Consider the following 144,179-nt stretch of genomic DNA (forward strand, 5'->3'; position numbering starts at 1 on the left):
GGACAAAATCCATCTACAGGATTAGTTAAGACCTGAGCTTTGAGACATCATTCCAATCACTTGTTTGCTTTCCTTATGAGGAGACGCTTGGGGTTGGGATGCTCATATAAGGCCATGAGGTAGGCTCAAGATAATTGTATCCTAGAGATCTGAACATGCAACTTCAGTCTCACTGGCCTTGTGCTCATGCCAACTGGGTTCCTATTGCAGAGAGTGGTAATACAATAGTGGTCCCTAAAGTGCTGTTTCTCCCTTTGTCCAAGAATGGTTCTAAAATACTTGCAGCTCTTCTGTTGACTGGATAATCAATCTCAGAGTCCAGATTTTCCTGTAAAGTGTATACCAATATGATTCTGCATTTTAAAAGGATTTTAAAGGTCCCAGGAGATAGCTGAGAGAGATACTGTCTTCTACTAAGACACTTGTAACTCTCAGAGTATCACTCCACAGGATATGATGCTATCAAAGTGTCTTGCTATCAGGGTGTCTCTGTTAGCCTGGGTGCCAACCCAGTTATAGAAGAGAAGTAGATGTGGTGTTTCCTTCTCATTGGAGATATCAGTTCATCTCCCAGATCTTAGCAAATCCTGGTGGAGTTGGGGATTGTAGTGAAATCTCCTCCAAGAGGTTCTACAAAACTCTACTCTGGATAGGATTGGAGAAGCTGAATGATACCTATGAAGAATTTTCTATTTCTTAAAAGCTCTGAAGAGTGGGGGTAGCATTAATTCTGTGATGTATGGCTCCTGCTAGAATAGTAGGGGACCACCCACCAAGGGAAGAGATGGGATGTCCTTCAGAGGTGCTTAATGCCACAGAGCAGCAGTTAATTGTACCAATGTTGCATATCCCAGGGTCTGGCACAGAGAGAGGGAACTGGTAATCATGACAATGCAAATGAGACTTCCTTTGATCGGAGATTAAGGGTAGGTGATAGACATGACAAGGATTTCTACAGTCTAAACTATAATGACAGGTGATTTTTGAGATGAACTATTTATTTTTCTTTCCTATTAGATAATTCTCATCACCTCCTGGCTGCTTCCCCAACCCCCAAACTACACACGTACAAAAAGCTAATGACTGTTTACAAGTGAATATCAACCTTCATGTCATAAATACTCTAGACTCCTCTCTACCTACCATGTTGCCTAAGAAGATAATAGATCTAAAAATTGAAACAGATCTTATTTCCTAAAATATTACTCAACTTGAGCCCTGACAAATATGAAGTGTCAGGGCAACAGCAGGACTTTGAAACATCCACATGCTTTTTCCTTTTGCTTTTCCTAGTCATGACTTTCTCTTGAACAAGCTAAAAGCATCCACCTGGGTGCCTGTTGTGGGGAGGATGGTAATTATGAAGGAAAGAAGTAACAGTCAGCTTCTGATATGTAAGCTAGGATTTTGCAATGAGAAATTGTCAAGGTGAAAGAGATTTTCTGCATCTCTTTGGCTCCACTTAACATGTTAAAAACTAGATGTGGAACACCAAATCATAGAGCTTTTCCTCTTTTGTCTATAAAAATATGCCAAGGAACTTCCTACTCTGTGGTGGATAAAGAATGTGATAGAGAAGTTAGAAATAAACCTTTCTCTTGTGATCCAGGGGATCATGAGAAAGAAAAGAGGAGTCAGAGGGAGGGAAAGGGGAAACTCATGAAACTCACTTTCTCATGAAAGTGAGAAACTCATGTTCCAAGATGGTCATCTTACCCATGAGGTATTCTGGAGGAGCTATATTGATTGACTTCCTCTCGGCATGAGATCCCCAGCATGATTAGGAAATTGGAGTGCTGGGGTCCCTGGGAGAAGTGGGGAGGTGGGAGGAGAAAACCTGATTCATACTCCAAAGCCTGCCTTGGTGACATGGACACCCAGGTGAGAGTCTGCAGCCTGCCTTGGGACTGTTGTGGCAGTGGGAGAGATGATCCCACAGTAGAAGTATTCAGGATGGAAAGCCTGTCCAGGTGCTGGATGGGAGGAGACTTAGAAAGGTCTACAGCCAGAGAGAGCTGACATGGGGCCAAGCCAATGACAAGGGTAATGAGGCCTGACTGAACCAGGAAAAGAGAGACAACTTGAGCAACTACTGAAGTTTTCAGCTAAAGCTTGAATGAACAGACCAGTACACAATCAAGAACCAGGACAGGGTCATAGCGACACCGCTCCCTACCCATACTATAAGAATACAGTAAGCTATACTCCTTCCCCGTGTGCTTTCAGAGAAGGGGCCCTATGTACACTGAAATAAGATCAGTGAGGAATAAAAATGTGAGAAATATGAGAATCTGAGAATCACTTAATGAAGTAGCTTAAATTACTAGATCACAATACACTCTACACCAGATTAAACTGAATTTGTTTGGTTTTGTTTTATCTTTCCTGCCACCTACCAGGCCACAAGACCAAATCACTATAGACAGAATAAAGAAACTAGATCTCTTCTAAATTTCTATGTCACGAGTAATTGTGCAAACCTGCTTCAAAAACACTAAGATCAAATAATGTTAAGTTCACATCATATTGCATTTGACCCCGTAAAAATAAATGATTATTCACTACTCAGAACTTTGTTGTAGCTAAAGTCTTTTATTTATGAGAGGCTTTTGTGCGTGGAAAATGATAACTACTATTTTGGTTCATATCCAGTGTTTTGATCTAATATGTACATTAAGTGTGATTACGTTATTTGCTCAGAATTTTCCTGCCCTCTCTCTTTCGACACAGTTTACTGTAGGCACAGCATTCTTCCCTACCTCTTTGATATTGGCCTTGGCCCTGTGACTTGCTTTAGATGATGGAATGTGGACAGAAAAGAGAGCCTGTCAGTTTTGAGCCAAGGAATTAAAGTAGTCACATGTTTCCTCTCTCCTCTCTTGCACTTCTGCCATCTGCCTTAAGAAAAGCCCTGAGTAGCTACTAGTGCCACAATAGAAACACATGGAACATGCCTAACCTCAACTCACAATCTGAAGGAGAGCCACACCTGAAGACCATGAATATGAAATAAATTTTATACATTTTATACATCAGAACTGCAAGAGAAAACTGACTGATGCATTGCATTAAGCAATTATCATTTACTTATTTTGTTTTAAACATTTTATTTATTTATTTGAGAGAGAAAGACAGCACAAGCAGAGGGAAGGGGCAGAGGGTGAGGGAGAAGCAAACTCCCTGCTGAGCAGGGAGCCCAACACAGGGCTACATCCCAGGACCCTGAGATCATGACCTGAGTGGAAAGCAGACACTGTGACTGAGATACTCAGACGCCCCTTAGCATTTCTTTAAATACCAAGTGACTAACATTATCCTAAACATTTATACACTATTCATAGAACTGATAAACTAAATGATAGATGTAAGAAGTTAAAATTTCCCAGTTATTCCAACATTGGTTATAAACCTATTAAAGTATACTCTCTAAATAATTACTTAAAATAACAAATTTTACATATCAATTCATAAAAATGTTTTTAAAAACTTAGAAACAAAACACAGGCATAATATTATATTGATTACCAGCACTGCAGGTTTTGGGTAGTCAAGTGATTGCTTTTCAACTGGATTTGGAATCTGATCACACAGTCCAGATGATTCTACACCAAAGACTAGTTATTAAATTAAATCTCTACTGGGGTGCCTGGGTGGCTCAGTGGGTTAAAGCCTCACCTTCAGCTCAGGCCCTAATCCCAGGGTCCTGGGATCGAGCCCCGAATCGGGCTCTCTGCTCAGTGGGGAGCCTGCTTCCTTCTCTCTCTTTGCCTGCCTCTCTGCCTACTTGTGATCTGTCAAGTGAATAATAAACCTAAAAAAAAAAAAATTAAATCTCTGGGACGTCTGGGTGGCTCAGTTGGTTGAGCAGCTGCCTTCGGCTCAGGTCATGATCCCAGCATCCTGGGATCGAGTCCCGCATCGGGCTCCTTGCTCGGCGGGGAGTCTGCTTCTCCCTCTGCCTCTGCCTGCCATTCTATCTGCCTGTGTTCGCTCTCTCTCTCTCTCTCTCTGACAAATAAGAAAAAAAATTAAATCTCTATTATACAGATCTTCTTCAACTTACAGTGGGTTACATCTTAAAATAGCAAAAATCAAAAATGCATGTAATACACTAACCTACAAAACATCATACCTCAGACTAGCCTACTTTAAACGTACTCAGAACAGGGGTGCCTGCATGGCGCCATTGTTTAGGCATCTGACTCTTGGTTTCAGCTCAGGTTGTGATCTCGAGATCCTGAGATCGGGCTGGCATCAGGCTCCATGCTCAGTGTGGAGTCGTGGAGTCCGCTTCAGATTCTCTTTCCCTCTACCTCTCCCACTAGAGATCTCTTGCTCTCTCTATCTCAAAGAAATAAATGAATCTTTCAAAAAAAAATCATATTCAGGACACCTGGGTGGCTTAGTCAGTTAAGCATCTGCCATCAGCTCAGGTCATGATCCCAGCGTGCTGGGATGGAGGCCTGCATCAGGCTTCCTGCTAAGTGGGGAGCCTGCTTGTGCTTTCCTTCTCTCTCTGACAAATAAAATCTTTTTAAAAAATTGACTTAAAAAATAAAATAAATTAAATTAAAAATAAAAAAATAATCATACTCGTATTAGGAGTTAGTTGGACCATTCCGAAGTCAGGACTAGGGTCCCCAACAAGAAAATATGGCATCAGAACAACTAAGATAAAACAACACTGACATCCTGTTTTCCAGTTTAGGCAAGCCTACACCCACAACTAGGATTCTGTTTTGCAATCTTTGCAGAAATGACTTCTGCAAAACATCCTAAAATAAGACAGCCACAAAGCATTTGTCCCTACCAGGGGCAAAGAGCAGTTAAGACATCAGCCCCCAGATATCAGCAAAAAAGACCATCAGCACATAGACATTAGCCCAATAGGCAGACAGATACGTGACCAAAGCCCTGATTGACACAACTCAGCACACCCCTACTGCTTAAGATGGTTCCACAAAGGAGCTCATAGAAACCCCTAAACTTAGAAACTCCAATGGCAGCCCTCTTGGGTCCCCTCGCTCTCCAGGAGCTTTGTACTGTCGCTCAATACACTTTGCTCTGCTGCCCACCACTCTTCGTCTACCTCTTCATTCTTCCAAGTGGCATGACCAAGAGCGATGGGCACTAAAGGCTGAGAAATCCTGTAATACTCAGAACACTTACATTAGCCTAAGGTTGGGCAAAATCATCCAACACAAAGCCTATTTTTAATAAAGTATTGAATGTCTCATGTAATGTATTGACTACTGTACAGAAACTGAAAAACAGAATGGCTGTATGGGTGCGGAATGGTTCTAAGTGGATCAGTTGTTCACCTGTGTGATCCGGCGGCTGACTGCCGGCATCGGGCTCCTTGCTCAGCTGGGAGTCTTCTTCTCCCTCCAGCCTTCACCCTGTTTGTGCTCTCTCTCTCTCGTGCTCTCTTTCAAATAAATAAGTAACATCTTTGACAAAAAATTGTTTTTAAAAGGTTTTTATTTATTATAGAGATAGCAAGAGCTAGAACACAAGCATGGGGGAGCTGGAGAGGGAGAAGCAGGGAGCCCAATATGGGGCTCAATCCCAGGATGCTGGGATCATGACCTGAGCCAAAGGCAGACGCTTAATGACTGAGCCACCCAGGTGCCCCAAGATTCTGCATTTCTAATAATCTTACAAGTGATGCTGATGCTATTGGCCCTTGAACCATATTTTGCAGAGCAAGGATGTAGAGTTATTTTTTTCTGGGTGGTGAGGGATTAAGCCTACCTAGTTAATTCTCTTCTTTGGGATAATTTTACTTCTTTATTTTCTTGGACTATGTTATCCTCCTGCATGGCTGCGGTGTGTGCTGAATAAAAGTCAAATCTCTATTCTCCTGTTACCCCATATAGCTGGTGGTTTGAGTCAATTTTCCTCTTTCTAGGAATAATACCTACCTCACCTCCTCTGATGTTCCCTGCATACATTCTTTTCTGTATATTATGTGAAAATTAATCATGGGAAACCTCACTAAAATAGAAGGAGCAAAAATAATAATAATAATAAAATAGAATCTGGAGCTTCAGCAAGGGAGCGCTCCTATTCAACCACTAGTAGTCAATTGCAACTCCAACTGGAGGAGATGTACCTTAAAAGCCAGTGCTACTTTACTAACCCAGCAGGAGGGAAAAAGGCTTTCCTCCTCAGCCCAATAGCCCAGCTAATGAGAGAAAGTCACAGCTCACAGCTCAGCCAATGAAAAGGCACTATACTTTAAACTCCTAATTTACTCAGATGGATTTTTTGTTTATAACAGCACTTTTCCTTCCCTCTTTCTTCAACTTCCCTCTTTCTTCCATAAAAGAGTATACTTCTTTGTTTGGCATGCCTGCCAATCGTTCTTGCCATAGCTTGCTTGTCCTGGATGGCAATTCTTTGCTTTTTCCAAATAAACCCATTTTTCCTAGAAAATAACTGATACTTTTATTTTTAAGGTTAACAGTAGACATAGAAAAAAAGACATTTGTATACTTTCTAAACAGAGTGTCAGGAAAATTTTTAAAAGACTTTGAAATAGGCAAAAAATAAAAATTACTGGCTCTCCTGTCTAGCATACTTTTCTAAGATTCATTGTCTTTGAACTTGATGGGGCTCAGGACACACTACCCCAAAATAGGGCATCTTGACATATGGAATATTTTAAGCTGGAGGAATTTGAGCAATGGTGTGTGTAGGAAGGACTTTCCAACCTTCTCCTGAAGCAAGTCATAAAATCTTCATGTAAGAGGTTGTTCCCTGCCTCCCCCCATACACTGAGGAAAAGAACATCCTTATCTCCAAGACTCCAAGAAGAATCTGAACAAACAAGTCTTTCTGTTTACCACAGTTTACTATACTAAGCTCATGCCCGTTTTTTGTTCTACCACATTTTTCTACTTCTCTCACTTTTCAACCCAGCACTAAAACCCTCAGTTATAACCATTTCTTCAGGCCTTTTTTTTCTTATGAAGTCTCTCTTGTCGCAAAGAATTTATAGTCAATAAACTCTTGTCAATGTCTTTTGTTTCAGAGGTCTTAGAACTTAGAGAGAACTTAGAAAGATAGAATAACTTATTTTTCCTCCACTACAAACTATTTTACAACTCTATAAATTGCAGTGAACTAATAATAGTACAAATAATTTTTATCTGTGTAAATGCAAATTAACAGTTGAAGGCAATTTACTATTACCTCTAAATAGACCCATTTTGCATCTCTGTAAATGCATTTCAGCTTTCCTTATTGCCTGTAATATGTGGTTCTTCGCATTCTCCTTTGACCAAGTAGTAACATGGGGCTGGTTTTCTCTTTAATTAATGAGTTAAATAATTCTTTCTCATAGACTTATGTATATCTACACGAGAAAATCATATAGATATAATGCCCTATTTTAAAAATTATCTTTTAGGAGCACCTGGGTGGCTCAGTGGGTTAAGTATCTGCCTTTGGCTCAGATCATGGTCTCAGAGTCCTGAGATCAAGCCCCAAATCAGGCTCTCTGCTCAGTGGGGAGCCCACTTTCTCCTCTCCCTCTGCCTGCCTCTCTGCCTACTTATAATCTCTATGTCAAATAAATAAATAAGATCTCAAAAAAAAGATTATCTCTTAGCAAGACAGAGAAATTGAAAGAAAAAACTACCAACTGTCTTTACCAATTAATTTCAATAAAAAAGTAAAAATTGAACAAATCTGTTCATCTTTACCATTCTTTTATTTTTTTATAAGATTTTTTTTCCAATTTATTTATTTTCAGAAAAACATTATTCATTATTTTTTCACCACACCCAGTGCTCCATGCAAGCTGTGCCCTCTATAATACCCACTCTTTTATTCACCTTTTTTGTTTTTATTTTTTTAAGATTTTACTTATTTGTTTGACAGAGAGAGACAGTAGAGAGGGAACACAAGCAGGGGGAGTGCGAGAGGGAGAAGCAGGCTTCTCACTGAGCAGGAAGCCCAATGTGGGGCTTGATCTCAGGATCCTGTGATCATGACCTGAGCTGAAGGCAGACGCTTGACAACTGAGCCACCCAGGCACCCTTTATTCACCTTTTTTAATATTTACTTTAACCTTCTTTTGAGTATTATTATGAACTTCCTAAAAATAATAATTTCCTTTTTAATTTTTCAACATTTAGTCAGTGAAGCACCTTTAATTTGGCTCCTTTGCCCGTTTGGCACAAGAGCTATGTGTTTTTTGTTTTTTTTTTCTTTTTTTAAGATTTTATTTATGTATTTGACAGGCAGAGATCACAAGTAGGCAGAGAGAGAGAGCGGTGGAAGCAGGCTCCCTGACAAGCAGGGAGTGGGGCTTGATCCCAGGACTCTGGGATCATGACTGAGCTAAAGGCAGAGGCTTTAACCCACTGAGCCACTCAGGCGCCCCGTGCTATGTGTTTTTAAAGAATCCTTGTTTTCTTGCAATAGAAGGATAAATCCTGATCCATTTATATCCCCCCTCCCCTCTACCCTCCACCCCTTCCCTCCAGTCTTGGAAACGGCCGCAGTCCAAGGAGTCCAGGCTCCTTCAGCGGAGAAAAGTATTGAAGACACAAATCTGAGCATTTAAACAGAGGAGAGTTGGTGAGGAGCAAACACCACCAGCTGGGGCATTTGAAAAGTTGCAGAGTTGAAAATACACAGCTCTTTAAAGTCTTGAATTCGGGGAAACCGAGTGACTCAGTCGGTTAGGGATCTCCCTTTGGCTAAAGTCAGGATCTCAGAGTCCTGGGATAGAGCCCTGCCTTGGGCTCTCAGCTCAGAGGGGAGTCTACTTGTCCCTTTCAGTCTCCCTCTGTACTTTCTCCCCGCACTCTCAAATAAATAAATAATATCTTAAAAAAAAAAAAAAGTCTTGAGTTCATACTGATTTTCCCAAGTATATTAAGTTACTATGTCCTACTTTCCTTACAGGCCATGGTTTTACTGACCTCTGAGACATTCTACCATGGTTCTGCTAAGGAAAAAATGTTAAACCCATAGAAACATACAGAAGCATAGGTTTCCAGATACAAAGAGGAAGGGTTTGGGGGATGGCTGCAAAACAAAGGTTTGTATTTTAATTGCTATTTATTTCCTTGCTCTACTCTTGTATGGGTAGTTATTTACATAGAACCAGAGAAGGGAAAACAGTTTGGGAAAATTGCTTTAGAGACAAAATGAGGACAAGATATGAGCCATGAGCAAGAACTCAAATACTCTGTCTCAAACAATCTCCATTCCTCTGGGTTCTACTGGGTCCCCAAACTAGATGAAGTATATGTTCATTTTAACCTTCTCCTTAACAACAACAGAGAAGTCAGTGTTCTCCAAGGACACTGTAACTGTGGCTTCCAAACCCTAGAGCTTTCTCTCAAGCAGGAAATATAATTTTTTTACCCCACTGGGGCGGGGGAGAGGGAAGGGGGGATTCAGCTTGCCTACAAAACTCAGGTATCACTTGATTCTAAAGAGTTTTCATCTTACCAGCTTAATTCCCTATTAAGTTTCCTCCTCTTAGGTGCAGATTTCATCAGAACAAATTGTATCCTGCCTCACCCAGAGGGCTAGGAACTATGACTAATGTGAGATTGTGGGATCTAAGCATCAAATACAGACACATCTGAGTTAGAGGGCTCAGCATCCTCCCAGTTCTCTTGGAAGGCAGCCAGAGGGTGGAGATTAGGGTTCTGCTACCATGGATTGATTTTGTCTTAGCACAGAGCTCACGTAATCTTAGCCAACCTTTCTCTAAAAATCTAGATTTTTCCTCAAACAAAAACAATCAAACCAAACATTTAAGTGCTCGCTCTCTTTCCCTCACAGACACGAGTCTGTGTGCATGCAAACACACAAACTAAGTAAATGTTGTTGCATTACAATAAGATTCTTCCTAATACTGTGTCACAGATTATCCAGTAAAGAATAAACTCAAATGATTTTTACAAACTTTGTGGAAATACTATAGGGTCTATGACTGATATTATATTTCACTCTTGAAAAGGGCTTCTTCCCAGCTTGTCTGGAGCAATTTGCAGTAAATACCAAACAAGTATGAAATAACAAATTGCTAGTTTCATACCTGATCACTGAGAAGTTAATATTGCCCCTAAGGAAGAGAAGTTATCCTCTAAAAACCACAAAAGAACAAAATTTGGAAACATATTCAAATTACTGTCTCTTCTAAAGCATTTATAAGGACAAAATTTTGAGGTATTTAGCCTGACAAATGCAGGAGGATGAATGTATAAGAGATTTTTCATAAGAAGGGTGAGGTTACTAGGATGGACACCGGGCTGTCCTCCTTTCTGAAAAGATATTGAAATTTCAACAGGTAATTCACAAACTCCATTTATCCAATTTTATCACATTCCAGTATTGGATAAAGTCATGGACTGATCATTAATCATAGTCTAGTTAAGTTTGTATATGCTTACTTCATTTACTGAATGTCTACTATGTGCCAGACCCTATGTTAGGAATAGGGATTCAAGGATAAGGAGGGGGGTGCCTGGATGGCTCTGCCAGTTGGGGACTTGGGTGGTAATCTCAGGATTGTGCAATCGAGCCCCAGGTTGGGCTCCTCACTCAACGTGGAGTCTGCTTGGGATTCTCCCTCTCCTTTTGCCCTTTCCCTTGCTCATGCTCATGCTCTCTCTTTCTCTCTCTCTCAAATAAAGAATTTTTTTTAAGTAAAGAGGAAAAATAAATCCCTACCACCCCAATCTCTCTTGGTCCTGGTTTTACAAACAGTTCTCTGGCTCTTGCACTGGAGAGAGGCAGCATTGGCAGTAAAGGCAGCTAGAAAGGGAACAGTCATTTTGCCTAAATAGACCTCAGTGAGGAATTAGTTGTTGAACAAAAAAAGGTTTCTGAGCAGCCAAAACTGATTTCACACATTCCAAATAGTGAAAGTCATGAGTGGAATCCCTAAACACAGCTCCTCCTATGAATCCTTTACACACAAGTCGAGCAAAGATGGTGATGAGGGAGCAGAAGGCAAGCTGAGGACAAAGCTGAAGTTGACACCCTACATCTACCTCCCCCATGGGATCTGTGTGACTTTCCTCAGACCCTCCTAATTGCCCTGAAATGAAGGGAAGGAAAGGACAAATGATTCATGAATAGAGACCACAGTTCCATGGGACATGAGTCTCCATTAGTTTACCAATTGTCTTAGTGATTACAAGGAAAATGCATTCTTTTTTTTTTTAAAGATTTTATTTTTTTATTTGACAGAAATCACAAGTAGATGGAGAGGCAGGCAGAGAGAGAGAGAGGGAAGCAGGCTCCCTGCTGAGCGGAGAGCTCGATGTGGGACTCGATCCCAGGACCCTGAGATCATGACCTGAGTCGAAGGCAGCGGCTTAACCCACTGAGCCACCCAGGTGCCCCGGAAAATGCATTCTTATCAATAACCTAACTCTCAGAGACCTATAACTCCTTATCCTGGAGCTCTAACATCACCCTCCCTTCAAGAGATGTGGGAAACAGAAAAATCGGGCAAGTAAACAAAGTTAAGTTTCTTTACCACTTGCAGCCTATTGACAAGGACTTGTAATAGAAAGAGTATAACATTCCTCCAGAAAACTCCCAACTGTCTTAATGTTATTGCCTTACTAGAAGAAAAACAATGTGAACTGGGCAATAGCCAGGCCTCCAGTATCCTGTAAATCTTCTTTAGCACATGAAAGTCCTTTTGAACACCTCTGTTTTTCCTTACGTCCCCCCAACCTTCAATTATGTAATCAGCCATTCCTAACAACCCCAGGGCAGCAGCTCTTTCTGCCCGCGGGTCCTGTCCCCATGCTTTAATAAAATCACCTTTTCGCACTAAAGACATCTCAAGAATTCATTCTTGGCTGTCGGCTCCAGACCTCACCAACATTCCAAAACTGCATCATTGGTATTGGAAAATACTGGCTCCTTTACAAAGTAAATATTAAGAACTTTCACAGATAGGGGCGCCTGGGTGGCTCAGTGGGTTAAGCCGCTGCCTTCGGCTCAGGTCATGATCTCAGGGTGCTGGGATCGAGTCCTGCATTGGGCTCTCTGCTCAGCGGGGAGCCTGCTTCCTCCTCTCTCTCTGCCTGCCTCTCTGCCTACTTGTGATCTCTCTCTGTCAAATAAATAAATAAAATCTTAAAAAAAAAAAAAAAAGAACTTTCACAGATAATACCAGAAGGAGACTCTCCAGAGGGAGGGCAAAGGGAAACCATGCAGTCCTGGCTTACCCTCAACTGATTATGGTGGCCGTCGTAACTTTGTTTTCAAAGTGTATTTGACTAACAACTCACAACAGATAAAAGGACAGATAGTGTTACAGCCCTTGAAAGTTAGAGGTTACCCTTGAAGGACTTGGTAAGATGTTAACATTTGAAAGCCTTTAGAGAAATTAACCCTGAAGCTGTTACAATTTTATTGCAGTATAGAATGTTAACCAGTTTTGTGTCTCAATTAGCAATGCCTTCTTTTGCTAACTGTGCAAACATTTGTGTGTGTGTGTGAGAAAGCATTAATGGAAATCAGCTCTTTTGTCTAATTGTCTAATTCCTGGTTTCGTCATTAATAATTTAAATTAAAATTAGACATATTTTGGGGTGCCTGGGTGGCTCAGTTAGTTAAGTGCCTGCCTTTGGCTCAGGTTCTGATCTCAGGGTCCTGGGATGGAGTCCCACATTGGTCTCCCTGCTCAGTGGAGAGTCTGCTTCTCCCTCTTCCTCTGCCCCTTTCTCCACTCATGTGCATGCTCTCTCTCTCTCTCAATCTCTCAAATAAATAAATAAATAAATAAAATCTTACAAAAAAAATAAAAATAAAGGTAGACACATTCTGATAAACAACTGTTCAATAATTTTGCTTTTAAAGCTCTGTATTGTTCCACACATTATCTGACATATTTATCTGCTTTTCTGGACTGATAGAGGGACCCCTGAGTAGCTCAGTCAGGTAAGCATCTGATTCTTGGTTTTAGCTCAGGTCATGATCTCAGGGTCGTGAGATTGAGCCCCACATCAGGCTTCAATGCTCCTTCATGTTCCTCGGAGAGTCTGCTTAAGATTCTCTCTCTCCGGGGCGCTGGGTGGCTCAGTGGGTGAAAGCCGCTGCCTTCAGCTCAGGTCATGATCCCACGGTTCTGGGATGGAGCCCCACATCATCGGGCTCTCTGCTCAGCAGGGACCCTGCTTCCTCCTCTCTCTCCGCCTGCTTCTCTGTCTACTTGTGATCTCTGTCTGCCATATATATAAATAAAAATCTTTCAAAAAATTTGCTTAAAAAAATTCTCTCTCTTTAAAATAACAAGCAAGGAAAGTGGGAGAAGGAGAAGCTGGTTTCCTGCTGAGCAGGGAGCTACTGTGGGGCTCAATCCCAGGAGCCCGGAATCATGACCTGACCCAAAGACAGAAGCTTAATGAGCCATCTACGTGCCCCTAAATTCAATGAATCTTAAAAAAAAAAAAAAAAAAAAAAAGGCTGACAGAGGTTCACAGGTTCCTGACCTATGTCATTTTCTTTTTAGCTTCCACCCTGTCTATGAAGAAGGGAACCATCTTAACATTCACCCCAGAGTACTGCTTTTTTGATAGTGTTAATGCCCTGGCGGTTGTGCCCAAAAGAGATAAAGTTTTTGCTCATACCAGCTCCCTGGACCTCTCCTTGCCAGCATCTCATCAGCTGACTGCCACCATGAAGGACTTGACCTGGACTATTTAGATAACCAGTATAACCATCACACTATAATAAATACCAAAGTCTTGTTAAAATAAAATACCAAAGCTCTGTGCCAAGAGAAATGGGCCCAGGGGAATTTTCTGAAAGAACATTGGAATATTTGCAACTTCCTTGTATTTCCTATTTCTGTTATTACTTGTTTTCCTAAAAGTGGTAAAACTTAAAATAAGAGGGGCCAACACTGAGGAGTTATGAGAGTATTTTTTTTCCTTTTTTATTTCTTTTCAATTATCTCTCATTCCCTTTATTTAAGCGTTTTGAGCAGTTTGGTTTATCATTTGGTTTCCAGACAGATTTCCTATGTATTTTCAGTATGTTCTGCTCACTTGCCATATGAAGAGGCTGTCTTTTTGAACCATTTCCTCACAATAATGAAAGATTTTCCCAACAGACTTTGAATGTTGGTACAGCAATGCAGTACTTGGGGATTGTATTCAAACTATTTGGGGGGATTTAGAAAATCATTGCAGTTTTCCCATTTGTTGTGACTATTGTTGAAAATGCTTGTGGAATATGGGGAAAGGTAGATGACATATAGAGAGGAAGAGGATAGAAAATAAGCCTAGAGAAGCTGGAAAGGGTTGCTTTAAAGTCTGGTCTACAAGGCCCAGTGAGAAAGGAGTTGGGGGGCAGAATTCCAACTGACTTTACAGGGCCACTCTCCTTTGTGTTTGTGAGGTAGAAGGGAGGGCAATGAGGAAGAATGAAGATAACCCTATGTGCCCGAGAACAACTGTCCTTGAGGGGGGCAGGCGATGTGTGCACTGGGAGAAAGAGGCAGCAGGCCTATATTCAAAATAAGCCAGACAAAGATGTTGAAGCGCTGTAGTAAGGAATTCAGAAGCATGTGTTTCTTCCACCTACTTGACCTGTGTTCTGAGACAGAACTAAATGCCTTGGGCTGAAATCCTTTCACAGAAGGATTCATTGTCATGTTGTCTTCTTAACTAAAACAACATTTCAATTACAAGCTAAGGTTACAGTGAATTAGAGTGTAACCCACAGGCAAAACAGTCAATTAAGCAATTATAAGAAATGTACCAATCTCCCTGGGTTTCTTCTGTGTTCCAAATAATTTCTTGAGTATATTTTCTTTCATCCCCATGTCTTTTTTACTAGAGCACCTATATTTAAATTTCATATTTTTTAAACCAAGGACGTGACTAAATTATACCTCCCCCCCCATCATGTAATTTGAAGACTAAATATGATTGGCACTTTAATTGAAAAAAAAGAACCACTACATTACTGGACATGGCCACTTGAATTAACGTATTGGTATGCGAGTTGAAGACCACCACCTTGTTCCTTTCCCATCATGTTTGAAAGAACATTGACTTTAATTATACTTCCAGTATTGAATTTTCTAGAGATTTAGACCTAAAATAAAGGGTTTTGAAAGACATTTTCTAACCTTCTTGCCTAGATCTTGATGTGAGAAACAAAAGCAGAAGAAAAATTATTTAATTTCCTAACTACTTATAGGCCATTGACAAGTTCTTGAAACAGGCAAAGTGACATTCCTCTGAGACTCGGCTGCCTTGATGTTAATACTTCACTAAGTGCAAAAGCCTTTCTTAGGGATGGGATCCTGTAACACTTGGGATCCTGTAAGTCTACTTTAATGTATAAAAATTCCCTTGGAAGCTTCCTTTATCTGTACTCCCCAAGAGATATGTTGACAATCATCCCCCAAGCATATGGCCCACTGATGTCCAACTGAAGGGTCTCATGACTAAGGTTTTATTAGACAGTAGTAAATGACCTTTTCCTAACAATAGTTAACCCCCCAAGGTCCTGGAAAACTTGCTTCCAAAATTTCTTAGTAACTTAAGTCATCCCTAACCCCCTCCCAACTTAAAAGTATATAATCTACCACTCCTCATGACCCCAGTGCAGCTTTTTCTGCCCATGGGTCCTGTCCCTGCACTTTAATAAAATCACCTTTTTGCACCAAAGGCATCTCGAGAATTCTTTCTTGGCCATTGGCTTCAAATCCTAGCATCTCTTCTACATCAGATATAATTTTTTTTTGTAATATAACATCAGGAAAGTCAAGGCACCCAGAAAACTTCAAATCTGAGATATAAAAAAAGAAAATAGGAGCACCTGGATGGCTCAGTGGGTTAAAGCCTCTGCCTTCATCTCAGTCATGATCCCAGGGTCCTCAGATCAGCCCCACATTGGGCTCTCTGCTCTGTGGGGAGTTGCTTCCTCCTCTCTCTCTGCCTGCCTCTCTGCCTACTTATGATCTCTGTCTGTCAAATAAATAAATAAAATCTTAAAAAAAAAAAGAAAGAAAATAGTGCTTAACAATTGAATTGCTCAGTTAAGAGCTCAGAGCAGAGCCCCATTCTTCTGTCTTGTTCTTTCATGTTCAAGGCTCTTTCTGATCAGGTCTTACCAAGAAGAGAAAATAAATAGATATGTAAGAAATCTGGGAAATAAGTACCCACTCCTCCAAAGCAAAGATCTTTTTTGCAATTGACAAAGTAATAAGAACACAAATGCTTTTGATTACTTACTATGTGCCAAATAACATACAAGGTGCTCTAATTCCCACAACAATGCTGTAAGACATGGATTTTCATCCCCACTTTCTAGCTGAAGAACCTCAGGTTCAAGGAGGTTAAGGAACATTCTTAGGATTACACGGCTAGTAAGAAGTGAAGCTTGGGATGGAATCAGATCGGCTTGATGCCATTATGCTGCTTTGTTTCCTAAAAGTTACACAACAAAAAGGTTTTGCCAGAGATCAGAGATAGATCCAGGTTTTAGAGAGCACAATGGTCACATAATTGGGGGGGAAAAACTTCTTCAAGAAAAACAATACAAAAATACCTTACTTTTGCAATTTTTATGAAAATATATGAGCATGTGATTACATGGTGAGGGCCCTTCCTGTTACCTGGAAGGAGTCAGGGCAAGTAACCCTTAAGCTTCATTAACATCATGGATAGCCCACCTCTGTTAGGAATTCAACATTGCAGATTAACTTTGCCTAGTTAATAGTGAGAGAAGGTGCTTTTGTAATGCCACAGGACATTTAGACAGCTCCCTCTCACCCCCAAACATATTCATTACTGTTGAAAACAGAGATGCTGCTGGGAAAGAGGGTGTTTTGGTTAGCGCCCTAAACGCATGACACCACTTTTGGAAGGAATAGAAGTGAGTACTTGTTTCTTTCTCTCTCAAGTTCAAAAGAATCAGTATCATTAGCTGGACTTGGACAGCCCAACCCAAATTAGGCAACAGGGAAGAGCAACAATATCCCTAGAAGATGATTTACCATGAGGACAGGGAAAGATAGGAGAAGAGATGAGCTGGGAAAAGTCAATCCCAAATCTGGATTCATTAGTGAATACGTCCCCAGCACACCCAGCAGGAGGCCGACCAGGTCTGTGTGTACCATGAGCACTTGAAGGTGGTAAAGCTGGGCTGTATTTGGCATAGATTGCATTTGACAATTCTCCCCTGTGCAATGAGGAACAGCCATGGTCTGGACTAGGATCTACAGTATCCTTGGTGGCATAATTAGAGCCACGGCTGTTTGGCTTGGCCAGGGTCAGCAGACAGCTATCCTGAAGTTCAGTTCCTGCAACAGTAGTGATGATGCAGATGGTTTCTGGGCATCAGGAACATGGCCTAGTCAGGGCATGTCTTCAGACTGCTCTGATTTCAGAAAGCAGTATACCAGGCGTCTTAGCCAACCCTTTCTCAGCAGCACATTCTGGAGTTACAGCATCAGGAGCAGCTCTGTGGAATCCTCAATCCTCAAGGGGCACACTGACTTTTGGTCAAGAAAATTAATCTTTTGCTAAGAAAAGAATAATACTTTATATAATACTATATAATAATAATACTAGAATGACAGACATCTGGACATGAATCAGCTCCCTTGGGGCTTCTTGAATGTACTTGAGGAAGAACACTCCAAAAAAAAAAAAAAAAAAGCAAAAAGCAAACAAACAAACAAAAAAACACCAAAAAAACTGGACTTCCTGCAGTCATGCATGCCACACAAATTTGTATTGTAAAAGGAAGTGTGGCTGGTAAGGATCATACGAGGACAAGTTTTTCCAGGTCACTTCGAATACTTCTTTTCTGTCTCTGAAAGATCCTGTTTCTCTTTGAGCTACATCAATCAGTAATCTACTTTTGCTCATTTGTATTCTTGCCTTGGAGACTTCATCATACATCTTCAATGACTTATATTATCTCAAACTCAATTTGCCTAAAACTTACCTCAGCGGAAGTTGTTTACAAAATCAAAAACCAAAAATGAACAAAGGACATAAATAGGCAATTTATAACAGAAAAAACTCAGATGGCCAATAAACATATGAAAAGATGTTCAATCTTATAAGGAATTTTTTAAACAACACTGAAAAAAAATTTTTTTGCCTGTCATATTGATAAAGGTTTCCCCAACACCTAAGCTTCCACTCCCATAATTCAGATCCAAAGTTCTTTTTGGAAAGGTGATCCCAAGGTCTACAAGCTTGTTACTGGTTTCTTCTGTCCTCTTGGGACTCTTCTCTCCAGGTGAATGATCCCTCCATTCATCAGGTATCTTCACAAAGAGATTGAAGATCTTCTGACATTTAGAAAAGCTAAGAAAACACTATGGGTCCAACAAAATTAACTGATTTCTTCTAAATGTTCATTCATTTGCTCTCTCCTGAGAGCAGCAAAAGATCTGGATAGATGAAAAGACACACTTACAAACCTTTCACCTGACTATTTTCACTTGCTACCATGATGCCTTTGATGCTTTTAGGTGTCTTGTAATCCTAATAGAATCTAAGCTTTTGAGGGGTAGTGAAGGGGCGCAGAACCATGTTATATTTCTTTGACTTCTGCTACAGTAGTTCTCACACAGAAAATGTGAGATAAATGTTCGCTCATTTTTTGATTACCTTCCACACAGTATAAAAATTTCAACAATAAATTTAATTCAGAAAGGTGGATAGCATGGTTGTGGAGTACTTGAACATGATGGTTGGGCAGATTTAATTTCCCATCTTGACACTGCTGTTTACTAGCTGTTTCTTGACCTTCCTAAGCCTTGTCTTCGTTTTTTGTAAAATGGGGAGATAGTGGTATGGTTCTTGACACAGAGTATGCACTCAATAAATGTTATATTTATATATGTTATATTTGAGAAATTATCTTGTAAACAATCTGTGATAAGTAAACCTATTAAATCTTTAGATGATTTTTTTATAAAGATTTTATTTATTTGACAGAGAGAGGTCACAAGTAGGCAGAGAGGCAGGCAGAGAGAGAGGAGGAAGCAGGCTCCCTGCTGAGCAGAGAGCCCGATGCGGGACTCGATCCCAGGACCCTGAGATCATGACCCGAGCCGAAGGCAGCAGCTCAACCCACTGAGCCACCCAGGCACCCCTAGATGATTTTTTTATAGCAGCATGACCACAATAGCCAAGAAATGGAAAGAGCCCAGATGTCCATCGACAGATGAATGAATAAAGATGTTACACACACATGCACGCGCACACACACACACACACAATATTACCCAGCCATCAAAAGGAATGAAATCTTGCCATTTGCAATGATGCAGGTGGAACTAGAGGGTATTATGCTAAGTGAAATAAATTAGTCAATTGCTCCCTCTTGTGGCAGGATTCTTAGTCAGAGACATAAGTATCACCTGATTTCACTAATACGTGGAATTTTAAAGAACAAAACAGATGAACATAGGGGAAGGGAATTTACAATGAAGATGAAGGGAATGATAAAGAGAAAATATGTAACAGTGATTATGATATAGTAAATTTTCAGTAAATGTTAATTTTTGTTGACTTTATTGAAGGAAAAATGGTTTCAATAATTAAGACTAATTGTCAGCTTAAATCTCCCAGTTCCCTACTGTTTATGATTATGAGCTGTGTAAATAAAAATTGGGGTTTTGATTTTATTGAGCACTTATCCATTGCTGGCAAGAATATTGAGAAAAATTTGATAAAACCTCTAAAGTTGACAATGCATATTTCCTCTCTAAGCAATTCCACAATATGGGCCTTACTTAGAATGTCATACATATATACAAGGAGATATGTATTCGTATATGAGTAGCTATGTTTTGGTGATAGAAAAAAGTCTGAACAAGCTACATTCCCCTAATAGAAAAATGGATCAAGGATGAGATTGCTGCAGTTCAATCACGTCTTCTTTATTTTAAATATTTATTTTAGAGAGAGGGAGAGAGAGAGAGAAAGAGCACAAGGGAGGAGGAGAGGGAAAGAATCTTCAAGAAGACTCCCCACTGAGCGGGGAACTCAATATGGGGCTCAATCTCATGAGCCATGGAATCACGACCTGAGTCGAAACCAAGAGCCAGTTGGTTAATTGACTTAGCCACCCAGGCACTCCCAGGCTCCACTTCTGATTCTAGTTCTTTGGCTGTTTCCACCATATCAACAGTTCTGTCCTTCACTGAAATCTTGATCCCACCAAGTCATCCGTGATGATCAGAATGAATTTTTCTTCTAAACTCCCATTAATGTTGACATTTTGGCCTCTTTCCAGGAATTACAAATGTTCTTAATGACATCTAAAATGGTGAATCCCTTCCAGAAGATTTTCAATTCACTGTGCTCAGATTCATCAGAGGAATCACTATCTATAGCAGCTATAGCTTTATGAAATGTATTTCTTAAATAATAAGACTTGAAAAACAAAGTTACTCTTTGATCCATGGGCTGCATGGATTGTTGCAATGGATGTTGCGTCAGCAGGCATGAAAACAACATTAATGTTGTTTTACATCTCTGTTACAGCTCTGGAGTAACCAGGAGTATTGTCAATGAGCAATCATATTTTGAAAGGAATCATTTTTTTCTGAGCAGATCTCAACAGTGGGCCTAAAATATTAAGTAAACCATGTCATAAACAGATGTGCCATCACCTAGGCTTTGTTGTTCCATGTATAGTGCACAGAGTAAAGCTAGAATAATTCTTAAGAGCCCTAGGATTTTTGGAATGGTAAATGAGCACTGGCTTCAACTTAAAGTCGCCAGCTTCATTAGCCCCTAACAAGAAAGTAACCCTGTCCTTTGAAACTTTAAAACCAGGCATTGATTTTTCTTCTCTATCTATGAAAGTGCCATGGCGTCTTCTTTTAATAGAAGGCTGTTTCACCTATATTGAAAATCTGATGCTTGGTGTAGTCACCTTCATTGATTATCTTAGCTAGATCTTCTAAATAACTTGCTATAGTTTCTACATCATCGCTGTTTCACCTTGCAATTTTACATCTTGGAGGTGACTTTTTTCCTTAAGTCTCACGAACCATCCCCAGCTTAAAATTTCTGTGGCTTCCTTGCCTCTTTCAGCCTTCACAGAACTGAAGAGAGTTAGAAACTTGCTCTGGATTAGGCTTTGGCTTAAGGCAGTGCTGTGACTTGTTTGATCTTCTATCTAGACCACTAGAACTTTCTCCATGTAAGCAGTAAGGTTGTTTCACTTTCTTATCATTTGTGTGCTCACTGGAGTAACACTTCTAAATTCCTTCAAGAACTTTTCCTTTTCGTTCACAAGTTGGCCAACAGTTTGGTACAAGAGACCTAGCTTTGGGCCTATCACATGTCTTCCTTTACTTCCAACATATCTTCCTCACTAAGCTCAGTCATTTCTAGCTTTTGACTTATAGTTGACAGATCTGTAACTGCTCCTTCCACTTGAACACATAGAGGCCACTATAGGGCTATTAAATGACCTAATTTCCATAATGATGTGTCTCAGGGAATATGGAGGTCTGAGGAGAGAGTGACAGGGAAACAGCTGGTTGGTGGAACAATCCAGAACACACATATTTATTCAATTCACCATCTGATATAGAGGCAGTTTGTGATACCCCAAAAGAATTCAAATGATAACGTCAAAGATCACTATCAAGAGGACCATAACAAATATAATAATGATGAAAAATATGAAATACTGCTAGAATTACCAAAACGTGACACACAGACACAAAATGAACAAATATGGGAAAAATTGTACTGATAGATTTGCCCAGCACAAATCTTTAAATTGTAAAAATAAAAAAAAGCAATACTTGCAAAGTGCAATGAAGTGAAGAAGAATAAAATGAGGTGTATTCTGCAATATGTGAAAGAACTGTTTTGACATCAAGTAGGATGATTGCTGTTCCTTATTTCCTTTGCCTTGTTACAGAATAGTATTCCATCTCATTACCTGTATTTTTGCCTTTGAATCATGGATCCTTAGTGTCTCCCAAGGCCTTAGAGTTAAAAGACAGGTTTCTACTTCCTTTCAATGAAAAGAAATTTTTAAAAACACTCTTATTCTTCAGTGTTTTAGGTCTTTTCTTAAAATTTATTTATTTGACAGAGAGAGATCACAAGTAGGCAGAGAGGCAGGCAGAGAGAGAGAGAGGAGGAAGCAGGCTCCCTGCTGAGCAGAGAGTCCGATGTGGAACTCGATCCCAGGACCCTGAGATCATGACCTGAGCCGAAGGCAGCGGCTTAACCCACTGAGCCACCCAGGCGCCCCAGTGTTTTAGGTCTTTTAATAAAACAAACTAAAGGGGCACCTGGGTGGCTCAGTGGGTTAAAGCCTCTGCCTTCCGCTGGGGTCATGATCCCAGGATCCTGGGATGGAGCCCTGCATTCATGCTCTCTGCTCTGCGGGGAGTCTTCTCCCTCCTGCCTCTCTATCTGCTTCTGAGCTCTGTCAAATAAATAAATAAAATCTTAAAAAAAAAATAAATAATAAAACAAACTAAATTATCCTTGTTTCTTATTTCATGAAGAACAAATGGTTTCTCTTGCCAGGGTCCACTCTAGAACCTCAAATTATTGACTAGTTAAAATAGAAAATATGGAAACCTCTAGATTAAAAAAAGAAAGATAAAGGGCCCATAGACATAAATCCCTTACTCTTTCATAAAAATGGAGGTTTATATGCCACCTGATTTCATGTGAGTTATTGCACATCGTTTGTCAAGAGAAAGCATAATGCTTCAAAAGTGTAAATTATTTTCCATAAATATGTCTCTGTATATGCCTATATAGACCTAGGTAGAAAATTAAAAGGATATGTAGAAAATTTTCAGAATGTAAAATAATATACCATTTCAAATAATCTTGTATTATTAGCATACACTAGAAAGAACAGATTATTATCGTTTAAAAAAAAAAAAAAAAGCCTTTTCATGAGTCCTGCGACTGAGTTTCGCTTCACGGAAGAATACCTGGGGAAGGCTAACTGGGCTAACTGAAGATTTCTGGAGCCGATACCTCATTGGTTTCAAACACTAAGTAAACCAGCCTAAGTAAGCCGGCATTCCACATCAAGGAGACACCAACGGGACTGTGTGTTTTTGTTTTGATAAATCAAGCAAACAGCTCTTGTGTTCCCTGTACGAAGCCTTTCACTTGCAGTAACGTAATCATCTTTCATCATTTAGTAAATACATATTGAGCGTCTACAATTTGCCAGGCTGTGATGCTGCCGGGAAGAAAACACCAACCTGGTTCCTGTGGTGCTTACATTAAGGGGAGATACTGCCTATGTATCCAAAAAAAAATCTCGCCACATAACCTAAATCTGTAAAACCTGGCTTGGGGAAACGGAAGAGCATGCACGCCCTTGGAGCGGCTGGAGGCCCAAACGCAGCCGGCAGCTGACGGCGACCAAAGCCGGAGACCCGCCCCACGTCGCCGGGAGAGGCGCGCGGTAGTGACGCGCAGGCCTCGCCCCCTGCTCCCCGCGGAGCGCGCCCGCCCCCGCGACCCAAGTGCGCAGACTCGTCGGCCCGGCTCCGGTTCTGTCGGGACGCTGCCGAGCCAGCGACGTCGCCTTTGGGTGAGTTTCTGAGGGGGCCGCCAGGCCTTGTCCTTCCGCAGTGGCCGCGCGGGCAGCAGGGCGCTGCAGCCGCAGTCCCGGCCGCGCTGTTTGGTAAACAGAAGCCCCAGCGTGCCCGGAGCGTGCAACCCCTCGCTCGGCCCGGCCAGCCCCGGGCGTGAACCGAGCTGACGGAGGATGGCAGCCTCCGGGGTGGAGAAGAGCAGCAAGAAGAAGACCGAGAAGAAACTTGCTGCTCGAGAAGAAGCTAAATTGTTGGCGGGCTTCATGGGCGTCATGAATAACATGCGGAAACAGGTACCGCCTTTGTGGGAGTGACGGACGCCAGGGGGGAGGGGGTCTGGGACTCGCGCCCCTGGCTCCCTGGGCCGAAACCGCGCCCGGCGGGGTCGCGGCTCCCTTCCTCGGCCCTCGCCCTTCCTTCCATTTTCGCACGCCGGCCGAGCTGCTGTTGAGTCGAGGGTCGCTTTAAACCGTTCTCGAGCCGCAGCGTCGCCTCGTCTGCGGATGCTGTGGCTCCCAAGTCCCACTCCTGGGGGACTCCCCGGGCTGGCATTCGGCGTCGCGTACCGGTTGTGTAACAGCTTTGCCCTAGTTATCTCTTTGTGAGGCGAGGATCCCTCCATTGGCGAGCCGCTAAGGTGTCGTGAGATCTTGTGCGGAGAAGCCCATTGGCACAGCCCAACCCGAAGCCCCCAAGGGGAAAGGCACAGCTGGCCTGAAATCAGCTCCTCTTAAATAAGGATCCCCGCCCCTCCTCTGTGTTAGCCGGGAGGAGCTAGTCGGAGACAAATTCTCCTGTACGTGTTAATTTCGAGCAGAAACAGTCACCGATAATACCGCGCAGTCTTTTAAGGCCCCTATGCGCCTCTGTGATTAAGAGGAGCTCTTTGTTCTGGCTTTGATGTGTGGCGCATTAATGAAAGTCTTCACGTCGGCGAAAGGTGGGTTATGAAAGGAATGGATTTTAACACGGAGAATGTGCACTAGAGATGTTTTCTGTTTTGTTTTGTTTTTTAAATTCTATGACCTCTTATACCAAAGGGCGTAGGAAAGTCACTTGGTTAATTTTTTTTATTCCGTGAGCTTTATTTCTTAAAAAAAAAAAAAAAAAAAAAAAATGCGCATCTAAGGAGATGCGGGAATGTTTCTGTTTTGTAACCGTGGTTCTGTTTTTAAAGAAGACAAAAGGATGTGCGTCTGAATAATAGCAAGACCTCATTTGCTTATCTAGTGGTTCTCATGAGAATATGGAAAACAGGACAGGAATATAAGATTTATATGAAGATACTAGCTTCTGGTTTCTTTAAGCAAACTCTGACTGCCCGTATCTTGTCTTTGTTCATCAGCTCCTGGCATGGTGCATGAATGCAGTAGATATCTGTCCAAATGCCTTTAAATCTTTCCAGGCTTTTGTGCGGAAGTAGCTGTGAACGTCTGAATTCAGTATTTCATGTATCTATTTTCATGTATACATTCAGGTGCCTTTTTTGTTAACCTTTTTATATTTACAACACCAGTGACTTCATATTACTGGTGCATTTAACAAGTGTCTGCTTGTAAAGGGTGAACACCATTCACCAGTGCTCAAATTTGTTTCCAACAACCCTCCCACTCCCCCCAGATATGTGGTTTTGTCTATCCACACCAGCATGGTGAAGCATTGCCTCATTCCTTATGGAGATAGGGTGCAACTAGGTTGCAGCATCAGTTGTTTATTTGAAAAAGAGGGGATTATCTGAAACTCTGTGTTTAGCTCTTTGGGTTTAAAAATTGATTATTCATATCTGGTTCTTAGACTTAGCTTTAGACTTCATTAACTTCTGTTTATTTACTGTTAAGCTAGAAATAAAGTTACTGAAAAATCAGGATTCTGTTACTGTTACTTAGTAGGAAAGGGAAAATAGGTACTGGGTGGAACAGCCAGGGATCTCTTCCACAGTGGTTAACTGACCTTAATATGTTGGATTCTCTCTTTGTCAATGGCTTTACATGTTATCCGGGTGTTCTCCAATAGAACTTCTACCTACTTCATGGGTTCCCGCATCTTTTTCAAGATGGTGCAGTTTCAGTCTGCGGTTCATTTACATTGTACTTGTATTGTTCTGTTTAACATTGTAACACAAGAGAGACTCAACAAGAATGACTGACAAGGGCAGTTGATGGGAATTGGCAGAAACAAACCGGTCTGAACCAGAAGAAGAATGTTTGAGTGGGAACCAATTTTTTAAATGTTCTTGTCCTTTAGTGAATATTATGCTGTGACTATTTTTGCTTACCCATATGATCTTATTACTTTGGGAATCAAAATAATGTGTGCCTCAATGACAGGGACCCTTCTGTACATACCCAGGAGCATTCTTACAGGAAGTTGAGAAAGTGGTGAAATTAGAATATCTGAATTCCAGTTCCTGCTGTACCATTAATTAGTTTTATGATCTTAGATAAATATGATTTAGGTCATTTCATCTCTCAGTAGCCTGGCAGCTAACTCTATACATAGAAAAGAGTGGGGGTTCTTCAGAGCCAGCAGCCTCAGCTTCTTATGGAGCCTTTTCCTTCACCATCCTTGCAGTCATTTTTAGCCTTTTGTTTTTATATTAAACTTTCCAATGAAGTATAGGAATCACTGAAAGGATACAAATCATAAACATGTAGCTCAATGAATTATTGCAAAATAAACATATACCACCAACAAGAAATAGAACATGAAGAGCATACCAGAGGTCCCCCTTTACATTCTTCTCAGTCACTACCCACCTTCCAAAGGTAACCAGTGTTTTAACTTCTATCATCATAGATTTTTTTTTCCTGTCTTAGAACTTATATAAATGGAATTATACAGTATATAACCTTGGGTATTGGTTTCTGAAAGCTAACATTTTTGTGATATTTATTATGTGGTTCTGTGTAGCTCTAGTACATCCTCATTGTATTTAGTATTCCATCGTATAAGTATACGACAATTTATTCTATCATTATGGACATTTGAGTTATTTCTCGTTTAGCACTATGAAGAATAGTACTACTTTTTTTTTTTTTTTTAAAGATTTTATTTACTTGTCAGCGAGGGAGCACAGCAGAGAGAGCAGCAGGCAGAGGGAAAATTAGGCTCCCTGTGTAGCAAGGATCCTGATACGGGACGGGATTCCAGGACCCTGAGATTGCAACCTGCGCTGAAGGCAGGCACTTAACCAACTGAGCCACCCAGTCATCCCAGTATATACTACTTTGAACATTTTTGTATATTTTGCTCATGTCTTTAGATGTGCACGTGTATGCATTTCTGTTGGGAAATACCTAAGAGTGGCGTTGTGGAGTCATAGGTTATGATACACTCAGCTTTAATAGATATTGTTATTTAGTGTCCAGGGCTGTGCCAGTTTACACTTAGGCCAGCTGTGTATTAGTTTTTTACTCTACACCCTTATCAAAACTCAGTATTGTCAGTCTTTATAATGTTAGTCATTCTAGTGGGTGTATAGTACCATCTTATTTAATTAGGTTGAGCACCTTTTTATTTCCTTAACTTTTTGTTTAGATTAATTTTATTACCTGATAAACAACAGAAGAGATCTGCAAAGTGGGGCTAGGTCATAGTCACTACTTTTCATACCTAATTGCTTGGGCTCTTGTGTTAATGAAGTCTAGGAGACCTTTAAGGGTCAGGAGACTCAGGAGACCTTCCTGAGTACCACTACAGTTTACAGTTGCCTCATGTTAAGTGAATTAAAGCATAATTAGAATTTAAAAGCTTATGTTAAAGCCCTACTGAGAATTATGTGAGAGAACCAAAAAAGCTGATTTAAGGATTGGATGCTGAGCCGTCAGGTGGGCTTACTTACTAAGTAAAATGACTCAACTTCTGTACACTCAACTCTTCAAGATTGTAAATTACTAGTAGTCATTAATCTTTACACGGTCTGTTGTGAATAATCTAAACCTTCTGCCTTAAATTCTCAATAATAGAAACAATTCTTGACCATTTATTTTCAACCAGCCATTCTGCGATGTGTTTTACATGCTTTGTCTCATCTGTTTCCCCCAACAGCTCCCACTGACAACTCCCATCCTCCAGACCTTCCTATTTTTAACTCTCCACTGTCTTCTTCTTTCTGTCCACTTAGGAGATAATCATCTCTCTCTTCACTCCCTTTCCAGTGCTCCAGGCTTTCATGACCTTCCATCTTTTTTTCCCATCCATCTGATAAAAAGCATCAATGACTGTTTATCTTTTTTGTGCAAGGTTTCTAAGCACAGCTGGAAAATAACTTACTGGGCAGTTCTTTGCCAGGTAAGTCCTGTTTTCCTCTACAATGAGTCCTCTCTCAGTATCTATACTTTCAGTATATCACGCCTTTTTGATATCATAAATAAATAGAAGACATTATTTTAGAACTATCTAACTTTTAAATTTCCACCACAAAATCTATATACTTATTTTGACAGTTCTTAATTTTTTTTACAGTGAAGGAGCTGCCTCTTTCCATCTAAAGCTAGTACTTTCACTTGGGCTTTGGCTCCCTCAGTATTAGCCTAGTCAGGAAAGTTATATTGTTGGTTATTCCATCTTGTTGAGCATCTTTAACTTCTCCTTCTCTATCAGAGTCTAGCATTTAGGCATGTTTTAACTTCTCTGGTTTTTAAATTAACCATCCAGTCCAGTCTACCCATTCTTAGTTTCAACATTCCTCTATAAATAATACCTCTCTCCCCCCCGTTAAAGCCAAAGGGTGGGTAGATTCACTGCCCCCCCCCCCGATTTTGGCTCACTATTGACTTACTCCTCTAGCTCAATTTGGCTTTCTGACTCCTCCATTTGGATGAATGCTTACTGAGACCCACTGTATGTGGGGTCTAGCATAATGCCTAGCAAATATGCTAGGCATTTTGCTAGATTCTATAGTTGCAGTGATGAGCAAAATTAGACAGTCCTTGCTCAGGTTTTAGTCTAGTAGGAGAGTGAGACATGAGTCAAGCAGTCACACAAAAGAAATGTAAAATTGCAACAGTGGTAGGTATTATTAAAGAGAAGAATGTGATACAGTGAGGGATTGGATGATTTGACCCATCAAATCAGAAAGATTTCCCCAAGGAACTGGTAAATGAACGGAGAGCTGAAATAAGAGTACATGTTATTTAGGCACCTTAAGGTAGAGCCTCTGAGGTAGATGGAACAACAGATGCAGAGGCCCTGATTCAGAGACCTACTTACCATAGAGTGGCAAGTGCAGGAGGCTGATTAAAGACCAGTGTGGCTGGAGCACCAAACATTAGGGGGAGGATGGTGTAAGATGAAACTGGAAAAGTAGCTAGAGACCTGCCCATGCACAGTCTCCTAAGTCGAGTTAGGGGGATTTGCCTTTATTCTAAAGCTCCTTCAGATCTGTGTTGTGCAGGTGAGAGAAGGAGGGAGACAGTTGGAAGTCAGATTATCTTGAGTAAGATAGGAGACAATTGAAACAGTCATTGGAGAAATTTGGCCCTGAAGGAAGTAGGGAAGTAAAATGAAGTTTGTTTGGTTTTATTTGTTTCAATTGGAGAGATGTAAGTGTGCTTAAAAACTGGAAGGAAGAATTCACTCGATATGGAAAGAGCTCAGATGTCCACTGACAGATGAATGAATAAAGAAGATGTGAGATATATAATGATGTGAGATATATACATGTGATGTATATATAATGTAATGGAATATTACTTAACCATCAAAAAGAATGAAATCTTGCCATTTGCAATGACATGGATGGAACTAGAGGGTAGTATGCTAAGCAAAGTAAGTCAGTCAGAGAAAGACAAATACCATCTGATTTCACTTAGATGTGGAGTTTAAGAAACAGTTGAACATAAGTGAAGGGAGGGAAAAATAAGATGAAAATAGGGAAGCAAACCATAAGAGGTTCTTAACTATAGGAAACAAATTGAGGGTTGCTTCAGGGGAGGTGGGAAGTGGGGATGGGATAATTGGAGGATGGACATTAAGGAGGGCACTTGAAGTAATGAGCACTGGGTGTTGTATGCGACTGATGAATCACTAAATTATAACTCTGAAACTGATAATTCAGTATATGTTATTTCAGTTGAATTTAAATTAAAAAATTTTAAAAAGAATTCATTTGAGGTGTAGTGCTTGAATGTATATGAGACAGAATGGATAATTTATAGATGATTCCTGAGATGAGATCTAAAGTAAAGGTAATTAATCTCTCTCGGAAGAAGGACAATTTCTCTTCTATAAGAGTGGGAAGGAAGAGAGGTTGGTATATAGGTGTGTTTGGAATCAAGAGAATAAAGGAGTTTCTGTCCAGAGGCCTTTGTTCTCTCTGAAAATGGTAGATGAGATCATCCACTAGAATGAAGGAGGAAAATGAAGCTAGAGGTCGAGGCAGGTAATTTTTGTGAAGGGTAGAATTGGTAGAATTGCTGCCAGTATTTTTGAAGGTTTTTTGAGGTTTATTATCATGGATTTGTAAGGAATATTTATTCTTAACCAGGGTTTCAAAGCCCTGTCTGATGTGATCCCAATCTATTTCAGTCAGATTTCATACCACTCTTCTCTTAGCCATTTCACTCCAGGCACCTCTCTCCCTTCAAAGCCTGAAATGTACCCATGCCTTTTAACTCTCTTTCTCTCCTATTCATGCTTCAGTTCTTACTTTAATGCCACTTCCTCCCCGAATGCCCTACATTATGTTAAGGACCTCTGTTGTTATATACTCCATTCCTTTGGTTCACACACTGATCATCTCTGTAAAGGCAAGAAAGACTTAATGTATGTCTTTGCTACTAGACTCTAAGCTTCATGAGGGCAGGGACACTGTCTTACTCAGTGCTGTATTGCTAACATCTACAACATAGGTGCTCATATATTTGTTAAGTAAATAGTTGATGTCATGGTATGGTTGATAACACCTAGAGGTTGAGGGCAGAGTAAGAAGAAAAGTCGACAGAGGATGAAACTCAGGGAGCACCAACATTTTAAAGGATAGGAAGGAAAGTGCTTTGGAGATTAAGGTATAGAAGGAAGAAAGACAGCAGGGACTAAAGTCATTGAAACTAAGATACAACTTACAAAGAAGAGTCAGTCAGGAGTATAAAATGTAGTGGGGAGGCCAAAAAAGATAAAGTGTCCCCTGGATTTAAAAATTGGTGGTTTTAGCAAGTTAAGTTTTAACGGAGTGGTGGGGGAGGGAGCAGATTTTAGAGGACAAAGGAAGGACAAAGTGATGAATACATACATGGAGAGGGTCCTGCCTTCTGTACAGCCCAGGCTTTTCAGGATGGGATTAATATTCTTCAAACTCCTGTAGTATATACCGAAAGAATACAAAAATACTAATTCAGAGGGATACATGCACCCCAACATTTATAGCATCATTATCAGCAGTAGCCAAACTACAGAAACATCCCAAATGCCTATTGACTGATGAGTAGATAAAGAAGATGTTTGTATACACACACAGACTATTACTCAGCCATTTAAAGAGAGAAATCTTGGCATTTATAACAATTTGGGTGGGGCTAGAGAGTATTATTTAAGCAAAATAATTAAGTCAGAGAAAGACAAATACCATATGATTTCTACTTGTTCATGGAATTTAAGAAACAAAGTAAATGAGTGGAGGGGAAAGGGTGGGGGGCAAACCAAGAAACAGGCTCTTAATTATAGAGACCAAACTGATATTACCAGAAGGGAGGTGGGGGGGTTGGGTTAAATAGGTGATGGGGATTAAAAAGGGGCACTTGTGATGAGCACCAGGTGATGTATGGAAATGTTGAACCATTGTATTGTACACTTCAAACTAATATTACATGGTATGTTAACTAACTAGAATTTAAATAAAAACTAAAAACATATGTGTATCTCCACATTAAGAAAAATAAACTCCTAAATAAATAAATAAACTCCAGTAGTATAAAGTGCATATTGCCATCATGACACTTACCCCATGTGTGTTGAATGAACTACAGAAGCGATCTTAAGGGAGACATGATTGTATTAAAATTCCCTTCTGAAGAGGAGAAAGACAGTTAAGATTTGGTAGATGCAAGAACCATGCCAACCCCAAAGCCCTCTAGCCTTTGTCTGGGACACTGCCTTCATTGGACTTCAGCTCTGACTACCACTAACCTGTTGCAGAGTTTCAAATTCTGGATAGAGAGTATCTGATAGACCTAGCGTGGGTTGAGTGCTAAACCTTTGAATCAGTTATCTATGCTAAGGAGAACAAGGTCTTGTAGCACAAACATGATCTTGAAAGACTCGTGTACTGAGACCATTTCCTGAGAGGGGAGAACTCCAGTGAACATTTACTACAAAGATTCATATTGTTGGGGTGCCTGGGTGGTTCAGTGGGTTAAGCCTCTGCTTTCAGCTCAGGTCATGATCTCGGGATCGTGGGATCGAGCTCAGCAGGGAGCCTGCTTCCCCCTCTCTCTCTGCCTTACTCCCTGCCTTCTTGTGATCTCTCTCTATCAAATAAATAAATAAAATGTTTTTTAAAAATTCGTATCATTGAAATAGCATATTAAATATTTTAGGCATAAAAATATAGCATACAATTTAGTTTTATTCTATTAAACTGTCAAAAGTGTGGTTGATTAATATTTAAGAGAGACAGTCTTAAGAATATGCCATCTATGCTAAATACCGTAAATTCTATACTTAATGTAAGGTTAACATGCTGGCAAATGGTGTGCCAGGATTACATGAGTTCATTTTGCACTTAAGTTGAATCACAATATAATATTATAGTGTAAACTTTTATCATGAAAAATTATTCTAGAGTCGTTTATGGGGCACCTGGGTGGCTCAGTTGGTTTAAGTGTCTGCCTTCAGCTCAGGGCCCTGGGATCGAGCCCCCCATTGGGCTCTCTGTGAAGTAGGAAAACTGCTTCTCCCTCTCCTTCTGCCTCCTGCTCCCGTGCTTATGCATGCATGTGCGCACTCTTTCTCTCTCTCTCTGTCAAATAAAATATTTTTTAAAAATAAAGTGGCTTTGTATCTTCTATAAAATTTCTTTTAGTACTGTTGCCTTTAGTCACTCATTGCTGTGGGAAACAGTATGCAGTAGTGGAAATAACATGGATTTTGGAGTCAAACAGATCTGGGTTTGAATCCTACTTCTGTCTTCTTACTAATTGTGTGACATTGGGCAAGTCACAACTTCTTTAGACTTTTATGTTTGTATGTGCACAACAATGACCATAATATTATATTGACCTACCTTACTGATGTTGGGGATAGTGAGACAGAGAAAGTGAAAACTTTTTTTTTTAAGATTTTATTTATTTATTTGACAGAGAAAGATCACAAGTAGGCAGAGAGGCAGACAGAGAGAGAGGAGGAAGCAGACTCCCCGCTGAGCAGAGAGCCTGATGCGGGGCTCGATCCCAGGACCCTGGGATCATGACCTGAGCCAAAGGCAGAGGCTTTAACCCACTGAGCCACCCAGGCGCCCTGAAAACTTTTTTTTTTTTTTTAAATTTTGTTTATTTGAGAGAGATCACAAGAGCAGGGTGAGGGGCAGAGGGAGAAGCAGACTCCCCACTGGGCAGGGAGCCTAGTGCTCAATCCCAGGACTCTGGGATCATGGCCTGAGCTGAAAACAGATGCTTAATCAACTGAGCCACCCAGGTGCCCCTGAAAATTCTTGATAAATTATTCAGTATTGTCATATATTGTTGGTATTGCTATTATCACAATGAATCTCCTGGAATTCTTGGTTACCAGCAACCAAAATATGTCCTCTCTTAAGCCAAAATAATTTATTGCAAGAATATCAGGAGCTTACCGTATTGACCACAGACTGGAAGAGGAGCGGGCATGACAAACAAGCAGAAACCCTGGCATTCTCTGTTAGGTAGGCTTTGAAGACTCTGGAAGCAATTATAGTGTGGGAAAAGTCTTGACTATTTGCTCCTGCTGCTTCTGCTGCCATAAAAACAATTTTTCCACCATCTTTGTATTATTTGCTCAAAATTCAGAATCCTCAAAGTAGGTATATAATTGTCTGGCCTTAGATTCTTTGCCAGATTTTGGCGCTGCTGAGTAAAGAGAAGAAATAACTGGGGCGCCTGGGTGGCTCAGAGGGTTAAGCCTCTGCCTTTGGCTTGGATAGTGATCTCAGGGTCCTGGGATCAAGCCCCGCATCAGGCTCTCTGCTCAGTGAGGAGCCTGCTTCCCCCTCTCTCTCTGCCTGCCTGCTTGTGATCTCTCTGTCAAATAAAATCTTATTAAAAAAAAAAAAAAAAGAGTAAATAACTGACTCTTAGCTTCCATATTGCCCTCTTACCAACATAGTACATAAAGAGGAATTTTTCCAGAAATGGGAGCTTGGGGTTCTAATAGGCAGGAAATTGGATGCTAGATTGCCAGAATCCATTAAAAAAAAAAAAAAAGTCATCACGTTTTTCACTTAACTATATCTGACTTCAAGATTATGTGATGATAGGGCACCTTGGTGGCTTAGTGGGTTAGGGCCTCTGCCTTTGGCTCAGGTCATGATCTTGGTCCTGGGATTGAGCCCTTCATTGGGCTCCCTGCTCACTGGGGAGCCTGCTTCCCTTCCTCTCTCCCTGCCTGCCTCTCTGTCTACTTGTGATCTCTGTCAAATAAATAAATAAAATCTTTAAAAAAGAAAAAAAAAGATTACTTGGTGATATCCATTCCTTCTATAGTCATTTCAAGATTCTGAGGCCTAATCCTTAATAGAGTCTTTACATGATTATGGAGGGAAAAATTTCATAGTTAAAACTTACATAAATATAAGAGCAAGGATGAAAATAAAAATAGAAGCCTCATTCATTGTTTATTATTTATTTGTTAATATTTTTATTATTCATAATTTCTTCTTTCACTGCCTATTCCTGTTCTTTAGGACCTGCAGTTCAGGGTTCTTTATCTGATGGTATGACGTATTCCTTTATTCCTAGGTGTCTTGAACCTTTGGTCTTGCCTATATAGGGTCACTTTAGTCTTTCATTAACATTTATTACTGGATTTAGTACCAGCAAGGGGCCTGGAATTTGGTTTTACAGTACTTATAAGCTGAGTAGATAGCCTATTGCTGTTTGATGGATGCTGGCAGAAGACATGAGACTCCTAGGTTAGAGACAACCGATTTGATTAGTCACAGCACAGTATCATGAGCTTCCACATGTATGTGTCAGTTCCCCTTGCCCCACAAGTACTATGAGGGTGACCCACTGCGGCCCAGATGGATGTTATACACATAGTGGGTTTGTGTCGTAGCTACGGAATGAACACTGAGCTTAAGGAGTCTGTCATTTTATAGCAAACAGTAAGCAAGCCTATTCTTGACTCCTATAGTGAAGACTATCTCATCCCTTAGCATTGCTTACTGCCAACATAACCCTGAGAAATGGCCCATGGCATGTCCAGGAAGATATGTAGGAATTCAAGAGAACCATAGAGGACTCTTCTCTCCCAACAACAAGAAGGTACCCAAGGGGATCCCCTGAGCTCCAGTTATCCTCTGTCCCATAGAGAAGAGAAACCTTTTTCTTTCTCCTTCAGGTTCAGGCAGCTAACCAAATGTAATAACTTTTGTTCTTTCTATCCAGTGCGAGGAGAATGACAAAATGCCCAGGTTGTAGCCTTAACTTCTAATTCTGTAAAAATATTACTCTGTCACTTGGTCGAAGCATTCTTCTTTTGGGTTCTTGTATCTTCAAACTAGCAGAACCCACCTCCAGAAGGACTGATTGGTGATATCAGAAGCAAAATATTTGTGAGTGAATCGTTAAACATCAGGGGACCTTCTTCCATCCCTTGGTTGCCAGGCTTAGTCTGACTATATATAGAAAGTGTGTTGTCTGTGTAAATTTTTTTAAATGTTTATTTTTATTTTTTTTAAAAGATTTTATTTATTCACTTGAAAGAGAGTACAAGCAGGGGGAGAGCAGAGGGAGAGGGAGAATCAGGCTCCCCATTGAGCAAGGACTCCCCCCCCCACCCCCCAATGTGGGACTCAACCTCAGGACCTGAAGATGATGACCTGAGCCAAACCATCTGCCCCTTGTCTCTGTAAAATTATGTGAAATCACATCACTTGAAAATTGATTCTGCTGCTTAAAAAGTTTGAAAACCACTATTATAAGGCTTTTCCCTGAAAGGAAAAGGAGAATGGATATACATATACCCACACACATTTATGTGTGTTTGTGTGTGTGTCTCTCTATCCATCTGTATGTGGTGTGGGGAACAGAGGGCAAAGGGGCTGGGGCTGGGAAAACATGTCTGACCTTCAGCCTCACCTAGGAGTAGGAGCTCATCTCTCTCCTACAAGTTTTGCTCAATGAGAGTGACGTTATAATCTGATTAAGCTAGAAGTCAAGACATTCTTTTATTAATGGTGCAATTATTCTTTTGAGATGTACATCTACTAAGATCTCCATCAGCTAAGGAGACTAGGTAAAAGTATGTCTTATAGTGGATTTACAGATGGATTTGGGCCCAGCCATCTTTTATTCCCCACTACAGGACATATGAATATGCAAATTCCAAAATTTAAATATTGGGGTATCCAGGTGTGAGATTACCAAGTACCCATCTATCAATAATGTGTTTTTTTTATATATATAATTTTTTAAAGATTGTGTTTATTTGAGGGAGAGAGTGCAAGTGCTTGCACATGAGCCTGGGGACAGGCCTGAGGAAGAAGCAGGCTCCATGCTGAGCGGGGAGCCCAGTACTGAGCTCTCAGGACCCCGGGTTCATGACCTGAGTCCAAGGCAGACACTTAATTGACTGAGCCACTCAGGCATCCCAGTAGTGTGTTTTATTATGTATTGTCTGGCTGTTAATCTTTATGTAAACTCCCTGATGAGAATCTCAGAAAGCTGAATAGTAGAGTTTGGGTACCAAAGCCCTATCCCAAGTCCCAACAGAAAGTAACTGGACTGAGTAAATAAATAAGAATTTGTTTCCAGGTGTTTGGGGGTTTTTTTAGGTTTTCTGTTTGGTTTTTGTGGTGGTGGTTGTTGTTTTACCTGCACAGGGAGCATTTTGTCCTATCTTAAAGGCATCTTCTATCAATAACTGTTCTTCTGTGTATCTTCTGTAGACCACCTTAGAAAGGTTATTTAAATTTTTTCCTCCAGAAAGCTTTTAAGTGGGTTGATAGTCTATTAACTCCAGATTGGAAATTCACTTCTGTTTCCCATCCCAAATTTTTCTCAACCAAGATTTCTTTCATGGCTCTCCAGATTATCTGCAGTGACCAACCAAGTGACAGCTTAAAACACTCCATCTAATTACATATTAGAAATACGAAGTCCCCAAAATTTGACTCTTGTGAACCCACTCATTATTAAATTCCCATGTCTGTGATCTCCCTGTCAGTTAAAATTAAAGGCCCTTCCAAATATGTGCTCTCCCTTGTTTCTTACACCGCTCAGGCTCAGCTGGAAAGCATTAGCTTAAGTGTTTGGGCAGATTCTGGGAAGCTTTCTTCAGTAGCTGCTTCCTGGGCTGTCTTTCATTGGAATATATTAAATTAGTTTAGCACCTCCAAAGATGAATTTCTCCAATTTCAAGGTAGTTGGTGCCACGTGTTTTCAAAATGTTGAAGGGTTCCTAGGGGTCTTAAGTTTAGCACAGCATCATCTCCACCCCCACAAACCTAAAAAGATAACTCTACAATAAATAGTGCAGATATTGACACCTTACTATAAAGTCCTAACCTACATTATTGTTCCCAGGCTAAAACAACAGAAACTTCAGTTTCTAGGAAACAGAGAATCTTCAAAGAAAATATAAAGATGTCTGGGCTTTTTGCTTGCACATGTTTCCAGTCTGTGTTTGCTATCTATAATTTGCAAACTCTAAACTCAGGTGAGAGGAATCACTTATCCAGAGGCTAATAGAACACTTTACCATATAGGGAAGGAATTTTCATCCACGTGTAATAATACTTCACTGACATAGGATACCTTTGTTCTTGGAAAAATTTGCTAGAGGGATTTACCCAGCTACCAGGTCTTCTAGAGTCTCCCTTTATCCCGTTGTCTGTCCTGCACATTTAAATCACAATTTTTATTTCTCTTTTGAACCTTATGTTCTTGACAACCCAGTGCTGAAATAGTTGAGTTCTGTGTAGTGACAAAGTATTTTCTTTTGAAAGACGAATGATCCACATTTGTAGCAGACAGTCGTGCGGAGCAGTTAGTGCCTTTGCATTCTCTACAGTTCTGATCCAACTGGTTGTTCTTTATCCCTGTGTCCCCAATATGATCCTATCCTGTGAAATTCCTTGTATCTACTACTAATCCTAACTCTTGGAGGGATCTTTTTTCCTTTCCATTTATCTCAGCAGGAGAATGACCTTTCACTGATTCCTCTAAAGCCTGTGGTCCCCATAGGGACCAATATGGCCTTTACAGTGTGCTTCTCAGGACCTTGCCTTTCCACGTTATTTGAGTATTCCATGCTTTGGAAACTCAGTGGTAGCATATTCCTTTTTGTTACCTATATGTGTCAAAATGGGCTATGACTCTCTTGTCTGTTTCTTTCAGGTATCCCCAACTGAGTTGTTAACCTGTTCAAGTTGAATCCTTTCCTTTGTACATAGTAGAGAACTAACATTGTTTAGATTAGAATACCTTCCTTACTTTTCCTTGTCTTTTGATTTGGGGCCGAAATGTTTGTTTTGCTTCTTTTCTTTAGTGCCTTTCTTATAGACGCTGTCACAGTGGAAATCAAGAGGTCCCGTGTGCTCAGGATTGATTCAGCTGCTGCCAACCTTCATACCATCAGTAAAGTAATTCCAATTATGGACAGGTTCAACCTCTCATTTAGGCTTGGATTATGTCTGGGTTGTTTGACCTTCCTTTAGTGTGACCTAATACTCTCCCATAGGGTCTTTTCCCCACAGACTTCCCAGATATGTTCCACTATAGTATGTAACATTCCTGTCTTCCCATCCATGTCATCTTGCAAATTACATAATGGATGCACTGCTTTGTTGCTGATCTTCCTTTTCCAAAACTTTACAGATCTATCTGAATTTAATGTAATCACCTGTTACAACTGTCTTAGTCTTTAAGGATAGTCCTTAATTATGTGTTTGATTTCTTACCTTTAGCTTTAAGAGAGCTCTACAACAAAAATTTCTTAAATCCAGGCTTTTTCTGAGAACCGTTTTAGTCTACTGCTAAATTTTGCTTTTCTTCCTTCATATATCTCTTTGGCTTATATCACCTTACTTGAATAAATAACAGACTCTTTTTTTCTAGTCTCATCTTGTAAAGAGCACTTAAACTATATCTCCTTTGCCTTTTAAAGCTGTTTGACCTAACTTGCCATGTTTCCCTTAAGGAAGAAATCCCCTTTTTCCTCTATTACTCTGGGTATCTCACTTTGTTTTTCTTTTACTTTCCCACGTGCCTTACTGTAATTATGTATGTTTAAATCCAGTGCTATTTTTCTTGATTATCTGAGCAGATAAGATTCCTAAGGCCTTTTTTTTCTTTTTTAAGATTTTATTTATTTATTTGACAGACAGAGATCACAAGTAGGCAGAGAGGCAGGCAGAGAGAGAGAGAGGAGGAAGCAGGCTCCCCACCTAGCAGAGATCCCAATGTGGGGCTCCATCCCAGGACCCTGGGATCATGACCTGAGCTGAAGGCAGAGGCTTTAACCCACTGAGCCACCCAGGCACCCCTCCTAAGGCCTTTTTAATTTTTCTCTTAGCCTAGTTTATTATGGCTTTGTTGAGGCTTTCTTAGTATCTCAATCGAAGAAGATGATTTACCCCCATATAATAAGGGCTCCATTTCCCTTTATCTTTTCAGTGATTTAAATCCATCACCCAACTATAGTTGAATCTACTACAGTCTACTCAGGGATTTATATCCAGGGCCAACTTGAAATCACGCTGGGCAGGACTGATTGCAGAACCTTGTTGACAAGCTACATAAATCCAAAGGTTAGTCATTCCTCAGTCCTCTTCTTGGGATATGATGAAGGATACAGTTTGGGAATAGAATTAGCTGCATGCCTCCTAGTAATGCCAGCACATATTGTTAAAAGTTAGAACCTTATACAATGCTGTGGAGCTTACATGGAGACTACTGCCATTTGCAGTCCTACCTGGCAAACACATAAAGAGAACAGGTCATTCTACCAACGCTTGCCTGAAATGATTGCCTGTTTTGAAGTGAAACCTTTCCCAACCAAAGGACTCATATCTGTAGGCACTAAAGCATCACCTAAGTTTCTCCTTGTCTTCAGTGCATTGAATGTCTCTGCATAATGGATTTCAGCAACCCTCTTCCACTGTTGGTTCCAAACATTTGAGATGAGTTATGTTCCACTTTGGGGCAGACTTACAGAAGAAAATGAACCAGAAGGCCTAGCAGTGTGTGTGTGGTCAGTGACCTCTATTTTATTCTTGCTTGTCCTATAGAACCTCTTCCACAAGTGACATTGGAGAAAAGGACTGAACCTTCCTTCCCAGTACTTAACTTGCCCCAGAGAAGAGACACTATATTATGAGAGAGCAATCTGTTTCCCCTCAATGGGTAACAGTTATACTAATACCATTTTTTCAATTATCCATTCTCTTACGACTTTTTTTTTAAATTAGTAGACTTTGCTTTTTAGAGTAGTTTTAGGTTTACCAGAAAATAGAGCAGAAAGTACGGAGTTTTCCATTTTTCCTCTCCCCCTCCCAGTTTCCCCTACTGTTAACATCTTGCTAACACAAGTATGATACATTTATTAAAATTGATGAGCCAGTATTTTGTTACATTGTTATTGACCACAGTTTACATTAAGGTTTATTCTCTGTGTTGTACATTCTGTGGATGTTGTCAGTTGTGTACTATAAATGTGTCCTGTTACAGTATCATAGGAAGTAGTTTGACTGCCCTGAACATTGCCAGTGCTCCACCTTCTGGCCACATTTTTGAAATAGTATCTTTATCATATATTAAATTCTTGTTTAATGTAGATCCCTTACATTTCTTACGTTTATTTCTCAACATTTAATTATTTTCTTGCTGCCATGCCAGGTTGTTGTGGTTTTTTCCCCTCATTTGTGTTTCTTTATGGCTTACTGCTCACATATAGGTTAGCTAATTGCTTTTTCATATTTATCTTATTTCTGTCTAGCCATCTTACTGACTTTTTTATTTAGTTCTATAAGTGTTAAGTTTATTTATCTTTATTTTCTTACTGATTTTGTTACCTAAAACCCAGGTTCAGCTGCTCATTGCTCAAAAGCCAATACTTAAGAGACCAATTTTGATTGGAAAGGCATATGACCTTTATCCAGAAGGCTGACCACCTGGGGAGAAGGGACACTTTTGTCTAAATACCAACTGAGGTTTTTACCTGGCCCAAAGATTTTTAAAAGCACTTTAGGGCAGTTAATCAGTAAAAAGGGAGCTCAGTGGTCTGTAACACTTCTTTACTGTGTACAGACTCAATGGTACCAGCTACAGACAGACATAGCAGTGCTTGCAGATTGCATATTGGTGCTCTGGTTCCTATACAAAGAAAGGTTTGGTTCATCAAGAGGGCTACAGGTGTTTGCTAAACTTAAATACTGGTAAGTTGTCTGGGGCAGAGGCAATTTTCAATTTGGCTGAAATTTTCAGAACAATAATTGATTAGTAGTAGTAACAGTATATGTGTCTCTGTTTCAAATTTAAATGAGAATGCTTCTTTTGTGTCACCATTAAAGGTGATGTTTGCTTTTGAGTTAAATCACCTTCAGCGAACAGATACATCATTTACTTTATTAAAGAGTATACAAGGAAATGAATTTTTAATTTTGCCTTCTATTGAAGGTTTTCTATGTGAAGTTTTTCTCTTTTAACCTGTGAATATCCTGAATTATATGAAAGAATTACTGTTCTTGAATGCTCCTTGCATTCCTAGAATAATGTTTGACTAATAACCCTGCTGAATTCACTTTGCAAATATTTGACAGATATAAGTAAGTCCCTAAAAGAAGAAAAAAGTGCACAAGTACAAAGAAAATGGAATTAAAATACCACCTGGTAGTTAGAGAAAAAAGAAGACCGCAAGGAAGCATAATAAATTATGTAAAAATATGGCTTCTGTAAAATGAAACATGAGTTATCAGTAATAAATATGAAGGACCTAAATCCTACTAAAAGTAATTTTAGATGGTGAGAATTTGACAGATTCACAAATCTGTGCAATATATAAGAGACTAAAAATTCAAAAGCTGAAAATAACAAATATAGGTGGATATAAACAAATTGCCAGGGTTTATGTATTTTTTTTCTTGTTCTATCCAGTGAACATGTATTGTCCAAAGGGTAGTTTTTGTTTAAGTTTCTCTTCATTTCACATAGGACTTGTTACCTTTCATATTCTCCAGTGTAACCCAGATCTCTGTCTCTTCCCATTTTCTGTCTGCAGATAGACTCTTCCTGAGTGGAACCTCTTTCTTTAAGTCAGTCCCATCTCTTGTTGAAACCTGTTAGTCTACATAGTACAGTCAGATGTACCATTTGGATACAAAAGGTTCCACCCATTCCTTCCATAACATTAATATCCAGCTGGAGATTATTCTTAGCACTAAATTGCTGTGCAGAGAATGCTCTGATTTCTTTAACTTTCTAAAGTGCCTGTAAATCCATGCCACTAAAACTCACTATTACTGAGTATATATTTTGAAAAGGTTTTTCGCTGCCTTTCAGTATAGTTGTACATCTTCTGGAACTTCTGTCAGCAGCCATAGACTCCTCCCTTATCTAACTTTCTTGTTCTTCTGTCCAAACTCTTTTTCTCCCTCCTTTCCTTCTTTCCACCTTTTTTTCTCTTTCTTTCTCTTGAGCAATCAGCTTGTTTTGTTGTAACCAAATAGTTGACTTGGTTTTGCTACCTGGTATTTTCGGTATGGTATGTGGCAAAGTCACCTAAGAACTATGCCTACTCTGTACCTCCCCCACCAAATCAAAGGAAATAAAAACTGAAAAATTTGAGACACTCTTGGGATAACAATGGCTTTAACCATAAGTAATTTGAATATAATATCTAAGCAGCAGTCTGTAGGCCTTATAAAAAAAATCTTAACATAGCAGTAAAAGTGAAATATGTTCATCTTTTAGCCCACTATAAAATAAAAATAAAGCCCATTTCCTTTCTTGTACTGAGCATTACCATCTCACTTGGATTTTTATTCGTGGACTAATAAAATAGAATATAGTGACTTACCTATCAGAAATTATATTAGTAGTTTCTTTTTTTAAGATTTTATTTATTTATTTCTTTGAGAGAGAGAGTAAGAGCACAAGCAGATGGGAGAGGTTGCGGGGGAGGAAGAAGCAGACTCCCCCGTGAGCAGGGAGCCTGTTGCAGAACTCCAGCCCAGGACCCCAGGTCATAACCTGAGCCGAAAACAGACGCTTACCAACCGAGACACCCAGGTGATCTGTATTACTAGTTCAGTAATTCCTTAAAATTTACAAAATGTGATAGAATTTTCTTTTATTCTAGAAGTATTATTTGCCTCATATTCCCAGTGCTAAAAGAGTTCCTAACATATCACAGTCTCCAGATGTTCTCTGAGACTAACCTGTACATTTTATCTTCAACTTCATTAAGAAATTGAAATTTTGTTTGACAATAAAGATATTCTTTCTCCTTGAAATTCATCTTTAAGTGTCCCAGTAAACCTTAAATTTTTTCATTACTATTTATTTCTACAGCACTGTAAGTATTTAATCTAACTCTGCCTTCTTTCGACAACCTAGAGTGACACCATTTTGGCCTTAGTCAGAAATCACAATTTAAAAAGCGGTTGCTATCCAGCCCCTATCAGACATACATTTGAGAGAAGTGTTACTAAGGAAAGAGTGCTGAGTGGTCATTGGCTTTGTCCAGTCTGCATTCTGAATTGTTTTTGTTTCAAGTTAAAGCTGTGTAAGCTACTTTCTTGGGAAATACAGTGGGAGCTTTGGGTCTTACCAAGTATTGATAATTTTTTAAAAACCCAGATTGCTGTGTTTGAAAAACCATCAAGGACATTGCTTTTACTTCATTTAAAATCTCCATAAAATAACACCCTGAGAAATACCTTACATTTTGTGTCAGGAAAAAAAATTGGTTTTTCTAAAGGATTAGTAGACTGCTTTTCTAAGGGAAGCTCAGTGCCATATTTTGATACAGCAAATCATGACAGCAACTCTACATCTCTTCTAAATGTGTCTGAGGAACAGATTCTGTGCTGGACAAAGACTGGATTTGAATAGAAAATTGAGTTGAAGCATTTGTCAAGCACCGGTTTTGTATGTTTGCTAAGCCAGGCCCAGTGCGCCCCTTTTAATTTCATTTATTTCTCCCTTCACTAGAAAACATTATGTGATGTGATCCTTATGGTCCAGGAAAGAAAGATACCTGCTCATCGAGTTGTCCTTGCAGCAGCCAGTCATTTTTTTAACTTAATGTTCACAAGTAAGTATATTAAAGTAAAGCATAAAATTTTTTCCGTGAGAATGAGGTGGAGTCTAAATGAAAATATCTTCCTAGTTTTTAAAGCATTTAAGAAATTAAGGCCATAAAACAATGAAGTGATTGAAAAGTGGTTGTGGTGAGGATTGAGCAAAAGAAAAATGTTCTTTCATCAACCTTACAGGCCCAAAGATTTTATGGATGAAGGTACAGTTTCTACTTGAATGCCCAGTTTTCTTCTTGACCTTAGATGGAAAGGCAAAGAAGAAAATAAATGTTTAGGATAATTTGTCTAGCAAGTTAAACTTAAATAAAAATGAAGTATGAAATACCATACTAGAAAGAACTCTAGATTTAAAGTTAAGAACTGGATCCAAGTCCTGGCTCCTCTGTTTAGTATTATTTTATGAGCTTGATCAGGTTATGTAATATATCTGCCTCAAGTTTTCTCTTTGGTGCTCTGACTACCTATAAGGTTTTTGGTAGAGAATGAGAGCTTTGTTAGCTATAGCTATATTTATTATAGCAGTTGCATTGCTGTAATTGTCATTGTTCTTGTAGATGTTTGCCAGCTGCATCAGATGTAAGTTTTGCTCACGGCAATTTAGAAGAGTGCTACTCAAGTATTTTAGGACTTGGGGGAATACTAAGACTATTTTATATATATGTTTACTTGGCTTTTTTTTTTTTTAAGAAATATACTAATTCACTAATTTCCTAGCTTATTTTAATTTAAGGCACTTTTCAAGTGTGGAGAATTAATTTTGCATTTATTGTAGGAAAGTTGGGCTTTCTGGGTATATTTTTTCCAGAGAAATCTCTGTCCTATTATTCTTTTCCATATTTAACATGACCTGGAATGATCTGGCCCTCAGTTAAACTAATAATAGTACTCATGACATTTATATTTCTTCTTTTCATTTTAGCTAACATGCTGGAATCAAAGTCCTTTGAAGTTGAACTCAAAGATGCTGAACCAGACATTATCGAACAACTTGTGGAATTTGCTTATACTGCTAGGTAAGTTAAGAAGGATCATTTCCGTTATAGAGAAGTAAGGTTGGCATCTACCACGCCGGAGCATTGTGGTGACAAATTGGTATGCTCCAAATTCTTCAACATGAAAAACTACAAGGATGCCATACTGATGCAAGGACTGAAAAGTTTAATTTTCTGTTTAATTTCGGGGGCTAATAGGATACGTTTTACAATAGCATTATTTAAATAATAAATTGTAGGAGATTAATTTTCACTTTAACTTCTTTGCAGAATTTCTGTGAATAGCAACAACGTTCAGTCTTTGTTAGATGCAGCAAACCAGTACCAGATTGAACCTGTGAAGAAAATGTGTGTTGATTTTTTGAAAGAACAAGTTGATGCTTCAAATTGTCTTGGTAAGAAATCAGATTCCTACTAAAAACCAAACTTTAATGTGTATTTTAATTTTAAAAAGTGTGATAAGTATCTTCATTTAATTTTAAAGACATTGTCCACTAGAAAATATGCTCAAAATACATTTTAAGAGATGCTTAAGGAGGTGCCTATTAATCTAGGCCTCAAGAAGCCCATTAAAAACTGTACTACGGGGTGCCTGGGTGGCTCAGTGGGCCTTCAGCTCAGGTCATGATCTCAGGGTCTTGGGATCGAGCCCCACATTGAGCTCTCTGCTCAGCGGGGAGCCTGCTTCCTCCTCTCTCTCTGCTTACCTCTCTGCTTACTTGTGATCTCTGTCTGTCAAATAAATAAATAAAATTTTAAAAAAATTAAAAAATTAAAAAAAATAAAAATAAAAACTGTACTACAAAAAGACAGCAACAAAAAAACTACTACATTTTCTAAAATATGAAATAACTTTAATAATGATTTTTTATGTATCTGGAATGAAGAGTAAGGATTGCATCTGGTGGTGGTGTGATATATGATATCATAAGTATGAGTGTTCACCTTTGTTGAAGCACTTAAGATTGCTACAGTCTGTCTTGAATGAGAAAACTGGGGTTGTGTATATTGCCTGAGGTCTTATAGCTAGTATGTGGAGGTGCTGAGGTTGGAATTTAAGTAATCTTGTTCTCAACTACTACACTATGTTGCCTCTTCACATTCTTAGTTGTGCTAGCTATTGTTTACTGGAAAAACTAAAAATCCTAGACTATAAAGTAAGATACTAATTAAGGGACTGCTATGGGGGCATGTGGGTGGCTCAGTCAGTTAAGCATTCAACTTTTGATCCCAGCTCAGGTCATGATATTGGGGTCTTGAGATTGAGCCCCATGTTGTGCCCCACACTCAGCACAGAGTCTGCTTGTCCTTCTCCCTCTGTTCCTCTCCCTGCTTGTGCATTTGTCTCTCTCCCTCTCTCAAATAAATAAAAACATCCTTTAAAAAGACCAGTCTCTAATCTCACCTGTGCAATAGAGACATTCTGGGATGAATCTATTTCTCTGGGCCATAGTTCGGGGCTCCATTCATCCATAAGATCAACGTTCCTGAGATTTTACTTATTTCTCCTTATATAAGTATTTTCACAAAATTTATTATACAAAGGGAATTCAAATAAGTTTTTGGAAGATGACTTAAAGATTTTTCCCTAACTCCCTACCACTCTAAATTTCCAACCAGGTACTTCAGCTAAAAGAAAAACAGAGTAGGGAGTGAATATGATGGTACAAAGCATACTGTGGAACCTGGAGCAAGTTTGTGCTAACCACATCTTGGGCTTTGGGCTCCTGAGGAGACCATTTAGGATTTTTACTTCTGGATCCCTCTGTCATCATTGTTTTCAAAGCTGAGAGGAGGGACAACATAGCAGCCTAAAAGGGAGCCTGATTCTCTTGGGCTATCAATAGGGCAAAGATAGTGGCCCAACCAGTTGAGCCAACTACACTCTCAGTACCCAAAGGAACTACTTCAGCCTGCTTTCTGTTTAGCCCTGAGTGTGGCTCTACCTGTGAGCTGATCAGAGAACTCTTTGTTTTTACCACTTGTCAGTACTCTGCTGCCTAGAAGACCCCAACAAGCTGTTTTCCACGAATACCAAAGGAACTCATGACATCTGATGGAACTGGGCAAAAATCATTCTAGATTAAAGTAAACCCAGTAGTCTGAGGTACAGAAAGCAAGCTAAATAGCCAAAATGAATGTTTCCTATAGACAACTTTAAGAAGAGGAGAACTTTAAGATAGAAAGGATGCATATGAAGGGGGTGGGGGAAAGCTGTGATTTTTCCATGAAATTCCATTGAATTGAAAAATAGAATGGATATTCCTAAAAATCAGACTGAAGAAGATCAAACAGAGAAAACTGTCTCATGATAACAAAACAAAAATGCAAGGAAATGGAAATAATTAGTGAAAACATAAAAAATGAAAGGAAGATGAAGGGACAGTGTTATGAAATAGGAAGTTCAGAAGGAACAGATGGAGGAAATGCAGTATCAAAGAAGTAATAAAACTTATTTGAGCTCAAAAAAAACTTTACTTTTCACACCAAATTATACTAAGTACCAGACCTGATGAAGTAAGATATTCCTCTCCTAGATATATCCTAGTGATATTTTTTGCCTCCAAAATCAGGAGAGAACTAATCTTTGGGTGATAAAAATGCTCTGGCACTAGATAGTGGTGATGGTGGCACAACATGGTGAATAAACTAAATGTCAATAATGGTAAGTTTTATGTTGCATATGTTTTACCATAATTTTTTAAAAAACCAATATAAAAAGAAATTATAAGCTTTTAGAGAGAAAGAGTATGGTAGGTTAGCCAGAAATTGGCCACAAATTCTTTCCATCCCTGTATGAGTCTTTGTATATGTGGCTTTGTAGCCTTCAATCAAGAGGTAGAGTTTTTTCCCTGTGTAGCCTAGGCTTGGCCATGTAGCTTGCTTTAGCCCATGGGACATTGGCAAATGTGACATGAGCAAAGGCTTAAAAAATGATTATGCATTGGGGCTTGCCCTTCTTTGCTGCTGGGGACTCTTTTGCTATCATGAAAAGATTAGAGGCCATTTGGGGCACAGATGAGCTGTACTAGCTGATGTCTGTAACAACCAGCTTACTTACTACAAGATAAGTAAATGAGGCCAGTCTAAACCATCCATTCCCAACTGAGCAACTGGCTAACTACAGACATAAGCCAAACCAGCCATGTTCAGAAGAACCACCCAGTTGACTCAGAGAATTGCAAGAAATAGTATGTTACTGTTACATTGAGCCACTAAGTGCTAGAATTGTTTTTCCTGCAGCAGTAGATAACTGGGGTTCCTGGGTGGCTCACTTGGTTTAGCATTTGCCTTTACCTCAGGTCATCTCAGGGTCCTGGGATCAAGCTCTGCATAGGGCTCTCTGCTCAGCTGGAAGTCTCGTTCTCTAAGCTCACTCACATGCTCTCAAATAAATAAAATCTAAAAGAAATAGATAACTAATATAAAAGTTTACTTAGAAAAGAAAGAGAATCAGAATGACATCAATTTATCTGTAACAGGAAGTTAGAAGGTAGTAGAATTCGACATGCAAATGGAGAAAAAATTACATTTTAAAACATTCATTGGACACATTGCTAAGACAAATAATTTTTTTAAAGAATTTATTTATTTATTTGACAGAGAGAGAGATAGAGACACAGTAAAAGAGGGAACACAAGCAGGGGGAGTGGAAGAAGAAGAAGCAGGCTCCCTGCTGAGCAGGGAACCCAGTGCAGGGCTTGATCCCAGGACCCTGGGATCATGACCTGAGCCGAAGGTAGATGCTTAACGACTGAGCCACCCAGGCGCCCTTGAAGAATTATTTTAAAAGAATTTTTAAAGAGGTATTAAAAATGAACTTACAGGCTATATAGAAATATATGACAATAAGCACAGAAAAAATCAAAACTTTGGAATGTGACTTAAGTATTTCTTTAAAGAGAATTTGATTTGTAGTCTTCAAATACTTCCAAATAAATGCATTTATTTTTATCTCAACAGAGTAGTCTACTTGAAGAGGTAGAAAAGAAAAACTTTTACACCTAATTGAAAGTAAAAGAAAATACCTTTTTAAAGTAAAATTAATAAAATGGAAAAATAACACTAATAGACTAAAGATTGACCAGAGAAACAAAAGCTAATTATTTCAAAGAATGGTATAAAATACCTAACAAGTCTAATCAAGAAGGAAAGATGAGGGTTATCTAGATGGCTTAGTCAGTTGGACCTCCAGCTCTTGGTTTCACCTCAGGTCATGGTCACAGGGTCCTGGGAGCAAGACTACCCCCCCACCCCGCCCAGTCAGCCAAATTGAATCCATCAATGAATGTCTTTTTAAAAATAATTCTTTACCAAAAAAAGTAATAATAATAATACTTTGCCATCCTGGTGTGAGATATTGATACTGGAGGAAGTTGGTTGTTTGTGGAACAGGAGTATATGGGAACTTTGTACTTGCTATTAAATTTTGCTGTGAACCTAAGACTACTGTGGAACTTAAAATCATATCAAAATGGAGAATCAAATGTAGAATCAAAATGTAGAATCAAAAGTAGAATGTTACAAGTTTATTTTAAAATATATTTACAAGAGAAAATGTTTAACACTAACTAAGAAAAAATGTGAAAAAACATTGAAGGGGCTTTTCCTACAAAGTATCAAAATCAGCCATACTTAAGTCAGTATGGTATTGGCATAAGAATAAACAAATCAGGGCGCCTGGGTGGCTCAGTGGGTTAAGCCGCTGCCTTCGGCTCAGGTCATGATCTCAGGGTCCTGGGATCGAGGCCCGCATCGGGCTCTCTGCTCAGCAGGAAGCCTGCTTTTCTCTCTCTGCCTGCCTCTCCATCTACTTGTGATTTCTCTCTGTCAAATAAATAAATAAAATCTTAAAAAAAAAAAAAAAAAAGAATAAACAAATCAGTAGAATAGAAGAGGATCCAAATTTATGAAATTCATTCAGCCTCGTATTTCTGGAGTCATACTTTGTCTTCAGTGTATGTTTGGGGTTTGTTTGTTTGTTTTTTGTTTGTTTGTTTGTTTTTAATATTTTATTTATTTGACAGAGAGAAATCACAACTAGGCAGAGAGGCAGGCAGAGAGAGAGGAGGAAGCAAGCTCCCCGCTGAGCAGAGAGCCCGATGCGGGGCTCGATCTCAGGACCCTGGGATCATGACCCGAGCTGAAGGCAGAGGCTTTAACCCACTGAGCTACCCAGGCGCCCCTGTTTGGGTTTTTTTAAAGTCATTATCTGTTCATTTACTTTCTTTTGTATTTAGGTATAAGTGTGCTAGCAGAGTGTCTGGATTGTCCTGAATTGAAAGCAACTGCAGATGACTTTATTCATCAGCATTTTACTGAAGTTTACAAAACTGACGAATTTCTGCAACTTGATGTCAAGCGAGTTACACATCTCCTCAACCAGGACACTCTGACTGTGAGAGCAGAGGATCAGGTGACTAAATTGTCTTCCCACATTTTTCTTAGTAAAAATATCCTTATTGATTTCTTATGCTTCATGTTTGGATGCATTACATGACAAGAAAAAGAATCATATTAGGAGAGAATCTGTTTGTTAAACAGTATTCCAAAATCGTTTCATAGGAAAAGTAAATCTTGGGTACTTGCAAGGGCTTTCTGTCTGAGAGGTAGGCCATTTGGTAGAAGTAAAGTTATTGGATACCATGGTAGGAAGAATAATGCTTCCCCTCCAAAGATGTCCACATCCTAATCCCCAGAACCAGTAAGTACCTTACATGGCAAGTGGGACTTTGCAGATGTGGTAAGTTAAAGATCTCTGAGATGAAATTATCTAGGTGGGCCCACTGTAATCACCAGACTCCTTAAGTGTGGAAAGGGAGGCAGAAGAGTCCGTGTCAGAGTGATGGGATGTAAGAAAGACCTGGCCAGTGATTGCTGGTTTTGAAGATGGGAGGAAGAGGCCATAAGCCAAGGAATGCAGGCAGCTGCTAGATTCTGGAAAAGGCAATGAAATGCTTTCTCCTCTAGATCCTCAGGCAACCCTACCGACACACTGATTTTAACCCAGTGTGACACATTTTTACTCTCAAACTATTGGAGGTGTAAGCTGGGTACAGGCATTTGGGAGCTAGGTGGTCCAACAGTAACACTTTGATATGCAGACATTCAGTTAATCCCTCTTTTCAGTCCCACACCCTTCTCTGTATTTGAAGGCAGTAAATTTATGATAATTTGTTACATCAGCAATAGAAAACTAATAGAGGTACTATAAGATCATAAGCCTTGAGTTACTTTTCTTCTAAAGATAAAAGATTTGCACTGAGCCATTTTTTTCTGGTCTTAATGGCCCAGAGTCATTGCTTATAGTAGTCTGCAAATTGACAAGTTGGACCTGGAAGACCTGGCTAGGCAAACAACAACAAACACAACCACACTTCTCAGCTATGTGACTAAAATTAACTGACTTACATGCATTATGGAAAGGGAATTAAAAAATAACTTTAGTCTGAAGAAAACCTGGCAAGTGGTATCTACAGATCATCAGACCTGATGAGCACTACGTATAGGTTAATACTGTCAATGATAAGTCATGTTGATATTATGTACCCTTAGTATAAAGTAAGGAGAATGGCATGGCACCTCTATGGTCTTCCTCTGAAAAAACTATAATTCTGGTCTAATGAGGAAAACATCAGACAAACCCAAACTGAAGGACATTTTACAAAATACCTGACTAGCAGGGGCTCTCGGGTGGCTCAGACAGTTGAGCATCTGCCTTCAGCTCAGATCATGATCTCAGGGTCCTGATATCGAGCACTGCATCAGGCTTCCTGCTCAACGGGGAACCTGTTTCTCCCTCTGTCTACTGCTCTGTCTGCTTGTGCTCTCTTTAAATAAAATCTTTAAAAAAAAATTTTTTTTAATAAAAATTTTTTAAAAAACCTGATTGGCACTCAAAACTGTCGAAGTGATCAGAAACAAGGAAAGTCTGAGAAACTGTGAAAGTCTAGAAAATCTAAGGTGACATAATGAGTAATGAGATGTGGTATCTTTTATGGGTTTGGGACAGAGGGAAAAATTAGATAAAAAAACTAAAGTTTTAGAAATATGGACTGTACTTAATAATTGATTCGTTAGTTGTGATAAGAGTATCTTGCTACTGTGGTGAGTGCTGTGAAGTGTGTAAACCTGGTGAATCACAGACCTGTACCCCTGGGGCTACTAATACATTATATGTTAATAAAAAATAAAAAATTTATATATGAAAGAAGAGTACCTTGCTAATAATATAAAACTTTAACAGCAGGATGCAGGGTATATGAGGACTCTGTACTATCTTTGCAACTTTTTTGTAAATATAAAACTTTCCCAAGATTAAAAATTTATTTTTAAAAAAAATAGGCCAGTTCCCATAAAAAATTAACTCATATGGAGATCAGAACTTAGGCCATATTAACAATAACTCCAACTGAACCAACTTAAGTAGCTCAAACAATTATGTGGCAGATTTTTATGTTTATGAAATAAAAGGTGTGTTATCAGTGTGTTTAAACTCATGATTTGTGGTGCACCTGGCTGGCTCAGTTGGTAGAGCATGGGACTCTGGTGTCAGGGCTATGAGCTCAAGCCCCATATTGGGCATGGAGCCTAATTTATTTATTTACTTATATTATATTTATTTATTTATTTGAGAGAGCACATGAGCAGAAACAGCAGAGGGAGAGAATCTCAAGCAGATTGCACCAAACACAGAGCCAACTCAGGGCTTGAGCTCATAACCAAGAGTCAGATGCTTAACTGATAGCGCCACCCTGGGGGCCCCGGGCATGGAGCCTACTTTAAAAACAAAACAAAACTAGTAATTTATAAATCAAATTGTGTTAATAAACTTGGACTTGTTTGGTAAAAATAAATGAGTGCTTCAGTACTATTTTGAAAACAATTCTTATATAAATATCCTTTAAAATATAGAATTTTTATATTGTAAAGTTTCTGGAAAACAGGTATCAATTCATAATTAGGAATACTGTATTGAAATAAAGTCATAGATGACCTTCATATGTCTTGGAGTGGAAACTTCCCCCTGAGGAAATTAGTCTATGTTCCTGGTACCGAGTGAACATGTATTGAAACTATCATTAACCAGTAGGTTTCTTTCCATTGAAATGTATATCACAGCTCCTTCTGAGAAGAAGTTACTTTTTTTTTTTAAGATTTTATTTATTTATTTGACAGAGAGAGATCACAAGTAGGCAGAAAGGCAGGCAGGCAGGCAGAGAGAGAGAGAGGGATGGGAGGAGGAAGCAAATGCAAGGCTCCATCCCAGGACCTTGAGATCATGACCTGAGCCGAAGGCAGAGGCTTTAACCCACTGAGCCACCCAGGTCCCCAAGAAGTTACATTTTGTTTTAAAAAATCATAAATTCAGTATCCTCTTGTGATTGCATTATATAGTAGTAATTAGTTCTAAAATCTATCTACAAGAGTCATTAGAGCAGTGGGTAAACTATTGCGACGTACAGGCAAGTATTTGGGAATGAAAGAAAATATCTGAATAAAATATTGGGAATAAGTGGTTGTATCTTCATGAGATCCTCCCCCAACCTTCAGTATGAGAGTAAATAGGTAATTGGAAATGTTGCTGCCTTCTAAGAACTTTATTTACTATGCTATTTTCCCTCCTTAGGTTTATGATGCTGCGGTCAGATGGTTGAAATATGATGAACCTAATCGCCAGCCATTTATGGTTGATATCCTTGCTAAAGTCAGGTTTCCTCTTATATCAAAGAATTTCTTAAGTAAAACGGTACAAGCTGAACCACTTATTCAAGACAATCCTGAATGCCTTAAGATGGTGATAAGTAAGTTGCCTTACTGTCCATCCATAACCTGATCCTATAGCTAGTTTCTCTTGAGCTTAAACACTTTAGAATGGATCAGACTCAGCACTAGGGAAAAACATTCAAGACTTAGCTCTTTTAGATACTTAATCCATGGGGGTTGTCAGCTCTTTACTTGGAGGAGACTTACATAAGCCCTTATTTTATAGGGACACTGTGATAGAAGGAAAAATTATTTATACCTTGTTTTCTTTTGTGTATGATAGCTTTCATGCTCTTCATTTCTGGTGTTTCATTTTTTATATTAGTCAACCAAATAGTGTACTGTGATCACTTTTTCCTTTTTTTTTTTTTCCTGGCCTAGAACTAATATCTGCCATACTTTTTCATTACTTAGTTTTTCTTGACTTCGAGGCTAAATAAATGTTCCTCTGTAAATGTTCCTTAATAAAATTGTACAATTAGACAATTTGTTGTTTTTCTTTTATTTCTTGGAAACATCCTTCATAGAGTCTTCTTTCTACATATTCCAGTATGGACTCTTTGCACTCTAACCTTAAGGCACACTTATCTTAGACTTCCCTTCTCTGCCATCCTGGATGTCCTTTCACTTCTCTCGTAAGGTAGACCCACTGTCTTCCTGGACCCCAGGTGTTCCCTTTTCATAAATCTCTCTATTGAATGGAATGTATCCCCTAAAAGGTTCCTGAGAAAGTATATCTGATAATAAATATTTGGAGATTTGATGAATCTCATGTCTTTGCTTTACCATAAAGAGTTGTAGGATTTTTTTTTAAAGATTTTTATTATTTATTTGACAGAGAGAGATCACAAATAGGCAGAGAGGCAGGCAGAGAGAGAGAGAGGAGGAAGCAGGCTCCCTGCTGAGCAGAGAGCCTGATGTGGGACTGGATCCCAGTACCCTGAGATCATGACCTGAGCCGAAGGCAGCGGCTTAACCCACTGAGCCACCCAGGCACCCGAGTTGAAGGATTCTTAAACTGGGTATAGAATTATGTTGAAAATCATTTTCACTTAGAATTTTGAAGGCAGGGGCACCTGGGTGGCTCAGTGGGTTAAAGCCTCTGCCTTCGGCTCAGGTCATGATCCCAGAGTCCTGGGATCGAGCCCCGCATCAGGCTCTCTGCTCAGCGGGGAGCCTGCTTCCTTCTCTCTCTCTGCCTGCTTGTGATCTCTGTCTGTCAAATAAATAAAAAAAAAATCTTTAAAAAAACAAAAAGAATTTTGAAGGCATTGCTCCATTATTAACTAGCTTCTGGTGTTATTTTTGAGAAATCTGTCAAAATCTGTCAGTCTGACCCACTTACTTTTTTTATTCCTCCTTTGTAAGCATTTAAAATCTTTGGTAGGGGGGTGGTGCTCCTGGGTGGCTTAGTCGGTTAAGTGTCAGGTCTTGTTTTTTTGTTTGTTTGTTTTTGTTTTGTTTTTAATTTGGCAGAGAGATCACAAGTAGGCAGACAGGCAGAGAGAGGGGGAAGCAGGCTCCCTGCAGAGCAGAGCCCGATGCGGGGCTCGATCTCAGGAATCTGAGATCATGACCTGAGCAGAAGGCAGAGGCTTTAACCCACTGAGCTACCCAGGTGCCCCCAGGTCTTGGTTTTTGCTTAAGTTCTGATATCCTGAGTCCTGAGATCAAGCTTGGCCTCAGGCTCTGCGCTCAGCAGGGAGTCTGCAGCCAATCAGCTCCTTCTGCCCCTCCCCATCTCGTGCGTGTGCATGCACACGTGGGCTCTCTCTCCTCTCAAATAAACCAATCTTTAAATAAATCTTTACTCATATCCCTGAGGTTCTTCCGGAAGTTCACAATAATGTAACTTGATGTGCCTCTTTTTTTTTTTTTAAGTTATCATGTTGGGCATTTTCTATCTTTTCAACAGATTTCTTTGTTCTCTGTTACTGGTATTGTGATTCTTCAGCAATTGAGTCTCTAATCTTGTCTCTCTTGTTCCCATCTTTGCTTCTTTGTTCTATCTTCTGAGAGATAGCCTTAATTTTTCTATCAACACTTTGATTTCAGCTCTTTTTAATTTCTGTGAGCTTTTATTTATTCTCTGGTTTCTTATTTCATGGCTAAAATATCTTATTCTGAAGTAGCATTGTAGTACCTTTCATGCTCTCTTGTCTGTATTTTCTGTATTACCTTTGAATTTTGTTTTTCTCTTTTTGTTGCTATTGGAAGCTTTTCTTAGATGTTTGCTATCATCTGTGAGTCATATTTATAAGACTAAGTTATTATTAAACTAGTAGATAAGGCAGTATATGTGCATGGGCTCCTTACCTCTTGGACTGAACTGCAGGGTAATCAGTGTAAACAGTTTCTTAATTGAGGAGCCTTCAAATGTCAGTATCTGTAGATACTTTCTCAGGTAGCTGGGTATAGACATTCCTTGGTTAGGGAATATTTTGATACATAAACTTAGTCCTTGTCTTCAGGCTCATACCCTTCTCTGTGTGATTCCTTGAGATTAGAGTATCTCCAAAGACCAGTCCTCACATATCCTACAGTGGAGAAGGCATGGCAGATTACCTGACTGTGTAGGAGACCTGGCAGTTCAAATGTTGTTTATTCAGAATTTTAGAGTTCTCTTATCTTCATCCCCACCCCACTTTCTAGGATACTTTCTATCTCCAATTAGGAATCTTTCCATGGTTCTGCAGGATAATTTGGCTTGCTTGTCATTGGCATCTTCTTCCACATCCATTTCTGTTTAGCTGCTACCAGTCAGTCTTCATTAACTTAGTTTTAGGGTTACAGACCTATTGTCAAAGGTAGAGTTTGTGTTTGTTACTTGCTTCCCTGTTGTCTGGGATGGCTTTTAAGAGAAGCGGAGAGAAAAAAGGTCTTAAAATGGCACATTCAATCTCAGGTTCTTATATATTGTTAAATCTGAATCTGGCTTTAGAGGTTTAGTTGGAAATGTCTTCCTTATTCCAAGATGATTTTTTTAAAAATTTTATAAATTCTTCTCATGCACTTAATAAATTTCTTCTTTTCTCCTTTTTTTATTTTTAAATTTTAAACTTTATACCCAACTGAAATTTATTTGAATAAATAAGAATCTAGGTTGTTGGGGTTTTTTCCCTTTGTAAGTCTGGCAAGATGGCCCAGTATCATTATCAAATAATTCATCTTTTCCCACTGATTTGAAACATTATTAACTAAATTCCCACTAATCTATACATACACAAAAATCAGTTTCTCTTCCATTTCATTCGGTACCTTTTAATTATTGTTGTACCTCACTTAAATTCTATATCCTGGAGAATTTATAATTTTCTTCCTATAACTTCTACACTTTAAAAAATTTTTAGATATTTTTGTTGTTGCTATTATGAATTATATATTTTTCTTTGTATTAGTTATTATTGATCCCTTTTAAAACTTTTTTCAGTTGATTTCTCTTTTTCTAGGGCTTTAATTTTTTATCTGCTAATAATGATAATTCTAGCTTTTCCCCCCTATTATCCTGTTACACTGCCCTATTATATTAAATGGCTTTTTCATGACAGTGTTCAATTAACTGATAATGGTGATAAATGGCAGCCTTGTCTTTTCCTTACTTTAATGGGAATACCTTTAGTTCTAGTGGTGTGGACATGGGTTTTGACTGTCCTTGTCTTATGTATGTGTGTGGTACATAGGTGGATATGAGTATAGTGGATAGTAGGTGTCTGTAATTAAGAAAGTACTTTTCTTAAATCTTAAACTTTAATAAACACCTGTAAAAATTATTTTTTTCCTGAGTTTGAGGATTTTGGCAAGTATTTCTTTAGTGTTACTGTTTTAAAATTTGGTATGCATATTTAAGGAAAAGGTATAAAAAATAATACAGATATTCATGAACTTACCTAGCACCTTAAGAAATCAGTACAGATGAAGCATCCAGTGTACTCCTTCCCAGTGACAGCTCCCATTCTTCCATCTGAGAGGAAACAGCCCTGAATATGGTGTTTGATTACCATATGCTTATTTAAACAGTTACCCTATATATAGGCAGCATCTAGTATTGTTTCGCATGTTTCTAAACTCTATGTAAATGTTACACTGTATGTATTCTTCTGGAAATTACTTTTAAAAATACTTTGTAATTCTCATGTTTTCTCTTGTGACCAATAAGTTAAATAGAAGGGTGCTTTTAAATTAGCCTTTGGTTATAGATTTTTACTTAATTGCATTGTGGTCCGGGAACATCATGATCAGATCTTTAGTATTTATTGAAAGTTGTCAATTTTTGTAAAGTTGTCATTTGTATCTTTTATGACCTAATTTTTTGGTCTAGTTACTTTATCAGTTACTGACAAAGTTGTATTATATTTACCCACTATAGTAGATTTCTCAGTTTCTTCTGTAATTCTGTTAATTTTTCTTCTATATGTTTTGAGGGCTTATTAGTGTGAGTTTAGAAATGTTATCTTCCTAGTGAATGGAACCTTTTATCATTATGTAGTCATCTACTTTTTTCCCTATAAGATTATTGCCTTTCTGTATTTTATTAGATATTTATATAACTAATCTACCTTTTTATCTGGTTAGTGATTTCCTGGCTTATCTTTATCCTTTTGTGAAGTCTTTTCAAACATTTTTTGTCCTTATATTTTAGGTGTATCTTTTTTCAAAACAGCATATATTTTAATTTTCTTTTTTAAACCCTTTTTGATTATCTTTTAACAGGTAAATTATATTCCATTTAATTTACTGTAAGTACTACTTATTTGAATTATTTCTAATGCCTTATTTTGCACTTTTTGTTCATCTCAGTTTTTCTGTACTTCTCTCTTGTCTCCTTTTGGTTTGAGGTTTTTCCCTACATTTTTTCCTTCTACTGTTTGAGAAGTTTTATACTCTGTGTCAGTCTTTTTAATAGTTATCTTTTCTATTTTAATACATGTACCTTAGACATTAATATTTCTACCCTCCTCCATGGGGCACCTGGGTGACTCAGTTAAGCATCTGTTTTCGGCTCAGGTCATGATTCCAGAGTCCTGGGATTGAGCCCCATGTTGGACTGACTCCCTGCTCCCATGGGAAGCCTGCTTCTCCCTCTCCGTATGCCTGTCGCTCCCCCTCCTTGTGCTTTCTTGCTCTCTCTCTCTCTCTGTCAAATAAATAAAATCTTTAAAATTTTTTTATTTCTACCCTTCTCCAGAAGAAAACAAGGATCTTAGGACACTTTAATTCAGTTTCTGTATTTACATGTTTATTTGTTCTGTAATTTAGTTCTCTTTTTCTAACTTTCCAGATGAGACATGGTAATTTTTTAATAATTTTTTAAAAATATCATGAGTGTTTAGATTTACCCATGTTTGCCAGTTTCTTTCCCCACCATTTCTTCTTGTGTCTTAGACTTTCCTTCTGGATTATTTTCCATATTTCTAAAGAATGTCTTTTACAAACTTCATAGTCTATTTGTTGTAAATTGTTTTGGTTATCTGGAACTGTCTCCCCTCCCCCCATACTCTTCTTAAATGAAAGGTTAACTAGGCATATAATTCTAGATTGAATACTTTGAAGATCATTCATCCTGCCTTCATCATTACTGTTGGTCCCTGCTGTTCGTCTAGTTGTCATTCTTTGTAAATGATCTGGGTTTTTTCTACGGCTTTTTACAAGAGCTTTTCTTTACTTCTGGTGTTTAGCACCAAGTATGTGTGGGCATTCATTTCTTTGGTTTATCCTGTTTGGTATTTGTTTTGTTTCCTGAATTCAGTGATCTGTGTTTTTCATCATTTAGAAACTTCTCAGACATTTTTTTTTTTTTTTTAAATAATGCCACTGCTTCGGGAATTCTAATTAGAAATGTTGGCAAGTCTTTACTTTGTGATTTCTAAACTTTTCATTCATCTTTGTCTCTTTGTGTTATATTTGGGATAAATCTTGAAATGTATATTCCAGTTCACTAATGGGCTTTCATCTGTTTCTGTTCTGATCAGTTGTTTAACTTATCCTTTGAGTTTTGAATATTAGCTACTTAATTTTTTTCAGAGCAGCCTGGTCATTTTTTATGCTCTTTGCTCATGTTTTCCGTTCTTTCATTTCTATAAACATTTTAAATATAGTTATTTTGTGTTTTGTGTTTAATGAAGCTAATACCTGAAGAGTCTCTGAAGACCAGATGCTGCTGTTTGTTTGTTCTTTCGACTTATTCCTGTCTACTTAATTCCTTAAGTGTTTTGGAATTTTGGATTGTGAACTTATATTTTTTTTATCTTAATTTCCAAGAATATTGGGAGTCCTGGGTTAGATTATTGTGGGTCTTCCTGCTCTCCTCAGAAAGAAAATGGTATTTGCTTTTGCCAGGTGTCCTGGGGCATAAGAAAAAAACAAGATTATGTTGAATCTTTCTTAATTTATGGTTTCCTAGATGTGCAAGTTGGTAAATTCAAACCTCAAACCTGCACAAAGGCAGGCCATCATTACAAATTCTTAGGAAGGAAATACCTCACCTGGAGCTGAAATTTAAGTAGGCATATTACAATTTACCTCTTTTGCCATAGGGCAGTTTGGTTTTTTGGCTTTTCTTTTTTTTAGCTTATCTTTTCATTAAAGATATAATAATCTAAGTGATCTTGCTTTAGGCAATGATCTCAATTCTGACAGCTTACTTGTATAAATCCAAGACCTTATCTTCTCTCCCTCATACACCCAGTAAGATAATTTCTGAGTTTCTGATATTATCAAAAACCCTCAAAAAAAAAAAAAATGGGATGCCTGGGTGGCTCAGTTGGTTGGACGACTGCCTTTGGCTGAGGGCGTGATCCTGGAGTCCCGGGATCGAGTCCCACATCAGGCTCCCAGCTCCATGGGGAGTCTGCTTCGCTCTCTGACCTTCTCCTCGCTCGTGCTCTCTCTCACTGTCTCTCTCTCTCAAATAAATAAATAAAATCTTTTAAAAAAAAAAAAAAACCCTCATAGTGGTACCATTAGTACTTACCATTCTAGAGGTCTCTTAATGCTTACCATTCTAGACTTTAGTTTTCTCATTTTTCTCCCTCTGATCTTAGCTGTACATTTTCTTTGCCATTTTAAACATCTTGTTTTAAGTAATCTCTAACCCCCTCCCCAGTGTGGGGATTGAACTCAAAACCCAGAAATCAAGTGAATTGCATACCCTACTGACTGAGCCAGCCAGGTACCCCTTAACTGTGCATTTAGAAGAATGTGGGGGATAGTGGTGCTTGGGTGGCTCAGTTAGTTAAGCATCTGCCTTTGGCTCAGATCATGATCCTGGGGTCCTGGGATTGAGCCCCATATCCAGCTCCTCTGCTCAGTGGGAAATCTGCTCAAGGATTCTCTTTCTCTCCCTCCCTCCCTTTCTCTCCCCCCACTCCTCCCCCTACTCATGCTCACTTGCTCTCAAAAAACAAAAAGAATGTGGGTTTTTTTTTCCTTTCTTTTCAAGATTTATTTTCTTTTATTCTTTTTAAGATTTTGTTTATTTGAGAGACAGAAGGGGTGTGAGCAGGGGGAATGGCAGCGGGAGAGGGAGAAGTAGGCTCCCCACTGAACAGGGAGCCCAATGCAGGGCTCAATTCCAGAACCCTGGGATCTTGACCTGAGCCGAAGGCAGATGCTTAACTGACTGAGCCACCCAGGCACCGTTATTTATTTATTTTAGAGAGAGAGAGCACAAGCAAGAGGGGCAAAGAGAGGGAGAGAGAATCCCCAGCAGACTCCACACTGAGCACAGAGCCTGATGTGGGGCTTTGTTCTCACAACTCTGAGACCACAGCCTGAGCTGAAACCAAGAGTTGGATACTTACGCAACTGTGCCATTCAGGCACCCCTAAAACAAAGTTTAAATGTTTATTCTTTCCGATGTTACAGTTATTTTGTACCAGGAAGTATTTGTGAAAGTCTGAACTGTCATACTGCTGTAAGTAGAAGTTTAGCTTATTCTTTAAAAATGCATGAAATATGAGTGTACTGACTGCAGTATGCTGAGATAAGTACACTCCTGCAACTCTCCTGGGCTCTTGAATTCCCATTCATCTTAAACCAAAAAACCAATGTGGACAGTATCTACAAATGCAATCAGCAGTTAGATTTCAGTTAATGTGGTGAGCAAGAAAGCCTCTCATAGAAGGTAGTTAGAACCTACTTTGAACCAAAAGTTGTTCTTGGTACCTCATCTGGACATTTTATTTAAGGTATAGCTGGTCTCAGTCGCAAAGTTTTAAGGAAATAAGTGAAAGAAAAATGAGCATTTTCCCTCCTGCCTAAGACATCTTTCTCAAGAGTGGCCTTAAGTTTGAATGTCTTAGTTATTAAATTGTATCACTTGCCTCTTAATTTGGAAGCCAAGTAAAACTTTCATTAAACACTTAGTTAACAATACTGTCATGATTTTAGGTATGTTGACTCAAGATTGTCCCTTAAATTGGAAAAACATATGATATATTCATACAATGGAATGCTTTGTATTCACTAAAAATATTTTAAATGAATAATAATTTAGAAATTTTTCATAAGTGGTAAAAGCATAAAACACACTTGTGGCCTGTGTGGAGCCCTCCTAAGAGCAGTAGCTCTCAAACCCGAGCATTTCTGGTTCCAAAGTCTTGGGGTATTATACAGTAATCTGGATTTTTAACAAGTTTTCAGGGGCCGTTGCTGCTGGTGATGGTCAGGGAGCCACAGTTTAAGAGCCTCTGTCTTAGACCTAGAGTTGGGTGGCTGAAGAGGGGGTCAACAAACTACATGCCACAGACTGTAGCTAGCTAGCTCTGAGTTAAAAGTGGTCTCTGCATTTATAAAGTATTACAAAAACAAATGGAGAGTATGTGACAGAAATCCTATGTGACCTGCAAAGCCTAAAATATTTACTATCTGGCCCTTTCCAAAGAAAGTCTGACCCCTGACCTGAGCATGCACCAGAGCCTTAGCTGCAAAGGTTGCCTGCTGTTCTAATACAAAGTGCTTTTACTCAAACTCTAAAATGAAGGAAATTCTAAATATTGATACTGATTTTCATTCACTCACAGACTTCTCCAGCCTGTCTCTCTTTTTTAAAGGCCCAACGCAGACTCATGAACAAAGTGTTTTGCATGTGTTAAGAATTGTTGACATTATTTTTTTTTTATCAATACTACATATATAGTTCAAAACAATATGAAAGGGTATATAGTGAAAAGTAGATCTCTCCATTAACCCTCCTCCCTACACCATTATTCCCTCATGCTGGAGATTACAATCTTATATATCCTTCCATTGGTAGTCTGCATACACATTTACCTACATATACTTGTATAAATTACATATTTAATTATATGCATAAAATATAAATTTTTAAAACACTAATGGTATCAAAATGTGTATTCTGCTATGCTCTTTTTCATTCCACATTAGTTTTTGGAGATCATTCCCTCAGTACATATTACCCTTTTTTGGTTTTAACAGCCAATTATAATATTCCATTGTATGAATATACAGTAATTTTTAGCCACTTCCCTGACTGAACTTTTAGGTTAATAAACTCATAGAAGAATTACTGACTAAAGAGTGTGCATTTGTAATTTTGGGGAGATCATATATATTGCCTTCCATATAGTTTGTACCTGTCCACATCCCCACCAGCAGTGCGTAGGAAACTGTGTGTTCCCCCACACCACACCTATAATATACCCTATTTCCAGACAGTTTGATCATGGCCAATCTGATAAGTGAAGAAGTATGATTTACTTTATTTCTCTAACTAGAGCACTTGAGCATCTTTTCCTATGTTTAAGAGTAGTTTGTAGTTCTTTTTCTGTGAGCTGTGTTTAGTTACTTAGTGGAATTTTCTATTAGTAACTGGTTTTAATCTTATTAATAGGGTTTCTTTCCAGTTGGTCTGTTATATGATTAATAAATATTTTCCTAGTTTGTCATTGTCTTTTGGTTTTGTTTCTTCTTTGTGCCATGCAGCAAATTAACTTAAAATTTTATGTAGTTAAGTCTGAAATGTTTTTTCATGTCTTCTGTGTTTTATGCCTTAGCTTCCATATTTGGGGCCCTTTTTTTTTAAGATTTTAAAAATTTATTTTAAAGGAAGAGAGAGCATAAGCTGGAGGTTCAGAGGGAGAGGAAGAAACAATCTCCAGCAGACTCCATGCTGAGCACGGAGTCCAACGCTGGGCTTTATCTCACAACCCAGGGTCAGGACCTGAGCCAGAAACAAGAGTCGGGCACTTAGCTTCTCCCCCCGCTCCTGCTCACTCGCTCTCTCTCAAATAAATAAGTCTTTCTAAAAAATCATCTAAAGCACCTACTTCTCCAAGTTTTATGTGCATCTAAATTATTTAGAGTTTTGTTTAGTATGTAGATCCTGATTCACTAAGCCTAGTAGATTTTGAGGTTCAGTAGTTCTAACAGACTCCCAGATGCTGAAGCTGCTGGCCTTTGAACCACATTTTAAGTGGCAGTACTAGTGCCTGGACCATACCAACAGAATTTTTAATTTTTGAGTCTGTGGTGGTTTCAGAGATTTTTGGCAGCTATTGCTTGAAGAGCCAGATATATAGTAAGTGGGTGGGGCATTCTTAGCATAGAAGTGATTGCTAAGAATGATAAATTGTTGGGACTCAGATCCTTACATGTTTCCTTGCCTCTTTGCCCCTCACTCTTTGCTTAAATGCTGTAGAGGGATAGTAGAAAAACAATTACAGAAATAAAAGCACTATGGGGGCGCCTGGGTGGCTCAGTGGGTTAAGCCGCTGCCTTCGGCTTGGGTCATGATCCCAGGGTTCTGGGATTGAGCCCCGCATCGTGCTCTCTGCTCAGCCGGGAGCCTGCTTCCTTCTCTCTCTCTGCCTGCCTGTGATCTCTGTCTGTCAAATAAATAAATAAAATCTTTTAAAAAAAAAAAAAAGAAGAAAGAAAAGCACTATGATGTTTGGTTATTTCCTTTTCAAAGAATTAAAGTGCCTGAAGTTTTTTGAAAAATTGCCATGTGTTTTTCTGCAGGTGGAATGAGGTATCATCTGCTGTCCCCAGAGGATCGAGAGGAATTGGTAGAAGGCACAAGGCCCAGAAGAAAGAAACATGACTATCGCATAGCCCTCTTTGGAGGCTCCCAGCCACAGTCTTGTAGATATTTTAACCCAAAGGTAACTAACTTTTGTTTTTGCTTTTGAAAACCCTTAGCACATAAACACTCAACTGCCATTGGTAATAATAGCTCATGCCTTCTAGAGAAGTTGCAGTTTATTTGTTCTTTCACATCTTTTGAGATACACAGTTCTCTTTGTTTAACAAATAAGGAATTTGAGGCTTAGTCAGATTTTAAATATTTTTGTAATTCATCCAAAGCACTGCATAGTAACCACTATCAAAGAAAATGGAAAACTAGTTCTCCTTCTTATTTTGTTAGCAACTCCTTGCTTTCCTTATGTGTCATTTTCAATGAAAATGTTCTGGGGATATATGTGGTATTCTTTCTTTAGTAATTATGTTTTAATGTAAAATAATACATAGTAATTCTAGAAAATTTGGAAAATGTATAAATAACAAAGAAATAACAAAGAAAATAGAACAAAGAAATAACATTTAACAAAGAAATAACAAAGAAAAAAGATTAAGTTACCTTTAACTCAACCATCTAGAAATGATCACCAGTTTTAATGAGTTTTCCAGTATATGTTATGCCATTTGGGCCAGCAAAGCCTAAGTCATAGGTCTAGAAACACAATTTTTCTTAAAAGATTATTAGTTAAAACCTTGACAGAGTCCACTCACATTTCTACCCCTTGTTTCTTAGACCTATGTGTTTTGGCTATGGAAGAGAGAATGCCGCATTTTGCTAGTTCTGTATGTTTTGCTGGGGCTGAACAAATATCACAGTTATGAAAGAGCCTGTAACTCATGTTGAATCTAGCATATAATGGTCTGTTTCATCATTTTGTTGGCCCATTTTTGATTGATGATAGATTATCCTCTTGACATCAGGGTACTTATCTGATACTCATTTCTTTAGAGGTATTCTATGTAATACAGTAGTAGAGACGAACAAAGCTTTTATAAAAACGCATATGATGCTGTCTAGAGTACAAAACATTGTAAAGGTCAATCCAAATCCAGAATCAGTATCCATTCTAATCAGGGCAGGGCATTGTCTCTTTTATCAGTGGAGGGGTCCCAGTGTAGTTAGCCAGGCCTTAGGTAACTAACTGGCTCCCCAAGGTGTGGTAACAAATCAAGGGCTTAGGACTGGCCCATATTCCTGATGAAGTGGACGCTGTCTAGTATGGATAGCAGCATTGGCCTTAGGGAGAGGAAATGCATTAGTTTCCATTGCTCCTGGCTTATGCTGCCTCTGTCACTGCCCCTGTGGTCACTCATAAACCCACTGAGCAAGCTTCAGATTGGAGAGGGAAGATAGAGATGCAGGAAGATAGAGATAATCCATGTGATTATTAAGAGACTTTGCTGAAGTTGTGGGTACTCCAGTAAGAATTCATATGGGATGCAAATTTGTGTCTTTTCTAAAGGATCATCTGCATTATCCTTCCTCAGATCTTTCTGTCAGCAGTCTTACATTGTTACTTATTTCAGGTCTATATACATTTAGGTAAACTTTATCAAGAATTGATAAAACCTTAGCCTTTCCTTCCTGAAGAGTATAACAGAAAATAAAAGGAACTACTTAAGATTCTGCCAGATCAGGTGCCTGGGTGGCTCAGTGGGTTAAGCCTCTGCCTTCGGCTTAGGTCACGATCTCAGGGTCTTGGGATCGAGGCCTGCACTGGGCTTTTTGCTCAGCAGGGAGCTTGCTTCCCCCTCTCTCTGCCTGCCTTTCTGCCTACTTGTGATCTTTCTTTCTCTGTCAAATAAATAAATAAAATCTTTAAAAAAAAAAAGAAAGAAAGAAAAAAAAAAAGAAAAAGAAAGATTCTGCCTGATCAGATTCACAGACCTGTACCCTTGGGGCTAATAATACGTTATATGTTAATTTAAGAAAAAAATAGATTCTGCCTGATCAGAAGGTTTCTTCTCAATTGTCCCTCAGTACCATTCTGAAGGGACCATAATGCTTTAACTGTCTACTCTTGGCTAGTACTATCATAAATGGACCAAGCTCAGGTCTCTCAAATTTATCAGCTGATATATAGGGACCACCTCTATGAAGACATAGAGGTGAGGGAGAAGGCCTCCTAGGAAAGGGTGTAATTAGCTCATTTGGGTATTCTGTGCCTTTGAGACCTTTGTAAGCCCAGGGTTGTGTTTAAATACCAAATGACTGGTTGAAGGTATGCTATTTGGTAGATCAGGTAAAACTGTTCAGTGTGTTAATAGTGTGGTTACCTGATTTCCCTTGATGTCAAACGTTTGCTGTCTCTCAAGACCCACTGGCCAGCCAGGAGCTATTTCCTTAAAAAAATGATACCTGCTTAAAGGAGGTTGGCTTAGCTTCAGAATCCCAGATCATGCTCTGTGGTCATATTGGAACATGGCCCAAGCAATAAGCTGCGTCCTAGTCAGTATCCTGATGTCTCAGGATCACAAAGTAACCTGAGCAGGCAAGCCATTTTACTGTAGCCTGTCCCACTTAAAAAGCTGTCTCCTGCTCTAGCTTTTACTTGCAACTGGCAGCATTTTGGTTTACCCACTAAAAGTATTTAAGTGGGACACCCAATTACAGGATACGCCATCTGTTAATATGTAGGAGGTACTTGGCACAGCAAGGTATATCCTTTGTTTCCAAGGAGCTATACCAACATGCTATAGATCAGAACTTGACACATTTTATCTTAAGAGACCAGATAATAAATATTTTCAGGGTTTTCATATATGAACAAATGGGCATGGCTGTGTTCCAATAAAACATTATTTACAGAAACAGGCAGTGGGCTGTTAGTTTGCCAGCCTTAGTTTGCCAGCCCCTGCTCTAGACCTGTGGGCATCTAAGAACTTTATAGTGACCATCTCTGTATTATAGGATAAACTTCTGTCAAGCACTTGTCTTACCATGCCCTGTTCTGCAAACCTGATCAGTATTACGGGCATCAATATATGAGACCGTATGAGACTACCCTTGGTAAATTGAGAAGGGACCAAGGCTCCTGCAGCTTAGATTATAGCACACAGAGAGTCAAGAGATCCTTGAGGTCAGACCTGGAAATTATTTTGTTTTTCCTGCCAGTCAAAAAAGTCCCATCTAATTGTCTGAGTAGACACTAAAAGAAATATACATTAGCCAAAGTGTTAGCTATATGCCAAGTTTTAGTAGTTGTTTCAATCTGGTCCAGGAAGAAGACCACACCTGGCACTGCCACAATGATTAGAGGCACTGGTCTTGGCAGTTCAAAGCAGCAGTTCCTCCTCTGTTTCGGTAGAGAAGGAGGTCTTACCAAAGAAGGCTTCTTCTGTTTACTGTAATCTTAACATCACGATTCATAGAGTGGATATGCTGGCAGATAGCAAAAAGACCTCTCCAAGAACAAAGGATCAGAATTGGATTGGCTAAACAACATTATATTTGGACTGTCCATATTGGGCTGCTCTTAGCCCATCGATCTGTGTCTCGCCTGTTCCTCCATCTCCAGAATATAAGCTGACATTCTTACAAAGACATCTAGCTTCCTTTCTCAGTAAAGACTGGTGTCTGGCATGTACCACAAGGCTTCATGGCCTATGCAGTACAATCCAGTAAGCACAGTGGTATTGTGCTTAAGAGATTGATGCACCTTCTATTTCACACCAGGTAAGGTTAAGACTCTTAACATACCAGTGCCTATTTAATTTCAGTGTTTTTTGATTTTTCAGGATCCTTTTGAATCAAGAGTAAGTAATTTATAAATGTGGTGGGTTTTTTTTTTCAAGCAAAAATTGAAATCCTAGGACTTTATAATTCTATGAACTATAGCTTTCGAGTGTTGACAATAATCCCCTCTTGTTTTCCAAAGTCTAACTGTGGTATTGGTTTCTACAGTTAAAAGCAAAAAACCTAGCTACACTTATGAGCACAGCATAACATACGGACTTGAATCACTATGTTGTGCATCTAAAACTAATGTAACATATGTCAGCTATACTTCAGTTTTTTAAAAAGGCAATTAAACTACATTTCAGTAGGAAAAAAATTACATTAAAGGAGGTAGCTCTTGTGGTAGACAAAGGGACGGGAGAATCCTGATTTCATTTAGGAGACAGTATACATTGTTTCTAGTATATGGGAAATGTGGAATGACTCTTAGCACTTTATTTTTGATCTGTAGTTCTAACACTTTCCTTGATTTTTTTTTTAATTGGACAGTTGAAAAGAAGCATATATTCTCCACAACCCTGGAAATGAGACTGTGACTTCAGAATTCCTATTTGCTCTTATCAATGATGCATACATACTTACTGCTCTTTTGTATACTCAACCAAAAATTTTTAGACTTTCCATGAATAATTCAAATAATTGAGGAAGTAACTACCAATAAAAATATCCTCATTCTGTCATTTATCTCTTATGCCCTGTAGCTAACGCCATTAGAATCCCACGTCAGTGTTTATTAAATGTGTCTATTAGAAGTACCAGGCCCTCCCTTGTTTTTGCTATAAAACTTTATCCTGAGGACTTTCACCCATTACTATTTTTGTATATAATATTTTAATATAACTTAATTAGTCAGTATTCTAGTAAAATAATTGGGAAGGCTGATTTCATTATAAGTTATTATCTATCTTGAATCTGCCTAAATGAACGTTATTTCATCATTGACTCAAGTAGATTGCTTAATGAAAAGTACTATACAGGAATTACTTTAAAATTCTTGAACTTAATCTTCAGAAATTAGAATTCAGAAATTCAGATTTGGCCTTCATTAAGTGAGACCCATTTGTGTGTGTCCTATACTAGCCTCAAATTTCTCATTTTCAGAATTGATCTCTTTCGAAGGGGCAATTGAAGCAGTGTATTATTTAATTGAATTATTCAGAATTAAGACAGTATCCCTATAAACTGTTATTTTTTTATTTTTCCTAGGATATCACTGATGAGAGGAGGCAAATATTTGTATTAATGGCTGACTGAAAAATGATAAAATCTTAATTTTCTTTCCTCAATATTAATAGAAAAATGTCTTGGGTTATTGTATAAAATTGAAATTAAATACTTCTTGTTATGGTCCTTTTATAAAGCTTATTGAGCCTCCATTTCCCCACCTCTACCTGTTTTTAAAGTTTTTAAGTGCTTAGTCATTACTAAAAAAATTGTTTATATGTAACCAGTGCTCTATTCTCTTAGTATTGGTATTCTCAAGTTGTAGAATGAGAATGTCTTACAATATTGATGCCTAAATAAAAATTGACTTAACAGACCAGTTTTTATTTGGACTCTTCCTGTAGATAAAACAGTGAGCTCTTAAGGGCAAATGAGTTCTTTGCAAATGTCTTGGTTCACCACTTTAATATGGTAGAGAAAAGGGGATTTTGCACACTCCCTGCCAAAAACAAATAAAGACTAAGACCAGTAGGGTAAGGGTCAGAGCCTATAAATTACAAAGGCAGAAAACCATATGGTGCCATATCACATCAGGTTCAGAATGTTTACCCTGAGTACATTTTCTTATTCAGAACTCTTAAGTAGACCCATCGCTGAGCTTAGTGTCTGGCCCAATGTGGATACTCAAGTTCAAAAGGATGAATAAATCAGTGTAATTTGGTATGACATTTCACAAGCAATTTTGTCAGTTGGTTTTATAGGACTGGATTTAAATATGGATGGACCCTAAATCAAAAGAAATGAAGTTACCTTCAACTTAGCACACATTTTCCTGTTGGAAATATTGTTTAACATAGGTACTGCAGTGCTTTTTCTCAGAGTATCGTAGCCACCTGACCTCTTAAAATAGCCCTCTCCTGAGGAGATGGTCCCACTCTGTGACAGGGTGGAAATGGGCAGTTACACATTGCATATGACTATGGAAGATATGTACATAAAGAAGTGTACACTTTAAAAAATTAACAAGGCTTTTATAAGAGTACATCAGTAGTGCTTGCCACCAGCAAAAGAGTGCCGTAGAAGCGGTATACGGAGGTAAAAGGTGAGCACTCCTAAAATGATCAGGAGCACCTACAGGAACAAAATACCCAACATGGGCAGTAGTCATCCCAAGTGGATTGGTCATAAAACTGCATGCCCAGAGGCTGACATTGTTGGAATGCAAGTGTGGGTCACCTTATGCTTCCTTAGTTGTCATTATAATAGGCCCCCAGTGGTAACATGTCCTCTGCAGCTTGTGCACATTAAGTGTTCCTCAAGCTTGATTGTTTGCGGGCATTTTGGTTAGACAGGTGGTCTTCACGTTCATGTGGAAGAGACTGGAATATATTCTGAAATAAATTCTCAGCAGAGTGCTCTGCCTTCCTAGAATGTTTTCCAAGATATTGAGAGCCTCTGTTCTTCTCTTTCCAAGCATCTACCCCATATGCTGTTCTGTAGTTTTGTTCTGAAATCAACCTGAAAGCCCATTGCATCCCACGAAGTTCCCCCTTCAGGGATCTGTTTCCTTTTTCACTGCATCTGCAAGAAACCCTGGGGAAATATGACTAACCACAGGAGTGATGACGTCATACTCATTCTCTTCAAGCCATAATTATCATAAATTAACAGATCAGTCCCCTAAAAGAGCTGGGAGAGAGCAGAAATGGAGCTGTAGGTGTTTGAATGGGGGCTGTAAGTGGGTAGGAATGAAGAAACTAAAAATGGTATCTGTGTGTGGTGGTGTTTTAAAGGACTCCAGCCATCCTGGAATTAGCTGGAGAGTAGTGGGCATATGAACACAGGACTACAGTGGTAAGGGTCAGGCTGAGGATAACCAACAGAGAAGGAGATAAATTTTCACTATTTACTATACCATGTCACTTGAAAATTTCTCTTGGCTATCCTGGTAATTTTTCATATGATGACGAAGAAGCAAAGTAAGATATGTCATCCTAGGAGTATTAAAACATGTCTGAATAGGTTTGTTGTGATTATTTTCTTTGAATATTTATGATCAGTTATAAGAGATATAAAATTATCCTTAGCTGTTAGAAACAACAGAGCACATTGTACAGAACAGGTACAGAAACATGAAGCAATTGGAGGCTAAGGTCAATGAGGTGGCCATTGAACATAACCATTTAAAAGTCCCAGTATGGCGGGTGCCTGAGTGGCTCAGTTGATTAAGCATTCAGCTCTTGATCTCAGCTTACGTCTTGATTTTAGGGTTGTAAGTTCAAGCTCTGTGTTGGGCTCCACAGCCAGGGAGGAGCCTACTTAAAAGAAAAGAGAAAGTCCAAAAATGGAACAGGCATTAACAGCCTTATTGATTTGAAGAACTCCCCCTGAATTAGATTTGTCCATGAAAGTTTCATGAAGGTTTTCTTGAGGGCAACTTATTGGTAGAGTTTGGATAGGGGGAAAAAGACTAGAATATATTGAATCCTAAGTATGAAGGCATCTTTTTGGCTTGATAAGTATGGCTCCCAAAGCATTACTTAACTGAATGGAATCTAACAACTGTAGATTCCATTTTTGTGCTTTAAAAAATTTTGTGATTTAAAAGATTTTGTGCTTTAGAAAAAAAGAGATTAGACAGGTGGAAGAACTGAAGGACTAGGCCATTGGTCTTTTTTTTCTTTTGTGAAGATTTTTTTGTTGGGGGGGGCGGTTAAAGGAAAGCAGCTCTTCTGCAGAAAGAGCATTTCAAGTTTAGGTATATAAACTTAGGCAAATTGGCTAGTCTTTCTAAACTTCAGTTTTCTGGTCTGTTAACAAACAAATCTGAGGATTTGTGTGGATTTCTATTGTTCATTAGACTCCACCTTTTCTTTGATCTTCATGTACTCAGTTTCTCCCTGCCATCTTTAGGATTCCTCACTTTCCATATTTAAATGTAAAAAGGCTTACCATCTTCATTTCTTCATTTTGTTTGTCCCCCCAACTGGAGCCCCTTGGCATTAGCTCCGGTACTCCTCACATCTGAGACAGAGCAGGTGTTTGTCCCTTCGTGTGGACTGTTTATTAAATGTGTATGTTACTACATTTTGAGATTTGAAATAATCATTTAAAGGGTAATATGCGGGCACCTGGGTGGTTCATGGGTAGGGCCTCTGCCTTTGGCTCAGGTCTTGATCTCAGGGTCTAGGGATCGAGTCCTGCGTTGGGCTCTCTGCTCAGCAGGGAGCCTGCTTCCCCCTCTCTCTCTGCCTGTCTCTCTGCCTATTTGTGATTTCTCTCCCTGTGTGTCAAATAAATAAATAACATCTATAAAATAAAATAAAGGGTACTATGCCTTCCTGTGCCAAGATTTAAGATAACATATCAGCATTCATCTAAAGGCAAATCTTGTGTTGAGATAACTGGCAGAGTGCTAGCACAGGGATAGTTCCCTCCTATTTCATTTGTTTTCTACTCAAAGGACAAGCGATATTACTCAACATAATATCCTTCTTGGGTTTCACTTTTGGGTTTCATTTCATATTTAAATTTCTAAGTGGTTTAGGTTTGAGTCTTTGGTTTTTGGTGATACGGTTTTCATCTATGAGTGGAAAGGAAGAACATTTTGTGACTTTATAAAGAAGCAGTACTCTGAATCAGTAATCCCCTTTAAGCTGGTCTCTGTCCTTACTTCAGACTCCTTACTTATGTTAACAGTCCTTAACAGCTGAGAACTGACCACTTACAGGTTTGCTGTTCCTGGTTTTATCTAGCAGTTTACAATAGCATAGTCATGCCCCTCCCACCCTAACCAGCACCCACTGTGGAAGCCATTTTTTTCTAACTACAGTACTGTATTTCTTGAAGAATTTAGATTACAGGAGTGGTTTCTCCTAATGGCTGATTATCAAACCCCTTTCTGGACTTTAAGAGGTTAATATGTTTCCAGAAATATTTGTGTGACCCTGTTGAAAATGAGTATATTTCAAAATGGATACAACCTGTGAAATTACTTGGCATGATCAAGTGTTTACTTCTAAAGACCAGAGTGCCCTAGTAAGTGTGCCATTTGGAAGGAAGGCAAAGACTGTTTTTGATCTGTTTTGTTGAAATGCAGTCTCAGAATATAGCAGCTGATAAGTTCTTCAGTTCCTAAACCCTTAAATTAATTTTTTAAATACTATTTTGTCTTTTTTTTTTTGAAGATTTTATTTATTTATTTGACAGAGAGATAGCACAAGTGCAGAGGGAGAGGGAGAAGTAGACTTTCCACTGAGCAGGGAACAGGATGCAGCAATGCAGCACTGGATCCCTAAGCCAAAGGCCGATGCTTAACCAACTAACCCACTCAGGCACACCTTCTTAAATTAGTTTTACTTTGACTTTTTTGTTAAAACATTTAGTACTGTTATAAGCATTTGCTCTGAGAAGTTGTTTTCCTTTTACCATGTTTTTGGCACCATTTGCCTGGTTGTTATATTTACTTTTTCTGTTTAAAACAAACAAACAAAAATGGGCACCTGGGTGGCTCAGTTTGTTAAGTATCTGCCTTCAACTCAGGTCATGACCCCAGGATCCTAGGATCCAACCCTGCATAGGGCTCCCTGTTCAGCAGGGAGTCTCCTTCTTCTTCTCCCTCTGTCTCTGTCTCTCTGTCTCTCTCTCTCTAATAAATAAAATCTTTAAAAAAAAAAAAATGCTCACTGTAGAAAATTCAAATATAGCATGATGTAAAAGAGAAAGCCAGGACAATCCCAGTATCAAAAGACATCATCAACACCATTCCAGTCTTCTCCATTTTACATATATGGGCTCATACTATATGTGCTGTCTTGCAGGAACTATTTTTACTCTTTTAGCATTTATATTGTGGAGTTATTTTCATGTCAGTGAGAATATCATCCTTTTGAAGGGCTACAGAGTATTCTATCATAAGGATATAGCATAATTTATCTAAGTCTAAGGATATACTATAATTTGTTTAATTCTTATCTTCTTCATGCTCATCTGGCCTATTTCCTATTTTTTCCTGTTAAAATACCCCTGAAGTGAAACATCTTGTATATGCCAGCTTTATACACTGTCCCAGTTTTTTCTGTAGGGTAAATTCCTGGGAGAAGAGTTGTTCTAGCAAAGGATAAAGATAGAAACTATTTTGATTTACCAAAAAAGTAAAGAAAAGCCTGGTTTCTAACATCAGGTACTATTTGTTGGTTGGTCATAGATTTCCTGTCCCTCAGTAGTGCCACCAAACCATCAGGGGCCAGAGTGACAAGATGCGTCCTGGAGTCAGTGTGGTTTAAAGGCAGTGAGGAACTGGTTCAGATTAGGAGCCATGTGCAGGATCTACAGTCTTTGACCTTTAGAAAGTATAAAATGAAGATGGCTTAGCTGGATGAGACATTTACACAAATGTGGCCTAACATCCAATAGAAATATTCCCTTCAATATGCTAAGCCCTGGGCCAAATACAATACAAAGACAGGGGACAATCCCAGTTTTTCAGAGAAGCTGTGGTTTTAGTGCTTAAGCATTGCTTTGCTTTTCTTTTTTTTTTTTTTAAGATTTTATTTATTTATTTGACAGAGAGGCAGGCAGAGGCAGAGGGAGAAGCAGACTCCCCGCTGAGCAAGGAGCCTGATGTGGGACTCGATCTCAGGACGCTGGGATCATGACCCGAGCTGAAGGCCGCTGCTTAACCAACTGAGCCACCCAGGCATCCCAAGCATTGCTTTTCTAAGTGATAAGATAGGGAGGCTGTGCAGGAGGACCTCAGTGGCCATCCTGCCAACATCCTGATTTGTATGATTTGTAGATGAGGCTGGTTCACTTCCTTTGATGTCAAGTGAGATGCCCAGAGTAACTTAGCTAGAAATACAGCAGGAACAGAACCCATATTATTCCATTCCTAGTCCAGTGTTCTTTCTAGGAGGCCCTGTAAGATTTTTTCTTTAAGATTTTATTTATTTGACAGAGAGAGAGATCACAAGTAGGCAGAGAGGCAGGCAGAGAGAGAGGGGAGGAAGCAGGCTCCCCGCTGAGCCAAGAGCCCGACGTGGGGCTCAATCCCAGGACCCTGGAATCATGACCCGAGCCAAAGGCAGAGGCTTCAACCCACTGAGCCACCCAGGTGCCCCCCTGTAAGAAGAATTTTAAAGAAGCAGAGCAGTGTAGGAGTTAAGAGTACAATTTTGGAGTCCGACAAATTTGGACTTAAATACTGGGTTCACCACTTTCTAACTCTGTAACCTTTGACATGGTACTTAACTTTCTAAGATTTTGTTATCTATTAGATAAGGTTCTTACTTCGTAGGATTATTGAGAAAATTAAATAAAATAATGTTTTAAGGTATTTCAGGATAGTTCCTGGAAAGGGCACTGCTCTATAATGAATTAACTAACTGTTAGCTCTTTGTTCAGGGATGCTTTCTAAATCATTTGGACCCTAAGATCATTGAATTTTAGGGCTGAAAGGGAAGGGCCCTAAGATCATCTAGTTCAGTCTTTTTGTTTCAAAGAATTAGGGAACTAACATCCCTGAAAGGTGAAGTGACTCTGTATGACCCACAGCTTCTCCACAGCCTAGCTCAGTGCCTGTGTTTCCCAGCTCCACAGAGCTGCATTCTTTGTGACCTTCTGAAATGAATCAAGCCAGAAGTGTTTTATGCATTTTTCATGAAACTGCTTCTAGGGATGTTCTTGCATCTGGTATAAACCTGCTTTCTCTACGGATTGTTGCCGTAGTTCTATGATTATTTTTTTTAAGATTTTATTTATTTATTTGACAGAGAGAGATCATAAGTAGACAGAGGCAGGCAGAGAGAGAGAGGAGGAAGCAAGCTCCCTGCTGAGCAGAAAGCCCAACGTGGGGCTCAATCCTAGGACCCTGGGATCATGACCTGAGCCGAAGGCAGAGGCTTTAACCCACTGAGCCAGCCAGGGGCCCCTCTATGATTATTTTTTAAATAGCTCTTAGAAACTAAGGGGTGCCTGGATGGCTCAGTCAGTTAAGAGTCTGCCTTAGGTTCAGGTCATGATCCCAGGGTCCTGGCATCGAGCCCCAGTTGAGACTGCCTGCGTAGCGGGGAGTCTGCTGCTCCCTCTGCCTCTGCCCCTCCCCCTGCCCGTGCTCTCTTGCTCTCTTTCTCTCTCTTAAATAAATAAATAACAGTCTTTTAAAGAAAAGAAACTAAAATTAGTCAGATAATAGCTTAACAGAAAGTACTTATAATTTAGTAATCTTAAACTCAGATTACATTGACTCAGATTACATTGACTCCTTGACGTTTCTCCAGAAATCTTAAGGTTTTACATTTTTCTTAATTTTGCTTTCCTTTTTTTCTAAGATCTGTCTTATTTTTGCTTTGTTTGCCCTCAAAATTATCCAAAATAAAATTCTCAAGTCTTATAAATAAAAAGTATTTATTTTGGATTTGGTTATCTTGATTATTGAAATCTATATCTGTGGGTGTCTCTATTCTTTGAAGACTCATGTGTTTTTAGAATGCAGATTAGTATAAAATCAGTCCTTACTCTCAAGGAAAATAGCAGGCTGATGTTTTTGCCTTAAGGTATCTAGAAAAGCTATTACAGCCCCTCATCTGAAGAAGCATTTCACTGTTGGGGCGCCTGGGTGGCTCAGTGGGTTAAGCCGCTGCCTTCGGCTCAGGTCATGATCTCAGGGTCCTGGGATCGAGTCCTGCATCGGGCTCTCTGCTCAGTAGGGAGCCTGCTTCCCTCTCTCTCTCTCTGCCTGCCTCTCAGTCTACTTGTGATTTCTCTGTCAAATAAATAAATAAAATCTTTTTAAAAAAAAAATCATTTCACTGTCTTGTAGCATCTCACTGCTGCTGGAAAATCATCCAGGACAGGATGTAATGGAGTGCTCAGTCATCAAGTCCAGACTTTAGTGTGGTGGGGGATTCAGAGCAAGGCAGTCAGGGAAGCCTGCAAAAAGGAAAGAAGTCTTGACCTTGAGCTTGAAAAAAGTCTAGAGTGTATATATCACAGCAGAGGCAAGAAAGGCTAACTAGGATGAGAGAAGACAGGACTTTTACGTGAATGTGTATGCGTATGGATGCATAAATGGTTGATATGTCAAAACTTCCTTCTTCCTTAGTTTTTTCCAGGCTTTCCAGTTTTCCCATTTTCCTATCTTCTCCTCAGTCAAGCACAGAGCCTTGCATGAAATAGATACTCAATAAAACTTAACTGAATTAGATTATGTTTTTAGAGTAACAGTTCTCTGCCTGCACACATACACTGTAACTCTACTGCTGTGTATCTATCTTATCGCTGACATAAAAGCTGCATGTCCCTATAGCTTGACCTGTAGCCTAGGAGCTTAAGAAACCTTAAGCAACCCTTCTTCTACGTGCAGCCCCAGGTTGGGAGTAGTCCCATCACTAAGATAAGACCTGGCATTCATATCTATGGAACCTGTAAGTCTGACTCTCATCTATATTTTTACGTTCTCTGCTTGCTTTCTCAACTACGCACATTACCTCCTAGGCAGTATAACAAGTTACTAAAGGGCAAACATCAAATCACCTTCTTAGCATTCTCTTTTGGGTGAGGAATAGATTGGGAAAATTTGACTTTCCAGTGAGATCTACCCATACACACACACAGGAAAAAAATCCGCCGCCCCCCCCTTCATTTATAAAGCCATAGCCAGGTGTTTTCAAACACAGGTGCATTTGACCCCTGATAGGTATATTTAATGAGCTCAAATGTTAAAACATTAAATTTTAGCTGAAATGAAATTATACTTGCATTCTAGGTAAAATGTTTGCAAAGGTCATTTCATCTGCCTAGAAGATAAACTATTAGGATATTAAATATAGTCAGCATTGATCAGACTTCGTGTCTAACATGTACTTTGACCAGCAACAGTATTTGGAGAGATGAAAAAGACTTAAAAACTTGAGGATGGGGCACCTGGGTGGCTCAGTGGGTTAAGCCTCTTCCTTCGGCTTAGGTCATGATCTCAGGGTCTTGGGATCGAGTTCCGCATCGGGCTCTCTGCTTGGCAGAGAGCCTGCTTTCTCCTCTCTCTCTCTGCCTGCCTGTCTGCCTACTTGTGATCTCTCTCTGTCAAATAAATAAATAAAATCTTAAAAAAAAAAAAAAGAAAAAACTTGAGGGTATCTAAGGAAATCAGAGCCCATATTACAAGTAGATAGAAGCATGTGCCTTTTTGCCCCCCACCCCACCACACACACACACACACACACACACACAGGCTAATCATTTGTCCTTTGGGCTTATAGTTCCAAGAGAGCAGTTTATTTTCATTCTTAAATCTGGAGCCTAAGCCCTATACGACTGGTACATATGAGCACTCATTTATTTCTTACTCAAATCCTTGAGGAGTACTAGAAAATTAGAACTATTCTGTTACCAAACTCTTGGGAATTATTCCCCCTTTTTTTGGAACTTGGTATCCTTTGTCTCAATGTTCAAGCTCATTTAGCTAAAAGAAAACATTTTGTTTGTGTTTTTAATCCCAGCTCCTACATGGTCAGTTATTTTTAATCTGAAGAGTAGTATATCTTAGAGATCATTCAAAAGAATCTATCGTCCACTTTCTCATCCTGAAATTAAGGAAGAGCAAGGAAAGATAATGTTCTTGTGGCTATCTTTAGAAATTATAGATAAGTTCCCATATTGCTTTCTAATAATATCAAATAAATTGGGTATAAGAGTGGCAAGACTTGAAATTCACTGAGTTAACAGTGTATCTTATTAATGAAACTATTTTTCTGCTAATGAACTTTGACAGGTAGGAATATTAATATATTTCAGAATAGGTAAGAGAATTTTTAGTTTGCTTTTGAGGGATCACGCCCTGTAGAGTATAGTAATTATTTTCTCTCATTTTTTTTCATTCTATGGTATGCAACTCTAAGAAAACAAATTTTAAAAATAATTTTCCCCAGGGGGTGCCTGGGTGGCTCAGTCGGTTAAGTGTCTGCCTTCGGCTGAGGTCATGATCTCAGGGTCCTGGGATGGACCCCAGCATCAGGCTCCCTGCTCAGCGGTGAGTCACCTTCTCCCTCTGCCCCTCCCCCCAGCTCATTCTCACTTGTGCGCTCTCTTCCTCTTACCCTCCCTCTCTTTTTCAAATAAATAAAATATTAAAATAATAATTTTCCCGAGTTTTTTGGTACCCATTGAGGAAAACAAACTTTGGGGGAAATGTTGTATTTATCCTGTAGTTTTGTGTGCCTGCCAGTCAGGGGGACACATAGATCCTAAGTTGAGAATAAAACAAGGATTAAGACTCTTCATTTTTCTGGCCACCCAGAAAGCAGAATGTTTATCATCGCTAGGAGCTGACACCTTGATGTGTTCCACATGAGGGGTTCTTCTTTTTCCTGAGACCATTCCTCATGTTCTGTGATGCTTAATCTCATCTGATGAATGCCTGAAATACTGGACACTAGTGGATAGCTATCCATCAGATTTTCCCAGAGGGAACTCAGCATTAATAATCACACACACACTGCTTTGCTCAATGAGTCAGGAATTGTTTGGATTTCTCTTTGAAATTCTCTAATTGTTTTCAGATATTTTCAGAAAGCAGCAGGAACACTGTAGCTTCCTTGTTCAAAAAAAGGGGGAGGATCCAAGATCCTGTAGCTTTGGGAGAAATCCCCCCATACGTTTACATAGAGGAAGGTCCTTGGATGTACCAGACATAGTGAGGAAATGAAATGATCCCATGAACTGCCCTTGTTGTGAAGTACTGATACATGCTCATTTCTAATCATCAGGAAGAAAAAAGTGGGTTTCCAGACTGGTTAAAACAGATTACTCAAATATTTCATAGTAAATATCATAGCTTTAAGAGTCCAGCTAAATAAACTGGCTCAACTGAATATTTTTTAAAAATGTAATATCACAGAAGTCTACAAAATATCTTCTAGCTTTAGACATCAGCAGGATAACAGCAGTTTAAGCTTCATATTATCCAGTGATTTTTTAATATTTTATTCATTGATTTAGAGAGTGCACATATATATGTGAGCTGGGGGAGGGACAGAGGGAGAGAAAGAATCTCAAGCAATCTCCTCACCAGTGGAGCTCGACTCAGTGCCCGATCCCACAAGCCAAGATCATGACCTGAGCTGAAATCAAGAGTCTGCGCCTAACCGACTGAACCACCCAGGCACACTGCCAATGATTCTTTATATCATTCTGTATATCTGGCAGGAAAGGAATGTTTATGTTTACATTTGGGTTTTTATTGTTGTTCTTGTTTAATTTTTTTTTTTTAATTTATTTGAGAGAGAGAGAGAGCACAAGTAAGAGGAAGGGCCAGAGATAGGGAGAAACAGTCTCCCCGCTGAGCAGGAAGCCCAATGCGGGGCTTAGTTCCAGGACCCTGAGATCATGACCTAAGCTGAAGGTAGACACTCAACCAACTGAGCCACCCAGACACCCTTGTTCTTATTTATAAAGATTTATTTATTTATTTATTTGAGAAACCGTGTGTGTAGGGGGAGGAGCAGAGAGAGAATCTCAAGCAGACTCCCCACTGAGCACAAAGCCCCACTTGCAGCTCTATCCCACAACCCCAACGAAGGTCATGACCTGAGCTGAAATCAAGAATCAGACATAGGGGTGCACCCAGGTGGCTCAGTGGGTTAAAGCCTCTGTCTGTGGCTTAGGTCATGATCTCAGGGTCCTGGGATCGAGCCCTGCGTTGGGCTCTCTGCTTGGCAGGGAGCTTGCTCCCCACCCCCCACCTGTCTGCCTACTTGTGATCTCTGTCTGTCAAATAAATAAATAAAATCTTAAAAAAAAAAAAATCATACATTCAGGGGAGCTACCCTGGCACCCCTATTTATATTTGAAAGTTTTTTTTTTTCCTAAATTACAAAGCTATTTTATTTTAGAATTTTCTTGTGTTATCATCCTTAATAACAGAAGGAATAGAAGACTGGTGGTAGTGATACATCCAAATGTTTAGAGTTTAATCTGGAGCCAGAAAACACCCAAAGCAGTCACCAACGTTCTTAAGAAATCACACAAGATTAAATTAGATTGTGTCTCAAGCCAAACTATATGTACTCTAGCAAACTAACATACCCCTATATTTTGTATTTTCTCAACTATATCTTTGCCTCATTTGTGTCAATTATATTTTTGCATTACTGACCACTTCCTGTCCTTTCCGGTTACAGGATTATAGCTGGACAGACATCCGCTGCCCCTTTGAAAAACGAAGAGATGCAGCATGTGTATTTTGGGACAATGTAGTATACATTTTGGGTGGCTCTCAGCTTTTTCCCATAAAACGAATGGATTGCTATAATGTCGTGAAGGATAGCTGGTATTCCAAACTGGGCCCTCCAACACCTCGAGACAGCCTTGCCGCCTGTGCAGCAGAAGGCAAAATTTACACATCTGGAGGTTCTGAAGTTGGTAAGGACTTAACTCAGTATTTTTGTCTGGGGAAGGTGTTTTACCAAGTGTTCCTTGGCTTTCATATTTACAAACAATTGGTATTGTCTTTTTGACTTTTTTTTTTTTTTTGAAGATTTTATTTATTTGACAGAGATCACAAGAAGAGAGACAAGCAGAGAGAGATGGGGGAAGCAGACTCCCCGCTGAGCAGAGAGCCCGATGCAGGGCTCCATGCCAGGACCCTGAGATCGTGACTTGAGCCAAAGGCAGAGGCTTTAACCCACTGAGCCACCAAGGCGCCCCTTTTTAACATAATTTAAATACATATCTGTCACATTTTAGATCCCATTTCCCTGAAGGTTTACCTTACTTTTCTATGAATCATTTTACAAGAACTTCAGGTTCCTAAATTATGTTAATTATCCCATTTTTTTCTCATATCATCTGGATTTTAGTTCTATCTAGATTAATTTCATTTTCAAAAAATATTTTCTTTTTATTTATTTGTGGGTGAGACTAAATGAGCAGGGGAGGGGAGGGGCAGAGAGAGAAGGAGAAGCAGACTACCCCCTAAGCAAAGAGCCCAACATGGGGCTCAGTCCCAAGGACCCCGAGATCATGACGTGAGCCAAAGGCAGACATTTGACTGACTGAGCCAACTTGGTGCCCCTAAATTAATTTTAGATACATAATATTATTTGCTTTAAAGACTTCAGAGTTTGGCTCACTGACTGACCCTTTAAAATCTATTACATTGACATTTTTTAAATCTGTTATACCTTATTACCTGTTCTTTATTTGTATCAGAGAAAAGTAAGAATCATATTTCTTATTTGCATTTATTCTTTAACTATTTAATATAAAGGCTGGGAGTGCTGTTTTATGCTTAATTGATCAGAACAGGGTATGGATTTGGGTGTAAAAAAATCTTTGTCGTTGATGGGTAATTTGTTAGTGTCCAGTGGTGGTTTTTTCTAAATGAATAATTTTTCTAAATGGATATTCTAGGTGCAAACTAGATGCATAATAGCTCTCACCTTTTCAGATAGTTTCTTTAGTTAAATAATGGGCTTATAAAGAAAACTAGGAAGACCCAAGTAAACCTGAGGTGTGGAATTCAAATGTCAATTAAGTCTTTATTTTCTTTGATGATTTTTATATTAGGCCAAAGAATGTTTTACTTTTGGTCAGCATATTTATGTTTTAAGTTTTTACTCCCCCACAAGATGTCAAAAGAATATTAGAAAAATTAAAGGTATTTTAAAATGTGACTTAAGAAATTACCTTTTCCCCCCCTTTAAAAACATTTTTTAGAGAATGTCTAATACAGCATATTTCAAATACAATAAATCTTGAAGATAATAGAAAGTAACTGTACTGTAGAAACACTTTTTGTGGAAATTAGATAACTTTGTATCTTCAGCAATTACTAAGTCAATTTTTTACTTAAATAGTAGTTTCTCATGTCTGCCATACAGTGTGTATCTCCTCTTAGCACCAGCTGAATCTACCAAATTGAAAATGTTCTGAGAGTTAAAAAAAAAAAGTTATTGTTAATCGAGACCATTACTTCTTCCATTTGTTACTCCCTGAACTTTGTTTTCTGTAGACCTTGACTATGATGGAGAACCTTAAGGGTGTTTGTTTTTAAGTATTATCAAGAAGTCCAGGAGTGGGAGATGAGTTAACAATTAGGTTAAATTTTAACTTCATGGGGCACTTGGGTGGCTCAGTGAGTTAAGCCTCTGCCTTTGGCTCAGGTCACCATCTTGGGTGCTGGGATCAAGCCCCGCATCGGGTTCCCTGCTCAGCAGGGAGCCTGCTTCCCCCTCTCTCTCTGCCTGCCTCTCTGCCTACTTGTGATCACTCTGTCAAATAAATAAAATCTTTTAAAAAAATTTTTTTAATTTTTTAAAAAGTTTTTATTTAAATCCTAGTTAATATACAGTGTAATATTAGTTTCAGGTATACAGTTTAGTCATTCAACACTTCATGCAACACCCAGTGCTCATCACAGCAAAACAATGAAATTTTATTCTGATTATAATTTCAAATGTGAAAAAGCCAGAAGATTTAAGAAAAAGTTGAAATATTTTAAAAATGAAACAGCAATGTCTAGTCTGGTGGTCTTAATGGTTGTGTGTGTGTGTGTGTGTGTGTGTGTGTATCTCTCCACATATAAATAATCCTAATGCTTTTAAAATCATACATATATATGTATTTATGTATATATATTCAGTGTCATATTATATAAAATTTTCCTTTTTTCTTAATAATTTTTTATATTTTTTTATAAACATATAATGTATTATTAACCCCAGGGGTAAGGTCTGTGACTCGCCATGTTTACAGACTTCACAGCACCCATCTTGTTTCATTTATTCCCTTCCTACCCCCCAAACCCCCAACGTTGCATGCCGAAGCGAGCACCATACATATATATGTATTTATGTATATATATTCAGTGTCATATTATATAAAATTTTCCTTTTTTCTTAATAATTTTTTATATTTTTTTATAAACATATAATGTATTATTAACCCCAGGGGTAAGGTCTGTGACTCGCCATGTTTACAGACTTCACAGCACCCATCTTGTTTCATTTATTCCCTTCCTACCCCCCAAACCCCCAACGTTGCATCTCTACTTCCTCATATCAGGGAGATCATACGATAGTTATCTTTCTCTTACTGACTTATTTCACTAAGCATAATACCCTCTAGTTCCATCCACATCATCACAAATCATAAGATTTCATTTCTTTTGATGGCTGCATAGTATTCCATTGTATATATATACTGGATCTTCTTTATCCATTCATCTGTTGATGGACATCTAGGTTCTTTCCGTAGTTTGGCTATTGTGGACATTGCTGCTATAAACATTCAGGTGCACATGCCCCTTCAGATCACTGTGTTTATATCTTTAGGGTAAATACCCAGTAGTGCAATTGCTGGGTCATAGGGTAGCTCTATTTTCACCTTTTTGAGGAACCTCCATGCTGTTCTCCAGAGTGGTTGCACCAGCTTGCATTCCCACCAACAGTGTAGGAGGGTTACCCTTTCTCTGCATCCTCACCAGCATCTGTCATTTCCTGATTTTAGCCATTCTGACTGGTGTGAGGTGGTATCTCATTGTGGTTTTGATTTGTATTTCCCTGATGCCAAGTGATGTGGAGCACTTTTTCATGTGTTTGTTGGCCATCTGGATGTCTTCTTTGCAGAATGTCTGTTCATGTCCTCTGCCCATTTCTGGATTGGATTATTTGTTCTTTGGGTGTTGAGTATGGTAAGCTTTTTATAGATTTTGGATACTAGCCTTTTATCTTATATGTCATTTGCAAATATCTTCTCCCATTCTGTCAGTTTTCTTTTGGTTTTGTTAACTGTTTCCTTTGTTGTGCAAAAGCTAAAAAAAATTTTTTTTAACTTCTTTTTTCTTGGGAAGGAAAAAAGCACTTGTTGCTTTATTAGTATCAAAGTAATCAAAGCACACTAGAGACATACAGTAATACCTTGAGAGTACAGTCCCGACTGGGTCAGCATGACTTCAGGGCTTACTCACACAGCCACTGAGAGTAGTCAGGAAGAATAGTTTTGTTAATGGTGCAGTGACTATTATAGAATGTTAAATGATAAACCTGAGCATGTTATCAGATAGTAGTTTTCAGAGTTTAAGGTATGGATTTACCATCTATAAATAGCTATGCTTTATAAGGATTTAAAGTTTAAATAATTACCATCATGCCTAACTGGGTGTGAAGACATACATAATGTTACTTAATTTTTCTTCTGAAATCAAACCAATTTCTTTTCCTAAAGTTAGTTACCAATAAACATCTCCAGCACATCCTTTTAAAAAATATTTTTCTGAGATCTCTACAAACAGGGTTAGCTTTTTCTTAAGCTAGTCCCCCATTTTGCTGTTATTGTTAATTAAGTTCAGAAAAGACTACAACTTTATAAATTCTTCCTTCCAGTAAGTAATGACCAGCTCTACTGTCAGCTCCCTCCCAACCCGCATATACACTAAAAGAAGCCTGATGGAGCCTTTTTCTTTTACAGGAAACTCAGCTCTATATTTATTTGAGTGCTATGACACGAGAACTGAAAGCTGGCACACTAAGCCCAGCATGCTGACTCAGCGCTGCAGCCACGGCATGGTGGAAGCCAATGGCCTGATCTATGTTTGTGGCGGAAGTTTAGGGAACAATGTTTCTGGGCGAGTGCTGAATTCCTGTGAGGTTTATGATCCTGCCACAGAAACGTATGTATCATTTAAAATTCTTATTTTAGGGACACCTGGGTGGCTCAGCGGGTTAAAGCCTTTGCCTTCGGCTCAGGTCATGATCCCAGGGTCCTGGGATTGAGCCCCGCATCGGGCTCTCTGCTCAGTGGGGAGCCTGCTTCCTCCTCTCTCTCTCTGCCTGCCTCTCTGCCTACTTGTGATCTGTCAAATAAATAAATAAAAATTTAAAAAAAAATTTTTTAAGATAAAAATATGTACACACTTTTGAAGGAGCTACGTTCAGGACATGTTTATGTCCTGGACCCTTCCTCTGTACTTTAAGAAATGGCTTGACCTTAATATACCCTGTGGGAGCTCATCTGTTTCTGTTCCTGTTTATGCAGTAATTCCCTATGAATGAGACAAGTCTGACTAATTCATCAAATTCATAAAATATTTTTGTTTGAGGTCAGGAAATGTGGAGAAGATGGGGGAAGAATATATGGTCAGAAAATTTGCCTTTTTTTTTTTTTTAAAGATTTTATTTATTTGAGAGAGATAGTGTGAGCACAAGCCAGGGGAGAGGAAGAGGGAGAGAAAGAAGCAGGCTCCCCACTGAGAAGGGAGCCCAATGTGGGGCTTGATCCCAGAACCCTGGGATCATGACCTGGAGTTGAAGGTAGTTGCTTAACCAACTGAGCCACCCAGATGCTCTGTATATTTGCCTTTAATTGGAAACATTATTGTTTCAAACAGTATTGATTTGTGTCATTAATAAATCATACTCCTAGATAAAATGTCTTAATTCTGAGCTCATGCTTACTAAATTATGTTTAGATATGTATTTATTCATTATGATTATTCTTAAATCTGAGAAGTAAATAACTGCTTTTTAAAAGGCAAAATGCTAAAGAAGAAAATGGCTAGCCAGCTTTTCTGAACTTGTAATTGGTGATAGAACCTATTCAGTATAGCCAGAGGCAATGTGCCAGTTACTGAAGGGGTGGAGGGTGATAAGTGCAGTGACATTAAACTAATAAGGGAATGGCCACAGGTGATATCCCAGTCAGACTTTTAGTTGATACCCAGAACATCCAAAGGGATTTGATAAGAAAAGTTATTTATTGATTTGAAAGGTTTGTTCTTCCTTTACCAGCACAAATTACTGGGTAAATATGTTCAACTTAAATGTTACACCAGAGAACTGCACCAAAAGTCTTATGCTCAAGTTTTATATTTAGGAAATATTGCCAGATTACAAAACATAGAAGTCTTCCACTCTAGCTCTTGGTTTAAATGAAAAGTAAGAATTTAATTATAAAATATGATTAACCATGTGCAGTTATTTATTTATGCTTCCCATCTATTTTTAAAGGATTTAAAATAACTCCTCTCCCAAACAAAACTGTAGTTACAATTGTTCTTTTCTCATTTCTTTGTTCAGCTGGTTACCAGTGTTAGAAATAAAATTGAAAACAACTTATCTTGAAACTTCCCTTTTGCTAAAGTTTTGAGACTAGAGATGCCGGGATGGCTGAGTTGGGTACGCCTCCAAACTCTTGATTTCAGCTCAGGTCATGATCTCAGGGTCAGGAGATCCAGCTTCACATTGGGTCCCAAGCTCAGCAAGTGGTCTGCTGGAGATTCTCCTTCTGCCCCTCCCCCCATTCCCTCTCTCCCTCTCTCCTTCTCTAAAATAAATAAATCTTTTTTTTAAAAAACTGTTGAGACTAGAAAATCTCTTTGAGATCATCAGATTTACCACTTCTCAGTGTTTTTCAAAAGGTATCTTTGTACTTGCCAGGGAACTCTGGGGATACCCCTTATCTCATTCTGTCATCCGTCATTTGAGCTGTCTGCCCCATCTTGTCCCAAACTGTAAGAGGGGGGTGTGTGCAACTCTCTTCCCTCTTATATCAGTCTCTACTTTACCGCCCAGACAACTGTGCTTAAAAAGTATTATAGCATACTAATTGGAAAACTGTAATCTCATTATCCTGCTTCCTAATTATTTTTTCATTTCTAAAAATCTCTTAAAGTAGAACCCATACCAGATAAACTCCCAAGATTCTAAATTTTGAGATCTTCATTCAGGCACTATGAGTGCAAATCAAGATATTCTTATTCATAGTAGCAGAGAAAAAATATGAAGGAATTCTGCAACCTCAGTATTTTTTAAAATTAGGTAGCTGTGTTCAGTTTAGGTAATATCTTCAAACTCAAACAAGTTAACATTTCTTTTGTACATATTAAGCTTATGTGTGAGACTTGAATATTCTATTTTCTCTTCAGTGCCCTTAAATTTTCCTAAGTGGAAGGCTAGTGTGACTATAATTACCCAGATCTTAAATGAAGTTATGTGCTACAATGATTTCCCTTTTTTTAATATGTGATCTATCCATCTAAGTTATTTTTTGTAAGAATTCTTTCTGATTTTTACAGTTTTCTTAAGTATTTTCTAACTACAGTGGTTTAATTGGAAGCTAAGAATTGAAGCCTTACGGAAATAATGTGACAGCGTTTCTGCAGTCAGAATTTTAAGAAGAGCTTCTAAACACAAAAGTTCAGGTTGGAGAGAGCAAGCACGTAGTAAATACTCTCCCCGTGAAGTTACAGGAAGAAGAAAGTGTATGTTGTGAAACTTCCTAACTTTAAACCTTCAGGAGGCTTAACTACACAGATCTTTCTCCACTTACAATGAGGTTACATCCTGAGAAACCCATTGTCATTTGAAAATACTGTTACCTTGAAAATGGCATTTAATACAACTGACCTACTAAACATCATAGCTTAGCCTAACCTACCTTAAAACATGCTCAGAACATTTACATTAGCCTACAGTTGGGCAAAATCATCTTAACACAAAAACTGTTTTGTAATAAAGTGTTGAATATCTCATGTAACATATCGACTACTGTACTGAAAGTGGAAAACAATGACTGTATGGGTACAGAATGTTTGTAAGTGTATCAGTTCTTCACCCTCGTGATCCAGGGCTTACTAGGAGCTGTGGCTCACTGCTGCTGTCAACATCATGAGAGAGTATCATATAGCTGGCCCAGGAAAAGATCAAAATTCAAAATGTCAGGTACAGTTTCTACTGCATATATTTCACTTTTGCTTTATCATAAAGTCAAAAAATCCTAAGTTGAACCATTGTAAGTGAAGGATGACCCTACATAAAAATATGCTCTTATTTTATATCATGGACATGTGTAGAGAAGAAAGGAGTATATATTTTGAATTTTTCCAAGTCAGATACTATGTTTAATATACTTTGACAGCTCTCCGTATGCAACTTACTGCATGGAGAGGCAGTGGAGGGCCAATACTGGCTCCCACCTCTGAGCTGTATGCGGTCTTTTCACCTGGAAGAGCATGGATGTTTACCCTGGGGGGAAATAAAGGAATAACGTTGCCCATCTCACCTTACAGAGTGCTCTGAAAATCAATGTGGCATCTGTCAAACCACTTTTAAAACAAAACAATTTTATGAATATAAGGCAACAAAACAGTTGTTAATATTTCAGAGTTAATCATTATGTCCTAATTATATTTTGCAAAGTTAAATTTAGTAAATTATTTAAAAGAAGAGATACAAATAAACATATTAAAAAAGTTACACTTATAAAAAATAAATAAAATAAAAAAAAAGTTTTTTAAAGTTACACTTATGTCAGATTACCCTTTTGTTGTTACTTGGATACTTTTGGTTTATGTTAGCTATTGAGACACAAGCCTGTGTGCCAGTACCACCTTCACAGTCACAAACCTCAGTTGTGTGTGTGGGGAGTGTATGCAAAAGAAGGAATTGAGTCTCACAGAAAAAAAAAAAATAACAGTTGTCTATGTATATGTGGCTGCTACCTATGAATTAATATTCTTCAACACTTGTGTCCACATTTATGTTCTCAATCTTTTTTTTTTTAAGATTTTATTTATTTATTTGACACAAAGAGAGAGAACAAACAGGGAACAGCAGGCAGAGGCAGAGGGAGAAGCAGGCCCCCACCTGCTGAGCAGGGAGCCTGATGGCGGGCTCGATCCCAGGACCCTGAAATCATGACCTGAGCCCAAGGCAGACACTTTAGCGACTGAGCCACCCAGGCACCCCTCAATCTCATTATTTATAGTAGTGGCCATGAACATAACAACATGCTAATAAGTATTAAATTTGACAGAATGACAGTACTTTTGTTACTTATGGATAGTAATAAATATTACTAATTTGCTAGAGCCCAATGTTAAATTTGTGTTTGATTCATACATAAATACTAATTAAAACCACATGTAATGGGTGCCTGGATGACTCAGTTGTTTAAGTGACTGCCTTTGGCTCAGGTCATGGTCCTGGAGTCCTAGGATCGAGGTCTGCATCGCCTACCTGCTCAGCAGGGTGTCTGCTTCTCCCTCTGACCCTCCCCCTCATACTCTCTCTCTCTCAAATAAATAAAATCTTAAAAAAAAAAATACATGACAGTATTAGTATTTTATATTTTCTTAAGTATCCTCCCTTTCTTTTTTGTTACCATTTTAACAAGTTACTATGAACTAGGAAATGGATTTCTTCCAAAGATGTGTTAGTCTCCAGATATTCTCTATTTCTCATATTCTGTTGGAGTCGAAAGGAATAAAATCTCCATTTACCTCACCTATAAATAAACTACCCAAAACCATATTAAACTTTTGTCTTCTAGCCTTTCAGATATGTGTTTGTGTGTGGGTGTGAACACATGTGAGTACTAAATGAGCACTAAACTGAGATAACAGACCTTTCTTATAAAGTAGTTTGCGTACTTCCCGTGAACAAGTTCTCTAAAAGCTTCCTCTCATTTTTTCAGATGGACTGAGCTGTGTCCAATGATTGAGGCCAGGAAGAATCATGGACTGGTATTTGTAAAAGACAAGATATTTGCTGTAGGTGGTCAGAATGGCTTGGGTATGTGACATTAAATCACTGTTCAACTTTCCCAGTGAGTTTGCTGATACTTCCTTCTCATAAATCTTTAAAACATTTCCTAAACTCTAAATACAGGCATTTATCACATACATTATTATGTTTATAGTTTCTGAGAACTAATATATTTTACGAAACATTACAGTATATTTAACATCCCTCCGATGGCCATCAGTCATTGTGACAGTCTCAGCTTCACACATTTCCAAACACCCCCTGGGTAATAATGTCATTAGCTAAAGAACTATTAAGTGACACAAACATTTGAGTTTTTACAAACTTTTAAATACAACTTTTATGAGTTGTATACAGGCCCTAAATGACAAAGTTTCCTTACCACTTTTAAACATTGCATAAAAATATCAATATTACTATTTTTAAATTAGTAAATTTGATTTTTACTTTCTTAAATAATTTGTAGTAAAAAAATCTGAAATTATTTCTTTAAATAATGGAGAATTTGGACTGAATCTATAGTCCACAAACCTCATTTTAGTACCTTTAAGCATTACATAAGTATAATAAAGAAATACTTTCTTCCGCTCTCTTGTCTCCGGCCATTGCTGTTTTCCATAAACTGCTAAAAGATAAATGGCAGAAGGATTAAAAACTTTTGAATAATTATAGTCAAAGTTAATCAGAAGGAAAATCCACTGGTTTGTTTACCTTCCCAGAACAGATAGAACATTTATAATTTTGTAAAATAAACATACTTATTTAGGATTCAAGTAAAAATTAAGTTAAATTTTTATTGTGTTAAAGTAAAAATAAGAATAGATGATAGCTATATGGGTATTCATTTTAAGATTCATGACTGTTGAATATTTGAAAATGTTCATAATAAAATGTTGGGAAGATCCAAAGAATTATTACCTTAAGAGATCTTAGAACTGTTAATATAGTTGTTCATGCTATTTCATTCTTTTGAAGGTGGTCTGGACAACGTGGAATATTATGATATTAAGTTAAACGAATGGAAGATGGTCTCACCAATGCCATGGAAGGGTGTAACAGTGAAGTGTGCAGCAGTTGGTTCTATAGTTTATGTCTTGGCTGGTTTTCAAGGTGTGGGTCGATTAGGACACATCCTTGAATATAATACTGAGACAGACAAATGGGTCGCCAACTCCAAAGTCCGAGCTTTTCCAGTAACAAGTTGTTTAATATGTGTTGTTGATACTTGTGGAGCAAATGAGGAAACACTTGAAACATGAAAAGTGAATGGACTTCAAGATTTATCGGAGACTCAAAAATATGGCCACCAGTGCTTTGTTCCAAGAGTTTGGTTACAAAGTTTTAGTTTGGTGTTTTGTTTTTTTAAAGGAAATTTCAAGTAAAATAAGATCGCTATGAAATAGATGTTTCTTTTATATGAATTTCCTTAATTCAAAGACCATATTTTAGCTGGCCACTTAACCAAGACATATCTAGCAAGAAAACTTGAAAAATCATAAGCATTTGATGAAAATATGAATTCTTGAATGAATTTTACATTTGAAACTATGATTATGGCAGAGTGGGGGATTGGCTCATCAGTGAAGCAGCCTCATCTTAGCTCTAGATTCTATTTTCATACATCATAGAAGTGCTATGTAGTTAGGTCTGTTTGTTTCTGTTCAGTCAAGAACCAAGAAATAGTATGAATTGTAAGTCAAATCAGGCAACTCTGATGAAGCATCTTAGTCCTACCTAATTTTGCTTGTCTTCATTTGTTCCATATAGTGCCAAATTTATTTCATTTTAAAAGCAAGCAAGAGTGAGTCAAGGTATACACCTGTTCTCTCACAGAACTTCATAAACACATTTTGGGCTTAAATGTACCCAGGTCCTCATGAAATATATTCAGTCCAATTAAATATAGTCCATCTTTTCAAACACAAAATGTCAAGCTTAGCACCCTCATTAATTTATAGTACTATTTTACCCAGTGGTTTTAAAAAATGATTATGCCTTTTCAGTCCTCACTGTTAAATAAAATAAAATCATAGTAAGAATGATTAGCAAAAGATAAAGCTATTTATAGCTAACTTCTAGGTTACTAGAATAGCACTGATAGTTATACAGTATCAATGTTGACTTTGAACTTCTTATGGATTAAAAAGATACATGATTTCTTTTCCTTACTAGGACACATCAGAGAGATTTGACCCAGTTATCTCCTAAAAGTTTTGTAATAATTTGAGTTAAATGTTTGTCATCTCGTATTAATTGCTTTTATCTGGTCAATAAATCTTTTACAAACCCAACTACTCATTTCTTTCCTAGTAATGTTTTGCCCTTTTACATTACAGAATGTATGGAATGAGCCATGTAAAGCTGTCACCATCAGTGTTTTTATCCAATAATATTAAATATTTTTTAACTTAAAAGAGACTGCTAAGTTTTATTCATCCTTCATTTCAAATGTGTTAGGCAGTGGTTGTTTTTAAAATTTGTGAAGCTGTATTTCTATTTTAATTTTCATTGCTTTATTTGTATGGGGTTATAATTTTAAATCCTAAAAATGTTTAAATGAAAAAGATTATAAATATAAAGTATAAATAGGGGCGCCTGCATTGCCCAGTCAGGTTAAGCATCCGACTGTTGGTTTCAGCTAAGGTCGTGATCTCAGGGTTGTAAGATCAGCCCTGTGTGGAGCTCCTCTGCTGCTTAAGACTCTCTCTCCCTTTCCCTTTGTCCCTTTCCCCTGTGCTTGCACATATGCACTCTCTAGAAAATAAATAAATCTTTTTAAAAAGCATAATGATATATTTTTATTTAGAGTTTTTTATGCATGTTACAGCTTTATTGAAATGTAAATCACATTATACAATTCACCCATTTAAAGTGTATATCATTCAGTGGTCTTGAATACATTCACAGAGTTGTACTGTCATCATCACAATTTTGGAACATTCCCATCACCACAGAAGTCAAGTCCATACTCAGCAGTCACTCCCCGTTTTCCCCTGTATTAATTTCTTGTGGCTCCTGTAATGAATTGCCACAAAGTTGGTGACTTAAAACAACAGAAACTTATTCTTTCACAACTCAGGAAGCCAGAAGTCCTAAATCAGGGTGTCAGCAGGGTTGCCTCCTAGAGTTCTGAGGCAAAAACTGCCAACCTGCCCCCTAGCTTCTGGTGGTTGCTGGTGGTCCTTGACATTCATTGACTTATAACTGTGCCACTTCACTTACTGCCTCTGGCGTCACATGCCCTTCTTTCCTGTGTTTCCCTTGTGTCTTGATATGTTGTGATAAGGACAGCAGTCACTGGATTTAGCTAACCCTCCTCCCAATCTAGCATGACCTTATTTTAGCTAATGACATCTACAAACAATCTTTATTTCCAGATAAGGTCACATTCTGAAGTTCCAAGTGGACATGAATTCGGCGGGGCGGGGGGGGGGGGACATTAGCCAACCCAATTATATCCTCCAGATATCCTAGACCTAGACAACCATTAAATTTTTCTGTCTGTAGATTTGCCTGTCTTGAACATTTTTATGTTGGGTTTTGAATTTTGTACTCCACTGGGGGAGAAAAGTCCAGGTTTTTTGGAGAGAAGAACATCCATTTATCATATTACAATTTACTTACATTACTTAATATGATACTCTCCCATATGGAATGTGAGCACTGTTTGAAATATTGTAAATGGACTAGCCTTTTCTTTGGCTGTATCAACTGACTGGAACATACTATATATAGATAGGTTTGATGTAGATTAAACCTGGGTTTGGGGGTTTTGTGGGGGTTTTTTTTAGGGGAGGTGGTGTTAGTAATCTCAGTAATTACTAATTAGTATTTTCTGCCTTGGGAAATATTCTACAAAATTATAAATGCCAGGATAATGGCACAGTATACTGGCAAGTTGGGTTTGGTTTTTTTTATTTGTTTGTTTGCTTTTTTGGTGTTTTGTTTTCTTTTCAGATGTATTTATTTACTTGAGGGGCAGAAGGAGAAACTCCTCAAGCAGACTCCCTGCCAAATGTGGAGCCCAGATTCCCAAGATCCCGACCCAAGCCAAAACCCGAAAGTCAGACACCGCAGCATTTTTCTATTTCTTTCCCCCCCCCATAAAAGTCCTGTCCTTTATATAAATGGCTCTGCTTTCTTTTTAGTAAACGTGATACGTTATTTTTCCATCCTTTGCAGTGACACTATTTTGATGACAGCAGTTTATATCTTCAAAAATCACAACTTGAAAGTTTAATGTCTTGAAAAAAGTGTTGGGGCACGCCTGGGTGGCTCAGTCAGTTAAGTGTCTGCCTTTGGCTCAGGTCATGATCCCGGGGTCCTGGCATCGAGCCCCACATCGGGCTCTCTGCTCAGTGGAAAGTCTGCTCCTCCTTCTCCCTATGCCTGCCACTCCCCCCGTGTTCGTTCGTTCTCTCTCTCTCTCTCTCCCCCTTTAATAAATAAAACCTTTCCTTAAAAAAAAGTTGCTATAAAAAACAGGACTTAATTACAATTGTGACCTAGCTTTCAAAAACCTGATCTGTAATCTTACAGGAAATTCTGAGTCACAAAAATGAGCCAGTTAATAAACAATTATTAACTAAGGAATCTATATTCCTTTTGCCTTATATTCTATTAATAGCAAAAAATTGAGATTTGCTGCCTGTCAGGATAAAAGAGTATTTGAAGGAAAGGTTGACTTTATTTTTCTTTTTTCTTTTTTTTCTTTTTTTTTTTTTTTTTTAGGGAGAGGGAGAGAAGTGGGAGGGGGCAAAGGGAGAGGGAGAAAATCTTAAGCAGGCTCCATGCCTAGCTAAGAGCCCAACTGGAGCTCGATCCCAGAACCCTGAGATGATGGCCTGAGCCAAAATCAAGAGTTGGATACTTAACTGACTGAGCCACCCAGGTGCCCCCAAAATTTCGCTTTTTAAGGGTGATACGATTAACATGCACCAACAATGTCCAGAAAATTCAATCTACTCCAACATGGCACCAAACCAAGTCCCAAAAATTTGATAATACGGAGAGACATTTTCAGGTTGCATCCTTCAACATGTGCTAAATCCTTTAAATATTCCTCCTAATATTTGCCTCAGAAGACTTCCAAAAGTTTGAACTAACTTTCATCTTCCTAACTTCCTCCTTCCCAAGACTATTCAAACTACTTTGAGAGAAATAAAAATTTTAAAGTTTGTGCTGGGAAATTGAAAGATTTTACTTTTCCAGAGCTTTAAGCCTCCTCTCATAACAGCTATAATATGGGTTCTGGATCTGGTTTGTTCAGTTCTTGTAGGGAACTTCTCTGATTATATCTTCCAACCATCTGTTGAATTTGTTTCCACTACCCATGTTTAATATCTAAGAATACTTTTTTAAAAATGATTATTTCATATAGCATTGTTATTGTTTCATGGTATCCTCTCTGACGATACTTTAGTTTTTTTAACATTTTCTACACACTTGGTGTGTTTCTGCTTATTTTTTTTCTGTTTGCTTTGCTCTTTTCTAGTCCCTGTCTGCAAATTTTATTTAAAATGAGACATTGAATGAGTTGATAATTTTAATATGCAAAGGTGGGCCTAATTATCAGTGAGCCTCCTCATATGATGAGGGAATAGTCACCTATTTTTGTTGGGAATCCACCAGATCTATAGATATTTTTCTGGAATGTTTGATTCTCAAAAAAATAATCTTGCAAACCCCTGCCTTAGGTGCCGAGTGCAAGTTGGGGAAAGGGGGACTATAAGGCTGGCTACAGGATTTCTGGAGCTCAGGCAAAGAGGACTATACTTCACCATTCAATAAACAGCTTGCATTGTCAGTACTGTAACTTCTCCTCTGTACTTGATGTCCTGGACTCAAAGCCTCTCTCGTCGCCACCCCACCCCATTTTTTTTCAAGGAGAAAACCTATTTCCCATCAGGTAGGGATAGCTACCTCGCTGGGTGGATTTATGGAGCTGGATTCTAATTGCACTACATATTTTCAGTCTACCCTTCTATGGTACCTGGTGGTTCTTAATTTCTGAGGATTTTCAGCCTCTCTAGGGAAATCAGTGTGCACCTTTCCAGAATGTGACCTTCCTCCTCTCTGCTAAGTAATTTACTATTCCTCCAAGCGCATTCAATCTTCACAAATTGTGGTTTGAGATTATGGTTATTTGCTGGTATAATCAAAGATTTTGGTTTTTGCTTGTTTCCCCTTACTTTGAGATGATTTTTCAAGAGGAAAGGGAGGCAGAACTATTTTTACTTTGCCATCTTGAGATTAGAAGTTTCCTTTCTGTGACCTCACTCTTGATTTCCACCAACCCAGCCCTAATTGATCTACTACTGAATTCTGCATTCCTTAGCCCTAGGCTCCCATTGTCTCCCACTATCTCATGAGCACTCACCTAGATGATCTCAACTGAGATCTGGCCTTGCCTACCTTTCCACCTTCACACAGCGCCATGTCCATTCTCATTTAAACTTCAGTCACCACTGGCATTATTTAAGGTCTTTGATCCCAGCAGAGTCCTTATACATGTTGGTCGTTGCATAGACAAGAAAGTCAATGGCTACAAGGTGAAACTGGCTAATACAAGGGAATTGCTCAAAATAAGTATGGATAGTGAGAACCAAGTTTCTCACTATCAAAGGTAGAAGTTAGAAATACAGGAGGAGGGGCGCCTGGGTGGCTCAGTGGGTTAAGCCGCCGCCTTCGGCTCAGGTCATGATCTCAGGGTCCTGGGATCGAGTCCTGCATCGGGCTCTCTGCTCAGCAGGGAGCCTACTTCCTCCTCTCTCTCTCTGCCTGCCTCTCTGCCTACTTGTGATCTCTCTCTATCAAATAAATAAAATCTTTAAAAAAACAAAAAAAAACCACTACACTATTTAAAAAAAAAAAAAAATACAGGAAGAAAATAAAAGAAATTCTGTAATCTTGGGATCAAACGAGGTTATCAGTATAAACTCATAGTTTCTAATACATACACAGAAATATGTATTGATGTAAACGTATGTCTGTCTATAGTATATATTTCCTAGCAATGCCCACAAAAGGGCTTGGGAGAAAAGACCTCACAAAAACAATGAGAAAATTTGAAGCTCAGATCTTGACCTCTAAGTACCATTGAAAGACCCAGGACTGCTGGGAGAAATGGCTGATTCTAGGACTAGATCAGGGAAAGTATAAGATTGAGCCTGCAGCATCTTTTGGGCCAAGGAGTAAAGGAAGTGTTCAAAGAATTAATGGGGTGTGTCAAAAAACAAAGATTAGAGGTCTCTCACTGGCCAAACTGAGGATGATTTGAACCTCAAAATAATGACAGTAATAGATTATAACCCATTGAATAAAATTGGAAAATTGGAGGCCATAGTGATAGGAATAAATAAATGAAAGAACCAAAAAGCTTGGGGAGGAATGGCACATTTATACTTTCAAAGTATCTCCTTTCAAAATCCTTATTAATAACAAAGATAAAAAAAAAGTCATTGTAGTAGCTCGGCAGACACCATCTTAACGGAGTGATCAAAGTAAACACCTCAGGTAATGGGACAAACTGAAATTGTGCACAACCTGAGAGATGCAATGTAAAGACCATGACATCATGTCTGCGATAATCCTGCCAAAGATGCTTAATCTGAATCCAATCACAAGAAAATAGCAGATAAATCTGCATTGAGGAACTTCTACAAAGTAACTAGCTGTAATCTCTAATAGTTTTAAGGTCTTGAAAGTCAAGGAAAGACTGAGGAAATGTTCCAGGATGAAGAAGACTAAAGAAATACAAGTAAGGCTAAATAAAGGAAGAAAAAAAAGAAATATGAATAAGACAATAATTCTAACTGGATCTTTTTCTTTTAAAGACATTGGGACATTTGGCAAAACATGAACAGAATCTAAGGATTAGATAGTTATTCATCAATACTAACATCCTGATTTTGGTGATTGTACTGTGGTTATGTGGGAGAATGTCTTTATAGGAAATAAAGTATTCGGGTGATGGGGTATCAGATCTGCAATACAGTCTCTTATACTGTATTTGTAAATCTTCAATACATTTCAAAATAAGTGAATTGATTTTTTTTTTTTTTTTAAAGTAAGCTCTACACCCAGTGTGGGGCTTGAACTCACAACCCTGAGATCTAGAATTGCATGGTCTACTGCCTGAGCCAGCCAGGGGCCCCACTTGAATTTTTTTTTTTTTTAATAAACTAGGTTTAAATAAACTTGGGCATAGAGATTACTTAAAATAAAAACTTTAAACTACATTGTAGCAGTTATTCCCAGTGCTTTTGTAGCTTCCACTGTATTAAAAATCCAAAGATGCGAACAAGAACAATGGCCAATCATCTTAAAACACCAGGGATAAATTTATAATCCAACAAAGTATTTTTTGCCTCCTGCCAACCAAGGAGACCGCGAACCAGAGGAACGGTAGGGGTGTCTCACCCTACGAAGGAAAAGACAACTGTAAGATTTGCGGACTAGGTGGATTTTAGGTAAGATTTTATAAGCTCAAAGCAAAGCAGAGCTCTGTGTAAAGGCATCAACATCAGATCTGGACTGAGCAGTGGATGTGGGGTCACGTTTCCTTGGAAACTACTTTTTTTTTTCTTTTTAAGATTTTATTTATTTGTCAGAGAGAGCGAGCGCGCACAAGCAGTGGGAGCAAGCAGCAGGCATAGCAAGCAGAGGGAAAGAGGCTCCCTACCCAGCAAGGAGCTCAACCCGGGACTCACGCCAGCAGCCTGGGATCATGACCTGAGCAGAAGGCAGCCGGCAACCGACTGAGCCACCCAGGCCTCCCGGAAACTACAAAATTGAGAAAAATAGGAATGCTTTTGTCAGGAACGCCTTATCGGAAGCTGGGCACCTGGATAGAAATGATGCTGCTTCTCTGTGTCCAAGAGTCTTAGCTCCTCCAGGCAAGAGTGGGATGTTTCATTCTTACTGATACAATTTCAAACAGCCGCGCGTACGCGGACTTGAAAGAACTAGCTTTCTCAGAGTGTAAGAATGTAGTGTTTATCCAAAGATGGGGTTATGATACTTTTCAGTTGCAGTCTGTCCTTGAAGGAAACACTGTTTCCTGTTTACCTTATAAGTGGCTTTATGGGTTTTCCACCTGATGAATGGCTGAGCGGATTTTCACTTTCTCAACAGTACAAATGCAAATTACAACTCGGTCTCTCAAACCCTCCGTGGCTGTGCTGAAAATCTAAATTTCCTTAACCTGCTCTCTTATTTCGGACCCTCAAGCTTTCCTTGCAGTCCGAGGCTCTGCACCACGCGCAAACGCGCCTCTTCCCCCACGTTAACCATTCAAGCTTTCCGCTCTCCCAAGCCCAACTCAGTGAGCGGGGGGGCCGCCCGCTCTTCTCAAATCCTATTGGGTAGAATCTACGCCTCTCACCGCAGGGCAGGACGAGAGAAGGGGGGAGGTGGGGACGCGAGAAGATGACGTCACGGTAGCAGGGAGGGACCTTCGGTTGCTTTGGGCTCTCCCTCCGCTGAGGGTGCTGACTGAAGACCGTTCCGTGGGCGACGCCGTCGGCTATGACCATTTGTCAGTTCTTCCTTCAAGGCCGGTGCCGCTTTGGAGACCGGTGCTGGAACGAACATCCCGGCGCCGGGGGTGCGGGCGGAGGACGGCAGCAGCAGCCCTCAGGTGACATGCCCCTCCATCCTCCGCCGCCGGTGGAGCTGGGGAAGGCCTGGAGCCAGGGCCGTGGGGCTGAGAACGGGCGTCCGTCGTGGGGCCCGTCGCTGGGCGTAGCGCGGTGGCGCACCAGTCAGGTGACGATGACGTGCTGGCGTCGTCCCCTTTTCGGTCCCGCCCACAGGCCCGGCACAGGTTCTCTCCGGTGCTCCTCTCCGCTGTGTGGGGATTCGGCTGGTTGTAGTTGAGGGGATGAAGACGGGGACTTGGCCTTTGGTACGAATGCGAAACAATGAGTTTTTAGGTCGGAAGTATGTGTCAAAACTCTCATGTCTGTGCGTGGTGATGGTCCGGAGAATTGGTGTAGGTCGACCCAGACGCCTCCTTGCTTTCCTACCCTTCTGCGTACTGCTTTTGTCTCCCTCGACACCCTAAATATAATTTTTACTGAACTTTTTTTTTTTGAGAGAGGCTAGCAGCTGGGGTCACAACCTGCATGCTTAACGTTGGGGAAGTCGCAAACTCCTTCGAACAATCTTTTTTTTTTTTTTTTAAGATTTTATTTATTTATTTGACAGAGAGAGATCACAAGTAGGCAGAGAGGCAGGCAGAGAGAGAGAGGAGGAAGCAGGCTCCCTGCCGAGCAGAGAGCCCGACGCGGGACTCGATCCCAGGACCCTGGGATCATGACCTGAGCCGAAGGCAGCGGCTTAACCCAGTGAGCCACCCAAGCGCCCATCCTTCGAACAATCTAATAGCTGCAAAACTCCACCCTAGGGAAAAAAAAAAAAAAACTCCACCCTAGGCGAATGTAAGTGCTCGTAACGTTGGAGGTGAAACTGGAAGTTGCCCAGTAAAAAACTCTGAGGTAGGGGCGCCTGGGTGGCTCAGTGGGTTAAGCCTCTGCCTTCGGCTCAGGTCATGATCTCAGGGTCCTGGGATCGAGCCCCGCATCGGACTTTCTGCTCAGCAGGGAGCCTGCTTCCCTTCCTCTCTCTGTCTACCTGTGGTCTCTGTGTGTCAAATAAATAAATAAGATTTTAAAAAAAGAAGAAGGACTCTGAGGTCTGAGAGAAGGGGTGTGGAGGACCGCGTTATCCTACTCCCTGGGTCTAAGTCATTGTCAAAGTTTTGGGAATATTTAAGCCAATTGTGGATGAGGTGAAAGGACGGCGTTCAAGGAAAGGAGGGATCAGAAATGAAACCACGCAAAGCAAGGTTTTAAAGGTCAGATGAATAAATAGGTTTTTATTTTCTTAGGATGGGAACTTAGTCCTTAAAAGTATCACAAGATGCTGACCCCCTTCTGTTACTTTCCTTCCCTTCCCTCTTTTAGGACTGTTCGTCTCATCTTTAATTTGTGTTGCATAGTGGTTTCACGTCTGATCGCTCTTCTTGAAGACAGGCCTTTTGCATCACCCACAGTTAGTCTTGTGAAATATTCCAAGCCAAAAATTAGGACTCGGGGTCTGATACTTGGGAACGTATTTCCTTGGAAAATGTTACTTAATATTTGACATTCTGTGGAGACTCACTATAGATGTAGTAATTAGAAAGCAAATATTTAATGGGTTGATGGATGAAGAAAATATAAATAAAACTCAACAAGTAAACAGTATCTCCCAGAAATGAATGCTTCTGTAATTAATAAATGAAGACCAAAAGCTATATACAAAAGAAAGAATGAACTTCTTCAGTTGTGTCATCCCCCAACGAATTTGGAACTTCAGAAAAATAAAATACCATTAACCCTTAAATGAGGGGTCTGGCCCAGCAATCTGTTCTTTTTTCTCTTTGGTTTTATTAGGTAGTTTTAGAGTTGGGAGATGAATTTTCATGAAGGAATATATCTCTCATCATTCCAGTTTTTAATACATTTCATGGCATATCTCTTAATTCAGTCAGAAACAAAGCAAATTATCTTGGTTCCAACTGGGAAGTGCTGAGTAAATGAGGTAGTTTAAGATTTTATTTATTTATTTGACAGAGAAAGAGCACAAGTGGGCGTGGCAGGCAAAGGAAGCCTGATGTGGGCTCAATCCCAGGACCCTGGGATCATGACCCGAACCAAAGGCAGGTGCTTAACCCACCTGAGCTGCCCAGGTGCCCCACAATTTTTTAAAATACAGAGACAAGGGAAGAGAATCCTATTGCTTCATTATGATAATTATGAAATATTAGAATCTGTTGATAATAGAACTGAATGCATTTTATTCACATGTAAATTATAATCTCCCTGTGAAAGATAGGTGGGTAGATGTTATTTCCCCAGAGGGAAGACTGAGTCAAGTAGATTTAAGCATCTGTTCAAGGATAGAGGGTAGAATCTAATTTTTCATATTCAACAAACTCTTTAATACATTGTCCATTTTCCGATGTTACTGCTCTATAGGGCACTGTAAGAGAGCAAAGAATGATTAAGACAGCTTTTTATCCTGAAGGAGTTTATGATTTAGGATACATCCTAAATCTACTATCAAGCAATTATTTACTTAATAAGCTTATATCAGCTGAACTTACTAATATATCATTATTTTCCTCAGGGTTTGCACTTCTCTCAATCTTGTTAAACAAAATGTGCCATTAGACCATTACATGATTTGTTGTTTACAAGTAACTATATGTAAGTCAAAAATGAAGAGTTTTCTGATTTAAAATGAGTGGCAGTGTGGTGCTTGTTGAATCTTTGTATAATGTCTGCCCATAGTAAGATAATATAATGAAATTTTTAGAGGTTTAAAAGAGGTATTGCCAATAAAATTGTTTTATTCTTTATTTTCAGGTAATAACAGACGTGGATGGAATACCACCAGCCAAAGATACTCCAGCGTTATCCAGCCATCCAGCTTCTCCAAATCAACACCATGGGGGGGCAGCAGAGATCAAGAAAAGCCATCTTTTAGTTCCTTCAATTCTGGAGCTTCAACTAGCAGGAACAGAGGGTTTGGAGTGTCCCAGAACCCATTTGCTTCATCCAGCCCTGATGGGCAGAAAGATGAAAAGAAACTTCTGTAAGTGGAAGCCTTCAGAGAAATTACTACCCATTTCCTTTTTTTTTTTTTCAAAAGTACCTATAATATTTTCTTTAAAAAGAAGTAATATTGGGGCACTCTCTCTGCCTGCCTCTCTGCCTACTTGTGATCTCTGTCTGTCAAATAAATAAATAAAATCTTCAAAAAAAAATCATTAAAAATTCAGAATAAGCAAAAAGAAGAAAAAGCACCCACAATCCTATCACTTAGAGATAACCACTATTTTGCATATGTCATAGTATTTACCCTTAAAAATATGTCCCCTTTCCATACCAGCGCAATGACTTCTCAGAGCTAATTATGCTTTTTCCATTTTTCTATTGATAACACTATATTGTGAATATCTTTCTAAGGTAGTTTTGCTTGAGTTTGTTGTATATTATTAGTTCTTCACAAAGTATGAGGTAATTTAAAGCACTCTTGGTGGTCACTTGTACTCTTGGTGGTCACTTATGGCATCTGGTATATTTTTCCTAAAACTTTTACTTCCACTACCCCCGTTGAAACCGGTTTCATTTGATTTCCTTCATTACTGTAGAGTAGATTCCCTATTATTTCCTGATCATAGTAGAATGTGTGACTTGTGCCAAAATAGTCCCTGGCATTCTGTAACTGTTGCTTCAGCTCCCAGGACAGTACTTAAATATATTCATTAGTCTTTTATTTCTCATAATAAATTAGAATGAGTGTTAAACATTTTGATCCATATATCATATACAATTGATTTTTTTAAAAAAAGGTAAAAGAGCAAACAAAGCCCACGTTCCTGTATTTGATGTTGTAAAAATCCTGAATTTAGTACAGTTATCTCTGTGGTATCTCTCATTTTATTAATTGTAACATTCTTGATGGGGGAGGGAAACATTTAATTTAGAGTTGAATCTACCCATCACTTTGCCAATAAATTAACTATATGGGTGTGGGTCTGTTGTCCCTTTTTGCAAAATATGAGAATTAGACAAAATGATCCTAAAGTCCTGCCCACTTTTAAAATTTTATGGTTCTATATTACGTGGGTCTTCCTTTTTTTTTTTAATTTTATTTTTTTTCAGTGTTCCAGAGTTCATTGTTTATGCACCACACACAGTGCTCCATGCAATATGTGGCTCTTTCTTTTCCCAGTTAAATGTTATTGATGTTTATGATAATGAACGAAGAAAGATTAAAATTAGTATTGTATATTTTAGTTCTTTAAAATATGTGTAGTTTGATAGTTCTCATTTACCAAATCTATTGCTTAATGGTTCAATTTACTGGAAAACCAAAACCATTAACTTATTTAATATTATAATACTTAAAATCATTAAATATAGTTCTTAGTTCATAAATTCTGCTCTAAAGAATAGTCTTCAGAAAATACAATGGAAAAAATCTAGGGGCACCTGGGTGACTCAGTCAGTTAAGCATCTGACTCTTGATTTCAGCTCAGGTGGTGATCTCAGAGTCCTGAGATTGAGCCCTGTGTCAGACTCCACCCTCAACGGGGAATCTGCTTCTCCCTCTTCCTCTCCAGCCCCCTTTGCATGTGTACTCTTTCCTGCTCTCTCTAAAAATAAATATCTTTTCTTTTTTAACCTGAAATTACATATTTACTACAATTTAGAATTTCAATCATTGAAAATTATAAACAATAAATTTTAACAAGCAGATGAAAAAGATCCTTTGCTCTTTTTTTTTCCCCAGGGAAGGAATTATAAAAGATATGGAAATTTGGGAATCATCAGGACAGTGGATGTTTTCTGTTTATTCACCAATGAAAAAGAAACCTAATATTTCAGGTAATTGAGAAATTGTATGTTTTTAAAATATGTTTTACAACTCTTATTTTCTAAAACCAAGATCATGCCAAGTAAACTAACTACAAACTTAGCTACAGTTAAGAAAGTTTGGACATTGTTTCAAGTATTCCAGTATTCTGGCAGAACTTCGTAATTCAGAAATAAGGACTAGAAGATACAGTTCTGTTCTTTTTTTTTTTTTTTTTAAGATACAGTTCATTTAAGATACATAGTTCTCATGAGAAAATACTGAAATCAGTACCCACCACAATTCCAGTTCTGTAAGCCCCCGAAGAATCTCTGCTTTCTTGTTTGCCTATGGGTACAACTTCAAAATCTCTTAGCTGCCTGCAGTGACCTGAAGATTCACATCTTACCTGTCATTAAGGCTGTGGCTGCCTGATGCTGTTCTCCCTTTCTTCCCTATATTTTCTTCTAAAGATAGCTATTTTTCATAAAGCATGTTGAGACCTGTCCTGGAGATAATGTTTGAAGATAAAGAACTTCAACTGGACTACAGGGATAGCATTTGTTTAGAACGCCCTTTTTCCCTTGTTTTCTTTGGTTCATAGTCCCTAAGCCCTTTCTGAGTTGAAACCTAGAGCACTACACTTCTGATCCCTCTTTGGTGGTCCTGGGCGTCTGCCCTACAGAGTAAACAGCAAGTACCTAGCAGATGAGCGCCTTTGCAATCTCTCAGAACTCTGGGATCCCTGCTCTCTCTCAGCTCTACCTGCTCATTTCCCTATGAGCATTGGTATCACATCAGTCCTTAGTTATTTATTCACTCAGTCATTCAAGAAAATACTTACAGAATTTCTTTTGTGCTAGGCCCTATTCTTAGCTGTAAGATAGTGATAAGCAAGACAGACAAGGTCCCTCCCTTACAGAGCTTATATTCTTGAAGGAAGGAGACAATAAGTAATATAAATAAATAAGATAATTTCACTAGTCTTTTCTTTTCTTTAATTTTGGTAAGATTTATTTATCTATTATAGAGAGAGAGAGAGTGCACAAGCCAAGGGAGGGGCAGAGGGAGAGAAAGCAAGAGGGGAGCAAACTCCCTGCTGAGCGGGGAACCCAACACCAGGCTTGATCCCACAACCCGTGAGGTCAACACCTGAACTGAAACCAACTTAACCAACTAAACCACCCAGTCTCCCCTAAAAAATAATATTTTTAGTATCTGAATATTCCATGTGATATTTGGGACATACTTATACTAAAAAAGTGTTGTATATCTGAAATTCAAATTTAACTGGGTATCCTGTATTATTATTTACTAAGTCTGGCAACCCTATTCCTGAGAGCATTCTAAAGGCTCAAAATTCAATTTTCATAATAGTACTAAGACATTAATTGCCATTTTCACTCTGTTGACATTTGCACTATTGGTACAAAAACATTGATGGGTAAAACTTATATCTTAGTGTGAATCAAGACAGAGGCAACTTACTGTACTAGCAGACTATAGTAGTCAATAAAAAAACATTTTTTTTTAAGTTTTATTTATTTGACAGAGAGAGATCACAAGTAGGCAGAGAGGCAAGCAGAGAGAAAGAGAGAGAGGAGGAAGCAGGCTCCCTCCCGAGCAGAGAGCCCAATGCGGTACTCGATCCCAGAACCCTGAGATCACGACCCGAGTGGAAGGCAGAGGCTTAACCCACTGAACCACCCAGGCGCCCCCAAAACCATTTTTTTAAAAGTTTTGTTTACTTAAGTAATCTCTACAACCAGTGTGGGGCTCAAATTCACAACTTTGGAAGGCAGCTGTGCTCACCACTATACCACCAGCGCTCAAATTCACAACCCTGAATCAAGAGTCACATGCTCCTCTGACTGAGCCAGCCAGGCACCACTGTTTAAAAAAAAAAAAATTAACGCCTTTTTTCACTTAAAATTTCTGATAAAGAAGTAAAAATGTTGATTTTATTAATCTTGACCCTTGAGTGCACACCTTTTTAATCTGTGTGACAAAATGGGAAGCACACATAAGTGCTTCTGCCACATACTCGGATATAATAGTTGTCTTGAGGAAAAACACTAAGGTTATCATTTGCGTTGTGAGCTCAATTAGCCACTTTTTTCACAGACAATATTTACTTGAAAGAATGACTGATAACTCTCGTTACCAAGACTTTGGTATTTGGCAACATTTTCTTAAAAAACTAATGAAGTAAGCCTGTCACCTCAAAGAAAAAATGTCTATTTTTTAGCCTTTTTTTTTAATTTTTAAAGATTTTATTTACTTATTTGACAGAGAGATCACAAGTAGGCAGAGAGGCAGGCAGAGAGAGAGGGGGAAGCAGGCTCTCTTCTGAGCAGAGAACCTGATGCGGGGCTCTATCCCAGGACCCTGAGATCATGACCTGAGCCGAAGGTAGAGGTTTAACCCACTGAGCCACCCAGGCGCCCCAATCTTTTTTTTTTTTTTTAAAGTTTTTTTATATATTTATTTGTCAAAGAGGGCAAAAGCACAGAGAACAGCAGGCAGAACAGGCAGAGCAGGCAGAGGGAGAAGCAGGCTCCCTGCTGAGCAAGGAGCCCAGTGTGGGATCCCAGGACTCTGGGGTCATGACCTGAGCCAAAGGCAGGCACTTAACCAACTGAGCCACCCAGGCGTACCAAAAAATGACTGTTTATTGCCAGTGACAAAATTCAGGCTTTCAAGTGAAAATTATGCATGGCTGAAAAATCCATTCTAAGCGCAAGATAAACCATTGGATTTAATATAGTAGTACAAAAAGTTAATGAATATGGTTTGAGTTTGCATTATAGCTAACCTTTAAGAAACTACAGCCTCTCAAGTTTTGAGGTAGTGTCAAAAAAGAATGTCCATAATTCCCTGAAAAAGCTATTTAAGTCCTCCATTTCCAACCACTTATCTGTATTAGAACAAACTTTCTTCATATACTTCAATTAGGCAACATATTGCAACAGATTGAATGTAGAAGCAGAATAATCCAGCTGTCTTCTATTAAAGTCAAACGTAAAATAATTTACAAACAGACCCTCCATCCGCAAAAAGCTGATGACCCACTGAAAGTTCTGAAGAGGGTTACCATTTTTTAGCAATAAAATATTTTTAAATTACGGTATATTTAAACATTGGCGAACATAAGACAATCCTGCTCATTTCACTAAATTTTTAATTTTTTTGCTTTGAAAATTAGTTTTTTCATTTATGTTGATATGTAGTTGGTTCCTTTTTTTTTTTTTTTTTTAAGATGTATTTACTTATTTGAGAGAGAGAGTGCATGCAGGGGGAAGGGTAGGGGAAGAGGGGAAGAGAGAGAGAATCTCAAGTCGACTCCAAGGTGAACATGAAGCCCAACACAGGGCTCAATCCCATGACCCTGAGATCATGACCTGAGACGAAATGAAGAGTTGGATGCTCAACCGACGTACCACCAAGGCGCCCCTGGTTTCTTATTTTTATGTGATTTAATAACTGTGTTCTGTATTTCTTATTTTTCATTTTAAATATGGTCAGTATTGATATGTATAACCTATATATACAAAAGCTTTTGGGGGTTTTTTAATGATTTTTAAGAATATATTTGGGTCATGAGACTAGGAAGGTGTTGAACTGCTGTCCTGGATTTTTTTTTTTTTTAAGATTTTATTTATTTGAGAGAGAGATCACAAGCAGTGGGGAGGGGTAGAGGGAGATGCATGAGTAGGGAGCCCGATGCAGGACTCCATCCCAGGACCCTAGGATCATGACCTGAGCTGAAAGCAGACATTTAACCTACTGAGACACCCAGGCACGCAACTGCTGTCCTTAGACATCAATTATAATGAATTAATTTTTCCTGTGCATCTAAAATGATATTATTTTTGTATCACCCTTGAGAGAATTGAGAAAATACTCACTCACATAATTTTCTGTGTCCTGTGGGGCTCAGAGGAGGAACAGCTGGAAGGAGGAAAAAGTGACTTGAGGGACAGCATTCCTTTAGCCAAAGTGTTTATCCTTTCTTAGGGGACAGTATTGAAGATGAGTCCTAAGTGAAAAGAAGGTTGTCACTTAGGGGAATTATTTGGGGAAAACATTCTTGGCAACGGGAACAACTAGTGCTTAGGCCCTTGTAGGAACAAGGTTGGCAAGTTTGAGGACTAGTGAGGCCTGAACCACTGGAGGAGAGTGAATAAAGGAAAGAGTTATAGGACACAGGCCATGGAGTCAGCCAGGAGCCCCATCATATTAGGCCTAATTGTTCTAGGTAGCCATGTGGAGCTTTAAGTGGGAGAAGGACATGATCTGATTAGAAAAAACTTACTTGGACTGTTGTATGAAAAGAAATGGTGTGTAGGGAGTGGTGGGGGGTGGAAAGCAATATAGAGGTAAGGAGATGAGTTAGGAGACAAATGCTTGTGACTGAGTGAATTATCGTTACTAGCAGTGGAGACAGAATTGGTCAAATCCATGTTCCGTTTCGGAGAGAACTGGCAGGATGCTGATTAATTAGATATGAGGAATGAGAAATGCAAGGGGATTCCTAGGTTTTTTGGCCTGAACAGTTAATAAAGATGGTATAAAGATAAATTGTTAGAAGAATCCAAGGTTTTGGGGCACCTGGGTGGTTCAGTGGGTTAAGCCTCTGCCTTCGGCTCAGAGGGTCATGGTCTCAGGATCTTGGAATCAAGCCCCACATCGGGCTCTCTGCTCAGCAGGGAGCCTGCTTCCCTCTCTCTCTCTCTGCCTGCTGCTCTGGCGACTTAATGATCTGTCAAATAAATAAATAAAATCTTAAAAAAAAAAAAGAATCCAATGTTCTAATTTGAACGTTTAGTCTTTTCTTTATTCTGGGGTTTAGGGGTTTGTGGAGTTAATGATATGTGGGATATGAGTAATTCTCTGTAGAAAACATCCTGAACTTTCTTTAGAAGTTTTCCTAATTATAAATTTATGGCTGGTGCCATAAAAGACGTGAAAAATACAGAAATATGTAAACAAAATAAAGATCACCTGATTTCATAGAGATAACTATAACATTTTTGAGTCTTTTCTTTCAAAATATACACACACAACCATATTTCCTGTATACATATAAATATATAAAATTAGGATCATAATCTAGTTTTGTATTCATTCTACTTTGTTGTTTTCAGTTTGTCTCTACTACTAAAAATACTAGAATGAACATCTTCATACATTAAACTCTTTGTTTGTATATCTAATTATTTCCTCAGGTTAAATCCTAGAAATTCTATTAAGGACAGAAGGTGTAAACATATTTAAGACATTTGATGCTTATTTACAATTTTTCTCCCAGAAAAATACCTTTTTATTTCCCTTAAAAGCAATTTAGGAGAATATCCATTTACCACATCCTTAATAATACCATCCATTTTTAATTTTTTCCATTAAGTAAAGCATTTTGTCTCTATTTTTAGTTGTATTTTTAAATCAACTCTTTTATTTTACTTATTTACTGGCTATTTGAATTTTTTTATGAGTTGGGTGTTTATTTGCCCATATTAACTTATTTTTCTTATTGGTTTGTAAGTACTATTTATACATTGACATTAGCTCTTCTCCAGTCATACATGTTACAGTCATGGTTTTCTCAGTTTACCATTTGCCTTTTAGTTTTGCTTATAGTTTCTGGCATGCAGAATATTTTTTAGACAGAAGTTTGAATGTGTATGGGGTCAACTCTTTCTTTTCTTTGTTATTCCTTCCATCCCATTTATCTTTAGAAAATTTCTCCCTTTGAAAATCAGATATCCAATTGTATTTTATTTTAATTTTATACTTTGTTCAACATTAGAATATAGGCTTTGAAATTTTTCCTTATGATTATAAAAATTTCCTTATGATCAGCATCAGCATATTTTCTTGTCTAGAACTTCTAGCTTTACTATAATATTAAAAGTATTGTTATTTATTTTAAAGATTCCAATTGATTCCTCACTTCAGGTTTTACAGACATTTCACCAGAGGAGTTGAGGCTTGAATACCATAACTTCTTAACCAGCAGTAACTTACAGAGTTATGTAAGTTTGTTTCCTATTCATCTACCTTGAAACCAGCTGAGCTGTTAATTACTGTCTTCTCTGTTTGTAGTAGCTTGCTTATATGTTGGCAAAGTGAATGAGGTCTAGAATTTTTCTCAAGACAAGGCTATTTATATTTTCTAAATTACTTTCTTTGAAATTGGTTGGTTATCTAACATGGTAATAATTAATATTTTGGCTATATAACTAGGAATGTCACTATTTTTATTAGAAATAATAGCGGTTATTCCTAGAAGTCAGACCCTTTCATCATTTGACATTTATGGAGCGTCTCTTAGGTACAAACACCATGATGAATGCTAGAAAAACAAAGTGAAAAAAAGACACCGTCTGTCATATTAACATTCTCGTGTATCAGGTGTCAAAAAATAAAAAAGCTGGGCTTAAGTAAGTTTGGTGCTGAAGGAAATGACATAAACTGTATTTTGTGTTGTCTATGCTCATGATCAAGCATTTCTACTAGTACCCATGTTTGCCTCCCATCCAGATATAACTCTCTCTGTGCTGCCACATACTTGAGATTCTGAACCAGGGGACATCGGGAGTTGGAGAACAGGGAGGGAACTATAGCCGGAATATCTTGGGCAAATAGTACAATTTGCCATAAAAATGTTTTATAAACTTTTTGTGATTTTGGCAAGTAAAGACATGAAGTTGTTGGAGAAACAAAGTTAAAACACTCAAAATTGACTCATTATTTTTCTGTCTTCTCTCTTCAGCTAAATTCCCTCCAACAGTTAATAAATCAATGGAGAAATAGAATAAATGAACTGAAGAGCCTAAATACATCAACTAACATAGCCTTGGTGAGTATTGGAGAGTTTTCTACTGGAAGTATCTTATCTGTTGCTTTTTTGCAGAGAATTTCACTTTGAATTTGGAAAGCAAAACTAAAATTCTCTGTCAGGAATTATTATACACACACATTCTCAAGACTGTATCATCATTTAAAGTCACAGTCCTGGAATTGCTTTCTCTCTGTTCCTTAGTCAGAAAAGCACAGATAACTTTGCTTTCCTAAAACTATTTTTAGGGTAAAGTTTTTTACTTCGGTGGTCTAGTTTTGAAAATATATAAATTTAAGTATGTAACATTATCAGCATTTACAAAGAAATTGCTCTGAAAAATGATATGAATATACATTTAGACTAATGTATACTTTTGTGACTGAAAAACACTCACCATATGTTCCCTGACTTATATAGAAATGTCTTTAGTAGATACATACCCACTTGTCTCCAAAGATACATGGTCCCGACTGTAGCATATTCATTATCTCTATCACTAAAGTTATGATGTTTTATTCCCATAAAAACTCTTTAGGAACCTTATTTTGAAATAAGATGTTTACAGTTTCCCTGCTGATTTATGCTTCTACTTTCTGAAAAGGATATGAGAGTTGTGGTTGTGTAACTTAATAAATGACTATGTGACCATTCCAGCACCCACCCCTTTCTTAAATATGTACTTCCTAAACAGATTTTTGGGTGAGCTCATTTCTTCACTGTTTAGTTGTTATGATGCCATTTAAATTTAGTAGGACATATTGGAAGTATTCTGTCCCTATGTGAGAGGTGGCCCAGCTCACCACTGCTAATGTAGAAGAGATAACTGAGTCCAAAGAACTACAGAACTTCCCTTGGGATTAGAACATCCTTGCCCTTTGTCAGCTCTCTAGGGGCCCCTCCAGAGGTGAGGAGGGTCCTGAACAGTCCACCCACAAGGGGCTTAGAATGTGTCAGTATTTATTCTTTATGCCAAGTAGTTAATTCTTTGTTCTTTTAATCCAGCATATGTATATGTTTATCTATTTACCTGTTGATGAACTGAGGGAGAGAAGCTAGACCAAAAAAGAAAAAAAGTACCTACTATGTGATTTCATTTATATGAAAAACTAAAGAAAACAAACTTCATCAGAGCACCTGGGTGGCTCAGTCAGTTAAGCATCTGACTTTTGATTTCAGCTCAGGTCATGATCTCAGGGTGGTGAGATTGAGCCCCTTGTTGGGCTCTGCACTCAGTGCAGTGTCTGCTTCACATTCTCTCTCCTCCCTCCTACTCACTCTCTCTCTTAAATAAATAAATTTTTAAAAATCTTTTTTTTTTTTTTTTAAGATTTATTTGTTTATTTGACAGAGAGAGACAGCAGGAGAGGGAACACAAGCTGGGGGAGTGAGAGAGGAAGAAGCAGGCTTCCCACCAAGCAGGGAGCCCAATTCGGGGCTTGATCCCAGGACTATGGGATCATGACCTGAGCCAAAGGCAGACAGTGACTGAGCCACACAGGCGCCCCTTTATAAATCTTTAGAAAAGAGAAAACAAACCTCATTTATAGTGATTGGAAGGAGATGAGTGGTTCATGGTACCTAGGGTTTGGGAGAGGCTTGACTGAGAAGGAACACAAGGGATCTTTGAAGGGTGATGGAAATATTTTAAATCTTGATTGTCATGGCTATAAGTTTGTCAGAACTCACTGAAATATATGTATGTATGACAGATGCCCTTTATTGCTTATAAACTACACTTCAGTGGAATTGATTTTTGAACAATGCTATTGAGGCTTCCAAATGAGAGAGATCATATCTGTTTGAGTTGATCAGGAAAAGATTCTTGGGGGTAAGGAGTAAGGGAAAGTTCCTCAAAAGGGAGATTAAAGGGTCACCTGGGTGGCTCAGTCAGTTGGGCATCTCCTTTGGCTCAGGTCATGATCTCAGGGTCCTGGCATCAAGCCCCACATCGGGCTCCCTGCTCAGTGGGGAGTGTTCATCCTCCCTCTCCCTTTACCGCTCACCCCCTGCTCATGCTTTCTCTTTCAAATAAATAAATAAATAAAAATTTTTTTAAGGGAGATTAAGATTTCACTATGCACAGATGAAAAACATTTCTAGTGTAGAAAATAGCAAGAACAAAAAGTATTCTCAGGAATAGGAAATATTTACTAGAGTTCAATAGTAAGCTTTTAATGTAATTATGAATCAGCTTGAGGTCAAGTATTAGAGTAAGCAGATTGGGTAGCCTCTAAAGGCCCTTTATGTGAAATCTTGGTTTCTTGATAATTAACCTATAGACACTGAAAAAATATTAATAAAATTTTTTTTCATTTTCAAACATATTCATTGAAGAAATTTAGAAAATATTTTAGAAGCTTAAATTAAAATCACCCATAATTCATCAGCCAGTTGTTCTTACCTCATTGAGATTGGTCTATCTTCTTCTGTGCATATTCATATTGTGGACATTTTTCTATGTTAAACATATTTTTTAAGTATACATTTTAAAAATTGAATTTGCCTATAAAGTGTATGGGAAAGGTAATTCAGAATTATTCATCGGGTGCCTGGGTGGCTCAGGTCATGATCTCAGGGTCCTGGGATCTAATCCCGCATTGGGCTTTCTGCTCAGCAGGGAACCTGCTTCCCTCCCTCTCTCTCTCTGCCTGCCTTTCTGTGTACTGTGATCTCTCTCTGTCAAATAAATAAATAAAATATTTTTAAAAAAAGAATTATTCATTAATTACTTTATTATTTGCCTACTTTTTTTTTTTAAAGCTCTCAGATGTAAAGGATGGAATAAATCAACCAGCACCTGCATTTGGATTTGGCAGTACAAATGCAGTAACATTTGGATCACCAGGTAAATGATAAAGTAATGCAAGACTTCATTAATTTTAGAAATGTGGGATTTTAGAGGTTTTAGATCATAAAATCTGAAGGTATGTTAAGTGGCTTTTAATTTTTAAAATATTTTTATTTTTAATTTTTTTAAATTTAGATTCATTTAATTAACATATAGTATAGGGGCGCCTGGGTGGCTCAGTGGGTTGTCTTCGGCTTGGGTCATGATCCCAGGGTCCTGAGATTGAGCCCAGGATCGAGCCCCACTTTGGACTCTGCTCGGCAGGGGGCCTGCTTCCCCATCTCTGTCTCTGCCTGCCTCTCTGCCTACTTGTGATCTGTCAAGTGAATGAATAAAATCTTTAAAAAAAAAAAAGCAAACATATAGTGTATTATTAGTCTCAGAGGTAGAGTTCAGTGATTCATCAGTCTCATATAACATCCAATGCCCATTGTATCACGTGCCCTCCTTAATGTCTATCACCCAGTTACCCCATCTCCCAACACCCTCCCCTCCAGGAACCCTCAGTTGAATGTATAGATTGTTCTAGCTAGCATAGACATTTTAACAGTACTTGTTCTTTCAATCTATTAGGATGGAATGTTTTCCCATTTCCTTTTGTCTTCCTCAATTTCATAAGTGTTCTATAGTTTTCTGAGTACAGATCCTTTGCCTCTTATTGCTAGGTATCTTAGAGTTTTGGAGACAATTGTAAATGGTATTGACTCCTTAATTTCTCTTTCTTGTGTCTCATTCTTAGTGTATAGAAATACAACTGATTTCTGTGCATTGATTTTAAATTTTTTAAATTTTTTTTTTTTTTTTAGATTTTTTATTTATTTGATAGAGATAGATCACAAGCAGGCAGAGAGAGAGAGAGAAGGAAGCAGGCTCCCGGCTGAGCAGAGAGCCCGATGCAGGGCTTGATCCCAGGACCCCGGGATCATGACCTGAGCCGAAGGCAGCGGCTTAACCCACTGAGCCACCCAGGCCCCCCTGTGCATTGATTTTATATCCTGCCACTTTACTGAATTCCTGTATGAGTTCTAGCAATTTAGGGGTGGAGTCTTTTGGGTTTTCCACATAGAGTATCATGTCATCTGCAAAACATGAGTTTGACTTTTTCTGTGCTAATTCAGATGCCTTTTATTTCTTTTTGTTGTCTGATTCCTGGAGCTAGGACTTCTAGTACTATGTTGAACAGCAGTGGTAAGGGGGGACAGCCCTGTCATGTTCCTGACCTTAGGGGAAAAGCTCTCAGTTTTTCCCCATTGAGAATGATATTCACTGTGGGCTTTCCGTTTATAAGATACAGCTTTTATGATACTGAGGTGTGTTCCATCTATCCCTACACTGTGAAGAGCTTTAATCAAGAAAGGATGCTGTACTTATCAGATGCTTTTTCTGCATCTGTTGAGAGGATCATATGGTTCTTGTTCTTTCTTTTATTAATGTAGTGTATCACATTGATTGATTTGCAGATGTTGAACCACCCTGACAGCCCAGGAATAAATCCCACTTGTTCATGGTGGATAATCCTTTTAATGTACTGATTGATCCTATTGGCTGTTATCTTGGTGAGAATTTTTACATTGATGTTCATCAGGGATATTGGTCTGTAATTCTCCTTTTTGGTGCGGTCAAGGTAATGCCAGCCTCATAGAACGAGTTTGGAAGTTTTCCTTCCATTTCTGCTTTTTGAAACAGCTTTGGAAGAATAGGTATTCATTATTCTTTAAATGTTTGGTAGAATTCCCCTGGGGAGCCATCCGGCCCTGGACTCTTGTTTATTGGGAGATTTTTGGTGACTGCTTCAAATTCATTGTTGGTTATGGGTCTGTTTAGGTTTTCTATTTCTTCCTGGTTCAGTTTTGGTAGTTCATGTGTCTCTAGGAATGCATCCATGTCTTCCAGATTGCCTATTTTGTTGGCCTATAGTTGCTCATAATATGTTCTTATAATTGTATTTCTTTGGTGTTGGTTGTGATCTCTCCAGTTTCATTCATGATTTTATTTATTCAGGTCCTTTCTCTTTTTTCTTTTTGGAAAATCTGGCCAGGGGGTTATCAATCTTATTCTCTCAGAGAACCAGCTCATAGTTTCATTGAGCTGGTGTACTATTCTTTTGGTTTCTATTTCATTGATTTCTGCTCTAATCTTTATTGATTCTCTTCTCCTGCTGGGTTTAGGCTTTACTTGCTGTTTTTTCTCCAGCTAGTTTAGGTGTAAGGTTAGGTTCTCTGTTTGGGACCTTTCTTGTTTCTTGAGAAAGGCCTATATTGCTGTATATTTTAGGACTGCCTTTGCTGCATCCCAAAGTTTTTGAACCATTGTGTTTTCCTTTTCATTTGTTTCCATGAATTTTTTAAATTCTTCTTTAGTTTCCTAGTTGACCCATTCATTCTTTAATAGGATGTTCTTTAGCTTCCATGTATTTGAGTTCTTTCCAGCTTTCCTCTTGTGGTTGAGTTCCAGTTTCAAAGCACTGTGGTCTGAAAATATGCAGGGAATGATCCCAGTCTTTTGATACCAGTTGAGACCTGATTTGTGACCTAGGATGTGATCTATTCTGGAGAATGTTCATGTGCACTAGAGAAAAATGTGTATTCTGTTGCTTTGGGATGGAATGTTCTGAATATATCTGTAGTCCATCTAGTCTGGTGTATCAATTAAAGCCCTTATTTCTTTGTTAATCTTCTGCTTAGACTATCTGTCCATTGCAGTGAGTGGGGTGTTAAAGTCCCCTACTATTATTTTATTGTTATCAAGGTGTTTCTTTAATTTTGTTATTAGCTGGTTTATCTATAAATAGCTGCTCCCATGGTAGGGGCATAAATAGTTACAATTATTAGGTTTCTTGTTAGATAGACTCTTTAATTATGTTATAATGTTCTTCCTTATCTCTTATTTCAGTCTTTGGTTTAAAATATAATTTGTCTTTTGATGTCCATTAGCATGATAAATGGCTTTCCACCCACTCCCTTTCAATCTGAAGGTGTCCTTGGGCTTAAATGAATCTCTTGCAGACAGCATATGGATGTGTCTTGCTTTTTTTTTTTTTTTTTTTTTTTAAGATTTTATTTATTGGGGCACCTGGGTGGCTCAGTGGGTTAAAGCCTCTGCCTTCAGCTCAGGTCATGATCCCAGGGTCCTGGGATTGAGCCCCACATCGGGCTCTCTGCTCGCTCTCTCTCTCTCTCTCTCTCTCTGCCTGCCTCTCTGCCTACTTGTGATCTCTGTCAAATAAATAAATAAAATCTTTTAAAAAAAAAAAAAACTTTCAAAGATTTTATTTATTTATTTGTCAGGGAGAGAGAGTATGCACAAGCCAGGCAGAGTGGCAGGCAGAGACGGAGAGAAGCAGGCTCCCTGCTGAGCAAGGAGCCTGATGCGGGACTCTATCCCAGGACGCTGGGATCATGACCTGAGCCGAAGGCAGCGGCTTAACCAACTGAGCCACCCACGCATCCCGTGTCTTGCTCTTTTAACCAATCTGATAACATGTCCTTTGTAGCATTTAGCCTATTTACATTCAGAGTAACTATTGAAAGATGAATTTAGTGCCATTATATTACCTATAAAGTCAGTTTCTGTATATTGTCTCTGCTCCTTTCTGGTCTTTTGTTACTTTTGGGCTTTCTCGTCACTTAAAGTATCCCCTTCAATATTTCTTACAGGGCTGGTTAAGTGATCACAAATTCTTCTAGTTTCTGTTTGTCCTGGAAGCTCTTTTTTGTCCTCTTCTGAATGACAGCCTTATTGGATAAAGTATTCTTGGCTGCATATTTTTCTCATTTAGCACCCTGAATATATCATGCCAATCCTTTCTGGCCTTGAGGTCTCTGTGGATGTATCTGCTGCCACTCAAATGTTTCTACCCTCCTAGATTAAGGACCGCTTGTCCTGAGTTGCTTTCAGGATTTTCTCTTTGTCTCTGAAATTTGCAAGCTTCACTGTTATAAGTTGAAGTGTTGACTTATTTTTATTGATATTGAGAGGGATTCTCTGTGCCTCCTGGACTTGAATGCCTGTTTCCCTCTCCAGGTTAGGGAAGTTCTCAGCTATAATTTTCTCAAATATACCTTCTTCCCCTCTCTCTCTTTACTCTTCTTCTGGGATCCCAATTATTCTAATATAGTTTCACTTTTGGTATCCCTTATCTCCTGAACCTTGTGATCCAGTGGTTGTTTATATCTCTTTTTTTCAGCCTTTTTATTCTCCATCATTTTGTCATCTGTATCACTAATTTTCTCTTCTGCCTCATTTATCCTATTAGTTAGAGCCTCCATTTTTTAATTTTAGCTCATAAATAGCCTTTTTTATTTCAACTTAATTAGATTTTCGTTCTTTTATTTCTCCAGAAAGGGACTTTCTGGTGTCAGCTATGCTTTTTTCAAGCCCAGCAGTATCTTTACAATTGTTATTCTGAACTCTAGTTCTGACATCTTACTTATATCCATACTGATTAGGTCTCTGGCAGTCAGTACTGCCTCTTGTTTTCTTTTTTAAGTCAGTTTTTCTGTCTTGTCATTCTGTCTATAGAAAAATAAATGAATGAGAGAACAAAATACTAAAATAGAAACAATGACCCCAGAGAAATAGATAGTAAACAAATCAGAAGAAACCTGAAGCCAAAAAGAAAATTAAAAAGAGAGAGACAAAGAGAATATAATCAGACATATGAACAGAACAGAGCAATACAAGAGATCCTGGGTATATTTTGGTCTGTTTGTTAGAAAATTAGATCCCAAAATTGTAAAGAAAGAAAAACTTATGTATATACAAAAATCAAATTAAATACAATGATAGGATAGAATATAACCATAAAAATGAAAATTAAAAAATACTTGAAAGAGTTGCAAAGGGTAGTCTAGGTTCACCCAAGGGATGCCTGGGTGGCTCAGTTGGTTAAGCCGCTGCCTTCGGGTTAGGTCATGATCCCAGAGTGCTGGGATCAAGTTCCACATTGGGCTCCTTGCTCCGTAGGGAGCCTGCTTCTCTCTCTGTCTCTGCCTGCCACTCTGCCTGCTTGTGTGCACTCGCGCTCTCTCTCTCTCTCTCTCTGACAAATAAATACATAAAAAAAATAAAATCTTTAAAAAAAAAAGCAGGATGTATGACATCCTTATCTTAAAAAAGAGTTGATAAAATAAGAAATTGCTTGAAAAGGAAAAAGAAAAAAAGTTAAAATTGAAAGACTGTAAGATGCCTGGGTGGCTCAGTTAAGTGTCTGCCTTTGGCTCTGGTCATGATCCCAGGGTCTTGGGATCAAGCCCCACATCAGGCTCCCTGCTCAGCAGGGAGCCTGCTTCTCTCTCACCCTCTGCCTTCCCCTCCCCCCTGCTTGTGCTTTCTCTCTCTCTCAAATAAATAAAGCCTTTAAAAAAAAAAAAAGTAAGACTGAGGAATCATTAAAAAATAACATGAATTCTATGTACTGTTTTTCCCTAGCGCTAAAGTTTTGTAGTTCTCTGTGATTGGTAAACTTGATCTTAGCTGAATATGTTGGTGATCTTCTGGAAAGGGGCCTGTTGCACTGATTCTCAGGTGTCTTTGTCTCAGGGAGAATTGCACTGCCTTTGCCAGGGAGCTGCACTAAGTGTAAGCACTCCAGATTGCTCTTTGTAGCTTTTGTTCCCTGAAGGCTTTCTGTGCTGTGTTAGAGGATGAGAATGAAAATGGCAGCGTCCCAGTCTCTAACCCTAGAGCTAAAAGCTCATAACCCGCACTCCTCAGTACGGCCTCAGGGAAAAGCTGTCTTCTTGGTCTCCTTTAGCACTTTGTGCTCACCCAGCCTGTGACCAAGTGTTTCTATCTCAGGCATGCAACTCTGTTTCAAGTCTCCAAAGCCTGCAGACTTCTGCAGCTCATACCCATACCCCTCCTCCCCACGGGCAAAGAGGGGGATGTCTCACCACAGTTCTGCCACTCGCTGGGCCCCTGCTCAGAGAACAGTTGCCCAGCCATGCCACAATTTGCGGTTTATGGCAACACGGAGCAGAAAGCCCACTCCTGAGCTTGCCATTTGTAGCTGGCTTTGCCACTCTTATGCTTGGGAACTCTGCCACATTAAGGCACCCCAGGTCTTCCTTTGCGCTCTGGGGTCCTGAGATCACACTCTCCCCCATAGGATTCTGCCCTGCTTCACCACCTGAGCACCTTTCAGGCAGGCATTTCCCTCACCTGGATAGACAGACTTCTAAAAGTTCCCATTTTGTGCTCCATTGCTGTATCAATTTCTGGTAGCCAGCTTGCAAACTGCCCCCCCACCCACCGCCATTTATCTTCTGATACATCACCTTGGATTCACCTCTCTGCATCTCCTACCTTGCAGAAAGTGGTCACTTTTCTGTTTGTAGAATTGCAGCAATGTTTTTCTTAGATCTCCAGTTGAGTTCACAGGTATTCAGAATGATTTTTTAGCTATCTAGCTGAATTCCACGGACCAGAGAAAAGTAAGGTCTCCTACTTCTACACCATCTTCCTCCCTCTCTTTAAGTGATTTTTAAATCATCCTTGCAGATTCTACTGCCTTCTATAATGGAGCTTCAGAGAATTTGGCTCATTAATCATTTGTGAAATAGGGGTCAGACTGGGCACATTTTTGAAAGACCCTGTGGCTCAGGCTTTCAGAGCATATTTTAGCAATGGTTTTTCAAAAGTTTTATCAGAGTACATAGTAGCTATGGTAGCAGCACATTGAGGACCTTCTTTTCACAGTGCATAACAGTATAATATTGTCTCAAGTGACAATACTGTATCACTTTTTTTTTTAATTTAAAAGAAAAATTGTTTTAAGTTAGTATGACAGAGGTAAACAGTGGTTCTTAGAGACAAAAAGGCAAATTAGGACTGAGGAGTTTGAACTGTCATAAAAAGTATAAAAATGGCAACTCCAGAAAATTTTTAGCCAAAAACTAGAGATGTTAATTTTTAGAGTACAAGTTCATCAGATTTGTCTTAGTTGAGAGCTGGAAGGGGCTTGAGAATCACTCCATTTATACAGGAGGAAACTGAAATGAAGTGACCACTCTATATTTGCTTAAAAGAATATAGCTAAGGAAAGAGTTACTTCTTTGATAATGGATGTGGCTGATTTATTTGAGGTTGAAACAGAAAGTTAAAGTCCACCTTCTAATCCCAGAGGTTTCTCAAAGCTGTACCCATGAGTGAGGATGATCAAATGAGGTCAGATATAGCAGAAAGATAGGACAACAGGGTTTAGTGGGTTTGTTCTAGCTTCTTCTTTTCACTTCTTCTATCCAATAAGTTTCTCACATTCAAACATGGTAGAAATAAGAGAAAAAGAAGGGGTGGTTAATATGGTTACATTCTTTATTATAATAGGTTATTTTTTCCTTTTTCTGATTTTTGTAGGTTTTCCAGTGAATAACAGCAGCAGTGCTAATGCTCAGAATTTTAGTTTTAAACCAAGCTCTGCCCCTTCTGGAAGTCCTCCTATGTTCGGGAATACTCCAGCATTTGGAGCTGCACCCTCTGCCAGTTCTGCCATCACTACTTCTGTTCCAGCATTTGGATTTGGGAAACCTGCAATCACATCTGCTGCTTCATTTTCTTTTAAAAGTCCTGCAGCCACTGGTTTTGGATCACCTGGATTTTCAGGATTTCCAACTTCCATGGCAGCAGGCTCTTTTGGAGCTCCAGGGGCCCCAGCCTTTGGAAGTGGTACTTCTGTGGCTGGTTTTGGTAGTCTAGGTTCACATTCCCACACTGCTTTTTCCAAGTCATCTAGCAACACCTTTGGAAACAATAGCATATCTACCTCTCTCCCAGTCTCAAATGGCAGCACCACAACAGATAACAAATTATTCACACCCAAGGATCAACTCACAGCAGAAGAACTGGAGCAATTTCAATCCAAGAAATTTACTCTAGGAAAAATTCCCTTAAAGCCACCACCTATGGAACTTCTAAATATTTGAAAGGACAATTTTAAATACAGAAAAGAACAGCTCTTAAAATTGTTCTGAGTGGTTTGTATAAAATTGCTTTAAGTGATTTAAATATATACATATATATGTATATATGTACATATATACTTAAAAGGAATATAAGCTCTCATTAATAACTTTAGGGGTCTTGAAATTCAATATTTTTTCTAAGTAAAGCATAAAAAGTACTCTGCAAGAGGTTTTTTTAAAATTCAATTATGAATGGAATCGAAAAAAACTGTTAGTGTGCACTGAATAAAGTGCTTTTCTCATTCTATATCACTTTACTGTCTTAACATTTAAAGGTTTACCTTTAAACATATATATATATATTTGTTTATTTTTTAGAAAGGAGATCATTTCTAAAGCCATGAGGGGAAAAAATGCTTAAATATTTAGCTTGCTTATCAAATAAACATCAATAGCATGACTATCCTTCATGTTAAAGAAAATTCTCTTAGAGAAATAATAGTTTTTAAACTTTTTTTTATTATTCAGACCAACAAGGCATTTTCCCCTCATAATTTTGTTCCCCCTCCAATTTTGACTCTCTTATGGACTACCATTTGAGTTTTCTTGAACAGTTTTAGACTGATTTGTATCAGGGCCTAACTTCTGTATAATTCTGTTTATTCCTCACATTATCCCATCAACTTGGCAGGTTGTAAGAGGAATGGAAATTGTGGTCTCATGTGAATAAATAGTGTATGTGGTAGGGTCAGGATTCACCACCTCTGGTGAGCTTCTGTTAGAATTCTCAGACATGTTTTGATCTTCCTGTGCCCTCTCCCTGTGCCTGTATATCTGTGTAAGATATACAAGAGTGGTGTCTTGTATATCTTACATATAGTTGATCCAAGCCAAAGACTTGTCATGAGTCGAGGCTTATGTGTCAGAGTTCTGTTTTCCTCTCTCAAGCCTCCATAATGACATAGCTCACACAACAGAACAGTTACCTGACATAGATCTGGGATTAAACTGATTTTTTAATGTGAAAATAGAACCTTACCTAATAAAACATATACCCCAAATGATTTTAGAGTTTATGCAAAGAACTCAGTCCTCAGAAGATCCAGATCCTATTGTTATTTCTTTCAAAGAAATAACAGCTAACACTTCTGGAAGCCCAAAATTTGGGATCGAATCTGTAGCCAAGGGGTATATGTTTGAAACCATCCTTGGTGTGGAAAGAGTAAAAAGATCCCAAGTTCCTGCTTTGGTCTCAAGTTCTAAAGACTTTCCAGTGTTACTTCACTCTTGGGATTTTTTTATGTGATGGAATAAACCCTATGCTACCAGGCTTACTAGTCTCCTGTGGGTCCCAGTTGAACTTCCCAGTGTCCTAGAGGCTCTGAGGATGCAAAGGACGTAGTGTTTCTAAATTTGCCTGGCTACAAGCATTACATGAGGTATTTGCTAAATTGCATATCCAGAATAATATATCCACTAGGCTAGACCTGGGGATGTTTTTTACAAAGTGCTTCATGAGATTCTATAAGCAAGTTTGGGGAAAAGGAGCCTATCTAGCTGCATTTAGGCTTCTTAGTAATATGTGACTTGGGAGTTTTGTTTTAATTACTGAAGTCTATTTTATGTGCTTGCGCATGTGCACACAGACACACACACAGTGTGGTGAACTTAGATCCAAGGTGGTTAAGTAGTACAGTTGTCAAAAAGCACAAGTGCGTGCTTTGGGTTACCTAAAAGTCTGAGAAACTAAAGCGAAGGAGTTAATGAAGTAGAAACCAGCAGTATGCAATCATACCAGTATCAGGAGTCCAAGAAGGCCTGAGCTCCTAGACCTAGATAAGGGGCAGCAGGACTTCAGAAAATCAGAAACAGGTACCAATGAGGTGGTGGCCAGGTAGACTGAGTTTCAAGACCCTGGGAAGGGAGTGGACAGGGGAAAAAGCAACCACAATAGTATGTGCCACCATCTGGATTTATTCATTGAGGTCAGAACCAATTCTGGGAGAGCTGGTCTAAACTGAAAGTATACCCCCAAATAAGCAAAAACCACTTCCCTTAGCAGCTGCTGCAACAGCTATTTACCTAGAATGGGAGCAAATGACGGAATTGCAAACAAGGTTTTATTACAAGTAAACTGATTTAGCTAACTTGGTTATCTCATCACAGATTAGAAAGGGAAGAGTGTAACAGCTGAGAGCCAATTAGAAGAGGAGAGAGAAAACAGCTGATATTAACCCTATTTAAAAAGCATAACATGAGTTAGCCACATGGTATTATTCACAGGGATAAAATCTAGTGTCCAGCAACAGGAAATCCATTAACTTTGGTAGATTCATATATTGGAATATTGGACAGTATTTCTAAATGACCTAAAAGAATAAAGAATAACTTGGAAGGGCTTTTATTCTGTAGTCAGTGGGCAAAAGCCTGTTATGAAATCATACGTACAAATGTGGTCCAATTTGGGAGGAAAGTCTATATTCATAGGGAAAGGAAAGCCTAAAAGTTAATAATAGATCAAATTTTTTACTGTAAAAAAAACCCCATATAACATTAAATTTACCATCTTAATTATTTTTAAGTGTATAGTAGTGTTAAGTAGTGTGTACAACAGTCACATTGTTGTGTAACAGATCTCTGGAACTAAATCTTGCTACACTGAAACTACTCCATTGTTTATATGAACCGCATTTTCTTTTTTTTTTTTTTTAAGATTGTATTTATTCATTTGACAGAGAAAGAGACAGAAAACCTGCACAAGCAGGGGGAGTGAGAGAGGGAGAAGCAGGCTCCCCACTGATCAGGGAGTCTGATGCAGAGCTTGATCCCAGAACTCTAGGATCACGACCTGAGCTAAAAGCAGTCACTTACCTAAATGAGCCACCCAGGCACCCCTGAACCACATTTTCTTTACCCATTCATCTGTTGGTGGAATTTGGGTTGCTTGCAGTTCTCGTCTACTGTAAATAATGCTGCGGTGAACATGGTGTACAAATATCTCATTGAGATCCTGCTTTGGGTTATTTTGGGTATATACCTAGAAGTAGGTTTACTGAGTCAATGGCAACTCTTAACGTTTAGTATGTTGAACCTATATGCCACTTTGCAGAGCAGCTGCATTATTTTACCTTCCCATCAACAGGGTTCCAATTTCTCTGTGTCCTCCCCAACACATATTTTCTTGTTTTCATAGTAGCCATCCTAATGGATGTGAGGTGAAACCATTGATTTGATTTGCATTTCTCTTACAGTTAGTGATGTTAAACATCTTTTCAATTGCTTGTTGGCCATTTGTATATTTTCCTTGGTGAACAGTCTATTGAAGTCCTTTACCTATTTTTAATTTTTTTTTTAAAGATTTATTTAGGGTCACTTGGGTGGCTCAGTCAGTTAAGCATCTGCCTTTGGGCCTTTGGCTCAGGTCATGATCCCGGGCCCTGGGATGAGCCTCACATTGGGGCTCAGTGGAGGCTCTGTTTGTCCCTCTTCCTCTGCCTCTCCCCAGCTTGTGTCTCTCTTACTCAGTCTTCTCAAATAAAAGTAAATAAAAATCTTATTTAAAAAAAATAGAAGATTGGGACGCCTGGGTGGCTCAGTGGGTTAAAGCCTCTGCCTTTGGCTCAGGTCATGATCCCAGAGTCCTGGGTCGAGCCCCGCATCCAGCTTTCTGTCAGTGGGGAGCCTGCTTCCCACTCTCTCTCTGCCTGCCTCTCTGCCTACTTGCGATCTCTGTCTGTCAAATAAATGAATAAAATCTTTAAAAATAAATAAATAAAAGATTATTTATTTCTTAGAGAGAGAGCGCAAGCACAAGCTGGGGGAGAGGGAGAGAGAATCCACAAGCAGACTCCCCGCTGAGCATGAAGGCTGACACAGTCTATCAGAGCGGGGCTGTATCCCAGGACCCTGAGATCATGACATGAGCCAAAACCAAGAATCGACTGCTTAACTGACTGAGACACCTAGGTGCCCCTTTGCCTAATTTTTAATCCAGTTATTTGTTTTCTTATTGAGTCATAGAAATTCTCTGTGTAGTCTGGATATTAACTCCTTTATCAGATATATGATTTGCAAATATTTTCTCTTATTTGCCTTACTGCCTCTTCATTCTGATTGTTTCCTTTGACATATAGAAGTTATTAGGTTTGAAAAAAAAAGTTATTAGGTTTGTTGTAGTCCCTTTGTCTATTTTTGTTTCTGTTGACTGTACTTTTGGTATCATATTCAAGAAATCATTGCCAACTCCAGTGTCTTGCTTTTTTCCTGTTGTCTTCTAGGAATTATATAGCTTTAGGTCTTTAACCCATTTTAATTTATGTATATGGTATAAGGTAAAAGTCCAACTTTGTTTTTTTTTTACATGTGGATATCCAGGTAACCCAATAGTATTTGTTGAAGAGACTGTCCTTTATCCATTTTCTAGTCTTGGCACCTTTGCCAAAAATTATTAGGGTATGCACAGGTTTGTTTCTGGGCTCTATTCTGTTCTTTTGCTCTATACATCTACCTTTATATCAGTACCACAGTATCTTAATTAGTGTTTCATTGTATTATGTTTTAAAATCGGGAATTTTGAGGCTGTCAGTTTTGTTCATCTTTTTCAAGATTGTTTTGGAGACTTGGGATATTTTAAGATTCTGTATAAATTTTAGGACTTTTTCTTCTACTTCAAAAAAAAAGGATTGGTGTTTAATATGGATTGCACAGAATCTTTACATCATTTTGGGTAGTATGCATATTTTGACAATATTAAGTCTCCCAATCCATAAGCACAGGATATCTCCATTCATTTGTTTTCTCTCTCTCTTTTTTTTAGCAATATTTTATAGTTTTCTTTTTTTTTTAAGATTTTATTTATTTATTTGACAGAGATCACAAGTAGGCAGAAAGGCAGGCAGAGAGAGAGCACAAGGGAAGCAGGCTCCCTGCTGAGCAGAGAGCCCGATATGGGGCTCAATCCCAGGTCCCTGAGATCATGACCTGAGCCGAAGGCAGAGGCCTTAACCCACTGAGCCCCCAGGCACCCCTGCTTTATAGTTTTCAGAATATAAGTCTTTCACCTCCTTGGTTATGTTTATTCCTAAATATTTTACCCATTTTGATGCTATACTAAATGGGGTTGTCTTCTTTATTTCCTTTTTGGATTAATTACTGGTAGTGTATAAAATTTAACTGATTTTTGGGGCACCTGGGTGGCTCAGTGGGTTAAGCTGCTGCCTTCGGCTCAGGTCATGATCTCAGGGTCCTGGGATCGAGTCCCGCATCGGGCTCTCTGCTCAGTGGGGAGCCTGCTTCCCTCTCTCTCTCTCTGCCTGCCTCTCTGCCTACTTGTGATCTTTCTCTGTCAAATAAATAAATAAATAATCTTAAAAAAAAATTTTTTAACTGATTTTTGTATGTTGATTTTGTATCCTGCTACTTTGCTAAAATTATTAATTGTAACAGTTCATGTGTATTGAGTCTTTAAGGTTTAGTACGTATAAGATCATATAATCTGTGAATAGAGATAATTTTGCTTTTTCCTTTCAAATTTAGATGCTTTTTAATTTCTTTCTCTTGTCTAATTGCTCTCTGGCTAAGAATTCTAGTAGTCTTTTGAATAGTAGTGGTCAAAGGAGGCATCTGCCTTATTTCTGATCTTAGAGGAAAAACTTTCAGCCTTTCATAGTTGAGTATAATGTTAGCTGTGGGGTTTTCATTTATATATGTATTTAATGTTAAGGCAGTTTGCTTCTATTCCTAGTCTGTTGAGTGCTTTTTTCATGAAAGTGTTATATTTTGTCAAGTGTTTTTCTGCATCAACTGAGATAATCATGTGAATTTTGTCCTACATTTGTTAATGTGGTGTGTTATATTGATTTATTTTTTTTAATTATTGAACCATCCTTGCATTCTAAGTGCAAATACCATTTGATCATGGTATATAATCCTTTTAGTGTGCTGTTTAGTTCAGCTTACTAGTATTTTGTTGAGGATTTTTACATTGTTACTCATTAGGAATATTTTTCTACATTTTTATTCTCTTGTGTCTTCATCTAGTTTTGGTATCAGAATAATGCTGGCTTTACAGAATGAGTTTGGAAGGGTTTCTTCTTCAATTCTTGGGAAGATTGTGAGGAGGATAGGTGTTAATTCTTCAAATGTTTGGTATAATCTTTCAGTGAGTCATCTGGTTCTGGTTGGGAGATGTTTAATTACTACTTCAATTTCCTTACCAGTTATAGGTCTGTTCAGATTTTTTATTTCTTTATGCCTATCTTAGTAGGGTGTACATTTCTGGGAATTTGTCTAATTCTTCTAGGTTATCCAATTTGTTATTATAGAATTGTTCATATAATCCTTTTAATTTCTGTGATATTATAATATGCTCTGTTTCCATTCTAGTTTTAGTTATTTGAATCTTCTGCCTCTTTTTGTTAGTCTAGGGCATTGTCAATTTTGTCAATCTTTTCAAAAAACAGTGTCTTAGTCTGCTCAAGCTACCATAAAATGTCATAGACTGGGTGGCTTAAAAACAGGTATTTATTTCTCTCAGTTCTGGAGGCAGAAAGTCTGAGATCAGGGTGCCAGCATGGTTAGGTGCTGGTGAGAACCTTCTTCTTGGCTTGCAGATAGCTGCCTTCTTGCTGTGTGGTCACACAGCCTTTTCTTGGTGCATGTGCATGAAGATAGAGATTGTTATATGGGCATTAATCCCAACATGAGGTTCTGACCCTCAAGATTTCATCTAAACCCAATTATCCCTTAAGAGCCACCACCAAATTCTATCACATTGCAGATTAGGGCTTTAATACATGATTTTTTATCTATTAAAAAATATATAAAATATTTTTATATATTCAGTCCATAACACACCAACTCTTGATTTTGTTGATTTTTTTAAATTGTTTTTCTATTCTTTATTTCATTTACCTCTGCTCTAATCTTTATTATTTCTTTCCTTCAAAGTTGGGGTTTAGTTGTTCTTTTTTTGTCTCCTCAAGGTATAAAGTTAGATTATGGATTTGAGATCTCTTTTGATGTAAGCACTTACCACTGTAAAATTTCCTCTTAGTATTGCTTTTGTTGCATCCCATAAGCTTTGGTGTATTGTATTTGTTTTCTTTTGTCTCTAGATATTTTCTAAGTTCCTTTGTGATTTCTTCTTTAACCCATTGGCTAAGAGCATGTTGTTTAATTTCCACATATTTGTGGATTTTCCTTCTTTTACTATTTTCTAATTTTATTCCATTGTGGTCAGAGAAGATACTTTGTGTAATTTCAGTCTTCTTAAATTTGTTAAGACTTATTTTATGGGTGCCTGGGTGGCTCAGTGGGTTAAAGCCTCTGCCCTCAGCTCAGGTCATGATCTCAGGGTCCTGGAATTGAGTCCTGCATTGGGCTCTCTGCTCGGCGGGGAGCCTGCCTCCCTCTCTCTCTCTCTTTCTGCCTGCCTGCCTCTCTGCCTACTTGTGATCTCTGTCCGTCAAATAAATATATAAAATCTTAAAAAAAAAAAGATTTATTTTATGACCTAATCTGTGGTCTACACTAGAGAATGTCCATGTGCACTTCAGAAAAATATGTATTATGCTGTTGGGTTAAGTGTTCTATACATGTCTGTTAAGTTTAATTGGTCTATATATAGTGTTGTTCAATTCTTCTATTTTCTTCTGTCTGGTTATTCTAGCCATAAATGAAAGCAGAGTATTGAAGTCTCCTACAACTACTGTTTTGCTGTCTATTTTCTCCCTTCAGCTCTGTCAGTGTTTACCTCCTATATTTGGGAGCCCTAATATTAGGTACATATTTTATAATTGTTGTATCTTCCTGGTGAATTGACCCTGTTATCATTATATAATGTTCTTCTTTGTCTCATGTGACAGTTTTTGTCTTAAAGTCTATTTTAACTAAATATGACCTCCTCTCCTCTTTGCAGGTTCCTGTTTGCATAAAATGTCTTTTTCACGCTTTCACTTTTAGCCTATGTGTGTCTTTAGATCTAAAATGAATCCCTTGTAGACAGTATATTAATTGGATCTTGTTTTTTATCCATTCAACCAATCTGTGTCTTTCAGTTGGTACATTTAAAATCCATTTACCTATAAGGTAATTGCTGACAAGGAAGGACTTACTATTGCCATTTGTTCATCATTTTCTGTATATCTTATAGCTCTTTTGTCCTTCTTTTCTTCATACTACCCTATCTTATGTTTCATTCATTTTTCAATTTTTTTGTAGTAACATATTTTTATTCCCTTCTCATTTTCCCTCTGTGTATATTCTATAGTTTCCTTGTGGTTATCATTGCAATTACATAAAACATCTTACAGTTGTAACAATATATTTTAAGCCATTAACAGCTTAACTTCAATTGCGTATAAAAACTCTGCCCCTTTACATAAACTCTGTACCCCCACTTTGTTATTGAAATGCAAATTACCTCTTTTTATATCATATCCTCTAGCACATATTTATATATAATTACTTTTTGTGCATTTGTTTTTAAAATTCTATACTAGAAAGTGATATATTCCCTACATTATAACACTACATAATTACACATTTATATATTTACCTTTACCACAGGAGTTATATATTTTGTATTTTTATATTTATATATTTTTTTACTAAAGGAGTTTTTTGTATGGTTTTGGTTGCTGTTTATCATCCTTTCACTTCAACTTGAAAGACTCCCTTCAGCATTCCTTTTTATTCACAGCCAGTTTATGGACCTGCTGTGCACAGTCTCTGACCGCATACATCCACAGTGGGCATAACATTTTCTTCCACTGCTACTTCTTAATCTTCAGGTTTTCCTCATGTTTGTTGAGCCCGCAGCACATGGCACACGTTTTCTTGGGCCACATTTCCAGGGGCTTTACTACTTGCCCTTGTATAATTTTCCTAGATTCTAGTTAACTAGTTAAAAACTGTCTCTCTGCCTACATGTAATGTCTGTCTGTCAAATAAATAAACAAAATCTTGAAAAAAAAAAACAACTAGATTCCTAGTTAATGTGGTGAGAGCACAGATGATGGATTTGTGAACAACTTGGATCTTGGACAGCTTGGATGCCATTCTGCCTGTCACATTGGAGACATGCAGCTGTGATAACTTTACCTTCCTGTTGTCCAGCTATTTCAACAGTTCCTCTTCCTTACCCTGAAGATCTTTTTTTTTAAGATTTTATTTATTCATTTGACAGAGATCACAAGTAGGCAGAGAGGCAGGCAGAGAGAGAGGAGGAAGCAGGCTCCCCACACAGCAGAAAGCCCAAAGAGGGACTCTATCCCATGACCCTGGGATCATGACCTGAACCGAAGGCAGAGGCTTTAACCCACTGAGACACCCAGGCGCCCCTTACCCTGAAGATCTTGATACTTAATATTGGCCAGGGCTGCACAAGCCACCATGTCTGCCATCTGCTCCAAGGGAAAGAATCCATCAGCATTTCTTATAGGGCAGGTCCAGTGATGAGAAACTCTCAGCTTTTATCTGGAAAAATCTAAATTTCTCCTTTGTTTTTGAAGGATAATTTTGCTGGATGTTGTATTCTTGGTTGGCACTTGTTTCTTTCAGTATTTTTAATATATCATCATACTCCCTTCTAGCCCACAATGTTTCTGCTGATAAATCTTTTGATAATCTAATAGGAGCTCCCTTGTACATTAAAAGTCACTTTTCTCTTTCTGCTTTCAAGATTTTTTTGGTGAATTTTGACAGTTTGATTATGAAATGCCTTGGAGTAATTACCTTCAGATTTATCTTAGTTGGAGCTTTTTGAATTTCATGAATTTGTATGTCCATTTCTAGTCTCAGATTGAGGGAATATAAGGCCATTAGTTATTCTTCAGTTAGGCTCTGTGCTCCTTTCTCTCTTTCTTCTTCTGCTGAGACTTCCATAATGTATATATTGTTCTGCTTTCTGGTGTCCCATAAGTCACTTAGGCTCTCTTCATCTTTTTTCAGTATTTTTTCTGTTTGCTCCTCTGCCTAAGTAACTTTTAAAGTCCCGTCTTTGAGTTAGTTCACTGGTCCTTTCTTCTGATTTGTCAAGTCTGACATTGAATAGTGAATTTTTCAGTGCAATTATTATTGTTTTCATTTTCAGAAGTTCTGTGTTTGGTTCTTCTTCATAGTTCTTTCTTATCATTGATACTCTCATTTTGTTCATGTATTATTTTCCTGATTTTGTTTGGTTGTCTATCTATGCTTTTTTTCATTTCTTGAGCATTTTTTAAAAAATTTAAAAAGATTTTATTTATTTATTTGACAGAGAGGGAGATCACAAGTAGGCAGAGAGGCAAGCGGGGGGTGGGGGTGAAGCAGGCTCCCTGCTGAGCAGAGAGTCCAATATGGGGTTCGATCCCAGGACCCTGAGATCATGACCTGAGCCAAAGGCAGAGGCCCAACCAACTGAGCCACCCACATGCCCCTCATTGAGCATATATGATGGCTATTTCAAATTCTTTGGTAGCTCGTAAGTCTCCATTTATTTAGGGTAGTTTCAGGAAATTTAATTTTTTTTTTAAAGATTTCGTTTATTTATTTGACAGACAGAGATCACAAGTAGGCAGAGAGGCAGGCAGAGGTAGAGGAAGGGAAGCAGGCTCCCTGCTGAACAGAGGGCCAGATTCGGGGCTTGATCCCAGGACCCCGAGATCATGACCTGAGCTGAAGGCAGAGGCTTTAACCCACTGAGCCACCCAGGCGCCCCTAATTTTTCATTTAAAGGGGCCACATTTCGCTATTTCTTTGTATGTCTTGTTATCTGCTGTTGGGATTTGGGCATTTGAAATCAGCCATCCCTCCCCAACATTATAGTCTGGTTTTGTACTGGAATGACATTCTCAATTCAGTGCTGCTAGAGATTCTGGAGATTTCGCAAGCCTTTTCTGGGGAGTGTGTCCTTTTGGGGCTTGTGTGTAACCTGACTGAAGAGTTTGCCTGTTTCTACTCAGTACTCCCCATCAATACCTGCCTGTGTGCAGTGACCTCACTGGTGCTATAGTATGCCGTGGCAATGGAGAGCCACCTAGTGCCTATCCATGGTACTGCAGACTCTTGTTCATGTTGATCACTTTGATCTTGCAGGCCAACCTCCCAACCAGACTCCTGGTTGTCAGACAAGATGTAAACCAGTCCCTTCAACAATCCACCTAAAAGAGTGTTGGGCATACATTTCATCCACAGGGAGAAGATGGGAGTTAAGTGTTTCCTCCCGGGAGCACTCACTGGGTCAGAGGGAGAGCTCTGGCAAGAGAAATCACTATGAACTTTACTACCAGGCTTTAAGGTGGTTGGCTTTGCACTCACCTGGAGTGCAGGAACCTCTTGACTGGGCTCCAGATTGGTCCACGCATTGCGGTTAAATCTGTGTCTCCAAGGGGGAAGGAGGGTGGAGGGCTTCCTATTCTACCATCTTGCTAATGTCACCTCTGATAGCTCTAGTTTTTATGATCTTTTGCAATGTTTCTATGTCTTAAGTACTTTACATCTGTTAGCTAATTTAATCCTCACAACCATATGATCTAGGTGCTATTATCATGATCCTCATTTTCTAAGTGAGAAAATGACCTATCCAAGGTCACCCAACTAGTCACTGGTTAAATTGGAATTCAAATGCAGGACTTAGAAGTGCATGCCTTGGGGCACCTGGGTGGCTCAGTGGGTAAAAGTGAACTTTTGGCTCAGGTCATGGTCCCAGGGTCCTGGGATCGAGCCCCGAATCGGGCTCTCTGTTCAGCAGGGAGCCTGCTTCCCTCTCTCTCTGCCTGCCTCTCTGCCTACTTGTGATCTCTGTCTATCAAATAAATAAAATCTTTTTAAAAAAAAAAAGAGTCTCAAGAAAAAAGTAAAGGAATCTTGTAAGAAGGATGTTTAAAATATGAAACAGATTAATGAAGACATCTTCTTTGTTCCAAATATTAGTTTATGTTGAGAATTATTACAGAAAAAGAAACTCAAATGGTTCAACTTCAAAAATATTCATGAAAGACAATACAACAAGATACCACTTCATGCCCACCAAATTGGCAGAAATCAAAGTCTGATGAAAACAGGTGTTGAAAAAGATAATATCGGGGCGCCTGGGTGGCTCAGTGGGTTAAGCCGCTGCCTTCGGCTCAGGTCATGATCCCGGAGTCCTGGGATCGAGTCCCGCATCGGGCTCTCTGCTCAGCGAGGAGCCTGCTTCCTCCTCTCTCTCTGCCTGCCTCTCTGCCTGCTTGTGATCTCTCTCTGTCAAATAAATAAATAAAATCTTTAAAAAAAAAAGAAAAAGATAATATCGTGGAGACACTGTGAGCTGTTAACACGAGTGTGGATTGGTGCAAGCACTTGAGAGAGCAATTTGCAATATTTAGAAATGTTGAAGATACACATCCCTTACAACCTAGTAGTTCCACTCCCCCATAAGACCATTGCTCCTCTAAGTTTGGTCCTAGGACCAGCAGCATGGATACCACCTGGAAACTTAATGCAAATGCAGAATCTCAGGCCCCTTCTCAAACCTACTGAATCAGAGTTTGCCTGCTAACAAGATTTGCCAGATTATTGAATGCACCTGAATATAAGAGAAACAATTGTATGTGGGAAAAAACTTGAACAAATCAATACAGAGTATTGTCTGTGGTAGGAAGACATTGAAAACAACAAGAAGTCCATCTGCAGGATAACAGGTATTTGGTAAAAGAGGATATATCTATACAATAATTTGAGTTACATGTATAAACAACTAAAAAAGTACAGGTGCAAACTGATATCTATGGTATACCATTTAAAGTACAAAATGCAAAATAATATTATATATTATTTTTGAATATATAAACATAGTAAGGAAATGACAACATGAGAATGACAAACACCAAATTCAGAATAGAGTCTGCTTAGGGAGGGAATAAAAGTAATGAGATTTTGGACGCATATGCAGGGCACTTTATCTCTGTGACATTTAATCTGAACTTAATACAACAGTGGAAACATTTAATAGAGTGGATGATGAGTACATAGTTATCCAGGATGTTATTTTCTACACTTTTCCATAGACTTGAAATAAGTTTAAACATTTGTAAAGATTTCATTTAGAAAAAAAAGAAATGCCTTTTTTCCCACCCTAAATTGTGTATTATCAAGTAGCTTTTAGATTTCTGAAGTGATACTATGAATCAACTAGTTTGTCAAATTGTATCCAAGTCTTTTGGATTAAATATGCCACTCTGGTGAAGCTTGCCTTCAAATACTGAAGCCCAGAGAAGAAAACCAGGGAACAGACCGTGGATATGGACAATGTAATTTTTGCTACCATGCTGTTGAAATGTTAAGGGTTTACAGCCAAATATTTGTGGAGCAAAATGAAAATTATACCTGATTCACTAGTTTGTCTCTCTACTTAAACCAGACAAGGAAGATAATCTAGACTCTCTGTGTTAACCAGGTTTTGATGGTCTTTTCTCAACCTGGTGCCATCAGGCAGCAGGAAGTCTCGTCTTGTTTCCTTGTCATTTATAATATAAATAGTATTTAATCCTGTCCGCAGTGAAGCAGAGGCATAGAGGATTCTCTGCCATTAATGTTTCCTTTGACATAGTACTTGTCAAGATTTTTCCACTTGGGAAACTTTTTTTTTTAAGATTTTATTTATTTATTCATTTATTTATTTTTATCAGAGAAAAAGAGCACACACAGTGGGGAGCAACAGGCAGAGGGAGAAGCATACTCTCCCACTGAGCAGGGAGCCCAACGCAGGACTCAGTCCCAGGACCCTGAGATCATGACCTGAGCCAAAGCAGATGCTCAACCAACTGAGCCACCCAGGTGTCCCTACACTTGGAAAACCTTCTAGTGACTGCATGACTCACATTTCCTTTCCATCAGGAAAAAAAAAGGTCAAGAGAAGACATTACTGGAATTATTTATTAACCCAGAAGCTACCCAACTCAGGAACATTCACAGAATTCAGTAGAGGAAACATAGTCTTGTATAAGAAAAAGATTGCCTGATTTATTGGAATTGTTGCTTTCTGATATTAAGGACCCACCAAGTGCAAATGTTACACTACTATAGATTCAGTCCTAGGCCTACTGAGCAGGTTTGGAAACGACCCCGAAGGATTATGGAAAGTTCCAAACAAAGTGTCAAGTCTCTCAAGAAGGTCATCATCAAGATGAAGATGAACAAGAATCAAGCCGTCTATGCAAATTCAGATGGTAACATGTATAAAAAGTCACTGCAATGAGGATATTGCAATGCTGGAGAATAGTTCAGGGAATCATGAAAAGCCAGCATCAGCCTGTGATAATTTCCCAGAGGAGAAGAATTTTAATAGTTTTGAGACAGAATTGAAATCACAATGGGAAGAAGAAATAATCAAAGCAATGAGAAGTGAGCTTCTAAACAGAAATCAGCTGAGTCCAGGAAGGTTACATTAACTTCATTATATAGAGTTTGAAAAGCTGCTTTGTCTCTTTCGATAAACAATCTTTACTTACTGGGAGAACTTGGGAGGGTTAACTTTTCCAATCCTTTTATCTGCAGAACAGGCACTATCCCCCACCCAGTGACTGTTTGGATCAGTAATGAATGTAACATCCTTAGCAGGGAAATTATGCTTAGTAATTCCATTAGTGAGCAAAAATAATGCTTGGTCATGACAGAGAATTTAAGCCACATAGAAACTCATAAAGAGCAAATTATTTTCCACCCTCCCAATGGCATTGTCTTTAACATTATTGTGCATGATTCTCTCATTTTCATCTTTATACACATTCTAATAGTTATTATCAGTGTTATCATACTATGTTTCGTCTTGTCACCTAACAAAATGTTTTGAAGAACCTTCCAAATCAGCATGTATAGGTTTACCTCACTGTTTCTACTTTTTAAAAAAAAGAAGATTTTATTTATTTATTTGACAGATGTCACAAGTAGGCAGAGAGGCAGGCAGAGAGAGGTGGGGGGGGAGTAGGCTCCCTGCTGAGCAGAGAACCCTACGTGGGGCTCAATCCCAGGACCCTGAGTTCATGACCTGAGCCAAAGGCAGAGGCTTTAACCCACTGAGCCACCCAGACGCCCCTCACTGTTTTTAAAGGGAGGATTCCATTTTATGTCCATTGCTTAATTTATTTAACTATGCCTCAAGTAATAGCCAACAATGCTTCAATAGAACATACTAGAACATATATCTTTTCACCATTGTGCGAATGTTTTTTTAAAGTGGAAATGCTGAGTTGAAAATATGGATAGTTTTTATTTATTTTTAAATAGTTTTTATTTTAATAGACTTCATTAGATTGATCGTTGAAATGTCTTAATGATTAATCCCCTCCTGTCCTTCCATCCACCCCACCATGTAGGTCCTGAAACAGAAGACATAGCCTACTTACATCTCAAAGGTAGTGAATTTATTGTCATGAATATATACAGCAATAAGAGCAATTAGGACTGGGGTCTAGATCAGCAATGTTCCCATCAATCCCTTCCAGGGAGCCTCCTGGACCACTACTGCATGGACAAGGCTGCAGATCTTGTTGGTTTTTTTCCCATCAAAATTAGAAAGACCCAGAGAGACTGGATTTCCAAGTGCTCTGAAGATGTCATCTTTCCTTTAGATAGGCTTCCATGATGTTTGATGGTTGAATGTACAAGTCTGTCATTGACCAGAGAGATGTATCTCATCAAAAGACACAGAAAAAAAATTATTAATGGAAATTACTACCTACGGCAGCTCACCCATGGGGGCAGAAGTAGAGAGAGGTGGTTCTAAGAAATAGCTCCAGCTTTCTCACCAGTCAAGCAGCTTCTAACAAGCCAAATTTGAGATGGAAATGGGCAAATGGGAAAGGAAAATGAAACTATGGGGGATGGCGGGGTCTATCCCCAAGTGACTGTGGTGCCTCCTGGCCTCATCTGTTTCTTCTTCTAGCTTAGAGTCCACAGCACATCAGTCCAACCACTCTTGAAGGTATGTAACTGCAACTCCTCCATATCCCTTCCTCCAGGCACTTTCCTGCCAACCTGAGACCTGGGAGGCTGTCTTCCATGACGAGCACACCCGCAGAGCTGTGGAGCTGCTATGGAAAGCTATGCTGTGAAGTCATGACCTTAAACAGCTCAGTAACACTGCCCAGAAAGCCACAAAGTTCCTCCAGGGGGCTCAGCCACTGCTCCCACCTAAGCTTTTCTCCCTTTCTTTCTCTCCCCTTTCTTTCTCTCCTCTCTCTTTGTTTCTTTGTTTCCTCCTTCCTTCCTCCCTCCCTCCCTCCATTTCTTCCTTCCTTCCTCCCTTTCCTTCCTCTTTCTCTCCTTCAAGATTTTATTTATTCAGGAGAGAGAGACACACACACAGTGAGAGAGGGAACACAAGCAGGGGGAGTGGGAGAGGGAGAAACAGGCTCCCTGCTCAGCAGGGACATGGGGCTCCATCCCAGGACCCTGGGATCAGGACCTGAGCTGAAGGCAGATGCTTAATGACTGAGCCATCCAATGACCCTCCTGTCTGTCTGTCTTTCCTTCTTTCTCCTTCCTTCCTTCCTTCCTTCCTCTCTTTCTTTCTTTCTTCCTCCCATTCCCTTCCCTCCCCTCCCCTTCTCTTCTCCCCTTCCTTTCCCTTCCTTTCCTTTTTTTCCCCTTCCCTTCCCTTCCTTTTCCTTCCCTCCCTTCTTCCTTTCCTCTTTTCCTCCTTGCCTCCATTCCTCCTTCCCTCCCTCTCTTCCCTTTCCTTCCTTCCTTCCTTCCTCTCTACACTCAACATGGAGCTCCCTTTGCCACCCTGAAATCAAGTCTCATGGTCCACTGACTGAGCCAACCAGCTGCCCCCTGGTTTTTCTATACCTTTTCTACACCATCAAACCTGTCTTCTCTCTCAAAAAATGACCCTCTTTATCCTTCACTGAGAAATTAGAAGCCTCAGACAAGATAGTGGTCATTCTCTTTTGTACTCCAAAGCTTGCCCTTCACACATGCTATGGGACACCACCAATTGTCTACTGTCCTCCTAAGTCACCTGTTCTTCCCCTTTGCTGACTCCCCCATAAACATCACACGTGTTATAGCACCTGTCTGCTGGGGAAAAACCACTGCAAAATGCTCTTGACCTTGTCTTCAAAACCACCACCCAAGTTCTCTGTTTCCTGTAAAAGCCACACATCTCTAAATCTTGTTTCACTTGACCACTCTCCTCCTTGACCCATTCTCATCTCACTGTTCAACCCTTTTCAATTTGTCTCACCCCTTATTCCACTGAAACTGCCCTTGCTAAGTTCTCAGTACCAGTTAGGCATCTGGGCTCCCTTTTCCCACTGACAACATTCCTGCAGCAGCTCCAGCCTCTATGTCTCTTAGAGAGTTAGTGAAGAAAAAGGGGCACTTTCCCAGGATTCCCAACAAAATCCTCACTGCCTCTCTCTGGCTCTGATCAAAGGTATGTGCCCACCCTGGGTCAGTCACTGAATACGCAGAGTCTCTTCTGATGATCTGACCAAACTCTGAAACAAAGATCTAACCCCTCCTTTTTAACAGTGGTGTAATATTCCATTGCATGAATGTGTCATAATTTATTTCACCTCATTTTCTGAAGGACATTTGGAGTTTTCTAGCTATTTCCTAACACAGGCTTGCACAAGATGCACATTCTAGGACCTTGCCCACAAACATACACACTCAAATCACACAGTTCTTTCTTTATCAACCTCTTCGAGCACATGACTGCTGATTTGTGCTTTTCATGCTTTTAAGGAACTTTCCATCACACCACCACCATGTCACAATGTATATTCCTGTGACCACTCTAAGGAAGAGGAAGGGAGAGGGGACCTTGGAGGCTGCAGTATCTAGATATTTTCTTCATTGTCTTCAGATCCCCAAATGTAATCCACCTGTCAATAGAAGGGCTCTATGAAGCTTCCCCTAAAATTAGAAGGAAAAAAGTGCTTCAAATTTCTGTGAAAGCACCACTTACCTTCTAATCTCTCTTGAGTCAACTTGGTAGAGGTGATGGGGGAAATTTCTCCTAATCTGCTCTGCCTCTGCTCCCACCATAACACTTCAAAAGAATTGGCAAAAACCTTGAAATTTCCAATTTCTTTACTTTTGCTGCTATGACCCAAACCATAGGAAGAGCCACTACCATGACCCTCCAACCTCCAACCCCAAAGAGGTGACCTTGCCCCCAGACCAATGCCTGACTTCTCAGCCTCTGTCTTGGTCCCTGGGCTTTGTGGGGAATGGCCTGTGTGTCCCACAATGCCAACCCACCACCCTGAAGCCATGAATCAGCACTTCTGGCTAAACGAACGCAGCTTCTCTCAGAAGTACGTCGTGTGTCCTTTCTGCTTCTGAGATCCAATTTTAAAAAAATAATAATAATAATCCCAAAGCTCTCCTGGCCAGCTAGCCTCAGTTTTGAAGTTCTAGTTCCCAACTCTGCCATTGACCAGGTCTCCAGTTAATACCCAATTACACTTCCCATCTTTGTTTTGTTGCTGATAAAATTTCTCTTACTTGACCTTGCAGGAAATTTATTTTTCCAACTTTTTTCTCTTTTGCTTTCACATCCTCACCTCTGCCATGACAAAACACCACCAGCTCTATTTGCCAACCCTTACAATAGAGGTCCTCCTCCTCCTACCTCTCCCCCATGCCCATCATGGAGTGAAAATGCAGCCCTAAAATATTCTCTCTCCAGCCTCTCTTTGATGGGATTTTCACCCCTCTTCTAGCGTGCTCAGCTCCCCGGGGCCTCCCAGAGGAAGCCCCAGCCCACCCTGGAATACGGTCTTCCTGCTGGCCACATTTGCTGATACTTCATAACAAAACTTTCCTTTACTGGTGCTTGGTAAACTGAATGAAAAACTACTACTTCTAAAATATAGAAAGAACTTACTGTAACTGCCAGCATTGTTTCTAAAGGGCTCCACAAATGCTGCATGCATTATTGGCATTAATAAACACATTTATCTTAAATACAATTTTATCCAAAGAAGCCTCGAAACAGAGGCAGGGAAGGTGTACAGTTATGGATCCTAGCTTGTGATTATTTTGGTTTCCCAAAGCCCAATTTTTTTAAGTCTATAATAATATCTGTAAGTATATATGGCACTTAAAGTACAGGTTCTCTGCTCCCCCCAGATCCCACCGAAGCCAACGCTGTTCTGGGCAGCCCTATGAGACCTGGATTTAGTTTCTCCTTCAGAGTGTCCCTGGTGTGGCATGCCTACCACTGGGGGTACATGAGATGACTTTAGAAGGTAAATGAACACATCTGTTTTATTTCAACAAGTTTTCAATATTTATTTTTTATAATATTTTATTTTATTTATTTATTTGACAGAGATCACAAGTCGGCAGAGAGGCAGGCGGGGCAGGGGAGCAGACTCCCTGCTGAGCAGAGAGCCCAATTCGAGGCTCGATCCTAGGACCCTGAGATCATGACCTGAGCTGAAGGCAGAGGCTTTAACCCACTGAGCCACCCAGGCGCCCCAAATATATATTTTTAAATAAAGTACACAGATATAAGAAAATCCACGAAAGTGTTACAGGAATGAAGCTGAGGACCCTGCTCTGCCTCATGCTGCCTAAAACATCACGGTGTTTCATCAGAGCTCACTAATGTGATGCCTGACCCTCACCTGTCCTTCCTCCATCAATAGTGTGAAGAAGCTCCCAGAGGCCGGGTCAGTTAGCCTGGTGGCTGGCTTTCTGTGCACCGCCTTCCTGCATGGCTGGTGCGGCAAGGCAGAACCCACCTGCTACACTAAATGTGTCTGGGGCTCAGAGAAGGCATTTATCTGGTCAGTGGCCAGTGAGCTGATTTGGATTTGTTTTACTTTTGAGAAAGAGGAAGAGGGTGGTAGTGATTTTCTCCCCGGGGGCCCCGAACAGCTGACTCAGTGTCATGGGCTTGTTGGTCTGGCAGCCTTTCCGCACCAAGCTCGGGCCTGCACACAGCAAATCCCATGACTCCATGGGACTACCCGGGTCACTGTTGTGCCAGAATGTTCTTGAGCTTAAGTGAGCAGGTCCCGAAAAATCTTTTTAGCTTCAAGAAATTCTATGAGAAGAGGGCACTTGATCTTACAGGATTTGATTTATTTCAACAGTTGTCATTTAATTTATTGAGTTGTAACTTTTTTCTAGAAAGGGTATGAAATGACTTATAAAAATACATACAGGAAGATAAAACCTCTATAGATGAGGAAAATGGGCCCAAAGGAACGTGGGAGCGGGAAAGACAAAGTAGAGCCAAGAATGAGGACTGTCATTACAATGCAGAGCGGAGGTAGCCGGGTGGGTGGCTCAGCTTCCTCGCAGCAGGACAGCGAAGGGAACAGCGACATATGTGGTCCATGGCGACCCTACCATTTTTTCTAAAAATAGAACACAAAGCACTGCTCAGGAGAAGGCTAACCATCCCATGTGCTGAGACCAAAAAGAAGTTTTTGGTGTACGTGTGATGCGGCCAATAGTGTCCTCAATAATTTGTCTGGGATACCCCGTACTGGCCTCACAGGGATGTTTTGTACCACATCCGTCATCAGAGGGGGCCTCAGGCCAAAGCGAGCGTTGGAAACCAGTGCTACAGGGAACCAAAACTACGCTCTTTGGGAACACATCTCAGCTGGTTAGCTTAATCCCTGCGAGGGTTTTGGAGGGCCTGGTGCGGCAGTCAGATAGCACCTGCAGAGCCACGACCTCTGAGCCAGTTCTGCAAACCTTTCAGCATCAACAGGTTCAGTGAAGGCCTCCCTGAACCAGCTTAGGATGTGGCTCTTCCAGACCACAGTGCTGTGTGCTCCCTGGCTGGGGGCAGGATGAGGACTGGCTACATCACGTGTGGGCCGAATGGAAAACGAAAACACAAGACCCCTTGTTAAAAATTACGACTTTCAAGATGGCGATAGCAGAGCAGTGAAGCAACCACAGGGCCCTTGTAGGGGG

At 38.9% G+C, this 144,179-nt stretch overlaps 2 protein-coding genes across 7 annotated transcripts; both read left to right on the forward strand.

The window, feature by feature from the left end:
• The first annotated feature begins 23,505 nt into the window (after positions 1–23,505).
• Positions 23,506–93,675, forward strand: KLHL7 (kelch like family member 7). Of its 5 annotated transcripts, XM_044246208.1 has the most exons (12): positions 23,776–23,865; positions 39,382–39,515; positions 43,918–44,020; positions 44,944–45,037; positions 45,287–45,411; positions 50,257–50,432; positions 53,646–53,820; positions 64,763–64,905; positions 81,899–82,139; positions 86,187–86,388; positions 91,191–91,288; positions 92,237–93,675. In XM_044246208.1, exons 3-12 carry the CDS (start codon positions 43,942–43,944, stop codon positions 92,518–92,520), a joined length of 1,617 nt encoding a protein of 538 aa, XP_044102143.1. In that variant the 5' UTR covers positions 23,776–23,865; positions 39,382–39,515; positions 43,918–43,941; the 3' UTR covers positions 92,521–93,675. The 5 variants fall into 5 exon arrangements, with proteins under 5 accessions (XP_044102145.1, XP_044102142.1, XP_044102143.1 ...); XM_044246210.1 differs by lacking the exons at positions 23,776–23,865; positions 39,382–39,515 and adding an exon at positions 23,506–23,568; XM_044246207.1 differs by lacking the exon at positions 39,382–39,515 and having other exon boundaries at positions 23,575–23,865.
• A 6,975-nt stretch (positions 93,676–100,650) lies between these two features.
• Positions 100,651–123,570, forward strand: NUP42 (nucleoporin 42). 2 transcript variants are annotated; one of them, XM_044246212.1, is made up of 7 exons: positions 100,651–100,901; positions 103,675–103,903; positions 105,608–105,702; positions 111,629–111,705; positions 112,446–112,532; positions 115,275–115,359; positions 122,719–123,570. In XM_044246212.1, exons 1-7 carry the CDS (start codon positions 100,790–100,792, stop codon positions 123,282–123,284), a joined length of 1,251 nt encoding a protein of 416 aa, XP_044102147.1. In that variant the 5' UTR covers positions 100,651–100,789; the 3' UTR covers positions 123,285–123,570. The 2 variants fall into 2 exon arrangements, with proteins under 2 accessions (XP_044102147.1, XP_044102148.1); XM_044246213.1 differs by lacking the exons at positions 100,651–100,901; positions 105,608–105,702 and adding an exon at positions 101,075–101,168.
• The last annotated feature ends 20,609 nt before the right edge of the window (positions 123,571–144,179 follow it).

Source organism: Neovison vison, chromosome 4, assembly GCF_020171115.1.
Source record: "Neovison vison isolate M4711 chromosome 4, ASM_NN_V1, whole genome shotgun sequence".
Classification (NCBI taxonomy): domain Eukaryota; kingdom Metazoa; phylum Chordata; class Mammalia; order Carnivora; family Mustelidae; genus Neogale; species Neogale vison.

Bases quoted from the DNA above. Each gene is read 5' to 3' on its own strand.
- NUP42 (XM_044246212.1), top strand. From the start codon at position 100,790: ATGACCATTTGTCAGTTCTTCCTTCAAGGCCGGTGCCGCTTTGGAGAC. The intron at 105,703-111,628 runs GTAATTGAGAAA...TCCTCACTTCAG, and splicing joins AAAGAAACCTAATATTTCAG to GTTTTACAGACATTTCACCA. The intron at 111,706-112,445 runs GTAAGTTTGTTT...TTCTCTCTTCAG, and splicing joins GCAGTAACTTACAGAGTTAT to CTAAATTCCCTCCAACAGTT.
- KLHL7 (XM_044246207.1), top strand. From the start codon at position 23,746: ATGGCAGCCTCCGGGGTGGAGAAGAGCAGCAAGAAGAAGACCGAGAAG. The intron at 50,433-53,645 runs GTGACTAAATTG...TTCCCTCCTTAG, and splicing joins CTGTGAGAGCAGAGGATCAG to GTTTATGATGCTGCGGTCAG. The intron at 82,140-86,186 runs GTAAGGACTTAA...TTTCTTTTACAG, and splicing joins ATCTGGAGGTTCTGAAGTTG to GAAACTCAGCTCTATATTTA.